Source organism: Apium graveolens, unplaced genomic scaffold (assembly GCF_009905375.1).
Source record: "Apium graveolens cultivar Ventura unplaced genomic scaffold, ASM990537v1 ctg4469, whole genome shotgun sequence".
Taxonomy (NCBI): domain Eukaryota; kingdom Viridiplantae; phylum Streptophyta; class Magnoliopsida; order Apiales; family Apiaceae; genus Apium; species Apium graveolens.
Window position 1 is genome coordinate 66 of NW_027418553.1, and position 144,179 is coordinate 144,244.

General features: G+C 35.1%; 9 protein-coding genes across 15 annotated transcripts; 3 read left to right on the forward strand and 6 right to left on the reverse strand.

Annotated features, from left to right (window-relative positions):
* Positions 1-24,524: 24,524 nt before the first annotated feature.
* LOC141701912 (trimethyltridecatetraene synthase-like) lies at positions 24,525-26,521 on the forward strand. Its single transcript, XM_074505534.1, has 2 exons — positions 24,525-25,478; positions 25,590-26,521. Exons 1-2 carry the CDS (start codon positions 24,579-24,581, stop codon positions 26,211-26,213), a joined length of 1,524 nt encoding a protein of 507 aa, XP_074361635.1. The 5' UTR covers positions 24,525-24,578; the 3' UTR covers positions 26,214-26,521.
* Positions 26,522-26,544: 23 nt separating this feature from the next.
* On the reverse strand, positions 26,545-28,774 carry LOC141701913 (serine/threonine-protein kinase RIPK-like). The gene is made up of 5 exons (XM_074505535.1): positions 28,352-28,774; positions 28,128-28,263; positions 27,837-27,973; positions 27,344-27,467; positions 26,545-27,224 (listed from the first exon to the last, which is right to left on the reverse strand). The coding sequence occupies exons 1-5, from the start codon at positions 28,742-28,744 to the stop codon at positions 26,662-26,664; spliced, it is 1,353 nt and encodes a 450-aa protein (XP_074361636.1). The 5' UTR covers positions 28,745-28,774; the 3' UTR covers positions 26,545-26,661.
* Positions 28,775-44,512: 15,738 nt separating this feature from the next.
* LOC141701908 (putative GTP diphosphokinase RSH2, chloroplastic) lies at positions 44,513-48,156 on the forward strand. Its single transcript, XM_074505530.1, has 6 exons — positions 44,513-45,414; positions 45,529-45,714; positions 46,174-46,634; positions 46,918-47,076; positions 47,168-47,519; positions 47,660-48,156. Exons 1-6 carry the CDS (start codon positions 44,731-44,733, stop codon positions 47,966-47,968), a joined length of 2,151 nt encoding a protein of 716 aa, XP_074361631.1. The 5' UTR covers positions 44,513-44,730; the 3' UTR covers positions 47,969-48,156.
* A 1,853-nt stretch (positions 48,157-50,009) lies between these two features.
* On the reverse strand, positions 50,010-52,249 carry LOC141701917 (transcription initiation factor TFIID subunit 9). Of its 4 annotated transcripts, none has more exons than XM_074505544.1 (4): positions 52,099-52,249; positions 51,891-51,964; positions 50,980-51,258; positions 50,010-50,561 (listed from the first exon to the last, which is right to left on the reverse strand). In XM_074505544.1, exons 3-4 carry the CDS (start codon positions 51,235-51,237, stop codon positions 50,277-50,279), a joined length of 543 nt encoding a protein of 180 aa, XP_074361645.1. In that variant the 5' UTR covers positions 51,238-51,258; positions 51,891-51,964; positions 52,099-52,249; the 3' UTR covers positions 50,010-50,276. The 4 variants fall into 4 exon arrangements, with proteins under 4 accessions (XP_074361645.1, XP_074361643.1, XP_074361644.1 ...); XM_074505542.1 differs by having other exon boundaries at positions 50,980-51,262; XM_074505543.1 differs by lacking the exon at positions 51,891-51,964 and having other exon boundaries at positions 50,980-51,262; positions 52,099-52,244.
* Positions 52,250-53,354: 1,105 nt separating this feature from the next.
* Positions 53,355-56,262, forward strand: LOC141701910 (E3 ubiquitin-protein ligase SPL2-like). The gene is made up of 6 exons (XM_074505532.1): positions 53,355-53,789; positions 54,405-54,506; positions 54,691-54,861; positions 55,026-55,147; positions 55,238-55,357; positions 55,678-56,262. Exons 1-6 carry the CDS (start codon positions 53,436-53,438, stop codon positions 55,964-55,966), a joined length of 1,158 nt encoding a protein of 385 aa, XP_074361633.1. The 5' UTR covers positions 53,355-53,435; the 3' UTR covers positions 55,967-56,262.
* A 158-nt stretch (positions 56,263-56,420) lies between these two features.
* On the reverse strand, positions 56,421-58,122 carry LOC141701909 (protein NODULATION SIGNALING PATHWAY 1-like). Its single transcript, XM_074505531.1, has one exon. The coding sequence runs from the start codon at positions 58,120-58,122 to the stop codon at positions 56,470-56,472; it is 1,653 nt and encodes a 550-aa protein (XP_074361632.1). The 3' UTR covers positions 56,421-56,469.
* An 891-nt stretch (positions 58,123-59,013) lies between these two features.
* LOC141701911 (ubiquitin-like protein ATG12) lies at positions 59,014-63,381 on the reverse strand. The gene is made up of 6 exons (XM_074505533.1): positions 63,229-63,381; positions 63,056-63,114; positions 61,929-61,997; positions 61,769-61,831; positions 61,262-61,367; positions 59,014-60,766 (listed from the first exon to the last, which is right to left on the reverse strand). The coding sequence occupies exons 1-5, from the start codon at positions 63,260-63,262 to the stop codon at positions 61,308-61,310; spliced, it is 285 nt and encodes a 94-aa protein (XP_074361634.1). The 5' UTR covers positions 63,263-63,381; the 3' UTR covers positions 59,014-60,766; positions 61,262-61,307.
* Positions 63,382-64,138: 757 nt separating this feature from the next.
* On the reverse strand, positions 64,139-72,163 carry LOC141701915 (transcription initiation factor TFIID subunit 12b). Of its 4 annotated transcripts, none has more exons than XM_074505538.1 (9): positions 71,305-72,163; positions 70,413-70,655; positions 68,037-68,564; positions 67,657-67,731; positions 66,341-66,419; positions 65,286-65,350; positions 64,832-64,867; positions 64,581-64,729; positions 64,139-64,400 (listed from the first exon to the last, which is right to left on the reverse strand). In XM_074505538.1, exons 1-9 carry the CDS (start codon positions 71,920-71,922, stop codon positions 64,379-64,381), a joined length of 1,815 nt encoding a protein of 604 aa, XP_074361639.1. In that variant the 5' UTR covers positions 71,923-72,163; the 3' UTR covers positions 64,139-64,378. The 4 variants fall into 4 exon arrangements, with proteins under 4 accessions (XP_074361639.1, XP_074361641.1, XP_074361638.1 ...); XM_074505540.1 differs by having other exon boundaries at positions 70,413-70,634; positions 71,305-72,161; XM_074505537.1 differs by having other exon boundaries at positions 68,037-68,573; positions 71,305-72,161.
* A 1,509-nt stretch (positions 72,164-73,672) lies between these two features.
* LOC141701914 (uncharacterized) lies at positions 73,673-87,914 on the reverse strand. Its single transcript, XM_074505536.1, has 17 exons — positions 87,383-87,914; positions 85,865-86,252; positions 85,704-85,775; positions 85,548-85,610; positions 84,578-84,790; positions 83,568-84,158; positions 81,158-81,913; positions 80,472-80,756; positions 79,734-79,889; positions 79,137-79,561; positions 78,348-78,828; positions 77,469-77,768; positions 76,271-77,042; positions 76,079-76,137; positions 75,142-75,624; positions 74,257-74,295; positions 73,673-74,009 (listed from the first exon to the last, which is right to left on the reverse strand). The coding sequence occupies exons 1-17, from the start codon at positions 87,754-87,756 to the stop codon at positions 73,821-73,823; spliced, it is 5,646 nt and encodes a 1,881-aa protein (XP_074361637.1). The 5' UTR covers positions 87,757-87,914; the 3' UTR covers positions 73,673-73,820.
* Positions 87,915-144,179: the final 56,265 nt, after the last annotated feature.

A 144,179-nucleotide genomic window follows, 5' to 3' on the forward strand; every position in this document is an offset into this window, starting at 1 on the left:
CGAGAGCAAAACTTTTTATGAATTCTACAGCTTCTGAAGTAGTAGTCCATATTATTAAAGATCCTGATATTATTTTCCATGGTTGAGCTTGTCTTCCTGTATATTCTATTTTCATTGTTTATTTTCTCTGCTAAGATAGTCAGCTAACACATTTTTTGTTCCTGATATATTTTTTATTACAAAATCATAACAACAGAAAAAAGATTGCCATTTTCTTCTTTTATTTAATTCTGGTAATAATTCTATTTTATTAGTAATAAAGGCTTTTACTTGAGTATTATATGTTCTTACTACAAATTTAACAGGCAATAAATGATAATGAAACTTCTTAATCCCATATTTTACAGCTAATAGTTCTTTTTCATTTATGTGGTAGTTTGATTCATTAGGTTTCCAAGTTCCTCCTGCATATCCACATATATGTGGCCTTTCTTTATCTATGTCATCCTTCTCATATGCTATTAGGACTGCTCCCCATCCTATATCGCTAGCATCAGTATATAATTCTAAATGATCTGTTTCTATGGGTAATCTATGTTTTGGTAAATCTTTCACCTTTTCCTTAAGAATTTTTATACAGTTTTCATGTTCTTTTGTCCATTCAAAAGGTTTATTTTTTGTTAGTTCCTGTAATGGTTTTCTTAATTTAGGTAAGTCTTTAATATGATCTGAGGCATATTTTACTATACCTAAAAACTGTTGTACCTCTTTTTTATTTTCTAATTTATCCTTAAAATTTACAATCTTTGTTACTATATGATCTTGTAATTGTATACCTTCTTTATCTATTTTGTATCCTAAATATTCTATCTTATTCTTAAAGATTTCAGATTTCTTTTCAGACAATAATATTCCATGTTGGTTTATTGTTTTTATAAATTGCTCTAAATGTTTTATATGTTCTTCTAGAGTTTCACTATATATTAATATATCGTCTACATATACTATGCAGAAATCTTTTAATTTTCTAAAGATTTGGTCCATCCTTCGTTGAAATATTTGTGGCGCATTTTTTAATCCAAAGGGTAATACTATCCATTCATAATGTCCTTGCGGAGCACTAAAGGCTGTTAAAGGCCTTGATTCTTTGGTTAATTTTATTTGCCAAAACCACTTTTACAATCGAATTTACTAAACCATTTCTTATTTCCTAGTCTATTTATAAGATTTCGTTTATATGGTAAGAAATATCCATCAAATATAGTTTTCTTATTTAATTCTCTATAGTTTATTACCACACGGGCTTTTCCCCTTTTCTGTTCATTATGTTATCTTACAAGGAAAGTCGGGCTGCTATGTGGACTTTTACTTTCTTGTATAATTTTAGTTTTAATAATTCATTGGTTTGATTATCAAATTCTTTTTGGTCTGAAGGGCTATACCTTATAGGTTTAGATCTTATTATATCATTAGGATTTAATAATTTTATTTCAGCATATATCTTTTCCTTATCCCATAAACTCATAGGATTTTCTCCGAAGTTGGATTTTAATAAATTATTATATTTTTCAGTTAATTCTTCTAGATTATTATTTCTTTCTATGAGGACTCCTGCATCCAGCCAAGAATATCTAAAGGAGCTTGGAGAGCGTTAAGGATAATAGGGCAAGGGTGAGTTGAGACTTCCGGTGACCAGAAAACTATTGTAAGAGGTAAAAATTCCGATTTAAATCTTATTGTGTATGATAGCATTATAAAATAATGTTCTCTAAGATTGTGATGTTTAATTAGTATGAGGTTATAGGGATGATTTCATAAAAATGAATTCGTTTTTGTCTACTGCTTACTACATGCGTAAAATAACCATATTACTCGATATGAATATATATTTTAATGCGTCTTCCCTCTTTAGGGTTGTTAGATATATAAACGATCCAGAATAGAAACCTACCCCCAGAAATTGGTATCAGAGCTAGTAATAGGCGGGAGATGAACAGTAAAACACTGTAGCAAAAGTAGCCGTGAATAGTAGACAGTGAATAGTAACTAATGAATAGTAAAAGGTACATGAATAGTAAAAATGAAATAAAATTTGAAGGTTAAATGAGACCTCCGTCAAGAATAAATAGAGAAACGAATAAAGAATATAAATCTAAGATAATAGCAACTTTATTAATTCTATTTATAGTAGAAAACAAAGCAACACAACAGATGTGTAAGAAAATTTTTATACAGACAATTAATAAGAAGGAATTTGACTTATGGAAGATTTGAGGATAAAATCAATTCAGTATATAGCTGATAAAAAACCAACATATAACAGGCTAATAAATCAACATATTGAAAGTTGTAAGATAAGCATGCAAATAATAAATGAAAAATTAGATATTATAGCTATGTTACGAACAATGTTGGAAGAAAGAGATGAAAAAATTAGGAGACTAGAAGAAGAAAAACTTTTATTAAAACGAGAAAAATTTATTAAAGAAACTAATTTAGAAATCGAAATAAAAGACTTAAAAGAAGTATTAACTGAACAATATAGATTAATAGACGATTTAAGACAAAAAATTAAAAAATGAATTGGACAGACCCAAATGCAATAACTAGAAATAATAGAAAAGTAAAGCAATTAATAAAAAATCAAGAAAAATTAGAAATAGATCTGGAAAAATTACTAGAAAGAAAAAATAAAATAACATGGACAAGAGAGAATAGCGAAGAAATTATGAGAATTTACCAACAACTTGGAAATATGATAATAACATTTAGAAATGATAAACTAAGAATACAAGGACTTAAAAGAATAATTTTAACAAATAATATAACTGGATAAAATATAGATGGATAAAATGTCATTAGAAGAAATAAGTGAAAAAGAAGATATATATTATCAAATGGATGAATACGAAGGAGGAACATCACAAACCCTAAGTTTTAAACCAGATATATATAATCAAATTCAAAGTGAAACAGAAGAATTAACAATAAAAAAGATATTCAAGACATCATATTTTGAAAGAAATAAGGAAGTTAGGTATATAGCCCAAAAACATGAGAATGTAATAGATATAGATACAATAAATGGAAAAACAAGAATAAATTTAATAACGGATGGATTAATAAAAAGAGAATTATCCAAATTAAAACAAAAGGAAGCAAATAAACTAAAAAATATATATTTTGGAGCAATAGAATTTACAATAAAAGCATATTTTCAGAAAAATATCGATACTCCTATATAGATATATGTATTGGATGATAGAATAATAGGAAATATACAAGATTCATTAATAGCGATAATAAAAGGAAACTTGATATATCAGAAATTAAAATTTATAATACAACCCGATTTCAGTATATCACTAAGGGATGAAAATAAAGAAAGATCTTTAACATTATACTATAAGTTAGATGGAATAAAAATGTAAAAAGGAAGTAAAGTTATTAGTATAAAAACCAAAATGGTTTATGCTATGACTGGAAACCATCACGTAAAGAAACAAACGGAATTAGGAATAATAGTACCAAAGTTATATAATGATATATTAGAAAAAATTGAACATAAAGAAGAATCTCAAATAACAATCCCAGAAGAAATTACAATAGATTTTAGTAATAGACAAATAATTCCAATTAGAAGGATCTAGATTAAGTTTTAGAAAAGAACAAAATCCTATAAGATTAATTAGATCAATGAGTATGGCGAGTAGAAAGATAGATTTAATAAAGATATATACTGATTGTTTGAAAATAAAAATAATAATATTTGACGAAACAATAACAAGAGACTGTATAGCAGAAATTAATACAGGAGCTACCAAAAGTTTTATTCATATAAGAAAGGTAAATGAAGAAAATTGTAAATGGATAGAATCTCAAACTTACAGATATGCAGAAAATGATAGAGAAATATTTATTACTAAATGTACTAATTTAAAATTTAAAATATTAGACTTAAAATATAATATAAATATAGGAGTAATAGAATATGATAGTTCGAGTGAATTATTATTAGGGAGCGACTTCTTAAAAATGATAAATTATAAAATTAATAATAATGGAATAAAAATTGTAGATCATGGAAAAGAAAGATTTATAGAAAAACTATGAATATACAAGAAAAATTAAGAAATAAGAAAGAAAAGTTAAAGAAGATACAGAGTATGTTAGAGAGCGAAATAGATTCACAAATAAAATACTTAGAATGTAAGGAAAGACAAACAAAGTTAGAAAATGATATTAAGAAATTAGAAGAACAGAGTAAAAATACTAGTAAATATTGGATAGATGTTGGAAATGGTTGGAAGAAGCGAATCAACAAATAATAAAATGTCAGACTCAGAATTTATAAAAAATTTATGGGAAGAAATAATAGTTAAGGAAAAACTAAATGCAATAATGAGACTGATAGAAAAACAAGATAATCAAGAAAATTTGAGACAAATAATAAGAGAAGAGTTAACAAGCTTATGGAATAATTCTGAAATACCTACTTTAAAAATGATACTAGACAAGTTAATAAAATTAGAAGAAGGAAAACAAGAAATTATACCAGAAAAAGAAATTACAAATAAGACAGAACTAAAAGTTATAAATGCATGGAGAAGAGTTAATGAGCCAATGATGATAGATATTGTTATTTCTAGAGAACTAACAATGAGATTTACAGAAGGGGGGTTGAATGTAAATCTCAAAACTTTTTCAAGTTTTGAGCAGTTTATAAAGACTGTGTGTTCAAGATGAACAAGTGTGTGAATTGCTTTAAGCTGATACAGACAGATATATATTCAAACACAAATGTAAAGAACACAATAAACCTTTAAAAACTTTTCTGGTGGATTTGTTGTTCCACCAGAGATGGTATTTCAGAAATTCTGTGATCTAAGAATTTGATCACAGCTGCATCCTAGTACAAACTAGATAATTTTTCTCTCAAGATTTTTCTAAACAGCTCTGGAAAAATTCTTATCTAATTACTAGCTACTACTTGGTTTATATATTACCAAGTTTACAAGTGAAGACAAGGATATATAAAATAATAAAGTAAGATCTCCACTTGTTTCTTCTCCAGTTCACTCCAGTACTTTGTTGACTTAATGTCTCTTTATACTAGAGTAGAACGGCTGCTTTTTCTGATGTTCCTGAAATTAGGCTGCCACATTTCAGTTATCTCAGTTCACCCACGTGCCTCTGTTTGTAGGTACAACTACCACTTATCAACGGTTAATCAACAGAACATCCGTTGAAGCTTTCATCCGTTGATGCACTCATCCGTTGAAGGATGTTATCCGTTGAAGCTTTAGATACATCCGTTGAAGCTTAGCTTCTCATCCGTTGAAGGTCTTTAAGTCATCCGTTGATACCACTTCATTTATACAAAATTACAAGGTATGAAATATTTACAATTGGCCTTCCTATCTGCATATCTTCTAGTAGTCAACATGACTCATAGTTTCTCTCAACTTCTAAGAATTACATCTTAAATACAGAGACTGAAATATGCTACAACACTAGACTTATTTCTAAGTAAAGCTACACCATCAACGGATAGCCAAAGTGGTCTTATCCGTTGAGGCTACAGACACTGAATTTCTACTTAAGTGTTTTGTTAAACATATCATCAAACTAGTGCACATGTATTCCTAACAATCTCCCCCTATTTATGTCTATAAGAATTGTAGGCATAAATTCAGGGTTAACTTGATGATAACAAAACACTTAACAGATATATGAATTGAAACTAAGTAGAAATTTGAAAATGCTGCAAAAATGTATGTACTAGGAGGAAATTGAAGATTTACAGTATTTCCAAGGATACTCCTTTAGCCTGAGCAAATCATCTTTTTCTTCTTTGTTCCCTGGTTTTCTTTCCTAGCCCTTTGTCATTTTCCTCAATTTGGAGTTGGAGTTGTCTGAAGAATTCAGCTTCATCTTCAACACTGATATCCAACTTAGATTGCATTTCCTTGAGAGTTTCATTGCTGGCAATCTTGAGTTGGTCTTCAAGTCTGAAAAATCTTCTGACTCCTTTATCATCTCTAAATTCCATCAACCAATGAGGTGATTTGTGAATTGTAATTCCCCTTTCTTGAATGAGTAAAGTCCTGGGTAAAGCATTGAGCTCCCTCCAAGTTTTCCTTATATTGGCAATCTTGTTGAGAATTTCAGTCTTGGCAGTTCTGGTAAAGCCAGAATCCTTTTGTATAGCTGAAAAGACTCTAATCAAGGTAGAGTAGCCTTCATTCAGAATCCTGTGGAGAGGCCATGTTCTTTCCCCAGCTCCTTTGTATCTGAACACTAATCTCTCTGGTAGCTGTCTGTAAGCAGCTATTCCTCTTACATCCTCCAGCTCATCCAGATAGAGTTCAATGTCTGAAATTTCTTTTATGTCACAGATGTGAACATAATCATCTTTAGAAATGGATGGCTTAGGTTTAGGCTTTTGTTTTTGAGTGAATTTCTTAGAGGTTATGGGAGGTGTAGATTTGGGTTTTCTTTTCTGTTTCTTTGGTAGTGGAAGAGTGGTTAGAAAGGTAGGCAATTTGATGGTGTCCCAATCAATAGGTTCCTCTTTTGGAATGATTGGTTCACCATGGATGTTTATAGTGGGATTAGCAACAAGAGGTTCAGGTATGGAAGGTAGTGGTTTAGATATAGATTTGGTTACTTCAGTATTATCTTCACTCCTTCTATGTGCCTTGGCCTTTCTTCTGTTTCCCTTCTGCCATTCCTCTCTTTCTTCCATACTCTCACCAAATATACTCCCAAAAACCTCATCTAGGTTTTCAATCTTGTCTTCACCCCTGACTTCAATTCCTTTCTCTTCTTCAACTTGACTTGACTTTAGCTGTTGTTCAAGCTTTGCTTGTGCTCTTTTGTCAGCCTTTAGTTGCTTGACTTCTTCCTTCTTGGCTATTGAGAATTTGGGATGTCCTTGCATCACACATATGCTCTTTCCCTCTCTAGAGATAATAGCCCTATTTCTCCTTACAGCCTCATCCATGGTCTCTTTGAGATAAGCAATACTCCTACCTAAAAGCTTGTTCTCATCAGCTTTTGGAGGAGGAAAGTCCACTTCTTTTAAAGGATTCTTTGTAGAGTCCTTATTGGATCTTTTATTGGGCTTGAGAATTATAGCTTGTAGTTCTTTGGAAGAAGCTTCTCCATCCTTATGTCTCCCTACTGGCTTGAGCTCCATGTTGATTGGTTCAATCTTTGTGCTATATTTCACAGATGTTGATTTATCTTGTGTAGAGCCAAACAACAGTTGCAACCTTTCATCAATTCTCCTCCTTTGCTCTTTCACTTGAATTTCAGCTGCTGCTAGCTGAATCAAATCAATTCCATCAGGCTTTCCTTTCATTTGAATGATTGGAGAAGTAGTGATGGCAGGAACTAGCACTTTAGATATTTTGATTTTTGTAGATGGCTCTCCTTCCCCTTCCCTTTTACTCTCCCCCTTTTTGTTATCATCAAGGAGAGGGGTCAAGCCTTGTGCTTTTGCCAGCTGCATTAGGAGACTGGTTTGAGATTGTTGGTTGTGAAGAATGGTGGCCACAGAATCTTCAATAACTTGAACTCTGTCTTCCAACTTGGCCAGCCTTTTCTCAGTAACTGATTCCTTTTTCAATCTCAAAACCAAGTCCTGCAATGTACCATAGGGCATGACTGAATCCAATTTTTCAGAACTGTAGGATTTCAAGTCAGCAATATCCTTCCTGAGATCATCCATACTCAGATTCTGCTTTACTTGCTGCAACTTCATGAGATGCAGTGAGTCCAGGTGAGCTTGAAGGATAGCCTTGATACTTGCATGTGAAGTGTTCTGAATGGCCTGTTGAATAGTGTTGATTTGTTTGACTAAGGAGACATTGAATTCCCCTGATCTATACTCCTTTGTCAAAGCCCATTCAGGTAGATTTGGAATTGAACTTGGGCCTTCATCTCCCCCTAAGTTCATGCTTCCATCAAAAGAAACAGAGTCATCATCATCAGAATTTACTCCAAATTCCTCAGATGGCTCACCAGCTGTAGAAGGCATCTTGTTAATAGCAGTTTTATCCCTTTGAAGAGATTCTGTTGTGTGTACTAGATGTAGTGTCTTTTCTGCCTCCTCATTGCCCTGAGCAGCCAACATTTGATAGGCTGTCACAGGATGAGTAAAAGTGTCAGCATCCAAGGAAATGTTATCAATTACAGCTTTGTAATGTTGCTGAAATTGTCTTTCCTTTTCAGCATCATCCACAATCATTGACTCACTAGCAATGGCTGGTTCCACCCTTATATCTACTGTACCTGCCTTTCTCTCTTTTTCTCTATTTTCTTGCATCAGGGGCTCCCCCTGGCTCACACAACTCACTCCCTCACCTTCACCTACTAAGGTGGTACTCCTCTCACTTACTTTTGCCATGCTGGAAGAAATAGCATGCATTTTTGAGCTCTCAATCTCTCCTTTTGCCTGGGAGCAACCCAGCCTCTCACTCAAATTTTCACTCCCTTCCCTCAATCCTAAGAGTGATTGCACAGTATTCATGTCTTCTACACTTGGAATTGATTCAGTTATGTGTGGAGAGACTATCAACGGATGTGGAATATCTGTTGAAGGTGAAACTGATGTTATCAACGGATAACTGCTGTTAAGCTTATCCGTTGAAGAGCAACCACTTGTCAACGGATGAGTGATATCCGTTGAAGAAGGAAAAGAAGTTGAAATTGAAAGTGATATAACTGTTGAATCTGTGTAGATTGATTTGAGATGTGGTGACACAGATCCTTCAATTATATCTGAAAGAATTTGCGGGTGATCCAACAAATCATCTAAGAGATGATGATCACCTGTATTTGAGTGGGGCTCCTCCCTGAGTTGTAAAGAGGGAGAATCAGGAATTGATGGGAATAACATATCCACATCCAGAGATGGTGATGAAGTGTTTGGTGATTGATGTGTGATTATTGTGAGAGAATGGGGCTGTGACTCCACATTTATTGGAGCCACATCAAACTGAGTTTGAGAAGGCATAGATACAGATGGATGTATCTGTGCAGTGTGTGCACCCTGTGTAGAAGATTGGGTTCTAGCCTTCTTTCTTCTAATAAAAGCTTTTGTTGGTGAGTGTTTGGCTTCAGTGTCCCTCCCTCGTTTGTTCTGTGTTCCTGGTTGGGAACTATTTTCAATAGTAACATCCTTTTGGGAGGATGCAACTAGGGATGTGCTAGATACCTTTTCAACCACCACAGCTTTTTGAGAAACTGTGGCTTGGCTAGCTTGGGAAGCACTTAACTCTCCTTCCTTATCCCGGGGGTTTCTTTGATGTTCACCCCTCCCCTCACCACTCACACCCTGTTCACTCCCCTCAGGGTTAATGGTTGGTGTTACAACTGTTGTCTTTTGAGAAACAACAGAGGTGGTTTTCTTTGTCTTTGATTTTGAAAGTTTAGTTTTGGTGACCTTGGTAGAAATCTGTTGGGGCATTGTCACAGATTTCATGGCCACACTAGAAGATAAAGAAATAGAGGGGTTGGAAGAAGTAGGAGTTGTAGAAGCAATTACCTCACCTACCTGAGGTGCATTCATGATTGGTAAATATACCAATGGCACACTGCTGTTGAGATCCATTCTCAATAAATCTGCAAGAACTCTTTTCTCTTGTGCCCAGCACTTGAGTTTATTATTCTCATTGATTATGACCAAACCTTCAGCAACATGGTTAGCCAATAACATAAAGAATCTAGCATAATAGATGTTATTAGGTCTATTAGCTTTGTTACCTAATCTAGTACCCAATTCTAGCATCACATAGTTGCTAAGGTTAAAATACCTATCAGAAACAAGCATATAGAGCATATTAACAAGAGATGAAGTTATGGCATCAAAATTACTAATTTTCCCAGAGAAAACCTTTATAAAGGCATCCCCAAGAAAACTCCATTCTTTCCTAAGGCCTTTTCTTCTAATACTCCCTAAACTAGCAGAGTTAAGAGAATAACCTATGGAATCTAACATGCTGGATACATCATTATCAGTGTGTGGTGTCATGGCATTGTTCTCGGGTAATTTAAAACATGCTTGTAAATCATCACAGTTAATACAGTGATTTTTACCTTTGAGAGTGAAGGAGATAGTCATATCTATGGAGTTGAACTCAGCAGTTGTCCAAATCTCCTCAACTACTTCACAGTAAATCGTTGGGGCTTCCAGCATTGCATAGCTAAGTTTACAGTTTTTGATGAAGTCCATCATTTTGTGATAGTCTGAATGGGCTTCATTCTTTTCTACCAAAGCTATGAAATTGTTCTTCTCATAGATGAACCCAGATTGAGACATAATTTTCACGACTGGTGCCATTGTTGTGAGTAGAAATTGTAGAGAATAACTTGAAGGTTTTGCAGAGAGAAAATGGTAAATGCTTGAAATTTTAAGAAAGCGTAAAGTAAAAATGAAAAATCAGAAGGGCTTATATGCTTTAAAAAAAATTAGTAAAAGATTAATCAATAAGTATATGTTAGTGAATTTTAGCCGTTTAAGAATAAACTGTAAGTATTCTAACAACTACCTTTAAAACCAATACATACAGATGTATGTATGAGTATCAACGGTTAAGAAAATAGAATCAACGGCTGTGAAACACCTGAATCGACTGATGTGACATTTCAACGGATAAGGCAAATTGTCATCCGTTGAAAGGTACTTCAGTTTTATCCGTTGACGGATAAAAATTCCAGAAATGTATTTGTCTTTCAACGGATAATGAATATCCGTTGATAGAGCAATTTTGACTTTCAACGGATAGGAAACATCCGTTGATGGTATAAACTTTGTTAAAAGTCAAATTTGTTCTAGCAACTAATATATTTCAGGCTTCAATTCAAATTGCAATAAGGACATGAATTTTAAGAGTAATTAAGCATACCTAGCTCACTTACTAATCTTGTGAATGTTGATTCATCAAGTGGCTTGGTAAATATGTCTGCAATTTGTTGTTCACTTGGAACAAAATGTAGTTCCACTGTACCATTCATGACATGCTCCCTAATGAAGTGGTACTTGATATCAATGTGCTTGGTTCTTGAGTGCTGTACAGGATTCTCTGTTATGGCTATGGCACTTGTGTTGTCACAAAAGATAGGAATTCTATCAACATGAAGTCCATAGTCAAGGAGTTGATTTCTCATCCATAACACTTGAGAGCAGCAACTTCCAGCAGCAATGTATTCAGCCTCAGCTGTAGAAGTAGAGACTGAATTTTGCTTTTTGCTAAACCATGATACAAGCTTGTTTCCCAGGAATTGGTAGGAGCCTGTTGTACTTTTCCTGTCTATTTTGCAACCTGCATAGTCTGCATCTGAATAACCAATTAGATCAAAGCCAGATTCTCTAGGATACCAAATACCTAAATTTGGTGTACCCTTGAGATATCTGAAAATCCTTTTGATAGCTATTAAGTGAGACTCCCTAGGATCAGCTTGAAATCTAGCACACAGACATGTAGCAAACATTATATCTGGTCTGCTAGCAGTTAAATATAAAAGTGAACCAACCATGCCTCTATAACTTGTAATGTCCACAGACCTTTCAGTCTTATTTAATTCAAGTTTGGTGGCAGTGGCCATGGGAGTTTTTGCAGATGAACATTCCATTAAGTCAAACTTCTTTAAAAGATCATGAATATATTTAGTTTGACTAATGAAAATTCCATTACTAACTTGTTTAATTTGTAAACCAAGAAAATAGGTTAGTTCTCCCATAAGGCTCATTTCATAATTACTTTGCATTAGCTTAGCAAACTTTTTACAAAGTTTATCATCTTTAGAACCAAATATTATGTCGTCTACATAAATTTGAACAAGTATACTAGAGCCATTAACATTCCTGAAGAAGAGAGTTTTATCAACAGTACCTCTAGTGAAGTGATTCTCCAAAAGAAATTTTGATAAGGTTTCATACCAGGCTCTAGGTGCTTGCTTCAGTCCATAGAGTGCTTTCAACAGATAATATACATAGTCTGGAAAATTTGGATCTTCAAATCCTGGAGGTTGACTTACATAGACTTCTTCCTCTAATTTCCCATTTAGAAATGCACTCTTAACATCCATTTGATAGACTTTGAAATTGGCATGAGCTGCATAGGCTAGAAAAATTCTGATGGCTTCAAGTCTTGCAACAGGAGCATATGTCTCATCAAAATCTATTCCCTCTTGCTGAGAATAGCCTTTAGCAACCAATCTGGCTTTATTCCTTATGATAATGCCATTTTCATCCATCTTGTTTCTGAATACCCATTTTATGTCAATAGGACTCTTGTTCTTTGGTTTGGGTACCAGCTTCCAAACTTGGTTTCTCTCAAATTGGTTTAGCTCTTCCTGCATAGCTAATATCCAATCTGGATCCAATAAGGCTTCTTCCACTTTCTTAGGTTCCTCCTGAGATAGAAAACTACTATACAGACATTCATCTTGAGTAGCTCTTCTTGTTTGCACTTTAGATGATGCATCACCAATGATCAGTTCAAAGGGATGATTCTTGGTCCATTTCCTTTGAAGTGGAAGATGTGCTCTAGATGAGGTGGCCTCAGTATTGTCATGATGTGAGACAGAGTGTTGACTAGTTGAAACTCCCCCTGAGTTGTTGGTCCTTTGCAGGGAACTTGGAGTTCTATCAACTGATGATGTAAATCGATTATCCGTTGATAAACTATGATCAACGGATGCTTCATTTAGTACTTCAACGGATGATACACCATGTCTTTCAACGGATACTGCATTGCCTCTATCAACGGATGCAGAATTCTGACTTTCAACGGATGCAGTATTTTGTGCATTATCCAAGGGCATGTTTTGAATCCCTTTTGAAGTGTTATCTCCATCAGTCTCCTCTTCACTATCATCACAATATATCTCAATGTTGTCAAATTTGAGTCTCTCATATTGTCCCTCATCTGTTAGTCCATCAATCTTTTTATCATCAAACACAACATGCACAGATTCCATAACAATGTTGGTTCTTAGATTGTAGACCCTATAAGATTTTCCAGCTGAATAACCAACAAATATCCCTTCATCAGCCTTTGCATCAAACTTCCCTTTATGGTCAGATTGATTCCTTAGTATAAAGCATTTACATCCAAAGACATGAAGAAAGTTTAGAGTTGGTTTTCTTCTCTTGAACAACTGATAAGGAGTCATGCCTTTAGCTTGATTGATCAAAGAGATATTTTGAGTGAAACAGGCACAATTAACAGTTTCAGCCCAGAAATATGTTGGTAACTTTGATTCTTCAAGCATTGTTCTGGCAGCCTCAATTAAAGATCTGTTCTTTCTTTCAACTACCCCATTTTGCTGAGGTGTTCTTGGAGCTGAGAACTCATGCATGATTCCATTTTCTTCACAGAACAGCCTCATTGATAAATTCTTGAACTCAGTTCCATTGTCACTCCTGATATTCCTAACCTTCAGGTCAGGATGATTATTGACTTGCCTGATGTGATTGATAATGATTTCACTTGCTTCATTCTTTGATCCAAGAAAATAGACCCATGAAAACTTTGAGAAATCATCTACAATCACTAAGCAATAGCTTTTTCTTGCAATTGACAATACATTGACTGGTCCAAACAAATCCATATGTAGCAGCTGTAATGGTTCATCAATTGTTGTTTCAAGCTTCTTTTTGAATGATGCTTTCCTTTGTTTGCCTTTCTGACAAGCATCACACAAACCATCCCTTGAGAATTCAACAAGAGGAATTCCTCTTACTAGGTCCTTTTTGACTAGATCATTCATTGTCTTGAAATTCAAATGGGATAGCTTCTTGTGCCATAGCCAACTCTCAACTGAACTTGCTTTGCTGAAGAGACAAGTAATAGATTCTGCATTTGCAGAGTTGAAGTCAGCTAAGTACACATTTCCTTTTCTAACTCCAGTTAGAACCACTTTGTTGTCTTTCTTACTAGTGACAACACAGGCTTCAGAATTGAATGAAACTGTATTCCCTTTATCACATAGTTGACTGATGCTCAGTAAGTTATGTTTGAGACCATCAACTAATGCAACTTCATCAATGATGACATTCTTTGTTGAAATCAAGCCATATCCCATAGTAAACCCTTTGCTGTCATCTCCAAAGGTTATGCTAGGGCCAGCTCTTTCCTTAAACTCTGTGAGCAGGGAGAAATCTCCTGTCATGTGTTTTGAACAGCCACTGTCCAAGTACCATAGATTTCTTCTATTTCCCTGCACACCATAAAATCAATCAATTTGATTTTGGTACCCAAGTTTCCTTGGGTCCATTCTTGTTAGCCTTTCTCCTAGACTTCATTCCTCCTGCATCTCTAGACTTAGGTAACTTTGAGTCAACCTTGGTCTTGGATGTAGTTGGTTGAGGTGTAGGGTTAGTCACAGAATCATTTAGCACATTTGGAATATGATAAGGCATGGATTGTGCATACATGTTATTCCACATAGGCATATTGTATGGCATTTGAGGCATACTAAATGCAGCAAGATAAGGATTGTTAAAATATGGCATGTTTGCAAAATGTGCATAAGGATTCTGTTGAGACATAGTAGGCATAGCATGTAGAGATGATGCAGACATGTTAGGCATGGAAGAGGGTACAGTTATGGGGGTTTTCTTAATATATTTGCAATTAGCAGATAGATGATTAACACTACTACAATGCACACAGCTTTTTCTAGGAGCATACCTATCAGGTGTGTAATTGTTATGTTTGTTAACACCTACCTTCCCATTTCTGTTAGATTTTCTTTTAGTTTCCTTTTTATCCTCAACCATCTTGAGCCTATTATTTAACTGTTCTAAGGTCATGTGCCCTATATTCACCTTACTGACATCTTTGGATGTGCTTGCTTCTTCTTTAACAAAGTTCTTGGAAGTTGAACCAAACTTTTTGTTGAGTTTCTTTAGATTTTCACTATTAGAAACATCTGCCTGTTTTAATTGAGGAACCTTCAACGGATGCTCATTTTCTTCCTTCAACGGATAACCTTCATCATCCGTTGATTCCACATCCGTTGACAGCCCATCAATTAATTCCAGTTTCTTTTTGTTTTTATCCCAGGCAGTTTCACAGAATGATTCAATTCCTTGGACCTTGGCAATTTGAGCACTAACATCCCTAGATGTTTTCCAGGCTTTAATCACCTCTTGCTCTCTCTTTAATTGATTAGAAAGTATTTCTACTTTCTTAATAGATTCAGTTAGTTCATTCTCAACAGATATACAATGCAGCTTGGTTTTCTCTAGGTCAATCAACTTATCTTCTAACATAGCATTTCTATTACTTAAAAACAGATTGTTCTCTTTAATCCTACTATTTTCTTTAGCAAGAGATTTAAGAGACACACGCAAATGATACAATTCAGTAGACATGTCATTAAAAGCATCATTGCACTCTTCTTTAGTAAGTTGTGTTACATCAGTAGTGATTACCTGAGTTGTTACCTGATTGCTTGATGAACTAACTTCATTTTCCTCAGAATCATCCATGAGAGCTAAGTTGACATACTCCACATCTTCATTCTCTTCCTCTCCATCAGCTGCCCAATCTTTTTCTTGAGTAATGAAAGCCCTTTCCTTTTGCTTGAGCAGATCAAAATATTTCTTCTTGTAATCTACTTGGTCAAATTTCTTCTTTTCAGAAGTTGGCTTTCTGCACTCACTTGCAAAGTGTCCACTTATACCACAATTGAAACACTTGAACTTTGATTTGTCCACCATGTTCTTATGAGGTTTAGTGGCTCTAGTGTTTTTCTTAAACTTCATCTTTGCAAATCTCCTGGACAGAAATGCAAGATGCTCATCAACACTATCAGAGTCATCTTGACTGGAGTTGTCTTCATTCTCAGCAACTTGCTCTTTTCCTTTGCTTGATTCCTGATATCTTGTACCATCTTTGGAGTTTGATGTAGATCTCACAGTTTCTTGTCTGCATTCCCTCTCATTTTCAGCTACCAATGCAACTGAACTTCCTTTCTTTCTCCCCTTCTCCAATACCTCATCCTGTTCCAACTCTAGTTCATAAGTCTTCAAGATTCCATATAATCTTTCAAGAGTGAAGTCCTTATAATCCTGAGAGTTTCTTAAGGAGACAGTCATGGGTTTCCATTCCTTTGGCAAGGATCTTAAGAATTTAAGATTTGAATCCTTCACCTGGTACACTCTACCATACAGCTTCAATCCATTCAACAGCTTTTGGAATCTGTTAAATGTGTCATTTAAAGATTCATTTTCTTCAAAATGAAAATACTCATACTGTTGAATGAGAAGCTGCATCTTGTTCTCTTTTACTTGTTCTGTACCTTCACACAGCAGCTGAACTGTGTCCCAAACCTCTTTGGCAGTTGAGCAATTTATCACATTATCAAACATATCCTTGTCAAGACCATTAAACAAAATGTTCATAGCCTTCTTATCCTTGTGGACTTCTTCTGTGTCTTCCATTGTCCATTCTGCTCTAGGTTTTGGAATGGATTGACCAACAGCAATTGTGGCAGTAGCAACTGTGGCTACTTTGTGGGGAATGTGAGGACCATTCTCAATACAGTTTACATAACCTTCATCTTGGGAGAGCAGATGAAGGTGCATTTTCACCTTCCAGTGGTGATAACTGTCTTTGTCAAGAACTGGGATCTTTACTCCAATATCCTTCTTACTCATCTTTGTTAGTTTCCAAGATCTTTAAACTCTTTGTTTGTCAAGAGCCTGCTCTGATACCAATTGTTATTTCTAGAGAACTAACAATGAGATTTACAGAAGGGGGGTTGAATGTAAATCTCAAAACTTTTTCAAGTTTTGAGCAGTTTATAAAGACTGTGTGTTCAAGATGAACAAGTGTGTGAATTGCTTTAAGCTGATACAGACAGATATATATTCAAACACAAATGTAAAGAACACAATAAACCTTTAAAAACTTTTCTGGTGGATTTGTTGTTCCACCAGAGATGGTATTTCAGAAATTCTGTGATCTAAGAATTTGATCACAGCTGCATCCTAGTACAAACTAGATAATTTTTCTCTCAAGATTTTTCTAAACAGCTCTGGAAAAATTCTTATCTAATTACTAGCTACTACTTGGTTTATATATTACCAAGTTTACAAGTGAAGACAAGGATATATAAAATAATAAAGTAAGATCTCCACTTGTTTCTTCTCCAGTTCACTCCAGTACTTTGTTGACTTAATGTCTCTTTATACTAGAGTAGAACGGCTGCTTTTTCTGATGTTCCTGAAATTAGGCTGCCACATTTCAGTTATCTCTGTTCACCCACGTGCCTCTGTTTGTAGGTACAACTACCACTTATCAACGGTTAATCAACAGAACATCCGTTGAAGCTTTCATCCGTTGATGCACTCATCCGTTGAAGGATGTTATCCGTTGAAGCTTTAGAGACATCCGTTGAAGCTTAGCTTCTCATCCGTTGAAGGTCTTTAAGTCATCCGTTGATACCACTTCATTTATACAAAATTACAAGGCATGAAATATTTACAATTGGCATTCCTATCTGCATATCTTCTAGTAGTCAACATGACTCATAGTTTCTCTCAACTTCTAAGAATTACATCTTAAATACAGAGACTGAAATATGCTACAACACTAGACTTATTTCTAAGTAAAGCTACACCATCAACGGATAGCCAAAGTGGTCTTATCCGTTGAGGCTACAGACACTGAATTTCTACTTAAGTATTTTGTTAAACATATCATCAAACTAATGCACATATATTCCTAACAGATATAAGTAAAATGAAACCTAATATATCTGAACCAATAGGAAAAGTATTAGATAATTTGGGACAACTTAGTAAAAAAGGAAAGTTCTAATGGAAACTAAAGAACAAAAAGAATATAATGTGATAACATTTTTAAAGAATCATGGAAAAGAAATTTTAGAAAGAGAAAAATATAAGTATGAACCAATAAAAAAAGAAACAACTAGTGAAACTAAAGGTGAGTTTAAGATTGATACAACTGTGATAGAATATTTAAAGTCAAAATTAGAACAACAAAAGGAAGAAGTAGAAGAAATAAGAACGGAGAATAAAAAACTGCGATTAAATACTAATGAAGAATGGTTAGAAAAATATAAAAAATATAAAAATAAATATAAAGAAACTAAAAAGGAACTAAAAGAGGTAAAAAGAGATTTAAGACAAATAAAAAAGGAATTAAATGAAAAAATAGAAGAAAATAAAAAAGAAATAGAAATATTGAAAAAGCAATTAAATAAGTTAAAAGAAAAAAAAGGATACAAGTGAAGTTTCTAGTACTGTGTCTACAAATAATAATACAAGTACTAGTGAATCGGAACAAGATAATTTAGGAAAGACTGTGAATATAATAGAAGAATATAACAGTAGTTATAAGGAAAATTCTGAAATAGAAATAGAAAATAAAAATATAATAGAAGCTTTAGAAAGAATGAAAAATGTAAATGCAGTAATAAAACAAGAATCTAATAGTGACTAAGAAGATAAAAATAATTATACTGATATAGAAACTGAAGGAATAAAAAATGAGGAGATGAATTACTACCCGGAAGAAGAAGTAACCGACCATAATATGGAAGTTATAACAAGATATAGGAACACGATACCAAAACACATACCAATAGGACAACATAATGAATTTAAAGAATTCATAGGATCCATGTCACAAGGCGTAAACTTAAATGGATACTTTTTAGACTTAGATAATGTATATGAAGAATAAGAAATTAGCAGGAGAATAACTGATTGGAATTTAGGAATGTATATAGCATTAATGAACTCCACTCATACAGATGAGTTAGAATATACTTATAACTTGATCTCAAAAACGTTAATTGGAAAGGTAGCATATTGGATAGAATCCATAGAATATCAGTTAAAAACTGAAGTACTAAGGTATGCAACGGATTGGAAATCAATGTTACAAATATTTGATATGATATTAAAAAGAGAATTTTTAGGAGAACCTTGGATAGTAGCTAGAGACCAAGTTCTAATAGAAAGAAAAATAGAAATAATAATGAATCTAAATAACATGAAATGCTGTAAAATTAACAAGTTACCAGAATATACTATAAGTTTTACTAAATTCTTTTATGAAGCTAGATTCTTACCCGACGAAGGACATATATATCAACAATTATATTATGATCATTTACCAGAACCTTATAATACTGAGATAACTAAGGAATATAATAAGTTAGAACCTCGTGAGAACACTCTGGGTGAAAGAATAAGAGTACTAAGAGGATATCTAATGAGAAAATGTGAAGAATATAGGGTACAACAGAAGGTTAAAAAGGATAAAAAACTAGGATTAAGAGAAATATGTGGATTCACTGAAAGAAGACTAGTATTTGGATGTGAAGATAAAAAACCCTATAGGAACTATAAGAAGAGGTATAATAAGAAAAAATCATATGATAAGTACAGAAGCAAACAAAATAGAAATAATTATCCTTATAAATACAACAGATATAAGAGAAAAATATTTAGGAAATTTAGAAATACACCAGAAAATAGGAGAAGATATAAAAATAAGAGAAAGTTTAGAAGAAAATCTTTTAAAAAGAAAGATATAAGTGAATGTAAATGTTGGAATTGTAATGAAAAAGAACATTATGCTAATAAATGTCCTAAACTGAAAGAAAAGAAAGTAAAATATATAAATACATCACAATTCATAATGGAAATAGAACAAATTAAAGAAGATGACAATAGATGGTATGAATATGAAGAGTTTTATATTAGTGAAACTGATAATGAAATAAACTTTATAAATTATGAATCAACTAGTGAAAGCAATTGAGAGGAATGGTAGCAATATACATAGAAGCAGATGTAGAATATAAAAATATAAATGCCTAAAACAAAAAATATTTATAGATAGTGGAGCAGATCTATGTCTAGTAAAAAAGGAAGTTTTAGCTTCATATAGATGGGAAAAATCTAATGCACATAGAACTAGGGTATCAGGATTTAATGAACAAAAGAAAGAATTAGATGTAATAGCAAAAAACATGAGAATAAAGCTAAATAAAACATTATTCAGTTTACCTATTGTATATCAGAATAAGATGAAGCAATCTATATTATTAGGAAATAATTTCTTAGATTATTTTAAAACACATATAGTAACTTCAAATACCCTATCATTACAAACTCCGTGTAACAAGTGGATAGTATTAAAAAGAATATTGCCAATAAATACTATAAATACTATAAGAATAAACAATCTAAGAATAGAAAGAAATAATAATCTACAAGAATTAACTGAAAAATATAATAATTTATTAAAATCCAACTTCGGAGAAAATCCTATGAGTTTATGGGATAAGGAAAAGATATATGCTGAAATAAAATTATTAAACCCTAATGATATAATAAGATCTAAACCTATAAGGTATAGCTCTTCAGACCAAAAAGAATTTGATAATCAAACCAATGAATTATTAAAACTAAAATTAATACAAGAAAGTAAAAGTCCACATAGCAGCCCGACTTTCCTTGTAAGAAAACATAATGAACAGAAAAGGGGAAAAGCCCTTATGGTAATAGACTATAGAGAATTAAATAAGAAAACTATATTTGATGGATATTTCTTACCATATAAAAGAAATCTTATAAATAGACTAGGAAATAAGAAATGGTTTAGTAAATTCGATTGTAAAAGTGGATTTTGGCAAATAAAATTAACCAAAGAATCAAGGCCTTTAACAGCCTTTAGTGCTCCGCAAGGACATTATGAATGGATAGTATTACCCTTTGGATTAAAAAATGCGCCACAAATATTTCAACGAAGGATGGACCAAATCTTTAGAAAATTAAAAGATTTCTGCATAGTATATGTAGACGATATATTAATATATAGTGAAACTCTAGAAGAACATATAAAATATTTAGAGCAATTTATAAAAATAATAAACCAGCATGGAATATTATTGTCTGAAAAAAATCTGAAATCTTTAAGAATAAGATAGAATATTTAGGATACAAAATAGATAAAGAAGGTATACAATTACAAGATCATATAGTAACAAAGATTGTAAATTTTAAGGATAAATTAGAAAATAAAAAAGAGGTACAACAGTTTTTAGGAATAGTAAATTATGCCTCAGATCATATTAAAGACTTACCTAAATTAAGAAAACCATTACAGGAACTAAAAAAAATAAACCTTTTGAATGGACAAAAGAACATGAAAATTGTATAAAAATTCTTAAGGAAAAGGTGAAAGATTTACCAAAACATAGAATACCCATAAAAACAGATCATTTAGAATTATATACTGATGCTAGCGATATAGGATGGGGAGCAGTCCTAATTGCATATGAGAAGGATGACATAGATAAAGAAAGGCCACATATATGTGGATATGCAGGAGGGACTTGGAAACCTAATGAATCAAACTACCACATAAATGAAAAAGAACTATTAGCTGTAAAATATGGGATTAAGAAGTTTCATTATCATTTATTGTCTGTTAAATTTGTAGTAAGAACATATAATACTCAAGTAAAAGCCTTTATTACTAATAAAATAGAATTATTACCAGAATTAAATAAAAGAAGAAAATGGCAATCTTTTTTCTGTTGTTATGATTTTGTAATAAAAAATATATCAGGAACAAAAAATGTGTTAGCTGACTATCTTAGCAGAGAAAATAAACAATGAAAATAGAATTTACAGGAAGACAAGCTCAACCATGGAAAATAATATCGGGATCTTTAATAATATGGACTACTACTTCAGAAGCTGTAGAATTCATAAAAAGTTTTGCTCTCGAAGTATTAGATGAAAATAATACAGAAAAACTAGAAGAAGCATATAAAGGATTTCTAGAAATAGAAAAACACATTGGTTATTATTTCACTCCTAATAGGAGGTATATTGATGAATTATTAATATCAATTATTAGAAAATTAAATGCCATTGAATGTCATGCATTTTATTTTTGTAAAGGGAAAATTTAATTGTTTGTTGTTCTTAGCAGGATAACAAAAGATGGAAAATTTTGAGAAATATATTACTGATATCACTTCTTATATATCAACCAATAATGAGAAAATCACCAAACTCCAAAAGGAAATAGAAACCCGGGTTCAGGAGAACCAACATTTTCTGAAACAAATTATGGAAGCCGTAAAAGATAAAACAACTCTACAAGTTTCAGTTGCAATCCCTACAATAAAACCTATAACATTTTCATCAAAGCTTGCAACCATGCCATCACCTTCAACCAACATATCAACTACTTTGTCAAATTTATCAATGAGTGATAAGCTGAAACACTCACCTGAGATAGTGAAAACATATGAGCAAATGATGAAATATTATGATTATAAATCTAACCATGATATTTGCAGACTGACAAAATCTACAAAATATCCCAGATATAATTGTTGTGAAAATGCAAAACCTGACATAGTCTATAACCTGTTTATACATGGTTTTGTTGATAAGATCTTAACAAATGAAACCATGTATTGTATATCAAAACTACCAAGTATAATTGTCAAATCCATGGAAGCTATGGTACGGGAAATGGGAGCAAGCTCATACAGAATACAAGTTTTTGATGCATCAACTGATCTAGTTGGAAAACCCATAATAATATGTCAACTATTTAAATTGGGAAGGAATATGGCAGATATTGTGGGAGAAACCAAAAGCTTGAAATTGTCAAATCCCTGTTATATTAACAAATTTCATGAATGGTTATGTGAAAAATGAGCCATTGGACTAGCTACCCTCAGGTCCAAAATACAAGATATACTACGAGTTCGGAAAGTTATAATCATTTCCGAAAGCCATGGTGGAGATTTCACCGAAAGAATAATAACCTTATATTATGATAATATTATACAAAATTCAGGTACTATGGCATTAGAAATAATGCTTGATAAAATAGAAAACCTGAAATATAATCATGCAAAACATACTACTGAATATTATCAAAGAATAACAGGTCCTAGAAAGAGACCTATTATTAGTCTAAAAAATGATGATAAAGGGAATTCTGATCCCTTTGCATTGATACAAAAATGGTGTGATACACCAAAACACTGTAAATTGAATGGTGAAAACCAAAAAATATGAAAAGTTATATTACCAGGAGATAGAAGATTCCTTTCAACAACAAAAAGGCAAAATGACAAAAATGGAGAAAGAAGAAAAAGAAAAAGCAGAACTTCTTTGAATATGTCTGGCTAAACTTCTTCACTCTCTATAATCTCTACTAAGGATATATCATAATAATAGAAAAGATTATTTTATATGTATTATATACAATCAGGAGTGATTCAGAAAATACCTTGAAGAATAGCAATATGAAAGAGACCGTGTGAGAACTCCTGCATCCAGCCAAGAATATTCAAAGGAGCTTGGAGAGCGTTAAGGATAATAGGGCAAGGGTGAGTTGAGACTTCCGGTGACCAGAAAGCTATTGTAAGAGGTAAAAATTCTGATTTAAATCTTATTGTGTATGATAGCATTATAAAATAATGTTCTCTAAGATTGTGATGTTTAATTAGTATGAGGTTATAGGGATGATTTCATAAAAATGAATTCATTTTTGTCTACTGCTTACTACATGCATAAAATAACCATATTACTCGATTTGAATATGTATTTTAATGCGCTTTCCCTCTTTAGGGTTGTTAGATATATAAACAATCCAGGATAGAAAGAAAAAAGGAAAAGAGAAAGAAATAGAAACTCTTTAATGACTACATTGTAACTAATCATGCCTCTACAATGAACTAGGTGGGGCTTTATATAGAGCCCAATATTTATTCCACGAATGACTAAACTAACCTTCTATTTATTCCTCAATAAATCTGAGTGCCAGTGTGGCTGAACACTACATCAGAGGTATAAGCCCATCTGGATTCCGATTCAGGCCATGAGGTGCATTTGCGTGAATCGCGTGGAGAACTGTAAACACCAACGTGCCAAAAATGGCCCAGAAAGTGGAATATAATGTGGAACACCTGGGAAGCAAATAAAAGATCATCATTTCACCTTTTCAGTAGTGCCTAATGGATCATGAGTGCATGACTCATTATATCGTGGCCCAATCGATTCATAAGAGCAAACAATTCATAAATTTGTCAAAATTATTATAATTTTAGAATAATTTTAGATTTTGCAGGCTGAAACAGCCCTACCACTGACGCACTCAGCACTGAACAAGCACTTAACTAATCAACTACTCCACTAATCTATGCTCGAGCATCTTTTTCAAGCAAGTCTTCCCTCCAGCTTGATGGATCTTTGTTTGTTGGTTTCTGCATTAGCGCCAAACGGTCTAATTTCCAACAACCAAGTAGATGTATTCGAAAATATCTGATGTATAAGTGTGTCTGATCTAAGGCTTATTTATGCTTCTTATTCGAGTCAGCAATGGCATTATGATATAGATAAGATACCACTCTATCAGACGTTTCACGTTTCTTGACTGATATTGAGCTTTACTGGAACATTTTAAATACAGGGTCCGGTCCATGACAAACGTATGTTACAGCATTATATAATACAGTATGATATGTTACAAAATGTGCCTATAAATACCAATATGCGGGGGTAACTTATACCATATCATAACATCACACTTATTTTTGCTTCCGCAATGGATGTAATTATCTATGCAGCACTACTATTAGCAACATTATATTTTTTTCTCGTCCCAGCCTATTTGCGACGTTGCAAAATTAACCCGCCTCCAGGGCCTAAAGCATGGCCTATTATCGGAAACCTGAACCTCATTGGCCCCCTTCCCCATCGCTCGATTCACCAATTGTCCCAAAAATATGGTCCCGTAATGCAGGTCCGTTTTGGATCATTTCCTGTAGTTATAGGATCATCCGTTGAAATGGCCAAACTGTTTCTCACAAACATGGACGCCAATTTTAGTGGTCGCCCCAAAACCGCCTCAGGAAAACACACGACGTATAATTACTCTGATATCACTTGGTCACCTTATGGAGCATACTGGAGACAAGCAAGAAAATGGTGTGTAACAGAGCTGTTTAGTCGAAAAAGGATCCAGTCGTATGAGTACATCAGGAGAGAAGAAACTAAAGCTTTGTTAAAAGAACTTCATGTGGCCTCGGGGACTAATGTTGTAGTAAAAGATTATCTTGCTAAGCTCAGTTTAAACGTGATTAGTCGCATGGTGTTGGGAAAAAAGTATTCTGATGACGAGGAAGAGCAGAATGGGATTGTTAGTTCCAAGGAGTTTACGAGTATGATTGAGGAATTGTTTTATTTGAATGGAGTGCTTAACATTGGAGATTCAATTCCTTGGATTGATTTTTTGGATTTGCAAGGCTATGTTAAGAGGATGAAGAGTTTGAGCATCAAGTTCGATAGGTTCTTGGAGCATGTTCTTGATGAGCACAACGAAAGGAGAAAGAATGAGAAACGCGATTTTGTGGCTAAGGACATGGTGGATGTCTTGCTTCAGCTGGCTGATGACCCAAATTTGGAGGTTAAGATCCATAGGCATGGAGTCAAAGCATTTACGCAGGTACATCACACTTGAACAAATCATTTTCATTGCTTATAAGCATGTAGTTCAGACTTCAGTAACTACATTTTCATTGGTCTGGTCTAATGAAGAAAGCTACTTTTATATCAGGACCTCCTTGCTGGTGGAACTGAAAGCTCTGCAGTGACAGTGGAATGGGCGATTTCAGAACTTTTATGCAAGCCTAAAATCTTTGAAAAGGCAACAGAGGAACTCGACAGAGTTATTGGAAGAAATAGATGGGTAGAAGAAGATGACATGAAAGATCTTCCCTATATTCAAGCCATTGTTAAAGAGACTATGAGATTGCATCCTGTTGCACCACTGCTAGCGCCAAGAGAAGCTCGTGAAGACTGTAAAATAGGCGAATATGATATTGTTAAAGGCACCCGGATTCTAGTAAGTGTATGGACCATTGGAAGAGATCCTGCATTATGGGAAGAGCCAGATGAATTTGTTCCTGAAAGGTTTATTGGTAAGAACATTGATGTTATAGGAACTGATTTTGAACTGCTTCCATTTGGAGCTGGAAGAAGAATGTGCCCTGGATATGCTTTAGGATTAAAGGTCATTGAATCAAGCTTGGCAAATCTATTGCATGGATTCAATTGGAAATTGCCCGATTCATTGCAAAAAGATGACGTGAATATGGAGGAAATATTCGGGCTTTCAACCCCTAAAAAGATCCCACTTGTTATAGTTCCAGAGTCCAGACTTCATCCAGATCTTTATTAGAAGTTTCCATTTTCCTAGCTGCCTATGTCGTATTTTTTTCTACTGGCTTTCTGTCATTCAGTCGCGGATTTCAAGTTCTCCTCGTGTTGTCTGGCTGTATTACTAGAGGAATCCAAATGCTTGTCCCAGTTGTTGCTGTTCCAGATGCCAGACTTCATCCGGAGCCTTATTATTAGATTACTCGCCTTCCCTAGTTCACAAAATGTTCGATTTTCTTGCTAGTGTTTTGCTTATAAAGACAAAAATCTATCCTCGTTTTTCTGGTTGTTTCTTATGAGAGGAATCCAATTGCTGCTATTTGCTTGTTTGCATACTGTTTCAACAGTCAACAGTAAACATAACATGAAAAAACCACTTAACAATTGGAAGAATAAGCTACAAAATATATGTACACTTCAATAACAAATTTTCAGAGCTATCTCAAGGTAGTTCCTATGCATTCAATAGTTTATGAAACCTCTATTGGCAAATCATAACCAGTCTTTAAAGTTGTGTGCAGAACACTATCTGAATACACAGCTCCCCGAGACCTCGATGACCTGAGTACATAATTCTTCTGCACCTCATTAACCTCTTCCTCGCAATCATTTCCATCCTGTTTCTTTTCATCCTTGATATATTTTCCATCAGGATCTTGAATATTTTTTGTAGTACATTCCCCTAGTATTGGAACCGTGTATACAAACGCGTTAATTGGAATATCATCCAAGTCCAGTAGCGGCTCCAAAGTCATGACCACATCAACCATTGTTGGCCTGGTTTTAGAGTTGTGGCTCAGACAATGATAAGCCAGAGTAGCTAACTTTTTAGCCCCTTTCCTCGAGTATTCACCATCGAGTTTCGGGTCTATTATTCTGTCAAGCTTCTGAGAGTCCCGGAGAAGTGGCCTTAACCAACTCACCAGGTTCTTCTCTCGTGTGGGTCTACTTGTGTCCATGGCTTTTTTCCCAGTTAACAACTCCAACAAGACTACTCCAAAACAATATACATCGCTCTTCGTCGTGACATGGCCTGCAATTCAAGAGACTTATTAAATGCTAGCTGTGCTAATTAGTCCTGATAAGTACACACTTCTTTAATAAAGTGATGTGAATGTCTGAAGCTGATTGCTTAGAATAAAGGTTAATTACCAGTCATGATGTATTCTGGAGCAGCATAGCCTTCGGTGCCCATGATACGTGTTGTAACATGCGTGTTATCTCCTTGTGGACCGTCCAAAGCTAACCCGAAATCGGATAGTTTAGCACTGAAATCCTGTAAAATTGGTCAATGCGCATCAGCATCATCACTTCATGTAACGGCTTTTAAATGTGCAAGTTCGACAACCGCGTATACACAACAACTAAATAAGAAACGGTTCGTGGACACACAATAGAAAAACCCGTAAAGAAAATTGATGTATAATGGTGGACGTCTTAAGATTTCATGCATTCACCATACTACTACTACCATTACTGAATATCTGAACTAATCATCATTTTATGTTAGTTCTGTTAAGTAACCCGTTCATCTAAAACCTTAAGGTGGTAGAGAAAGACCCGAACAGGATCTTATACTCTTTAACAAGTTCATCAACATTATATGATAAAACGAAGTAAACCAGTGAAATCGATAGGGAAATACCGAGTCCAGCAGGATGTTGGAAGCTTTGAAATCTCTGTATATGACTGGTTGTTCTTCTCCGTGGAGAAAAGCAAGGCCTTTTGCAGCACCAACTGCAATCTTCAATCTCGTCAACCAGGGCAATGAAACAGAGTATCCTGCACCAATAATTAGCAACACAAATTTTAGCTCAATGAACTTCATTAGTAGCAGTTTGATCAGAACGTGTTAGAGAATGACCCTCTCCAGGATTTTATATTATTCTAACAGAAGATCTGTAACTTAATCATGCATTATGTTACATTGACTCACTTCCAAACAAATGGTTTTCGAGGTTGCCTTGTGGGATGTATTCGTAAACAAGAAGCCTATTTTCATCCTCGCAACAATAGCCTATCAACTTCACCAGATGTGGATGTGCTAATTGTCCAAGAAATATAACTTCAGCCTGCAACACATCACATTTAAACAACCTTAAGCAAAAAAGTCTTTCGAATGTCGAATAAGGCAGCAGCTAAAGAATGTAAAATGCTCACCAGCCATTCTCTGTGACCCTGTCTTGAATTCAAGTCCAGTAACTTCACAGCCACTGTCTGATGAGCTGCAACACCAGGACTAATCCGATCATCGATGACTCCCTTATAAACCGGTCCAAAACCGCCCTTCCCTATAAAATTACACGACGAGAAGTTGTTTGTGATCAATTTAAGCTCATCAACCGTAAAATTCTGAATGTTTTTCCATCCAATGAGTGAGCTAGGAAGGCCAGTTTTCGCGAAAAATGTCGATGGTTCACTTCTATTAATATCGAAAAGCGATAATCTTCTCGGAGAAATCTGCTTGCAGACTTTAACTTCAGGCTCAATTTGCTTATTTTGAGGCTTGAGACAACAAGGTGAGATAGATTTCAATATGATCTCGAAAAACATGTTTTGTTTAATAGTATCTTTTAAACTTAGTCAGTGAGAATCGCAGAAGTTTGGCGAAGAGAATGACTCTTATATATAAGCACTTAAAAAAGTAGTACTCCCTCCGTTCTTAAAAACGTTTTGTGTTGGACACGTTTGTCAATGCACATTTTTGATTGTTAATATCTTTAAATTCGTATTAATATTAAATATAAAAATTTTACTGTATTAAAGTACTGATAAATATGAATCCAACGAGATCACTCATGATTATGTTTGATATTATAGATTAGACGTAAATTAGTAGTCAATCGCTTACCGTGAACAGTACCGAAAGTCAAAAGAGAAAGAACAAAATAGGACGGAGGGAGTAATAATTAAAAAAAGTGATTAGTATGTATACCTACTTTGAATGCTTTCGCATTTAGATTGTATTGTTAGACTAACGAATACGAAGGAGTGAAGGAAGATTCGTTTCTTATTTGTGTAAAATAAAATGGATCAGGCCTTTAAATTGACTTTGAAAAAAACTGTTACTCCCTTTTGCAAATTCACACACGCATACAGTAGTTTATGTACACATAAAACTATAAAGGTTGTGGCTTATGGCAAATCTCTGTTCTAACAGTTAGATCTAAATTTTGGCATAAATTTATATATTAATACTTTTTTCTTATTGTTATTTTAATATGTTGATATTAATTCACATATCTATTAATTTAATTGGACGCAGAATTAATAAAATCATCTTAATTTCAAACTTAATAATTTTATTAAATTAGAAAAATATTACACTTAAACAAGAAAAGTGAAAAAAAATTAATATTATATTTAATTAATTAAAAGAAAAGTAACAAATATTAAACTACTACGAATTAGTATATTGCTCCCACAAATGCTCGATTAATGAATTTCCAAAAGTAATATGAACATCTTTATTTTTAATGTGTTATTAATTTAAATTAAAACAATTCATGGTGTTTAATATATTTTTTGTTAAATAACTTATATATATATATAATTGAAAATTAAAAAAAATAATTAAAAACTACTTAATATATAAATAATAACATTCAATTAACAAATTAACTTATATATAAAACATAAAAAGATAATATTTTATTATTAAAAAGATTTAACCAGGTGAATAGTGTCGGCCTAAATTTAGACCGGCACTGACCTAAATTGAAACGGGGATAAACTATTTTTGGATAGATTTGAACCGAAATCGATCTAAATTTAGGTTAATAAACCACTCTTGGAGATGACACTCCTGTACAACACAGGAGTATTACAGTTTCGAGTTCAAATTGGAGTTCAATGATAATGACATTTCTGATTAACAATTTAATAGCGACTACTAAACGTTTGCGAACCACTCCCACTTACCTAACTATATCTATTGACGTATTTGATCTTTTAAATTGCCATTCTTTTATACTTCTTGTTTTATTTCCGTTATCAAAGAGATGCGAGAACTCTTTTAAGAGAAATGCTAGAGTTCTCATAATCGTTTTCAAAATTATTTCCGAAAACTCAGTTACAAGAATATTATTAGCTACTATTTTTTAGTAAATGTGAGGCATCTCTCATGCATACACATGAGTTTCAATAAAAGCATAGCTAGCAATGCTATATCTTCAAAACAAGTCTCAATTTTTTTTCAAAATTACACGTGTCATTTTTACATTTATAAGATTCATATTAATATATGAAGGGTTCAATTATCTTACGAGTAAAAATATTCAAATATCACAATGACAAGTCATTATTCAAGAAATGTTCGAAAACAGTTTTTGAATAGCTAACATTTCTCCAATTTATCTAAGAACATATTCCCTCCGTCCCTTTCAATTGTTTACATTTTTTAGAGATTGTCCGACACGTATTTTAAAGTGCATATAAAGTATAGTTCTGTAATTTTTTTTTACAATTTTCTTTTTTATGAATAAAAATTAAAATATTCAATTTTTATTCAGAAAAAGAAAATTATAAAAATAAGTTACATAACTATACTTTTTATGCACCAAAAATGCGTGTCAGACACTTGCTCAAAAATGTAAACAATTAGAAGGGACCGGGGAGTATAATATTAACAATCAAGTATCTAGAAGCTGACTGCTCACGGGCTGAATATATATACTTCTCACTCCTTTAAATTTTTAAATATTTTAAATATTTGATGTTGAGACACTGTCCTGTTTCATTTGTCTATATTTAATTGTTGTTTAGTGAGTGCCTTGACTCTGTGTCTATACTTGTTATTTTTATATATGATTTGATTTGTGTTCAATTTTGAGTCAAGTTCTAGAAGCATAATAAAAAAAACAAAGAGTAAGTTCTGGGACGGCAAAGCTCCGGGTCAAGAATTGTCAGTAAAATACAGTAAATTATCATGTTAATCTGGTTTATTGGTTTTTAATCCATAACTAATGTAGTTTCTGGATTCCTAGTTTTCTCTAATCCTTGTATAAATATTAAAATATACTCCATAATTAGGAGAAAGTTTGAAAATGAAGGGCTGCTTCTAGAATTATACTGTGATCCTTGTAATGTTAGCTCAATCATTGATTACGCACTCAACTTACCCCTTATCGTTATTATTCTTTTACGTAAAATTCTCGATTAATGAATATTCGATAAATAAAGAAATCTATTAAATGAATAATTTTTTCGGATCTCAATATAATAGAAGTATTTTAATCTCGATAAATAAATAATCTCACTAAATGAATAAAATTTTCTGGTACCGAGCGTATTCATTTATCAAGGTTTAACTGTATTTGTTTTTTTTTAAAAAAATTAGGATGTTATATTCTTAAATCTTATATATTATATTTACTGCTCATATTATTTTTATGTAGAAGAACCGCAAATTTTTGGTGTATTAAAGATTTTTCAGAAGAACGGCAAATTTTTGGTATATTAAAGATTTTTTGTAAGTAATGGTTATGGAATCACTGATAAAAGAGACATTGAGGTCTACTGTATTTCTCTCGATTTATCTGCATGTTTTTTATACGGAATATATGATCCTAAATTTTCAACAATTTGAGGTAAAATTCACTGATAAAAATCTGTGAAATTGAGTTAAATTGACCGAAGTAATTTATCGCTATTTATGTCATTTATGGTGAGTTGGACAAATTTTGTTAGTCACCCTTGAACTTGAACTGTGCTCAGAGATTTTTTAGGAGAGAAGATCGGAGATGAGAGGAGAACAAAAGATAAATAGTAGGACAAAATAAATCAGTAGTTTGCTTCCCAGTTTGTGTAGAAAATGAAATAAAATAACCAAGAAAGATAAGATAATGTGAGAGGATTTTTCGAAATCTACCCATTTTTTAAAAGAAAGTTTTGTAGGAAAATTATAGAAAATTTTCCGATCATTTCCCTTCTTCCGTCAAAAAACTCGGGAGTACGCATAGAAAGAAATTTTTTAAAATTATCTTAACTTTTCTCTTCTCTCCATTTTCAAATTTTGGAGCACAACGTTAAGCATGTAGTTTTGTGGGGTTTTAACTGAAAAATAATTAAATTCTCTAATTTTGATTTTAAATTTTAATTACAGAGTTCCGTTGGTTACGATTTTATCTATTAACGGTGTCATTTTTTGGTTTGATGTTCTTGGCACGGCTTAAAGGTCGTAGCTTGATGATTATAATATGAGTTTTTTTACTTTTTTTTGTGGTTCAGTAATTAGATCTAGGGTTTTAGTTTAAAGTCTATATTTTTTTTACGAAAAGCAATTTCATTACTCATTCAAATCATCCAAAATACATGTCTTAACTTTAACCGGAACAGAACTCCAGTCAAAGATACGATCAGGGTACATATGAGACACCTGAGCTAGCTCATGTGCCGACATATTTGCAGATCGTTTGATAAAATACAATTCAACGTTGTTCAAATCACTAATCAACCTCCTGCATTCCTTGATCACCTTACCGAGCACTGACCTCATGGGAGTGGAGCTACGGATCAGTTGTATGACCACCAGACAATCGAATTCAATAGTAATTTGGTTCCATTGTTTGTCTTTTGCCCAACTCAGCGCTTCCTTGATGGCAATTGCTTCCACCATCGAAGGGTTCATGACTTCGTTGAACATTCTTGTCATAGTTTCCAGTAACCTACCATGATGATCACGAGTTATGATACCAATGCCAGAGCTTCCCAGCTCAGAAAAAATTGATGCATCCACAGTAATCTTCACTACATTCTGTATAGGTTTTGCTTAGTATAAAGCACCATCCCCTTTTGTTAATGGTTGGATTGGCGCCCTGAAGTTACTAGCCTGAGCTTCAGTCCACTGTGAGAGATACTCCCACGCTTTTGCAACAATTCTCATGGCTGACCACCTCTTCCCATTCCACAGCAGATCATTCCTAGCTCTCCAAATCGACCAGCATAGAATCATGACCTTAGCTTTTATATTGTTCGACATATCCACCATCATTTCTTTTAACCAAGTTAAGAAATCCACGTTTACCTGCGTGACAATGTTTATATCGAAAATATTTCAACACATGGCTGCTACTTCACATTGAACCAAAGCATGCATAATGTACTCAATGTCACAGCCACAAACAGGGCAAGTATTATTGATTTGAACATGCTTCGTCTGGAGCTGAATTTTATTTGGAAGACACGAGTTCACAGCTCTCCAAACAAGGTTGAAAGCCTTAGGAGGAGCCTTAATATTCCATACAGACTTCCAAAACTTGTGATGAGTATTATCAGTCCACAACCCTTTTTGACGTTGCAATAATTTATATGTCGTTCTGACTGAGTACTGGCCATAATTTTCAAATTTCCATAATAATATATCATCCTCCAGGTCTGACTCAACCATAGTATTAAGAATACGTTGTTGGTCTCTATCATTAAAAATGTTAGCAATGATCTCTATATCCCAGATTTTCGTACCTGTGTGAAATAATGAGTCAACACATTTATCAACTATAGAGAAAGGTTCAGTGATTACAAAAGGATGGACTGTGTCATTAAGCCAAGGTTGAGCCACAATGTTAATTTTCTTCCCCGTGTCAATACGCTTACAAGAACCTGAAGAGATGACCTGATTTGCTTCGAAAATGCTTCTCCAAATAAAATTTGGATTGCCCCTTAACCTAGCATCCATGAAATTCTTGTCTGCATAATACTTGGATTTATAAACTCGGGCAACTAAACTATTTGGGTATGTAATTAGGCGCCAACACTGCTTCCCCAGCATAGCCATATTAAAATCTCACAAGCACTTAAACCGAGACCTCTAGCATGTTTATGTCTTGACATTCGTTCCCATGACATCCAGCTAATTCGAGAATTAGATTTATTACTATAACTCTAGAAAAACTTTGACATTTCCTTTTCAACCTCGTTGATTAAAGTAGCTGGGAAGTTTAAAGTCTATATTAATAGTTAGGATCCTATTTTGTAGTTTTGAAGTTTTGATATTTTTTATTGGATCCCGATTATCTAATAATATATTTCATTGAAATCGATTGACAGTAGTGCCCCTCTACCTTATGATGCAATATTTCATAAATTTCGAATATTTTTTAAAAAATTATCTAATGTTCCACGGGGTTGTAAAGAGTCTTTAGAATAATTTTCCTAAACATGGAGAAATTATATTACTATTGTCATACCTTCGAGTTAGGTCTGTCAATAGATCAGATATCCGATCCGATCCGAGAGCCAATGGAGCGGATATAGATCACCTAAAATAAAATTCGATTCGAAAAAAATCCGATCTGAAAAAAATCCGATCCGATATACGTTGGATATGGATTTAGTAAGATATGTAACGTAAATAATTCGATCTGAATATATATATATATATATACACTCTATATATGGGTTTGGTTCTATTTAGTTACCTATTTAATTGGAGTCTTTGGAGTCCATATATGTTCTACAAGTAAAATATAGCTTAAATTGTTGCAAAACGTATTATTTTTTGAATGATATTCAACAAATATCACAATTTTATTGAAAATGTTACAGATCACATAGATTTTACAAGTAGAATATTGCAAAATATATTATTATAAATATATGAGATTTGTAAATACATGAGATTTGCATGAATGCTTAACTATACCCAGTTTATTAGTGTTAAGGTTTTAAGTTTTGGAGAAGTTAATAATCTTAGCCATTAGCCTAATAAGATTCTGATTGTGTTGCCACTGGATTCTCTTAAATGCTTAAGGAGTAGGGATTGTCCTCTGTCGAAAAATAAAGTAGATCAAGTTGGTTAATCTCCTTACCCTACAACCTATTGAATTTGAGTTGGTTAATCTCCTTACCCTACAACCTATTGAATTTGTGGAGTTTTTATGTACTGCTATGTTAAAATACTATGCCTATTTGCTAGTTTCCTCTTTGTTGTTATTTGATAGAGCTCCGTTGTTATTTAATGGAGCGGAGCTCCGATCCAAAAATCCGACGGATCGGGATATATATCATGTTTTAAAAGATCTGGCTATGATCTGATCTGAATCCGAATCCGATAAAAATAAATGGATCAGGATATAGATCTAGGGCGATCCGATCCAAATCCGATCTATTGATAGCCCTACTTCGAGGGGGATTGTTTCTTTCTATATAAATAGTCTTTTACGGTGAAAAAAATCAAATTAAAATCTGCTCAATTTTATTTCCGAGAAATTTGAGTTACTCCCGACCCGAATCTAATCAAGTTTAATTTCGAATTCAACTATAAATTACTCCCTCCGTCCCAACTATAATTAAGAAATATGTATAAAATAGTGAAAAAAAAGAAAGAAAAGTGGATGAAGTGATGGGATCAATTAATTTTTAATATATAAAAGGAAGATAGTGGAGTAAAAGTAGTATGAAAATGAAGGAGAGAGAAAATAGTGAGACTCATTAACTATTTTTGATAAGTTTTGAATTGTAAAAAATTGGATGGGACATCCCAAAATAAAAAAGTATAAAAAAATGATTAGGAGAAAGGGATTACTAACTTTTGTTGCAGTGATCGGTTCATTACGAGAGAAGATGTGCAGTTAAGTTTGTTTCCGGCAGACATTATAAGTACATATCGAGTACGGCACGCTAACCTAATGCAACGTTTGAAACTATCACTTCTCTCCTCTCCCCGACCGGGTCCTAATCTAATGATTTGAAAACTGAACTAACATGAAACAATTGTAAACAAGAACTTCAAGTAGGGCAATAAGGTATAGTATGGCATCGATGAAAATCTTTCCCAATTAAAATGAATTATCGCTAAATTTTACATATTTCCGGAATTTATAATAAAAAATTTACTAATTTTTGACTTGAAATCATGACGTGATAGATAATTTCTTAATAAAATTTTAAGTTTAGTCAAGATTTCAGCCTAAATTAGTCATCCCCACGTTAGCCCGAATATAGTGCACAATCTCAAGATTCAATCTTAAAAATGATTATATCAACTCTGCTTGACATTTAAATTTTGTTTTCTCATCAATTTTTTTTTTGTTAATCCAGTATTCGGGCCAACTTTCGTGCACCTTAACTAATCCGGGGGTGTGCTAGCATACTCGTATCCATCGAGCATGACAATCCACTTATTTTCGTGTCTCACAGAGGGTTCGAATTTGTGACCTTGAAGTGGTAAGCCCTAAAGTCACAATCTAAACCAATTAGAACACTCGTGATCTGGATAATTTATCATCAATTTTTTCTTACTCTCTTTTCATATATATATATATATATATATATATATATATATATGTTGAATATCCTAAATTACTCTATATATATATATATCTATGTTGAATATCCTAAATTACTCTATATAGTTCCATATCCCTGAAAAAAGAAAACCTATATAGTTCTATATTGGCACTCTCAATAATCAATACTAATCATGGAAAACATAGAATACAAGTATACAATCATAAATATTGACCCGAAGAAAATAAGGTTAATTAGCTAGGTAATTATAGAAATGTGCAAACCCTAATCAAAAGTCAAGTATGTAACCTAGCTAGTTTATAAGTTGCAAAGTCGAGGAAACAACCTAAAATGACAAGTTTATAAAGAGGTTAACAAACCCCAAATGTCGCATGTTCACCAAGATCCAGCCATAAAGTTCAGAAAAAACACCAACAATGAATTTCACGCCAGTAAGCATCATCATCATATATACATCTTTTCACATTTCTCACCAACATGGTATGCCATACTTATTTGATGTCATACTTGCATTTCATACCAGCAGTTATTAGATGCAAGACCAGCATTTAATTAGTTATTCTGTTCACTTACAAAGTTTATTTTTATTTTAAGTGCATGAGCATTCAAATATTTACCAAGTACTCCCTCAGTTTTCAAATATATGACTTATGATTTTTGGACACATGTTCAGAAGATTTGACCATATAATTAAAATAATTTTTTTTGAATAAAAATTTTGATCTCATTTTAATTCAAAAAAAATAATTTATTAAAAAATAATAATTTTAGTTATGTGGTCAAACCTCCTAAATTTGTGTGACAAAAAGTCAAACGTCGTATATTAAAAAACAGAGGGAATAGTTTTTTTGGATATAAATAGTCATACAATTACTATCTACAAACAACCAAGTTCTACATCGACGAGAAACAAACCTAGACTGAAGTCTCGGCTAAAGTGATAATTTTACTAGGATTTTTTTATAAAATCACAATTTTCAGTTAAAGAATTATCGAAATTTTACTTGAGCCTTGACAATCCTCTAAAAACTAGCGATAATTCATTTTAACTGGACTGTTTTGTAATTACGGTTCTGCCTTTAATCCTTGAAGTCCCCTCAAATTTTTATATTCAAAAAGAAAATAGGGTACTACCTTAAAATTAGACCCCGAGAAAATGAGGTTATTTGGTAAAATTTGAACGTGAGAAGAGTATTGCGTGAACGCGTAGGATTTATCCAGTACCCACCTGAAATAAGAGCCGCTTACTTACGATAAAAAAAATGATAGTGTCAAATCTAGCTAAAAGTCAGGTTGTACACAAAAAAGGCCAGCTTGTAAACAAAGTTGCAAAACCACGCAAACTACCTCAAATTTCAAGTCCATAAAGTTGAACAGATTTACAGGCCCAAGAAGTGGTATGATCACCCAAGATCCGGCCATAATAAAGTTAAGAAAAACACCAAAAATGCATTTCACGTTATAAAGCATCATGTCTTCTATCTTCTTACATTTCTCACTAGTTTTTAACGAGCACGATATGTGTCACGTGGACATGCTAGCACCACGTCACATCTTATAAGAGTAATGGAATGAAACGTTATAAGTGGTGTCATTAATATAATTTGAAATCAAATACTGAAAAATTAAACTTCGAATATGCATAAATGTTTGTGAGAAAGAATGTATTTATACATCGACCGATGACATGTATAGACTATAGTGAGGGACTTTATATAAAATTTAGGAGAGAGAGACAAAAAAATAGTTAAATTAAGAATTATTGTGTATGCAAAATGTAACTAGCATTCAATTTGGAGTTCTATTTTAATAACAAAAATTATTTTTTGATATTAAATTATAACAATATATGGATATTTTGCATATTGTATTGGCCTGCTCTAATAAAGATATGATTATACACTTGAAATTAAAACTAGGATCATGGAATGGTACCTTTAAAATCTATGCAGTAGGGCTGTAATTCGAGCCGAGCTTTTTTCAGCTCGACTCGAACTCGTTATCGAGCTCGAGCACGAACAATATTTTAGGCTCGATTAAAAACTCGAGTCGGGCCGAGTTTTTTTGAACTCGACTCGATAAACTCGAACTCGACTCGAACTCGAACTCGGTTAATTTTTTTATATTTTATTAATATTTTTATTTTTTATATATGTTATTAATATTACTTACGTTTTTCTATATTTTTTTTCCCATTAATATAACTTGATGCTATTTTTATTTGTTATTTACATGATTAATGATATTTTATTTTACTTATATTATTAATATGACTTATGTCTTTCTATATTTGTTATTTACATGATTGATAATTTTATATTAATATACGCCACCTAAATAAAGATTATTTAATTTAAATATTTTTAATTTTTCTCAATATATATAATTGTGTTATTCCATTATACATATAAATTATAAAATATTTTAGCTACCGACATTATAAAACCTTCTTTATTGTTGTTGTACACAAAATAGGGCTAATATGATTATCAAAAAAATATTTTAGTTTCATTCTAGAGTATCATTTATAAATACTTGTTGACTCCGATTTCTTGTCATACTAATTTTTTTAAGTAAAAATTTCTGGTCACATTTTTAGTCTATCAATTTTTCATGTAACATTTTTTTTGTTTCAAAACTAATTTTGTTTTGAACTGAATTAGATTTGTATTACATCAATTATTAATATTTTATAGAAAAATAAGAATTTATTAATTTGAAAGAGTAAAACAAAAAAGAATCAAGTTGGAGTTGAAACAAGTAAAATTGTTATCGAGTTTCGTTTGATTTTATTTTAAAATAAAAAGGACAGTTACGAATTTTACATCAAATAATCTATTCAATATAAGGTTTCTATTTTTTTGTTTAAATCATGAATCTATAAAATATTTCTTTATTTTAGATTCAAAAGTTATCATTTATTTCAAAATCTAACGATCCTTTTATAGTAATAATGTATTACTACTATATTGATATTTTATTATAAATTCGATTCATACTTTTGATAGTTGTCTATATTCTAATTGAGATTTCAACTAATTAGATCTAAATTTACAATTTAGTGATAAGTTAATAGGTATAGTATACAACTATGATATAAATTATACCAAAAAAAGTTTTATTATGATGTATTGCTATTAATTAAAATTATTATTTTTATAATTGTTTTTTCTTAATGATTTAATATCTATTGCGTACTTTTGTTTTAGAAAAGATAAAAATTACTTTTCTCCTTCGAGTCCCGACAATAATAAAATTATCATTTTACTTTATTTATCATATATATAAGATATACAATATACAATATAGAAAAATAAGTACATTTTTAAGAAAATGAAGATAGAGTTAAAAAAATTTAATAAAATAGATGATTTGAAAAATTATACTAACAAAGGTGTTGTTATTTGTTTTCTAGTTTATACATGTATTTGAATATATTGTTAGATTTACCTCAAAATACATGTATGTTATTTTGAACATTTATTTATTGTTATTAATAGTAAAACTAATGTTTTTAAATTATAAGTCAAAAATTCAAAAAATAAATTTTTTACGAAGGTAAAAATAAAACTCGAATAACTCGATAAGAACCCGATAACTCGAAAACATGTTAAAAACTCGATAAACTCGATAAGGACTCGATAACTCAAAATATGTGAAAAAACTCGATAAACTCGAAAACTCTTTAAACTCGAAAACTCGTTAAAAAACTCGTTAAGTTCGAAAACTCGCGAACTGCTTGCACACAATTCCGGCTCGATTATTTTCAGGCTTGACTCGACTTGATAAAAAAAAGCTCGAACTCGCCTGTAAAAAACTCGAACTCGACTCGAATTACAGCCCTAATGCAACATTTATCCGGGATAGGTTGTGTTTTTTTTAAAAAATTGTTGATTGATTACACACGCACATCGAATTCTTGATTTCTTGCAAGGTAGATAAGAGTTCAACCGGTTCACCGGCCATTTAATATAAAAAAGTGAGGATTTAAAAAAAAACATTTTTGTGATTGTTTGTCTCTTGTACAATTGTAATGAAACTATTCATATCAAACTTGATTGCTCATCTTCAAACTATAAACTTGAAAAAAGAGTTAGCATGAACGTTGTATAGGGTGGCAGGCAATTGGGACATGTGTTAGATTATAAACGTACCAACTTGGAATTGAAATTCCTGACCACCACAAGAAAAAAAACAAACCAAAAAGTTTGAATAAAATGAGAAATAGAGTAGTTCACATATTAGAGCATCCATTGTCCACCGCCAGATATGAACGCCTTCCTGTTTAGGCCTTAGCTTGAATGATTTATGCACAGAGTCAGCGAGCGATGCTGAAATATATTTTACACACATGACTAAAAGATTTGCATTAATTCCAAATAAATTCCGCAAAATTAGTTAAAATATTTCTTCCGCCCGTTAGGTTCTTAACATTTGAAATGAAAATTTTGACACGCAATTTAAGTACCAGTTTCGGAAATCTTAAAATAAGCAATTTATGACTTAAATCGAATAAGTGACTGATAAGTGATAAGTTGATAAATGCTTATAAGTTATACAAGTATTTAGATAATTTAACTTCTAAGTCAGATTTTTTTTATTTAAATGAACTAAAATATGTAATTTTTAAAATATAATTATCTTAATTCTCATATTTTAAATTTGATTAACATTTTAAAATTAAAATTGATAAAAAATATGAAAAATCAAAAATAAGTTGAGAAAAAGTACGTCGTTACTAACATTCAACTTATCAGCTTATAAGTTGTAAATTCAACTAATAAGTTGGGTCGACAAACGCTCGTCAATAAGCTGTTACGAGCTTATAAGCCAATAAGCTGACTTATTAGAGTTGCCAAACATGCCCTAAATCTTTTATAATATAGTTTCATAACTTATTTTTAATTTTTTTTTAAATAAAAATTTGAACATTTAATTTTTATTCACACGAAAAAAGTTTTTAAAATAATTTATGTAATTATAATAGACAAAAGTCTTAAAATACGTGTCGAAGACTCTATTTCAAATATTAAGAATTGAATGGGACAAATGAAATATTAATTATCGTTTATAGAGGGTAGTTATGAAAAATAATTTTGTCCTAAACTGCGTGTTTAATTCTAGTTTAGTTCCGTGATTTCATTTGTAACACTTCGGTTCAATGTCGATAAAATTTAACAATTTTATTTAGTGTAGAGTACTACTACCAAGTACACAGTATAAAGTAATGATTTTTCGAGATCACGCGAATTGGTCAAATTTGTATTAGTATAGTCCGGCTTGTTTCGCATTGTATTATGGACTTGATCTGATTTTCGAAAAAAGCTCGGGATTCGATACGAATCGTTACTAATCAAAGACTAAGTCATGGGTTGGCAGACACTTGCCAGCCCTCAAACAGAAAAACAAGAGGAACATGGTTAGCTAAAGTTGCAGCACTGGAAAATGACTGGTTAATCCAACATCTTCTGCTATATTGCATGCATGCGTCTATACTTAGAAAGAACACTCATTCAGACGTACACGGTACATGTATTTATTATTACACCATTATATTTCTTCCTTATTACTTGCTCCAATTTTCGTAAAATTATTTAAGAAATTAGTTGCGAGTTGTGAGTATCTACAAATGTTGGGTCAGCGGAGCTGCCAAGTTGGGTTGGCGGCACCACTGTTTGACCACGTGACACTGTTAGGCTTATCATTATCTGCCACGTATGTTCGATTAATCAAATCTATGTCGTCTCAATTACTCACTCTAATAAAATATCTAACACCAATAATTACCACCAGAATCTCGTTTAACTTCCCTTAACTGTATCGTACTTTTCTTTACTTATTGCTGTTAGCGTTGTAAAAATCGGAAATCGGAGAATATTGGACGAGCTACCGATTTAGAATTAATTGAAAATTGGGAATTAATCGGAATAAAAATCGGATGTATTATAATATTAAATTATATTTAATATTATTATTATTATATTAGTTATTTATTAACAAATATATATTTATTATATTATAATTTTTATACTTATTCATATTTAAATTAATATAGTATTTTAATTTTAATAAAATGATATATATTTCAATAAAGAAAAATTCGTAACAATTAATCGAATTTCAACAATCGAACTGTTCAAATATTTGTAGGTAATTAATCGATTAAATCGGGGATTCACACGAATTTTTAAAAGACTGATTAGTGGCCACTTAAGGAATCCTTATTCTTTAGTTTGGCCTCCCCAATGGCCCAATGAAATGCCATGGCTTTATTTTTACTAAACCCGACATAAATATATGATTAAACAATATGCACAGTTGTTTTCATTAGTTCTTTTACTATAAATTTATTCTCTATCATCTGTGTTTAATTTGATTATACTGATCAAGTGTCCTCTCCACTAGGCTATACTAATCCTTAAAATATAAGGACAACTAGTTTAAAAAATGGTACTCCCTCCGTCCCTAAAACGTTTCCTCTTTGTGTTGTACACATTTGTCAATGCACACTTTTGATCATTAATATATTTAAATTCGTATTAGTATTAAATATAAAAATTTCAGTGTATTAAAGTACTGATAAATATGAATCCAACGAGATCACTCATAATTATGTTTGATATTATAGATTGGATGTAAATTAATAGTCAATCGCTTAACATGAACCGTACCGAACGTCAAAAGAGGAAACGTATATTGGGACGGAGGGAGTAAATCAGATTATCCAAATCTAGATTTGATTATAGGTGACAACAGCGTATCATTATTGATCAATTATTAATTAACAGAGTCGGTTATGTGTTACTCCCTCCGTCCCTAAAAACGTTTCTTATTTGTATTGGACACGTTTGTCAATGCACATTCTTTAATGTTAATATCTTTAATTTCGTATTAATATTCGTATTAATATTAAATATTAAAATTTCATTGTATTAAAATATTCATAAATACGAATTCAACAAAATCACTCATGAGTATATTTGATATTATTGATTAGCGGTAAATTAATAGTCAATCGTTTATCATGAACAGTGTCCGAAGTCAAAATAGGAAAATTTTAGTGGACGGTGGAGTAACAACATTAGTCGACAACCCCTACATTATACAGATAGTAAAAAACAAGATTGATTCTATGCTGCTTTTTCCACCCACTTGCATCTACTGGACACCACCGTTTGATTCCAATCATTTCAAGCCTCATACACGTCATGGATAGTTTGGTAATATCATCCATCCCCCTCTATCGTAGCTATAACTGTAGGTTGAGTCCGACTGATTGCGAGCTCGCCCTTCCAACTCATTTAAGTGAGCTTCATTCCGTTTATTTAACTAAATGAGATAAATTCGGACACAGATTTCGACTCGTTTGTTCATTTAATTAAACGAGCCGATTTGACTCAGCTCATAAAATTTAACGAGCCGAGTTCAGTTAGAGATTTTGGCTTGATTAAGTGTAAAATTAAAATAACCGGTTTGTCCTTCTTGTTTAAATTGGTTCGTTTAGCTAAACTTTAAACTTTCAGCTTGTGAAATTTAACGTGCCGAGTTCAATAACGAATTTTGGCTTGATTAAGTATAAAATTAAGCGAGCCGGCTCGGCTCGGCTCGACTCAACTCGTGAAATTATAAGAATGGAGTTCGAGTAGAGATTTGAACTCAATTAATTAAATAAATCGGCTCGAATTCGACTCGAATTACAACCGGCTTAAAATTCAATTCTCAGCATCCGAATTACATATCTGTAACCATTAACTAAATCATTCTAAACCATTGCGCCAATAATCACAGGCTTATTAAAATCATCATCTACATATTATAAATTTTCATGAACAATTTTAATACTAAAGAATTTCACAAACACTTAATTTGTCAACCATCAATCACTTTAATTATTCTTGCTTGAAATATGACATACGGAGATTATTGTTGCAACATATTTTCATAATTTTAATCTCATTTGGACAAAAATCCCAACTTGATAAATACAGTGATTGCCTGTTATACCCTCCCTGATAAAAAAAAAATAATAAATAAGAAACAAATATCCAGACGACGAACAGGAATAAGAGAGCACACACCTCAAATTTCAACACTCTCTAAACTTTCCATTTCTCTCAACTCAATTTCTCTTACTTTTGTATAAATTATTATTATTACTATATATTAAATATTAAAGCCTTTAAATTCTTCTAATTCACAAACAATTCGTCGACTTTGTTTCTAAATTAATTTCATTTCATATCAACACAAACAATTTGGGGATTAGGGTTAGGGTTAGGGTTTGAGAATCAATGGCAGTTTCAACAATTTCACTCTACGCAAGTCCACCAACAACTACCATCAATACGACGCCGTATCCTTGCTCAATTTCATCTAATTCATCTCACGATTTCGAATTAAACACTCGTGCTTCATCTTCAACCTCCACGTCATCCTCGCAAAAGCCGATTATCGGCGGTCTGTCGTCGTTGTTCTCATCGTCGTCGGTTAAGCACGCTTCCAGCTCTGGTTATTCAGGCGTTGTCGATGATTTACGACACGAAAAGATCGAAGATTTGACGAGCTCGTTCGCTTATTCGCCTTTTCATACGGTTCAGTCGTTTGCGAAGCGAGAATTGAGCCCTGTTTCGGTGTTTCAGGGCCCGGTTTCGGCTAGTTCGAGCCCGGGGATGAGAATTGGGAGGGATAGTGGGGAATTTATCGGGTCGGGGAGGATTGGGAGTAGTAATGGGTTGTTTAGTGGTTTTATTGGACGTGCTGTGGCTTCGTGTGTCGATTATGATTCGCCGCGGTTTGAATTGAGTAATTATGGTTGTGATCAGGTTGATGAGCTTACTTTTAATATGGAGGATGGTTTTCAGGACTCTAATTATGCCAAAGATTTGCTTTTGGATGCGCAGTTGAAACACGAGATTTTTTATGATGATGTTGTGATTAAGGCTTTTTATGAGGCTGAGAAAGCTCATAGGGGGCAGGTATAAGATTTTTATTTTTTTCGAGGATTTGTTACTTTTGTAGGTTTTGAAGATTTGCTTTTTTTAGTTTGGAATTTTCGGTAATTTGTGCTGATTTATATGTGAATTTTGTAGATGCGAGCAAGTGGGGATCCTTATTTACACCATTGTGTGGAGACTGCGATTTTGCTTGCGATAATTGGTGCCAATTCTACAGTTGTTGCGGCTGGGTTGCTCCATGACACACTTGATGATTCTTTTATGACGAAAGATTGTATTTTTGCGACATTTGGAGCTGGGGTTGCTGATCTGGTTGAAGGGGTATGAGACTTCAATTTTGATTTATTTGTGTAAAGACTCGTCAATTGTCACACTTTTTGCAATCAAATCTATTTTTCGTAAAATCCACCTGATTTAGCAATTTAGTAGTAGAATAGAGTGCAAACATAAATTTAGACAATGCAATGGTCGATGCACATGCATCTATAATATTACATACTTGGGCTCATTACCGGGGATGACACTATCACTCCAAGTTATAAGTGTCTGCATGTATATACTGATGCAGTTGTTTATATCATATTTTCTTTTATACTGTCCCTTGTTCTTCTATTAATGAGTCTCTCTGTGATTCTCATTAATGATGACTTTTTTGTAAATGCCAGTCTATACAAATTTTTGAAACAGTTTCTTATTGCAACTTCAAATTAATCTGTGAAGCTTGATCAATATTAAGAGTTTTTCCTCAAGGTAATAACTCATGTTTTCATGTATCTGTAGGTGTCTAAGCTTAGTCAATTGAGCAAGCTAGCCCGAGAAAGCAATACAGCAGGCAAGTCGGTTGAGGCTGATCGCCTGCACACGATGTTCCTTGCTATGGCTGATGCTAGGGCTGTCCTCATAAAATTGGCAGATCGATTGCATAATATGATGACACTAGATGCTTTACCTTTGATCAAGCAACAGAGATTTGCCAAGGAAACATTGGAGATATTTGCTCCACTTGCTAACCGGTTAGGAATCTATAGTTGGAAAGAACAGCTGGAAAATCTCTGTTTCAAGTATCTTAATCCAGATCAGCACAAAGAGTTGTCCTCCAAGCTTGTTAAAGCCTTTGATGATGCAAGGATCACAACAGCCGCAGACAAGTTGGGGACTGCTCTCAAGGATGGAGCCATTTCCTATCATGTTCTATCAGGGCGGCACAAAAGTTTATACAGCATTCACTGCAAAATGTTAAAGTATGTTCTCTATCTCTCTATCTACAAATAGATATACACAACGTGTATATCTGGGTATATCTCTGTATATCTGAAACACGTCAAAGTGCACACATGTACATTAAATGACTGCACATTTACACAAGTACTCAGTTTAAGTATGCTATATTTTTTTGTAATTATAATTAATGGGTGATAAAACAAATGCTATTTCTTGTATTGCATTTCTGTACAAGACATTTTGTTTTTTGGGCTCTAAGATTGCTTTGTTTCTGCTGAAATGTCTTTGATATATTATGTGCAGAAAGAGGCTAAGTATGGATGAAGTTCATGACATTAATGGACTGCGATTGATTGTTGAAAATGAGGATGAATGCTATAAGGCGCTAGGGATTGTTCATCAATTATGGTCCGAAGTACCTGGAAAGTTCAAAGACTACATAAAACGTCCCAAATTTAATGGGCAAGTCATATGATGACTACTAACATATTTCTTGGATTATTAATATTGATAAAAATATCATACTAAGCTAATGTATTTTCTTCTTCTTCAGGTATCAGTCTTTACACACGGTAGTAATGGGGGAAGACATGGTTCCCCTAGAAGTTCAGATTAGAACAAAAGAGATGCACCTGCAAGCAGAGTTTGGATTTGCAGCTCATTGGAGATACAAAGAAGGCGACTGTAAATACTCTTCATTTGTACTTCAGATGGTTGAGTGGGCGCGTTGGGTTGTTACATGGCAATGTGAGACCATGTTCAAAGACCAATCAACCGTGGCTTACAGTGACTCAGTGAAGCCACCCTGCACTTTTCCTTCACATTCCAAGGATTGTCCCCATAGCTTAAAGCCTTATTGCGGAGCCGATGGACCCGTTTATGTCATTCTGATTGAGAACGATAAGGTGTGTTACTTGGATAAGTATACTTTTTTTTAATCTTATTACTGCTAGTACGGATTTTTTATACATGCTTCTTGAAACATGTGTTTCTGACGTGCAGTTAAAAATATCTTTACATAATTCAAAATTTTGTTCTCTAACAGATGTCGGTTGAAGAGTTTGCGGCATACTCTACGGTCAGGAATTTGCTAGAAAGGACTAGTCGGGGTAGCACTAGATGGTCTCCATATGGAATTCCTGTTAAAGAAGAGCTGCGGCCGAGGTTAAACCATGTTCCCTTGAATGATCTTAACTGCCAACTAAAAATGGGAGATGTGGTGGAACTAACCCCAACTATCCCCGACAAGTCATTGCCGGTATACAGAGAAGAGATTCAGCGTATGTATGACCGTGGTCTTTCTGTGTCGAGCATGGCCACAGCCACCACTGGCTTGGCTGGGTGGAAAAATTGATCCCTGCACAGACCGTGGACTTTATTTTAACCACCTTGTGTTTGTATATACATAATGAATCTTTGTACAGAACATCTTCATCTTTCTGTTAAGAAATGAAATGGCTAGATTTTCTTGTTTTTAAAAGGTATGTAAACATGTATTTGTCGTAGCTATTAATAAAAATTTAGAGTGCAAGTTGTACATCATATTTTTATCTTACAAAATATTGAGTTTTACTTGAGACGGCGTTTGGAAACTTGTATTTAATTTCAAATGACGTTTGGAAACTTATATTTCATTTCAAATGAGAGATTTCAAATGACAGGAGTTGTCATTTCAAATTCTCATGTTTATATTAATATTTGAATATCCTGAATTTCAAATAAAATCCAAATCCAAATTCACAAACAGCTTATTTGATCAAATCCAGAATTTCAAATGAAATCCAGTTTGCCAAATTTGAAATAAACATTGTAAAGGCTGTTTACTAATAATTGTGAGACTTCAGTTAGGCACGAAGCTTCACACAAGAGCTTCAGTGGTCTCGTTCACAAAACTACAAATGGTTACTTATGATCAGGTTACTTGCACTAAGATATGATAACAGAAAAAGAAGTTTCTTACTCTTGCTATTAGAGTGATCCTATATAACAGAATACAGATAGAACTGGGGTAGTTTTGGTTAAGTTCTCATTGACATGTAATCAAAGAGCACCTACCAATCTAACCTATTCCTTGATATCAAGTCTCAAGGCCCTCAATACCAACTAGCTGGGACCAGAAATCCATCTCGAGTCCTATAGGATCATACATTACTACCATAATTTATCCAGCTTTCCGCGTTAACTAACAGCAGGAATATAAGCACACATGTATTTGCCGCCTAAAGGAAATGCGGGCAGGGTAGAACTCAGCAGAGGACTTATGCGACAAGGAATTTCGCTACTTTGGAATATCCAAATAAAAATAGAATGAGCACCTACAACTAAGGGGAATGGAATGTTGGCCACGGGTGAAACAACTCATAACAATGCAAAGTTCATAAAGGCTTACACCAGAAACACATTAGCACTTTTATGTTCTAAAATTATTTCAGGAAAACACTTCTTATGTAACAAAGACATCAATGTGAACAGGTTCAGATAATCAGATATGAGATACCTCTGTAAAACATCTGTAAATCAGAAAAGACAACATCTTTTAAATACTTCTCTTTGAAATTATAACAAAAAATCCCAAGAACAACGTGATTAAACAGAAATTGTCTCGTAATCTTATATAAACCACGTTAAGAGCACTGGAATGACCCACAAGGGTTGACTCAGTTGGTTAAAGAGGGGATAGCTATCCTCTTGGTCACAGGTTCGAATCCTACGGGAGGAGAATCCATATACAAAGGTAACACCACATATCGCTTCCTATAAGATCAAATTCCCCGCAACAGATACTAAAATTCAAATCTTTACTGATTATTTTGGTTCTTGAATCTCTGTCATGACTGAATAACCAAAAATAATACAAACTTGCATAATTGCAATTACAACACCGGTCACAATAGCAATACAGTTTTCTTCCCAAATTGAGCTTCTGTTTTGACTTTTGAGGGTAGTGGATTCTTATGTAACATAAGATATATTATTTTATCTTATGTTTTGGAGGTGGACGGGAGCTCAAAGCACGAGTAAAATTATTCGGATGGGGCGACATTTCAGCCCGAAGGAGGCGAGACTGAGGTGTAGGTGGCATTGATAGGACTGGTGGCGACAAAAGGGAACCAGAAATGGAAGAGGCTGAGGTTAGACTAGGAGATTAAGTAGATTAATACAACAGCTAAGCTAAACTAAAAGTAGCTTACAAAGGGTATATTATTAAAACTAAGCCGGCAAGACTGAGCTGCTATTTTTATTGCAGGCTCCGAGGCTGCATCTTAATATTAGTTAACATTAACCGCAAGGGAATTATAAGTTTTTTAGAATTCAGCTACATTATGCCTGTAAGATGCAAACAAGAATTTGACAAAATTTCTCAGTATATCACCCCCCCCAGTATTAACTGCGCATGGTGCAACATTGTAGGACATTCTATTAAAAAATATATATTGAAGTGTTTTAGGCTTTTGGCATATAATTTTAGAAAGCTGACTTGCATTGTGTTAACAAACAACTGTCACTGTCCACACAGAGACATGGATTTCTGCATATATAACACACTCTCTGTACCCAATCATATCAACATACAAATACCAAATTGCCCATCATTATAAAGTTATTAATCTAAATGTCAGACTTACTCAATTTTGGTACAACAAAGTCAGTATAATTGTCTTTCATATGCTTCCTCTTGGACGTTTAGCTCCGAGGGAAAATGATACTTGCTGAGAAGCATTTAGAGGCACCTGTGTCTTTGGTTCTTGCGCTGGTTTGGGGTTCGGGTCAGCCATCTCTTCATCCTCAGTTTCTTCAATAGCTTGGCCAGCTTGTTTAATTGGAATCGCAAGCTGGTAGTTTGGACTGATCAAAGTATCCTCTTCTGGAGGAAGTACGATCCCTGGCCCCAATATGGACTTGGGCAGTGGGATTTTGTTCCTGTTCCTAGCCAGCTCCAGAAGTACCTGTAAATTTGTAAGTACATCTGTTTACAACAGCTAAAATCATAAGGATTTGTAGGAGTATATATATATATAAATTCAGATACAGGTACAATTTAGAAGCTGCTAGAAATTCATGTTAAAGAAGAAGAAAAGCGGAAGTATGCCTAAAAAAGATGTCTTATTTCGTTAGAGTTGGTCAGTAGGAAGAACAGAAAAATTGATTCCTAACAAGCGGCCGAAACTTAGAATATGGACACTACAAAGAACAGAACACATTCTTCACTGGTATGGAAAAGGACAAAACAGATACATAATTAGAATTAGGTGCATTTTGAATTTAAGAAGTGAGATGTAGGAGACCATCACATATCTAACAGGATTGATCATAGTAAAAAATGGAATCTAGATAGGTCTTTGTGAAGAGGTGAATCTAACTTACCTCTCGTGGCGGGGGCTGAGAGAAGCTGAAATTGACTTTTGACTGAATGGCCAATTTTACATCATCGGAGTCAATTGCAGTCTTCCCAGCATGCTCTGCATAAACCTGCGAATCAGTCAAGACATCGACAACATAGCGATACCATAATTCCAAGAATTGGTGGACAACACGGGGTTCATAGTCATCAACACCCATCGACTTAAGAAGAGTTTTGACAATCTTTGCATCTCTAGGCAAGTTTTCCTCTCCATCTGCCATATTACACCTTTAACTTGTTTCCTGTCTGCACAAGAAAATATTAGTAACGATTCCCCAGGCATTTGGCCGAATCAATACTCCCCATTTAAGACACGGAACTTAATGAAACAACACAATTTAACATAAAATTCTATCAGCTAGACACATTCTCCATCCCATTGCTGGGCCAAATATAACAATCTTTTTTTAAGAAATTACCTTGTAAACCTTATTTCCCAACAAGTCATATCGGATAATTGGATGTTGATCCAGAACTATAATAAAAAAACTGGATACATGAATCTTATTACTAGAAATACGTATACATTACAGGAGATCAATGAATGGAAGCACACAAGCTTCTAAGACGCTAATACTGTGATGCAAGTAATTCAGAAACTTGTTTTTTCAAGTGAATTCAAATTTGAGAAACTCATACAGATTAATTCTTTATTTAATCGAACATTCCGAAACCATTACTACCGTAACCATACAGTGCCTACCTTTTTCTTAATTAGGATAATATCGCAGTATAACACTCGTGATAAATTTCATTGCTGGGAGAACTAAATTTCGAACACTAACACACTCTATTCTCGTAATTAAAAATCTCACACAATTTTACAAGTAAAATTAGGGTTATGAATAGACGAGCAAATGAGGTAAAAACTGACCAGCCAACAAAGTTTCGGTGGAGCTCGTGTGCCCCTTGCTAGCGGTCACGAGTTCGACTCCTGGCGTGTGCGTGCTTAAATAATTATAAAAAAAAAACTTAAGGCAAGTAATCACAATTCACAACGCATAAACTTGATAATTATTGTAATAAACTGAAATAAACAACAATGAGATCTATAAATAGAAAAAGATTAAATCTTTACTCACACCAGAGGCTGAGATTTGATTGCGGTAGTTGAGAGGGAGGTGTTGTCGCCGGAGAGAATTAACGGCCTTGTTTCTGGGCTAGCTAGCTTTCTTCTTTTCGGGTTTTTATAATCTGGGCCTGTACTCAAACTATTTTTAATAAGGATTTTGCGAGTGTATAGATAAATTGTAAAAATTTGATTTCTAGTGTGTTCATGGTCTCGTTCTAAACTTTTTGATAATTTTATCATATTTTGATTATATTTTGGTGGATTGAATTTCAAATTTTAAATATAATAAAGAGTTTTTTCTTTAAAAATATGTTTAGTGGTAAATTTTTTAAAGAAAAATGATATTTGCTCTTCAAATGCGGTCACCATTTTCCGAAAATTTAAAATAATATTTAACCCGTTAAATTGGATCGGCAAAAGAAAAGTGAAATAATAAATTTGAGCCACCGCTTTAAAATTTATTATTACTTAACAAGTATTTTAAAAATCAGTTAACTCTACAAGCGCTAGTAATGAGTAATTTAATATAATAGATTACCTAATTTAAATTTAAACAAGTATTCAAATGATGAAAACAATATTCAAAAAATTAAGTTTGCACAATAAATAGCACCGATTTCCGAATCTTATAACCTTTCCAACTACTCAAATTGCATTTCCATTTTCAAATTTCAAATACACTAAAACCTTTATATAGTAATACTCTATATAATAATAACCTCTATATAGTAATAAAAAATTGCAGTCCCGACTCGGGACCAGTTATAATTGGAAATAATCTTTACATTATAATATTCTATAATTTTTACAAGTCCATACTTTATAAATTAACCTCTATATAAGAATAAAATCGCTTGAAATGTAATTATATATATATATCCAACAATAATTTTATTACATATATAGGAATTTAAGACCTCATAAAATATTTATTCAATGTTGTATGTGATAATGATTTAATTGTTTGGCCTGATACGACATCCTCGATCACCTTCTTGTTGTATCTAACATATTTCCAGTTTCTCTATCATCTTCGAAATTCTAGTATTAAGATACAATATATATATATGTAGTAAAATCAAAATATATATATGATATATATTTAAATTATGATTTTAACTAAAAATTTATAAATTTATATGTAAAACTCTATTAAGAAATAATCTTAATAATATTTTTTTCCGGTAACAAGATATTACTATGTGTAAAGAGGTTTTACTGTATTTATATATATTGAAAATTTAATACACTTGTTAAACTAACTACACTCAGTTGACTCCTTAGTCAAAGCCCCGTTTCATTTCTGGATTACTTTCCGGCCACCGTGGTCCACTTTCTTCACCACCGATGTCACTGGACGAAGCAGCAGCAGCTGCGCTATCACAACTCGCCTTAGCCGCCGACGGAGCTGTACTCGGTTTAGTCCTTGCTTACGCGGCAGCTCGTAGCATTCTCAATTACACTTCTTCTTCGTCCGCTCTTAACATTATCAAACACGCTCCTTCTCTCCGCGTATCTGATCTCCGCTCAATTCTCTCCAATTCCGATCACGATTCCGACGATCGGAAACTCGTCGTCGTTCGTGGATACGTTGAAGCTAAAGCCGCCGTTGTAAATGATTGGAAGAGTCTCCGGTCTAATCATGCTCTCGTGTCTCCTCAGTCCGGTGATAAAGCCGTCGTTTTGTTGCGCACGCAAACAGTGCGTATTTTCTGTTTTAATTGTGTGTAGTAATTGTTTGATTTTGATTGTGCTAAATTAATTTGTTTGTGAGTTTTTTATTTCTGGTTTTGGAAATGTAGGTTAGCTCAAGTTTGAGGCACATTTCGTTTCGATTAATGCTGTTTTTATAGAATATGGATTAGATTTAAGCGGAAATGATTATTTAGCTCGGATATGAAATAATGTAGTTTAGATACAGTACGAGTCTCATTTCATTATGATGAATGCTGTTTTCATAAAATATTGATAAAATTTATGCAAAAGTGATTATTTAGCTCGGAATTGAAATTTATCAATGTGTTTACAAAGTTTAGTGAAGCTAAAAAAACCTATATTAGTTGCATGTTTCATTACCTTTTTGAGTAGAGAGTATATTTATTTGACACGGTTGAATCAGATTAACATCAAAATGGTTAGTAGAGCTGATGAAAGATGTACTTCTTTGCATTGAAACTACAGCATGTAATTATTGTCATGGAAGATTTTAGCAAGCTTCACAGTTTGCAAGGGAATGAAATTCTGATTGACGTTTGTATGTCATTATGTTGAATATGTGCTAATTGTTTATCTAATGTAATGGTGTGTAACTTGAAGTGTATATACAATGAATGGAGGGGATGGTTTGGATGGACTTCCGAAATACGCTCCGTCTTTAGAAGATCATGGAAAGAGGAAGAGTCTTCATCATTAAGAACGGTATGCATACATGATCAGTTATGGTTCCATCTTTCTATGTTTTCTATACAAAGGTATTGATTTTACAAAATGGTAACTTTGTGAATTTTTCTTTACTTTAAAGTTGATCTGGTCATAATTATTTCTTGTATCTACTATCAGGAATGGTGACCTTTTGACATGTTTCGTTATTCGATTTTGACAGATTCCGTTTGTTCTCGTGGATGGTGGAATTTGGCCATATTCTGATTATGTTGTTGTAAACATGAATGGCTCAAGACATCCCGTACCTCTTGTTACTGTATATCACCACTTGCAGCCGATAACAGCTTCTCCTTACACATTTCTCCGGGCGTTTTTCGGCGATGAGTATCCTGTCAGTTTTCATTTGTGTTTCTTTTAAAAATTCTTTTGATGTGGTTTTAGCTTGAACTTTCAGAATCTCATTGTTTCTGCATCTTCACGCACTTTTACTTTTCTTTTTTTAGACTATCTGTACTATTTCATATTGTTAAATTGAGTTTGTTTTTGCATTTAAAGGTTGGACTGCTTGATGAAGAGAAAATTCTTCCATTGGGAAAGGATATTACCGTGGTTGGCACGGTCGGATTGAGTAATGGAATTCCTGAGATCAAGTCTTGCAAAGATCTGCCTGTTTTTATGTACAGAATTCATACTTATATATATTGTTTATTGTACCAATTGAGTAAAGTAAATGCTCTTATGTTTCTCATCTTGATATACTTTTGCAGGTCTGACATGACTAAGGAACAGATACTGGTAGATCTCTCGTTCAGAATAAAAGTTCTACTTTGGAGCGGAGTTGTTCTTGGTTCGTTAGCAATAGGTGTGCTAGGTTATGCTGCTGTCAGGTAATATTATAACTTCCCCTCAATCCTAATTACTTCAAAACTCAGCTAGACAGAAAGACATATTGTAGAATTTGAAATTTGAAAAGAATGCTATATAGTTTTGTGGCGGTTGTTGAAGTAGGTACTTGCTGTCATTGCTAGAAAATAAATGCAAGAAGTAACTCACTTCTATGCATGGTTTCATTAAAGTGTGTTTACTCTATTGAGCTTAGTTCAGAAATAAAACATCCATAAAAATATTATGATGTAAAGAAGAGCCCCGAATCTCCATATCTGGTCTGTACGATGAAGGATTCCAGTAACCATATCAATTGTTTCAGGAATTGGAATAAATGGAAGGAGCGGAGGCAAATGAGACAGATCCAGCGAGATAACACTGCTGATAGTAGTGAAGCTGACACTCATATTGTAACAGATGAGGATGGGAACATTCCAGAAGTGGAGTTATGTGCGATCTGCCTGACAAGAAGGCGCAGGTCTGCATTCATTCCATGTGGGCATCTAGTTTGTTGCCAGCGATGTGCTCGGTCAATAGAGCATGAGGTATCACCCAAGTGTCCTCTTTGTAGGCAGTCAATTCGCACTTCAGTGAGAATATACGATTCTTGAGATTATCGTAGGTACATATCTGGTGACTGGTATGGAAGCAACTTTGTTGCTGTTGGAACTTTGGTCTATATTAGTTATAGATGGTTGTTTCGTCTGTTAAAAAAATATAAGAACAACCTGTTTTGTGTACCTAGTTTTTTAACTTTTGCCTACTTTTTTGAGTCGTGCCAACTATTAGTAGTAGTAAAACAAGTAATGTAGATTCAATGAATTTGCCCACATTGGTTTGGCGTATGCTACTAGATGTAAACATTAGTATCTTGACATTAATCTATAATCATGTTTTTTTCTAGGCACTTTTTTCTGGGAAATGGTCTCCTCCAAATACTTTCAACAGTAGTAGATACTAGATATTTTTATACAAACTATGGTACTTCAAAGAAATTCATGTAAGGTACACAATGTAAGCACCCTGTTATTCTCGGATAACAAGATAGTATAATCTTTCCTGTGATTTGTGTCTATATTTCTCCCTTTCTTAGAACTATTAGTCTATTACTTTTTCACTTGTCATTTTGTTTCCTATCAATCGTCCATAAGGAGCAAAATGAAACTGGTTGGCCTTTCCACCAGAGTCCCACACATCCATCCCTCTCTTCCACTCTCATTTCCCAATGTCTATCATACTTCTTCAATAGCACTCGAGCTCCATCAATGGCATCCTCTCCAAATACTTTCCCAATGAACCCAGCACCACGCATCCTCTCGCACCACTTTTCTTTCCTCTCATTCATCTCTCCTGTATATGTCAATGTCTTTGCTGTTTCTCCTTCAACCATTCTCCTTTCTTCGCAGTCACCCCCCTTAAATGCTGCACTTGTACAGTCCAAGAACTTCCACAAATACTCTACTCTTCGGGAAAATCCAGTTGCAAAGTTCCCACAGTTGTTGCAACTACAATCTATGTCGTTCTCGTTTAGGATCATCGCTTTTGGCTCCAAACTCCTCATTGCTTTCAAAAACTTTGTTCTGTCATCCGGATTGTTGTGGTTTATCTGGTGAACTCTAAATTGAGCACAAATGATTAAGGTTTCATCAGGAGTAGAACCAATAACTTGGGCATTAAGACTTTGTAATGAATGGCCCTCAAGTATGTTAATATGCAAATTAACTTTTAAGGTTTCTGCGTATGCAATGAGTTGCGGAACAGAACTGTAACCGGGTGGACCAACTGCAAATGGCATCTCTATAGATTGATCACTGTCACAGGTTGGAGCAATTACAGTAAGCCGAACCAACTTAGGTGGCCCACCTGGTCGACGAGTCAAGCTGTCGAGAAGAGTGGGCCACTGAACTCCATGGGAGACTCCAATATCAACAATATGAAGACTTTGTGGGGATTGTTGCTGAGACAGTATTTGGAGTATAGAGGCGTTGGCGATGTTGTTTGGAATAGTAAACCATGGATTAATGTCATTGATATAGATCAATGCATCTTTGAAAAATCTTGGTTTTGCCGAAGCAAAACTCATGCTCTTAGCCGAACCAGAATGAGTGTGAGGAGCAGATAAATGATGAGCCAGCGCTTGAAGTCCATGCACTGCCAGACGGTGGTTAGCATCGCCTGTGGGGGAGGCAAGCTCGTGGAGAACATAGAGGAGATGCTGAACTCGGTTCAGATTTCCTGCTGTGATGGCTATTGCACAAGGGTTGAGCAGTTGTTCTGCCCATCTACCTTCTTCACTATCATTGCTTTTAGCATCACTTCCAGATAATTTCGTAACTCCTCTTCTAGTTCCAGTCTTTTTTACCGAGATCCTTTGTTCAACTGCTACTTTATCTCCATCATCTGCTTCATTACTTCGAGGATTCTGATTCTTGTTGTGGGCTTGAGATGCATTGGAATTAGGTTCATTGCTTGCTTTTCGTTTCTTTGATGTTTCAGGTGGTAGTTGATGATTGGATACGAAGGGTTCAACGAGGAGTGTGCTTGTGGCAGCAGTAGTGTTAAGGTCTGAATTACAGTTTATACAAGTGAAATCATTGTTATCTAATTCTTGATCAAGATCTTGACAGATATCCAACCAAGAATCAGTATTAAGAGCACCAGTAGTGCATGGATTATCCAAGCTATACGGATAGAACGATGGATGGTACGATAAAGAACCTTCAATCCAATCCAAAATCTGATCTGAGGCGCGCTCTGGCTCTGTCATTGTGCTGGAGAAGGAAGATTAAAATTTTGTAGATCCTCATTTTTGATGTTGGCAGGCTATATATATTGTTATTTTTCACAGAAAGGACAGTGGATAGCATACTGCATTTGTAATCTCAAAACAGTGGAAGGAAAATGTTTACAATCTTGTTCTTAAAGTTAACTTATGCCATTGTTTGTCATGGTTGTTGAGATCCATAGGCTTATCTGAGAGACATGTTACTGCTTTTTAATTCGTAATGACAGGGAAGCACACAAAAATGTTCAGTTAATAAGATATGAGAGTTTTAGGTCCTTGTCTGATTCATTTTATTTCATTATCTACTGGGTTTTTGGCTTTTTACTTGAACCTAATTTGACTTCTAAACAAGTTTGTTTATATTGCAGTTACTTGCTGTAAGATAGATCTGGGCACCTATAATAAAATTTAGCATATGTTGTTTGGGTGCGTTTGGTATTGCGATTGCAGCTTGCGGACAGCTTTTCGCTGAAAATTAATTAAAAAATTGTTATGTAAAATTTAAAATCTGTTTTTCGGAAATGTGTTTTTTGCCTAAAAACTGCTGTTAGCAAGTTCCGTATTTTTAGAAAAAACTGTTTTTCAGCTTTTACAAGAAATGATGATTTCATCATCAAATCTTATCAAAAACATTATTATTTTTAATTTTTTGAATCAAAACATATACATATCAAAAAAGTTACCAAACACTTAGTATATGATTTTTACAACAGCATTTTTTTCACAGCACGGCTTTTTCTAACAGCACACGGCAATTTTTAACAGTAATCCCTAAGGGAGCGTTTGTCTTTATGCAGTAAGATAGATCAGGTTGAGATATGAGAAACAGATGTAGTAATGTTTCTTACTCTTGTAAATAAGAGGTGATTCAGATGAATCAAACAAGTTCTAACAGAATATCTATAAAATTTACCCAATTTACAAGAGTGATGATCCAAATGTGGACACCTACCAGCCAGAACTATTTCAGAATCTGTGAATCCATATAAGTAGTTAACACCACAAATTGCCCCCTATCTATCAAATGCCCTGTAACTATTCTGAAAATCTGATCTTTAATGACTACTTTGGTTCTTGAACATTTTCCGTGACTTAACAACCAAGAACGCTATAACACAAACTTGCAAGACGGCAGCTACACCCGTAAATAGCAATCCGATCTTCTTCCCCAAATTGAGCTTCTCTTTTGAGGGTGGTGGAGTCCTATGATTATTCTTAGTATGTAACTTATGGTGTTGTCTTTTTGTCTCTTTCTTCGGAGGTAAAGGGGAGCTCACAGGATCAGACTTTCTATTCCGAAGGGGCGTTTCACCCCGCTGGAGACGAGGCGGAGGTGGAGGTGGAGGTGGAGGTAGCACTGATGGGGCTGGAGGAGGAGCTGGAAGTGGCTGAGGATGGACTAAGAGAGTAAAGTATATTAGTACAACAGCTAAACCTAAACTTAACAAAGGGAATACCATCTTATAAGCTAAGCCTGCTAAACTTATATGGAATGTGAGTCGATTTTCGAGCAAGAAATCTTGTTTGGGGCTTTGAGCAACAGAATGTAAGAAACAAGCAAGAACAAGAAATGAAGAAACTGATGTGTTGAAATGATAATGCTACTCTTCCAGTGAGACACACACAGAAATTGCAGGGTCCATACTTTATATTTTAATTATTTATTTATTTATTTATTCTGGTTCAGATGATCAAATGAATAGTCAAAGCAAAGTAGCTATACATGTTCCTTGACTAAAACACGTGTCATTTCGTTTACTATTCACTATATGCCACATGCCTTGACGTCATTAGTGGGAGCTTTGTGAATATTTTCTATTTCATTTCAGATTCAGTGACTCAACAATGGTCCCTTTTCAATCTCCCAAAGAAGCTTGTGACCAAAAAGGTGTTTTGTGTGAATTGCAAAATTATTTCAAAGTGCTGGCAGTGTCACACACAGGTAGAGATTGGGATGGTTTATGTCAAGATCAACCCTACAAAGCAAGAGTAGACTTTGATTCAGTCATAAGCTGAGTAAACCGCAGAGTCTTCCCCCGAGTTTTCCCATGCTCTAGAGTCCAGACTGATGCGATAACTTTACAAGAACCATTGGGCACAATCTTTCGACTAATCTGGCTAATTCTGTTTAGCAAGTACTTATATACTAGTGTGTATATACTATGACAAAATCAATAAGCACATCCTATAGCAAAGATACAAGAATTGGTACATCCTTCAGCAAAGATTCAGGACCGTCTATGTTCGTGGACATTAAACAGAGGTACTAGGTCAAGAAGTTGATAAACTGTGCATATTAGTGTTAGTTCCTCACTATCTTTTTACTTAATTTAGTACAGATCAAAGAACGTAGGTGGTGCATTCAACAACAAAAATTAGCTTTATAACAATACTAGTAACATACAGAAACGCTGGTCCATGTATTAACAATGTTATTTCTGCAGAAAGATGGTTTCTCCTCAGTAAAGTACTGTCTGTCTATATTTACTGTACATTACCCTCAACTCCACTTTTGAAACTAATGTATTTCTTCATTGTTCTCAGAATATATACCGATAATAAGAAGTCCAAATCCTACGTTAAACCCGGAACCCACAAACCTCTCTTACAGCTTCATGAAAATTGCCTGAAAGAAATAAGTAAACAGCGGTCATGTTTAGAAACCAGTAATTTAGCAAGGTTGCTAACCATAAACTATACATATTAAGAGGTAAAATTTTAGCAAACATAGTACTTTGGCTGATCTCGAACAGATTTTGGACTTAAATCACACAACACTGGTGTTTGTATTGGCCAAAGTTTGTCAAAATTGCACTCAATTTTATCGTAACCTTTAGATAAAGAAAACAATCCCGCATAGTTCATGTTTTTAGTATTGATCCTTGATTTTTTTTTATTATGCATGCAACTTGTGCCTGCTTGCATAAATATTTTGGACTCTCTCCAAACAAAAAATGTGAATGTAGAAAAAATCTCTCCAAACAAAAAAAGAGAATGTAGAAAAAATGGCCAGGCAACTTGTATATCTTGGGTCATGCTCATTGCTTTCCACTTGTATAAAGCTGACCCAGGAAATGGTGTATGAAGTAAAAGTAATAAATAAATCCACAAAAGCACTCACCATATCACAACTGAAGAGATGTGCAGCTAAAGAGTTTTGATGAAAGTTAGCCCCATGCCATAGTACAAGCATAATTGACCACCAGTTTGCCATCAAAACCAAAATTCTGAAATATGCAATAGAACAATTATGGAACAACTTCTTAAAATGAATATTCGAAGTACATAACTTTTTAGGAGTGGCAAGTTGATTGGATGTCCAACCAGGTAGCAGACAAGACTCTTACTAAATTAAATTATGAATGCTTTCTTTGTCAATTAGATCTTCAAAATATGTATGAAAATGAGTAGAGATAGTGAGATACTCCGTATAATTTCTACCACGGCAGGTAAACTAGACAAAGGTCAATGCAATATTAGAAAAGGGCAGATTAGAAATTTATGTTTGTTAGAAAACTCAACTAGTAACTGCAGAAATATAACTTGCAGCTAACTTGTTTCAATTGTAAGATAGATAAACTGTGAGTACTATGAGCTGCAGATATATAAGGAGCCAACAGAAATTTACATTATATAGATCAATCACCAATTCATCTGGGTTGGGCGAGAAGGCACCGTTAACATAAACAAACTGGAAGAAGAAGAAAAGGAAAAGTTATTCCAGGTTTAGACTTTAGACATTGGGAGGTGTTTCTTTTTTCAGTAACAAGTGACTTTCAAGCATCTACCAGTGTTTCCCTGTGAAGTTGGCGGCGCAGAAAATCGATAACTTTGGCAAACTTTTCTGTCCCGCCAATCTGCCCATAAAAGAGGTTGAAACATTACATGTAAGAAAGAACACACTATCAACATAGATGCATAGCGTACTGCTAAACAAATTTAATTGTGTAGAAATAGCATCTATTTATGTGAACCAGGAGTAAACTCAAATTCTTAATATAAGATTCAAATTGGGGTTAGTGTTAAGGTGCAGTCAACTGATTATATCTATTATGGTAGTATATTAGGCAACTAAAAAGGATTGGCAATTAGTTTGTATCATATCAAATCATGAAACGTTAACATTTATGTCAATTAGAAGCAAATTCAAGTGCTTAGTGTATCACATATAAAATTGGGATCAGTATCACACATATTTTTATAGATGCTTAGCAAATTTGGTCTGTGGATATCAATTAGTTGAACATGAATTTATTTGTAGCAACCAAATTGTCAAAAGTTGTCATGTAAGATTATACAAACAATTCCCTTTTTCCCGAATTTTTAAACCACTGAGTAAAATTTTCACCTCACCCATAGGAAACCCAAAAACACAATTCAAAAACTTTAAAACCGGAAAAATGTTCTTTCCGCCTCCTATATACTAGAAAACTCGAGCCATATCATTCCCCTAATTATCCATCCATCCAGCATTATACAAATCTTCCTCTCTTGTTTGTCAATTCTGTTCAAGCTCTTCCATCAACCAAACAATATTTATCCCAATCCAAACTTAAAATTCCCGTTCCTAACATAATCTGTTTCCTTCCAAACAATAAGCAATTATATTTGCTGCATTTGTAAGTCAGATAGTTAAATCCTATAGTTAGTCTAAAACATATTCATATTCAATTCAACGTACAAGATCACCGCAGATACAGTACATACAAACACAATATCCAGATCTTAAATTTTATCGTGCTTTTATTACAATGAAGACTATTTTTATATCCTTAATCCCTATACAATAACTAAATTATCTACTACATGATAACGTACAGTAACCCTAGGGTTTCGACAACAAAATTCTAATTTCAGCAATAATCGCAAGCTCAAAAACAATCGAAAATTAAAATTCAAACCACAGAATGAATACTTTGAACTTGGATTGCTTTAAGATTGGGGCATCACCGGTAGCTCTTAAGTGAACAACCACTGCAATTCAATTCATCGCAAAACATTATTTAATTTATATTATTATGGAACAAGCATATTAAATTATACAATTAACAAGTAATTAAAAACAAAATAACAATAATTAAGATAAACCTTTTGGAGCAGCAACTGATTCTGAAGAAGCCATTGTTGAATCAGAGTCGTCTACAGTAAAGGCTTTGTTAAATTAACACGCTATATATTGATACTACTATACTGTACTTTCGTTATTGATTTTATATTCATTTACGGCTTCATGTTTTCGTGTTAATAGTTATTTATTTCTCTTAATAATAATTTTATCAGTTAATTTGTAAGTTTAAAATTAGAGAAATGCCAGACTTTCCAAAACAGTTCCCAAAACCTTTAAAAATAGAGAAATGGGGATTTTTCCGAAACTCACAAAGAAAAAAAAGTAAGGGGTGAAGGCCGCTCGCAGACCTTTCGAAACGGTTTCCAAAACCGTTCCCACCTGATTAGTTATCATTATTTTATTGGTTATTACATAAGAATTGTCAGACACCTCGTGCATAAATATGAATCCACAAATATGATTTGAAAAAGATTTTGGGATCATTTTCGGCATACATAGCGTTATTCTTAAAAATATAAATTTTGTAGAAGTTATTTTTTCTCATCCAAACAAGGTAAGTAGAAAATGCTAAAAAATTGAAATCGGTTTTAAAAAAATATATTTGGAAAAACGGAAAATAACAATTTATTTATATAAATTTAACGATTATGGTAAAAGACAAATTGCAAGAAACACATTAGAAGGGTAAAAACATTTTTCCAAATTATTTTGGATTACCATAACCATTTTCATGTTGAAAAACTGAAAAATAACGAAAAATATTTCTTCGAGAATAAGAAAATTATGAAAATATTTCCCCCAAATCAAGTGCTCGTTTTCGGATTATAGAATTTCAATCCAGTCCCGATTGCATGATCCAAACGGCCGGTAAGAGGGGACATAAGGAAAGATATAAGGTAATCGAAGCATGAGGCTTGGCAAGTCAATAACTTATAAGTCTATAAACCAACTTTATTATATCTACAGGAGCACCAAGCTCCTATTTTACTATAGCAACCACATCTAGGCAGATTCACTGCCTTCTTTAAGTATCAGCTCAGCTGATGTATTATTACACTTCTACAATTCAACAACAAATGTCTACTTCAAAAATTGAAAAGAAAAAAAGAGAGACCAAATTGCTCCAAGCCACCACCATTGCGAAACACTTTATGCAATTACCCAGCTCGTTCACTCGTCGGCTGATCCAAACCTGCAACAGAGATTTAAAACTCATAATGTTAAAATAGCATAGCTCTAAATCCTCTAATACGCCTAAGTCTTGTTGCATGTTGTTCAATTCAGAAACATTTAACACTTTTGATGCAACATAAAAAAAATCTAGTTAATCACTAGTGATATGACTATGGAAACGAATGTGTTCTAATCGCACCTTTTTATCTGATGCTGCGGTTGAGAAACCAGTTCGGAACCAGAAGGCCTCATCTGATGATTGGCACCCATGGAGTTGCTAGTCCCCTGTCCAGTCACCTCATTAGCGTTGTTTGCGTCGGAGGTTGAGGATTCCATCAACGAGCGTATCTGAGTTAATTGAGCATATCTGAGTTAATAGTTGATGAAACAAGTAATAGATTCAGATGAGAGAATGAGACAGCACTGAATGAAAAGAGAGATTCTGTTCACCTTATCGAGGCGAATTTTGTGGGCTTGACTTGATGACTGCAAGTAAAATCAAGCCTGAAATTAAACTACTGCTTCCTTGAAATATTTTTTTCTAACTCACAGCTACTATATTGCATATAAGTTTTTTAGATGATCGGATTCTCGTTCTAACATCATGACTTTACAATGTATAAAAATGAGAAACATAAAGAGCATGTCAAAAGATGAAGGGTGATGATTACTGCAGAATTGTACATAATTGACAAGCAAGTTTACCAATTATATAGTCAACCAATGAAGCAAGATTTTTACTACTAGTCCACCAAAAGTTTGAATTTAGAAACATTAGCACTGATGTATCTTCACAAGGTAGTTGCCTAAATCTTTCTATTTTTTGAGGTATCCCTATATGGTGACGCAGAAACCTAACAATTGCACTATTAAAAGATACTCTGAAAGTAAAGTTAACGCTTACGTCATTTTCTTGGTTCTTCCTCTCTTCACTAGAGTACCCTGGGATATTCATACCAAGGTTCTTTTCTGCACAGTAAAGAAAAAAAGAGGGGTCAATCCACACGAGTATATGCAATCCACACATTCTCACCAATAAAGGCAGTCAGCAAACATACTCACGACTAAAGGTATTGCATTTGCAAGATACTTGTTAGTTGTTACTATTTACTAAACCGCCCTTGTATACCAATTGAAAATATTCACATAAGGAGAGGCGATGATTAGTAATAATAATCAATTCTAAAATCTTGTAGATTTCTGATTTTGAAATGCGACCAAATTTTTCGAGGATGAGAACTTTTTGATGCTGAATTTTTCATAATAAAGCAAATACCAAAATAGCCTAGAGTTAAAGTATTCTCCAATATCATTATAAATATGCAAATATTAAGAGAGAGAGAGAGAGAGAGAGAGTTGCATGATAGGCGCGCACACACACATTTTTTCCTCTTTCTCCCTCCCATCCTCCCTTCCCCGCCCCCTCTCCCTAGTCCCTCCCTCCCTCTCTCTCTCACGCACACACACATAGCGAGAGTGAGACAATCTCAAGTGCCCTGCATTTGAGATGTGCTAGTCAAAAAACGGTACATTCAAATCATTTATATTTATTAGTGACAAGGAAAAATACTAGAATATAGTTGGACGGAAAATCACCAGATAGAAAAACATAAAATATGCAAAAGATAAACTATGACGAAGAAAAGCAGTGCTATATATATAAAATAAGCCCAAACATTAATGTTTGTGCGGACACTTAATTATAAATCTGAAAAAGATAGTTATTAAGAATATAAATAACTAATTTCAGATTGCATCAACTTCAGTTGAAAACCTATATTGATAATACTCCTTTCATTACTTTTTTAATTTTTTTGGATCCCTCCATTATGTGGAAACATTTTATACAAGTGACACTGTAAAATAACCATTCTGAATTGAGAATGACATCGAATGGTCGAAAACTACTCAACAAACACACACGCATATATATTAATTAAACTCGGATGGAGTACATACCCAAGTGTAGCAATACATCTTTGGACTCCACTGTTGAAGAATTACGGTGCTTTGCCAAAGTGCAAGCGTATGTAGTAACCTGAAAACATCATAATAATGAAGTTTATCATGAGACACCACAGATCATGTAAATAAATTTATGTTTTCTTATTGTCACGTAGAAGCTGGAATGCACTTTGTGACACTTATTAAGCAGAAGCATCAAGCATGCATAATACATTAGAACAAAACTGGTTTGTGTTTTGGTGCATACTATTTTGGTGTTTATGGACCTTCAAATGCACTACAATTTCAAAAAAAAAAATGACACAGAAATGTGCATGAAAAATCCATCTACTACCTGCATATTGAACAAAAGCAATTTAACAATACCAAATGTTAGCAGTAATTTTAACAAATCCAATCAGAGTCCACATGAATTTTGTGGACCTACTGGTGATCAGGAGAATATATTGTTCTCAACTTTTGATACAACATGTTAGATATAATTGATGATATCAACAGAAACTATCAGAAGTTCATATCAGGACTTATATCACCATTTACTGAAGAGTGACGTCATCAGTACTTATATCAGTACTTGATGATCTGCTAATGATGTCATCAGGAGTTGTCACTTCAGTAGATATTCGATATGGAAAAGGAAAGCAGGAATTCAAGGCGGTGAAGGACTTTATCTCAGAAGCAATCATACATGGATAGTTTTCCTTATTGTAATAGAATAGGATTCCTTATTTGATTGTGTAGTTGTGCTCTATATAAAGCACAGATTAGGTTCATGATATATGCATTGCGAACATTGTTATATCATTCGCATAACCTAGCAGCTCTCAAGGATATTTGTTCATCCTTTTGAGAGAGTACGTTTGTAATCAGTTTTTATTTGTTAATATAAAAACTGTTGATTCTGTTGAAACTTTGTCGAATTGATTGCATAAACTGTATTCACCCCCCTCTACAGTTGATTACGGACCTAACACAACATATAACCATTCCCTAAAGATATTTAATTTCGTCCACATTTATTTTAATCTATTATAGAGCAACAGTTCGAAGTACAATTAAATAATAATAATAATAAATTAATAATTGATCCACTTGAAAAGATGAGTTGATATCTAAACTTACTAGTTGATTTGCTGGATTCTTAAGTGTCACTTTTAACGAACAAGTTTTATCCTACTCTAGTCCTCTGCATGACTTGTCGGTTTACAAGTTACAAAGTTCTCAAATCCGGTCACTAAAATTAAAAAAGATATACGACGCAGATAGACAGGTGTGATTTAAATTTTAAATTAAGATTAAACAAGAATTACCGTATCAATAAAGTTATCCGCAAGCATCAAAAGCATTTCTTCCACTTCAGGGTCCAAAACTGCTTGTGGGTCCACCTAAACACCAAATAACGTTAGGAATCAAATAAAAGAAAAATCAATGACATTAAAATTCTCACATTTTAGAGTCTTAAAAGTTAGCAGTATCAACTTTCATCAATCCCAAGTAAAATAGGATGTATTCCCTATGAAAAAAAGGTTAATCAACGGAGTGCTAGTAGGGCCTGAAATTGACCTAGTGAATATAAATTTTAGGACGTTTCGTTTTTTTTTACCATAGCCAAAATATAATTAATATCTTAAAATCCATAGATTTGCTTCGTGTAACATGTGGTAAAAGAAACGAGGTATGTAAAAGTAACCTGCGCAACCAAATCTTGTATCCTCCTCTTCCCAAGAAGTTGATTGCTTGCTTCTGTCCCTTGGCTTGAGCTCCCACCTGGCGTGGTTGTTCCGGATGCAGTAGCATCTGGTTGTGATCCAGTTAGACTTAGAGATTTTTGACCAGCAGGCGTCGCCATTCTAGGAGACTGTTGTTGTTGATGATGCAAAATTTGCTGTTGAGCCGGTGGTACAGGTTGTTGCTGTAGCTGCAGCTGTCCAACTGATTGTTGTTGTTGTTGCTGTACCATTTGGGACAACTGCTGCGGATTTAACGCGGTAGAATTTTGCTGCATCTGAGAAGATGAAGCCAGCTGCTGCTGTAAAAGTGCTTGTTGTTGCCTTTGATGCTGAAGACGGTATGAAGGCGAGTTAGGAGCAGACATTGCAGGCATCTGTTTTAACCACTGTTGTTGTGACAATGTGTTCTGGATCAAGGCTGGCTGCCCGTTCTGAGCCAACCCTGATAACTGAGGGTTGATAAAGGATGTCCTCCCTAGGCTTTGTGCCTGTAGTTTCTGCCGAGAAAATTTATATAAATTTTTCTATTCAATAGATAAGAATAGCATTAATTACAACTTTGAAAAAATCACAATACGCGTAGAAAGTCGTCAGCTAAAAGTAATAACGTCTCGCCTTTTGAAATAATGTGTAACCAACAACCAATTAACTAAAAACTACTTCGTAATATATGCATCTTAAATTGGCAGTCCTCTTAGCTGCAAAGTTATTTTCCACGTAAAGTTGACTTTTCTACCTATTTTCATCCACAAAAAGAATATCAAATAAATTCCGCTAATTAATTTGTATGAAAAGATCCTCCCATATATTCCAGTTCTGGAGCATTAATACATTTATTAATTACTTTTACCAGTTAACCAAGTTGGTTATTATGTACCAACTTTTAATAGTTAGCACAACATAAATATATAAAGAGAAGCCCACAGATAACTACAAGAACAAGACCAAAACTGGGAACGAGAGAATACAGTAGAACCTCAATAAATAAAATAACCTCGCCAAATGAATACTTTTTTCAGGTCCCAACTTAACAAGGATAGTTATTTTTTAACGTCGAGTAAATGAATAACAAATTTCAGTCCCCAGGGTATTCATTTATCGAGGCTCAACTATATGCAAGGGGCTAAAAAAAATTATAATAATATAATTTAAATAAGGTAGACATCACCTTAATCTATTCACCACAAGAAACTGGATATCGATAACCCTTTGATGCAAAAACTCATGGGCACCCACAAATTACAAAGCATATTTAAGATTAGTTATCCAACTGTTGAGCCATAAAGCCCACTCAAGAAAAAGGATTAGAGGAGGATAGCACAACTTGAATAGAAAAAGAATGTATTTAGAAGGAGGCCCAGTAAGCCCACCTTGAGGAACATGTTAGGGAGACCATTAAGGGTCCCCTATAAATAGAAAGCTAGGCCTTACTTGTAAAGGGTTGGATAATTTGATATCAATAAAGAGTAGTTCCTCCACTTTCGATTCTAGAAGTAATTATCTCATATTATATTATATTTGATTATACCGATTATTCTAGGATCATCACCAACAATGAGAAGACATTTGCTCTGTGGTTTATTTGGGGTCTAGAACTCTGGTTGAAAGGATTATTTATCAAAACTAGTTGAAACTTAACCTAATACGATTCAAGATATCCTTAAAATAAAATTTATGTATTATTATAATAGTTACAAAAGCATCGTTCTCCAAGACGTGTTTTATCATGTTATCGTCTCATCACACACTGATATATAAATGACCACAAAAATTTACACAAACATATCACCATTATCAGGATATCGTGTTTAATTTTATTCTTTCACCTTCTCATAACCATTTTACTTTACAAAGAAAAAGGAGAATGGGGACTGGGGAATAAAGGTTTTGTCAACAATGGACGACCACTTTGTGTACAGAAAGAACTGAGTCTAATTGTGAAATCCACCAAATTACATGAAGTGGAACCCTACAGAGTTGTGTGTGCTTACCACCTATCCGTGTTAAAAAAAACTCCACAAGTGCCATTCGTAAAATCATCGATTTTGATAAAACTAGCTCATAAGATAATTATTAAGTTTAGATTCTGAAAGTGTCAAGAAGATTAGCAAGCCAAATGTATAGTCTTGCCTAACAAAACAAACACTCTGTTAACCAAATAAATTGTCACAATATAAATTATGATATTTCAGTGTTCAGTTACCCAGAAGCAGATTGGAATGATCCAAAACTCAGATAGACATCGGTTTGGCCAAGAAAGTAATTCCTCCTTTTCATTAAAGGCCACGAGAGTTTATAATGTATAACAAAAACATCTATAATGTCAAAAAAACCACCTGTGCTGAGCCAAGTTGATTTTGCTGGGATAGCTGCTGCCTCATTTGTCCTTGGTTCAGACGCTGTTGTGTGTATGCTATTGACCCATTCCCTCTAATTTGTGAGCCTATGTTATAATTTCCCATCATCCCCATGGCTTGCATTCCCTGCAAAGACTGTGCGGGAGAATTCCCTGGATGGAATTGGGTCCCTGCTTGTGCTAACCCAGTTTTTTGCCTTGGCTGCAATGAATTTCCACTTGTCTTACAAACAAAACGTCAAAATAAAGAATTTCAAATCAATTATGGCCACGACAAAAACAACTGATCTCTTCATCGATTAGATGCAACTGAAGATAAGCTACGCAATTGGTGAATACTCCATATCAAATCTAGATATTCCACGTGTCTGAGAATACATGTTTCCAAACAAATAGTCTCAACAAAATAACATATCAGAGAGAATATAAGATGAAAATATAAGCCGGCCGTGACGAATTCCATAATATCCAAATACAGTTACCGTAAACAACTAGTACAAAGTAAGCCGATAGTGATCCCTATTTTTAAAATCTAGTTATACCCGCCACAATATCCTTCACACAAAAAGCACACTTAACAGTCATAGCTTAACATTAACTAAAAAACTGAAATTCAATATGATCGCGCGGGCGAAAAAGTTCCGCGAAAATTATCAAATGGAGGGCAAAACTTAAGAGGGAAATCAAGTTACAACTAAAACCACCCTGCTGAAACGAAAAATATACAATTTTCCACATAAACAAAATTTGGGGCAAATAATACACACAATTTACAAACCCCAAACACGAAACAAGAGAATTATCAGTAAAAGGCACAAACTTCACTCAAACAAATTCAAGAAACTCGAAAAATAAAAAATCGTAAATTATACCGAAGCTAAAAGCTGTGGCTGCAAATTGAGCTGAGCAGCAGCCTGACCAGGCAACATAGGCAAGTTCCCACCTTGAGCACCCATTAATCCAGACCGGGTTAAATTAGCATTACCCACTTGACCCATTTGCTGACCCATTTGCTGACCCATTTGTTGACCCATTTGTTGTTGTTGATTAGTATTACTAATACTAATACTATTCTGTTGTTGTTGTTGTGAATTATTATTAATATTAATATTATTATTATTAGTGCCACCGAAACTCATCTGACCATAAATTCCGGCGACGGCGGCTTGTTGTCGAGCAGCGGCGGCTAAAGTGTACTGTTGTTGTTGTTGTAGCCTAGACATTGATGGTGATCTTTGCATCTGATAATTAGAAGTGGGGCCCATGAGATTATTTTGTTGTTGTTGTAAATTGAATTGTTGTTGTTGTTGTTGATCAATTGTGTTCGATGGGGATTGTAATGAAGCTAAGCTGTTGTTGTTGTTAATGTTTGGAGAAGATGAAATTTGGTTTTGTTGTTGAGTGATTAAAATGGGGTTGTTGTTGTTGTTGATGTTGTTGTCTGATGATTGGAGTTGTTTAGCTGAGGATTGTGTTGGATTGTCTGCCATTTCTTGTTTTGTGTGTGTTTTCAGTGTGTGTTTAAGGTTGTCGAGTGAACGAGTTTTGGGCGAGTGATGATGAAAGTGAAGGTGAAGTTATGTTTGTGTGTGTTCTGGAATCATGTCTGTTTAAATGTTGTTGAATTATGACAAACATTATAAAAATTTCGAGCAGCTCTGGTAACACTACAGCTACAGGCTCGTTTAGGACCGGGAGTACTTCTTGTTTGGTTTGGTGTTTGGTTTGGGAAGTATTTGTGTTGAATTTGGTTTACTTTTATATTGAAAATAAACATGATTTTATGGTTAGATACTTGGATTGGTTAATATACCGGATTTCAAAATGATGGTTCATATTCGTTTTTTATATGATTCGTACTATGATGAAATATGATCTGGATACGAAAATTTATATACCCACTCATCATATTTTTTTCTCTGAAGCGATCATACCTGAATATGATATGTGATCCGTATTTGATTAAAATCCGAACATAAATTATAATTTTAACTCATTATATTTTAAGTAAATATCAATTTTACAATTTCTTAATACTTTATATAAATGTAATTTATTACAAAATATGATTTATCTACCCTTAAAATGGAAAAATTATAATTGTATATAGTTAATACATCATATATTTAAAATTTTAATTTGTTACTATTTAGTATATTTATAATATTATATCTATTATAGAATAAATTATCATTATATAATAGAATTAAAAATATTTCTTATTATTAATGGATTATATTTGACTCTGATCCGATTAATCACAAACTACCCGGTTAAAAAAAGAAAATACGATACGGACTCATGTCCGATTTGGATCCGAATAAAACGATACCGAACCCAAATTTGTATGCTACGAAAATAAAATGTTTTGAGACTTGAGCAAAACGAGACTTGAGCAAAGAAATATCCGGTATCGCCCAGATCATTTAATGCCCCTAATAGGATGTTCATGAATAAGTTTGCTAGTAATTTTTATTATTTTAAAATTAAATATGAAAAAGTAGTTGTTACCTCGTTGTTTTGATATTGGAATTATAAATTTATTTATTTTAGCAAGATCTCTATATTATTATATACAATTCTTAATTTCATTATGTTAAAAAAAAGATACTAACTCATAAAAAATTAAAATTTTATGTTAGAACGAATTTGTAAGTTGAATTTTCACAAACATGAGTTCTTATATATTTTCATGAGATGGTTAGAGAAAAAGGATATGTGATATGACTTATACACATAAAAGTTCCACAAAATTATTGGGACTTCGAGAATATTTGTAAATTCTCATCAATTATAAGAGAATTAAATGAAATTAAAAATTTTGAATAATATTTAAAAAAAGAAAAGAGCAAGAAACAAAATGCAAATATACATGCCAAGTAGAAATCTGGTGTTAAAGTTTGTAGAAAAAATAAACCGAACAATCTTACTTGAGGAAATAAATGGGGTTGTGCTGAAATTGTTTCTTCATATGATGCTTTGTCAGAAAGCTTAGGAATATGCAATAATTAGCATAAATATAACATTTTTTCGAACCGAGCTCGAGCTTAACAAATGAACCGAACACGAACCGAACTCGAGTCAAACATCTTAAAAGTTCGGTTCAGTTCGTTAAGATTATCGGACAAGAAACGTTATTCGAACTCGAGTTCGATAAGCTTACGGGACGAACTTATTGAACTCGAACTCGAACGAACCGGACGAGTTTAACGAACAGCTTAGTCCGTTTACAGCACATACTCACACATAATGTACATGTAGCAGCTTGATTACTGGTAAAACAAAAACATAGCAATAACTACATTGTGTATCACATATACAACACTTCTACTTCTTACAGCAACAACGCCACTGCGAGCATTTTGCTAATGTATAAAAGTGGTGCACTTTACAACAAGGTAGCAGCACTCACTGGATTAGCAAACAAATGCTCTCTAAAGACGGACTTTGGTTTCTTCGAACTGCTACCAAAAAGACTGCCAAGTAAAGCAGGCGGCTCACAAGATGTAGTTTGATGCATCTTCCTCACAACGATGGCATTATCCAGAATCATTAATTCCAGCAATTTTCTGCAGCTCTGCAAGATATTTAAACCCCGCTTAACAACACTAATTTTGCTCCAATTTTATCAAGCGAATTAATGTATTAAATAAATACATATTTAGATGATAAGATCTTAAGCCATAGAGTCAGGTAAGAAAATGTAGCAGCACCATATGCATCGTCATTGACAAGGATCCATAATTTAATACACAAAATCTCATATCAACATAGAATTTCAAGTATATCCACAACTTCAGAATATAAGGTAAACAGTAGCATACCTGTGGATTCAAAACGTGAATCCTGCGTATGATATCAGCCTGCAATTATCAAGGAAAATCCACATTTAGGAAATTAAATGTAAAGAGGTAAAAAATAATTAGCCCCACGAGAGTCCATTCCCAAAAATATAATTTGAACTCCAAAAACTAATAACAAAGGCCTTTTTGCATCTACAAAAAAAGTGTCCCTGTATATTTCTGAATGTTAAGAAACCTGAATGGTGGACATTCATAAAATTAACCTTGTTGCGGACCAACCAATACCAATTTGTGTGTTACATGATCAGACATACGGATTTCTTCCACTACAATATTAGACAAACAATTCTAATACAAAGTGAGAGAATATATATTCTTTTGCCAAAAAAGAAATCATTTCTCATTTAATCTTCAAGCATTACATGAAAAAAATGCGGGAGGGCGTCGCCCTTACTCCAACTACTTTCAGCTATAGAACTAGAGTTCCTCGCTATGGTGTGAGCAACCTTGTTTGCAGAGATATTTTAATATACCGTTACTTTAACATCTCTGTGGGACTAATTTTTTTTCGGGGTGACGTGTATGTACACAGAGCAGTAACATTAACATGAAACCCTACGAATCTAGGTAAGCTCAAGCACGTCTGAAAAAGTCATGCTGAATAGGAAAAGAATTGCATTATGAACTTATGAATATCTTTAATTTAGGATATGGGAGAACTACTGAAATATTGACCCAAAAAATTTAAAATCAACTTCTTCATTAGCAAGTTCTCCCTGCTGGCAGTCTGTGTACTATAACGGATTGAACAGTAAGATGTGATATGATGAATGCCAAGTTGTCAACCATACATCAAACTAGCATAATTACTATGCACAATTAAAACTAAAACAGGAAAAGCATTACCTCTAACATTCCAGGATTTTGCATCAAAATACCAAGAACACGGCGTACGAGACCTTTATAAACAACTTCATTAATGGTCCCATCTCCATTCATCCAAGACAATATTGGTCTACACAAGTAAGAACTCCCGCTATGATATTTACTAATATCATTCACTTGATGTTTTCCTGGGAAAATGCTGAGCTGCTGACAACTCTCGGTCTCGGTATCCTTTTGCACTTCACTAGAGGGCTGAATGTCTTCGGGAAGGTTCAAAATTGTAACTCTGTGTTCATCATCATCAATAATGCTCGTTGACGGTACATTTGATGAATAATTTTCGTGATTATCTGGATGAAGGACCAATGTCTGCTTGTCCCCTATCAAACTGGAGTTTGTTGATGGATTCTCTTTACGATATTGACGGGGGTCACCCAATGAGGTCAAACAATATTTGGACCGATATAGTGAGTCAACAACATGCACAGAATCATAGGCATTAACCTGTAGTGCAAAGAAGCAATGATATAGGTTAAACCTTAAATGTTCTGGAACACATCAACCTCTATGTATGTGTGTGTGTGCATGTGCACGCGCCTGCGTGTCAGTCAGTTACCAACAGGTCTCGCAGTCCTTCTGTTATTGCATCAACATTATCCATAAACAGGAGATTAGGGTAAATTATATCCCCACATAAATTGATTGATCCAAAAGGGTAAAGAAGGTGTTGACTCGAAGAGAAAATATTGTGATTTCCGACAATACTAAACTACGGACATCTCATTGTGTTTAAAACAATTTTGTGGTATTTCATGCCATTGCATATAGCAGTAGCTTCATATGTTTAGTTTCCTCCGAGTATTTTATGTAGACTTGGTTAATTGATAAAATCGTATCAAGCATCAACCTTCATCAGAAAGACCTCTAAATTACTTTGTAGAAAAAACATAAAACAAACCTTCAAAGCTCTTCCAAATGCCTCGAGCACCTCAACAATTATTTCTGGCATCTTTTCCCCTAGAAAAGAATCAGTGTGCAACATCATTATTTAGGAATTTAGATCAGGATTTCTCATACTAGTAGGTCCATGCAGTAAAAATGTGTTCATGAAGCATGAATTAGATATGGTATATTAGCATAGCACCGCTACCTTGAATGTTCGTGACCTTGGATATTTCTTCCATGCTTAAACCTTGATCACCAGCCTTTTGGATGGCAGAATACACAGTCTTAAAAATCTGAGGACAAAAAGGACTCTCCCGTACTTGATTATTTGCAATATACTTGAGATTGTCAGCATAGAAAGTCATGGCTTCCCAAGGTGTGTCATCAGCAGAAATTTTTAAAGGGACAGCGGTACCAAAATCAAGGATTTCTTTCATATGGGCAGTTTTAGTGCTGCCAACATGAGAGGATGACTTGTGTTCATTTCTAACACAGAGAAACTCATCAGAATGAACATCCCTCTCTTTAAATAAATCGATAATGTCAACTCTTGAAATTGTGGCACGGGTTAGAGACAACCTAATACCAGGGAAACCTTTCTCTCGTCGGGAACATATTTCACCTTCTCCGACAGTTGCAGCCTTTGGTTTCTTAGCCTTGTCAGCACAATAAAATTCATTGTCACGTCTTCGCTTTGGCGTTCTCTGGTCATCGGCCTCTCCGACACCTTGGTCTGGCAAACATGGTAATATTAGGATCTCTCTTGAAGAGAGTAAAGCCGATAGATACACAACATCTCCGCACTGTAGATTTGTAGGGACATCAATCCCCTCTTCCATTAAGTTCTTTTCTTTTCCATGGAGCCACCTACCAAACTCAGCTGCTATCTTTCCGGTGTTTGTTGGATACGGTGAAGATGAAATTCCATGAATAAATTTCTGTGAAAGTACAAATGGACTGGCGCCACTACCACCAACCTGCCCCAAGAAGAAGACAGTACATACTCAGGGGAAAAAACTTATGTAGCTGCCACCTAATCTACATGAAAAAATAATGTAACTAGAAGTTGATCCCTCAAAGAGACTCAATTCCTTGTCACCCGTAGGCAACTCCTGGTATAAAATTTTTATTTAACATTTTTCAGACAGATCAAGTAACAAATGAACACAGTTGCTAACCCTTAGTAAAAAAATAGAGAAATTACCAAAAATACTACTTTTTTTAAGTTTGTTTGCAACCACATATGCAACTTCTCTGAAAAAGTACTGAAATTTTTTTTGGTTGCAATTAAGGTTGCAGCAGGCTGCAAAATCGTATTTTTGCAAAAAAAACTTGAAAAATCGTACTTTTGCAACAAAAAAAAATCAAAAAATCGTATTTTTGAAAAAACCTCAAAAAATTACCATGATTTTTGCATCTCTGAGGTAGTTAAAGGCAGCATAAAGATCATGCTCAGAATAACGCCGAAGTGTTTCAGCAAGCAAAGTTGGCACCTCTGCAGCTGTTGAGGCATTCAGAAAGACAAGCTTAAATAGCTCTACAGCATTGGAAATTGCCAAAGATCTAAAACCCCGTCTATTTACATCGGCCCCTCCACTCAAAAACCTAACATATTTCTTCTGAAGGCGTCCAGATACATTACTTCTCATCGCGCGTTTCCGCTTTCTCTTGTTCGAAATAGCTGATGATAATAATTTAGGGTCCTGCAAAATCATGGTGCCGAATTATATATCTAAAAATAAGTTCATACATATAGACCTGTGAAAAAAATTTAGCATCAAATAATTGAGAAACACAAGCAGGGGAAATCAACACACTGGCAAAATTAGTGCTTAATAGGAAAGTGGGTTGACAGTTGTCCACTTCACACACGCAAACACACAGATACAACTACATCGTGTCAGTCAAAAATAAATGAGAAACTCAAGCCATGGAAACCAAGACAATGGAAAATTTAGTGCTTAACAGGGAAGTGGGTTGACAGTTGTCCACTTCACACACGCAAACAAACAGATATGACTACATCTCAGTCAATAATATATGAGAAACACAAGCCGGGGAAACGAAGACAATGGAAAATTTAGTGCTTAACAGGGAAGTGGGTTGACATTTGTCCACTTTACACATGCAAACACACAGATAAAACTACATCGTGTCAGTCAAAAAATCATGTGTCTAGCAAGACCACTACCACGCATGACATCAGACTTGAAATATTATAAAACTTTTTTTATTATAATTTACTACAGGTTGTAAAACTTCAAGAAAGAAATTTAGCATACGTTCTGTTCTCCATCCCCACGTGGATGAGAAAACTCATCGGATACAGAATGAATTTCTCTGTGTACATCCAGCTTGGCAGTGCGTTTATGCCGTAAAGCCTCGTCAAAGGCTGTCTTTACATCTTTATTATTGAAATCATCCCACTGGTCCTCGGGATTTATCTCTTGTCTTTTTTGAAGACCATCAGACCCCTTTCCGCTATTATATCCAGCAGACGCATTATTACGCACCATTACTCTGCACTCTCCATCAAGTATTGATTTATTCTGCAACTTATTAAGGTGTTTGGCATATCGTTCACTAAGAATGTTACATAGTTTCAGCACAGCTTTTCTAAACTGTATACTACTATTTAATATTGCCATTCGTCTCTTGCAGACAGCTGGTGATGCTGGTAAATTTGTTAGTGCATTCCAATCAATGCGGTGAAAGTTCGCTCCAAGTGCAGCCCGTTCTCTTACATATTCCATCACCAATTGCCTGAAATAAAAGTTATGCTAGCATGTTAGACAGTAAATTTCACAAAGACCAGAAACAGCTAAAGAGATGCATGTTATCCATTAAAAAGTGGAATAGGTAGCTGCCTAGCTGGCTTATAGACTAAAAGCTTTTTCCAAAATTAAGGTTCACCACCTACCCAAGACAAATGGGATACTATTATGCACACAAGATGATGCAAACGAGTTACGGCTATTGTGGTTTTGATACCCTGCGTAGTGATGAATTTTGGTTACTCCCCCACCTCCCCTCCCCTCTTCATTATATTTTAAAAATTCTGGTGGTCTTACCTATCTGCATTTTCCGTCCATGAAAACTTTCTTCGATGTTTTGGTTTTAGCCTAGATAATGCACACTCTGAAATAAAGGAATGGTGGTCGTCATCATTTTCTTCAACTTCAAATTCTTCTATAGACTTCATATTCTGATCTGCTTGATCATTCGACATATTATTTTCCTGCTCTGCCGTAGAAGTTTCAAGAACATTATGTCCATCTATGACTTTGTCACCAGTATCAGATGATGACATAATAGGCAAAACAGACTCGACAGAGTCAACATTTGCATGCTCTGATGGCCTTTTTCTTGAAGACCTTTTTCTGTTTCGTGAAGATGAAGCACGTATCCTGTTGAGTGGCTGAATTTCCTCCTGCTTTAAGACTTCCTTTAGTCTAGTGTTACGCTTTTGTCGATTATCATAATAGACACGAAGCACCTGCAAGAGGCATACACCAGAACAATTTCAGCAAAATGAGTGAGAAATATAAGATACTCATCTAAGCTTAGAATGCAAATGCACAAAATAATATGGAACTGTCAGGTAATCACAAACTGCAAAATTAATGAGAAGCAGTGTGATACCTTTTAAAAATAAGAAGCATACAGACCTGTTCTAGAGTCAGACTAAGATCTTTCGCAATTTTCTCGCATGCACCAAGTGATAGCTTCTTATCAGGGCCATTCTTCATGATACACTTATTGAGCTTAGCACGCTGATCAGCAGTCATAACACGTGCTGATGCCCAGGATCGAGCAAGATAGACCTAAATAAAAGTATAATTTTCACTTTAGACAAAAAACAGCAAGCGTAGAAAAGAAACATGGATATATTAACATTTACATAACTTTTTCCTGAAAAACAAAAGTAAAAATTAATTCAAGCTAGAACATAATCACCACACTAGATTATCATTACTAAAAATTAATTACAAATGATTTTTATAACCTTCCACTCAGAACTGGACATAACCGAACTGAATAATAAACATGGAAACTAAATAGCTCTTTTGATGTAAGTAGTGCACGAAATCTTTAGTCTTCTTGCTGAAGCAGTGTGATGGACTGATGGTTTACAAACCAAATAAATTGCGCAAGGATATAACAATAGAGGCTAATAGATAAAAGCAGTATTTATCTGATCCAAATGTGTGTTTAATCTTTAATGTGGGAGTTGGGGAGAAAGGGTTACCCCCTATCTTTGACAAAGTAAAAAGACTCATTGAGTGCTATAGACTAAGGGAATCCAAGCAATTAGATATGTAACTTAATTTATTGGCACAGGTGATCACCGATGTAAGAAAACGGTGCATTTGATGAGTGATAGAACTAGTAAGTGCTCATTTCACCTCGTGAACTGCAGATCCTGGGAAAGCATGTAGAGCGGCTTTCCGGTCTACAGCAGCATAGCAGTACTCCAAAGTATTCCAGTACTCATCAACAGCTTTTCTGCTCGAAAGAACAAAATCATGTCTATATTGAGGGCGAATATCAAACGCTACAAAAGCTGAAGATGATGGTGCCAGTGAGACAGGTTCCTCAATGTAGGGTTTGAGTTCTAGGGAATATGTCAGAGTGGTATCTAAGACTGCAGCTTCATCTCCAGAATTCTCGCTACGTACCATACGTATCAACTGCCATTATTCCTTATTTAAGTGTTAGTAAGTTAAAATAAGTCAATACAAACAAAAACAAACCTTGTCTCATTAAGCCACACAAAAGAATCTTACTTGTACAAAGGAACATAAATATTATATCCTTAGCAATTGACATTTATCAACACAATAAAAATTATTTTATGTAATGATCTTCTAATAACATATACAAGGCCAGTTTAAAGTTTAAACTCAATAACCGGGTTATAAGGGGAAAATAAGAAGGCACTGGTTATTTCAGCTTGACTTATTGGACCAATATATCACTGATGCAATCACTACTCTAAGGAAAGCATAAAGATCTATAACATTCTACAGCATGCCTTGTAGCAGGTTAAGAAAAATTTTAGTACTCAAATAATTCTGATCCACTGTAATACCTTTAAACCACGTAATATCTGTACAAGATTTGACAGGCGTGCAGTTGCCTGAGTACCCATCAGCTGCTTATACTCCTGCACTGAAATATCAGAAAGGCATGTGCCCGTCCTACATTTCTGTGTCATATCCTCAAATTTCATAGTTGATCCTACAACCTGTAAGAACAGTTCAAGCGGCATAGCTTTAACGGAGGTGTCTAGCTCGATCCTCTTGCAAGTGCTGTGAGGATTCTTTTGATCATATCCATGCATACCCGATGACAAAGCATCATTCCAACCAGGTAATTTTGTGAGGTAACTCCAGAAAAAGACATGCAGCAGCTTTGCACGAACCATTTTTGCTGGTACATAACCATTTTCACGCATGGCTTCTATTCTCTCAGACTGATCGTCTTTGGCACCGGTAAGTATTCTTTGAACGTCATCCAGAATAGGAGCTTCTCGACTCGCCTTAAATTTAGCAGAGCTTTGATGATTCCGGATTTGCATTTCGAATGACCTCACTCTCTCATAGATTTGACTTAAAAGTTCCGGAGAGATATTATCCAAAGAAGGATGAAGAACGATATCCATTGTTCGGCTACGACCACAGTTTGTAACAGAAGGGACACCAACATGAATCAACTTACAAAGTCCTTCTTGCTGAAGCTTATTAAGACTACGCTCTAGGGTCTTCCTGTCCATTGTTGTCTGTTTGTCCTTATCAAGGCTTTCAAGATGCCTATGTAGCTCCGCTTTTATCATGAACTTCTCCTCCTGTTCAACAAAAACCATTTGGCAACTCTCAATAAAAATTTCTTAATCATTAAAATATCTGAATGAATTCTTAATCTGAATACTTAAAGAATAATATTATTTGGTGTGTAAACTAACATAATGTCTGAGCGGTGCATATATTCATATTTTCTTTATAAGTTATAATATATTGCAAACTATTTGAATAAAACAACTTTGTATTTCATGTCTTAATTGAAAGATAAAATAGTTTTTAGAGACTTATGATTTGTTTTAATAGAAGAATTTAAAACAACTTTTTAAAAAAAACTTTTATGCTAAAGAATAGACAACTTTCATATATCGTATGAATTTCGCATACTAACATAATAATATTCATAAACATATAATGTAGGCTTAATGACCTTTTAAGCCTTAAGGTTTGCACCAATATACTCATTAGCCCTTGTGGTTCAAAACCGTACCTTTTAGTTCTTGAAGTACTTAATACGTATTTTTTACCCTTGGACCGGCCGATTTACACCGTTTTTTTCCCGGTCCGAGGGTAAAAATATATGTTTTAGTACTTCAGGGGTAAAAAGGAATAGTTTTGAACCACAGGGGATGATGGCTGGGGAGGATGGCTAATGGGTATGTTGGTGAAAACCATAAGGCTTAAAAGTTCATTAAGCCAAGAATGTGTGATGCTTTTATCAATTTTTAATGTATTTGGTTATTATTTATTATTATAATTTATCATTTTTGAAATTCAAATATTAAAAGTTAATACTCCATTAAATGTATTATAAAAAGTTATCAAAATTAGGAATAAAACTTATTTAGTATAAATAAAAGGATGGGTGTTGGTCTACGTTTTTCAGTGATGAAGTAATAGTAGTTGAAAAAGAAGTTGTTTCTTAGTCATTAAGCTGAAGTTTGTTTTGTATCTTACCGATTGAGAGAATTATTAACGATTCGGAAGGGAATAAAGCAAAACCAACAAATTTTTAACCTATTACTGGTTAAGAATTAAGATAACTGCCTAGGCTTAAAAATGGGGTGGGAATATGGGGACCGCCCCGACAAAATGGGGAAGTGGGGATTAAAATTTTGTCCCGCAAATATGTGCCGCGAGTATAGTATTTATGTGATACCTGCGGGAAAAACTTGCCCCACTCTGAATTAGTATGTGTCTGTGTTTACAATACAATATACTATACTATATTGATAATTTTTTGATTATATTATAATCTATCTATCCATATTTAATCATGTATTATATTATATGATTCTACATTTTACATTTATAATTTTCTAATTATTTTTAAAAGTTTTAGAGGATATTCTAGATTTTCTAAACTAATATCACATTTAAGTAATTACTTTAGTATAGTGTTAATTTTCTATAGAAAACATATGTACTACAAAAATAATTTATTAAAAAAATATTAGAATATAATTTATTTTTAAAAAATGATAATTTTTTATTAAAATGGGTCGGTGACTACACATCACCTCGTGGGGCAGGGGATGAAGATTGAAAATAAATCCCCGCGGGGGAATGGGGCGAGGATGGGGCAAAAAAAATTATGCGGGGTGGCTATGGCCGTATGGGATTTGAGATCCCCGCCCCATTTTTACCCTATTAGTACAAATAAATTGGGAAGTGAATAAAACATAATGCCAAAAAGAGTACCTGCAGCAGTTCAAGTATCCGATGCTCCCTTTGTTTGCTAAGTGCATTCATTGTGAGACACAGATACTTTGGATGCGATTGTCTTTTGCGGGAACTTGATGAAACGTGAGATTCTGTGGTCGCCTCTGATACAGGTGCTTTATTCACAAGATGAAGGTCTGCAACTGGAGTTATAAGACTTAGCTCAGGGGATATGTTCTCTGAACTACTAGGACCAAGTAAGATATCAGAATCACCTAAAGCTGGCAAACCCTTGAAAATTTCTAATTCAGTTGATACACTTTCAATTTCTCCAGTAATTATTGCATCCTCTTTATTAGTTAAATTATCTTCCAATTGAACATATTCAGTTGAGCATTCATGAATTCTTTTTCCAGGATCTGGAACACTAGTTTCATTTTCATCAATGACAATATCTGGTTTGTCTGTATGAGTGCTTGATGCTTCGCGGTTGAAGTTTCTATGGGACCAGACCCGATATGCCACACCTCGATTATGGCTTTCAGCCTGTAGATGCATTCCAAACCTAGAAAATAAACTTTGTAGCCGAGTGTTATACCTTTTATTGTTCAGCCCGAGCCTTTTGCACAACTGTCACAATAGTCAAATATATAATCACAATTCGTTTTGAGTAAGAGTGCAATCATGGTAAGTTATAAATGCTCCTATTGTATACAGAGAGTGCAGCTGATTAGGATAGCTTATTCAAAGGCTGACTGATACACTACAAAGTTGCTAGAATTAGCATATGCGTGAACATTGAACAAGTGTATATAGGTAAATCTATAATTTATTAAAATAAGGCAGAGAGAAACATTTATACAAGAGAAGGAAGTATATTGCTATGCAGAAGATTCAAGTCTGGCAAGAACTCTACCTGTTATCTTAGTAAAGGCAGGCAAAAGGTGGTAGGCAAGAAATCTTAAAAATACAAAAGTAAACAACAGATGACAATGACATATATAACGATACATATAACAATACATAAGTGTTTATACATTAAAACGCACCTCGGTTTTTGACAAACCTTTAGATCCTTCAGCATCAACTATATCATAAACTTGGTGTTCTAGAGGAAGCTCTACAAGCTGCTCATTAATTTGTCCTCTCTTTCCCAATATTACTGGTTCTTCAACATCAAGATCATTTAATCCAAATTTGAGAGATTTGGGCTCAAAATGTTTGGGAGAAAACTTCTTCAACAGTTTTAAACAGCTGACCTCCTATAAAATGGAAAGATTATTACTAGAGGAGGTGTATCAAATAATATTCTAATGCACAATAGATTCGTTCAGCTGATAGCTGGACAGTAAGAACGTGTCAGGAATTGCACAACTTTTTTATACATACAACAAGTGCACAACTTTCAATAGTTTTCCCTACAAACTTGAGAAATTAATTGTGAGAAAGACGCAGGTGAACTTTAGTATAATTGTAATTAACCTAACCAGTGCTTATAAATGGGCATATTTTAGTTAGATAGGCAAAAATGGGCATATTTAGTAATTAGAAAATTGGGTTACTTCAGAAATTTTAAATAGATATATATCTATATAAACATAAGTAATGCATCAACATAGTGACCCTCAGTGAAGGCAATATCCACAATGTGATCTGTGATGTATTGACTGAAAAAGTTCAGTCAACCAATAAATGTACCGTGTAAAATACTTATTCTTTTAAGTAGGTGCTATTCTACTGATAGGTATCACTTAAACTGTAAAGACAGACAGGCTATGTTATGAAAAATAACCCCCAGAAAACCTTCATGCCTTCGGACATAAATTTAGACAATTTTAAAAATATTGTTGCCAGACTTTATGATTCGAACATTATCTTCTATATATGCCATTGTTTAAAATCAAGATTAAAACTGCAGTTAAAATATAGCTCTTTTACCACCCACAACTTTACATAGTATTGTGCATGTACATTTGAAATGCAAAAATTATCCAGAATCTCACAGTAGTATTATATTACCTTGGTATTAACTACAGCAATGAACTCCTCCACTACATGTGCATCTTTGAGCCTGTGAAGAATCTATTATCCAAAAATATGGGGGAAATAAAGTCTGATTAATTTTATAGACCTCAAGTTCTAATAAGATATCAAACTAAATTTGAGGAAATTTACATTTCTCCAACGCCTATGCCCAGGATTTCCGCAGTAACCAAGGTCTTTTTTTAAATCTGACACGATAAGAACCTTTAAGAAGATAAGAGGTCATATAGTAAGATTAGCATAATGGTATGTAGGACACCAGGCAGACATGCAGAAGATTAAATCAAACCTACATTGTTATCAGCTTTCTCGAGTTTATCACATATATGCTTCAGCTCTGGGAGAAAATCTTTCACTTGCTCTATTACAGATTCTTCAACCATTCCAGAAGCATGTGGTGCAGTTTCTTCATCTTCGTTAACAGCCAATTTATCCTCTTTTATAACTTCAAGTCTTTGCTGACAACCCAAATGCTTTGCGAACCGATACAAGTGGATCATATTGGTGGATACGATTGAACTATTTGTTTGCACTCTGTCACTGGAAACTTCTGTTTTCCTTAGAATTGTTGACTGCCTCACAATCAACCCTTGGCATTCAAGCTTCCGTAATACATAAAATATTTTATTCCCTGGTAAGCCAAATTCTTTACCAAGTTCACTTTGAGTGATCCCATTCGTTCTGCAGATGCACAAATCCTTTAGATAAAGTCCGAGTTTACAAGTTCGTAATGTAAAGTTTAGATACTCGAACAGAAATATGATTTCTAAAGCAGAAGTAGCGGGGCCACGTGGAGACCAGGGTGGACAGGTCCCCTAAATTCACTACTAGTATTAATACAAATACCAATTTATCTTTCGAAGATATTTCTACCTGTATCTACTAATCACTCCAAAGCTGCTTAATGCTTGGTCTATACCTAGAAAAAAGCATTTACTTCTCTTTATTTTCTACAAATTGATGTCCCCACATTTGCACCATAATATCCGTTACAATGTTTTATTGCTATTATATTACCTTTCAATCTTGTCAAGTTACCGTGGTATTCTTTGCTAGGTTACTGTATTTTATAGTCACAAGTTCAATTAAATTGCACTAAATTGATTTTAAATCTAATCGGCAATATACATTCAATCAAGTAAAAGATATTACTTATTACTTATCCAATAAAAATCTAAAAGATTTTAAGAAAAACATCAGCTCATAAAAAAATCTTTTATGCGTGATCATATTGGAAACAGGAAAAAATAATTCTAAAGACAAAAACAACATTACGTCCCCTAACCTATCATAATTCTCATATCCACTGCTGAATATAGCGACCCCCGTCCAACAAAATATATAATCAAAGCTATTCCAACATTTAATATATTTCATTCCCTAGATAAAAGTGAAAAATATAAAAGTATTTAAAATTTTAATCTCATTAAGCATACATGAGCATGACATTTCGAGTATAACATGAAACGCAAACATTAATATTCAAGCATCATCGAAAGTCCCAAATTAACACAATAATTGAACACTTGAACCAAAATTAATGCACATTTCGAGTACAAAAAATCTAGCAAAGGCAATACAGTCCAAATTAACTCAACAATTCAACACACTAACCAAAATTAATGCACATTTCGAGCACAAAAATTCTAGCAAAGGCAATACAGTCCAAATTAACTCAACAATTCAACACACTAACCAAAATTAATGCACATTTCGAGCACAAAAATTCTAGCAAAGGCAATACAGTCCCGAATTAACACAACAATTCCACAAACAATCCAAAATCGATGCACATTTCGAGTAAAACAAACCTAGCAATAGCAATCCGCTCAAGCGCGCGACGCCCTTGCACAGAAATTCCGGTACTAGAAGCATTAATATCATACAATCCAACGAAACAATTCCGCAAATGCTCGGCTGCCACGATCTTCAAATTCAGCTTCTCCGAGTCTTCAACTGACAGAATAATAGGATCGTTAGGATCATAACAAACTCCTCCGGATTCGAATTGTAAGCCAGGGATATTAAGCAGATTGGTCCACAAAGCTTTTTTAACATTGACACATGGATGAAGCCCGTTAGAAATGAATGATGGTTGCAGTTTGGGCCAGAGGTTTGGGAGAGTGAGGCCCGTGATGCCAACGGCGCAAATCTCTTCGAGAGCTGAGTTGACGATGGAGTCCATTGAGGCGTAGAGGCATTAAAAGTAGCCGTTAAGGGGAGGATTCGCCGGGAATTAAGCGGGAGTTTTTGATTTGGATTGATTGTCTGAATATGAATAGGTTTAGGGTTCGATCCGTGGTTCAGGCAAGAAGGAAAGGGGTACAAATAATACTCCCTGCTTTTTTATATTGTAATGAACTTACGATAACTTAATTTAATTGCTTCTTTATTAATGTTATCTTTAATGTCAAATTTATATATGATCATATAAAATCTCTATAGATAATATAATTGGGATTGAACAATTTCAATAATTTAGAGAGGTATTTTTTAATAAATAAATTAATAATTATTAATTTAGAAAGAGTTTTTGAAACTAAACAACAATACCTTTAAATTATATAAATTGTGGAATCATATATTGCATAAATGTAACGAGGTTTAGGATAACGTATGACACCAGTTGAGTACGGATCATAGGTTTAGGATAACGTATGACACCAGTTGAGTACGGATCATTTTGCCCTGCTGATTTATAATTCTTATATTTTCGGAGGGTGCACATTATCTTTTATACTTAACTCATGAATATATTTGGAAAACATGTTGTTCATTGTTAATAGTAACCGGATTTTAAGTATTGTCATGACATGGTCAAATATGTGTTGTATGATATTCTTTGAAAAGAAGGGATTTCGGCTAAAAAATAGGTATCGATAAACTTTCTTACCCAACAAGGGGAAGTTAAATCGACTATTGGACCTGCTGATGTTTTGGTATACAGCTGGAATGCAGAAAAACATATTTGTATTAATTTTACAAGACTACAAACATGTAAGAAATTTGTAAAAAAATTATAATCATTTATTACCATATTGAAGTAATATATTATGTTTATAATAACATAAAATCTTAATAACATACTATTTTTAAAATATAGTTAATCAATATAGTCAATACCATCGAAGTACCAGGCCTGTTTGGGAACAAGAAAATAAGTTGCTTATGGACTTATAAGCCCGTAAGTACTTATCGACGAGTGTTTGTCGACCCTACTTATAAGTCGTATTTTCATCTTATAAGCTGATAAGTTAAATGTTAGTAACAACGTACTTTTTTCAACTTATTTTGATTTTCGCCTTTTTATTAACTTAAGTTTTAAAAAATATATTTATAAATATTAATTTAATCTCAAATTCACAAAATAAGATAATTATATTTCAAAATTATTTATTTTGATTAATTCATGTAAAAAAAATTTTGACTTATAAATAAAATTATCCAAACACTTATATAACTTATAATGATTCAGCTACTTATCACTTGTAAGTTACTTATCTGTTTTAAGTTATAAATTACTTATTTTAAGATTTCCTACACGGGCACAATGTCTTACAGGTTCAACAAATTTTACATATTGTCCTATAGGTCCAATTTAGTATATTCAACATCATTAGATATGCTCTCCCGTTGAACGATTTTGGTAATTGGGGTGTTAATAGTTGGTCATGCGACAACTAAGACAGCTGAAGTAAAGGTTAACAAGCATGATCAGTCATGTGGATAATCAACACAACTTTATACCATTTGCTTTTGATACATTTGAATTTCTAACTTATGATACAGTTGAATTTTTGACAAGAGTACAGAAAGTCATGAATAAGAATGTAATGACAGCAGGGTCGACTAAATATGTGTTTAAACGATTAGGTTTTGTCATTCAACGAGGTTTGACGATGCAGCTTGTTGCCCGTTTACCTCACACATTTGTAACTTGATTGCTTATACAAATTAATAACTGTTGAAAGGCATATGACATAGCCTACTCGTTTATTCGAGTATTTAACTCAACTCAAATAGGAATGTAATAAGTAAATAGTGGATTAATCATCAGAGAGATCTCACAATGTAACATCTGTCAAAGAATAAAGAAACATTGTTCATCTGCAGACTTGAAGATTCACTGGAAGAAGTTCAAGAATTTGATCATGCCTCAGTGATATAAATCAAGATCGTGGATTTAATCAAGTGACAGAGATCTCGTCAAGGTATCATTTATTACAAGGATTCAATCAGAACATAAAAGTCAAGACATGAAGAAACGTCATGAAAGTTAGTCACTCATGAACCAGACAGTACATCGAGTGTCAGCATTGAAGTGGCGAAATTGATTCATAAGTCTCAGTGACTTTCAGAAGATTGTCAGAAGAATGGATGCTGCTAAGGGTTAGTATTAATTCTCTATTAATTAATTAAGTCATATAATTTAATTAAGAAAATAAATTATATCTGCAAAGATTAATTTATTGATTAATTGAATTAAATTGATTAATTAATTTAGAATTAATATTAAGGATTTACAAGATTTTAATTGGTTTAAAATCTGCTTAAATTCAGCAAGACAATTCATTTGAACTAGTATGACAATCGGTATGACAATTGATAGTCATACCGAAAGTCATGCCAATACATTTAATTGTCTTATTAGAATTTCTGTTTAGATTAAAATCAGTTATTAATTCAGCAAGACAATTTATTTGAACTAATATGACAATCGGTATGACAATCTATAGTCATACCGAAAGTCTTGCTAGCTCATTTTTAATTGTCTTGCTAGTTGTAAACATTGTCCTACCGAAAGTCTCACAAGCTTAAAGGATTGTCATTCCAATTCAATCTACTCGGCTGTGTTGTTTAAAAGAAGCAGAAGACCAGTTCATAAAAATAGGCAATCAAACAGAACAAAAAAAAAGAACAAAAGCAAAAGGAGCAGATAAAATAATTCATCTCATCTGCAACTTCAAGATCAATTTCTAGATTGTAAAGTTAAATCCAATCAACTAGAAATACTTATCTTGTTCTTGTGTATCAATCTAGCGGATTAAAATCCCTAGAACTTAATCTCAAATCGCATTTAGCATTTGATCTTTTAATTACAAAAATAGAAAAAGTTCATGTCGAATTTATTCTAAATTTGTAATAATTGATTTGAGATTAATCCCTTGTAACCGATACCGTAGTTGTAACACCTTTCAAGTTTAATAAAAGTTTTATTTAACTTGAATTTTGTTTCACAATTTTATTCCGCATTTTATTCGATTAAACGGTATTGTTTACATTCAACCCCCCCTTCTACAAACAAATCCGGACCTAACAATTGGTATCAGAGCCTTCTGATTAACGTACAAATCTAGATCCTAGACTTTTGTGTTTCTTTCACTTCTTGAATTTTTTATTCACTCAAAAAATTTATAATGACTACACAAAAAGTTGGAACCGTTAAAATTCCACTTTTCGATAAAGAAAATTATGTTATGTGGAAGAAGAAGATGCTACTGTTTTTACAGGTTGCTAATCCCAAATATTTGCAAGTGTTGAAGAAGGGTCCAAAAATTCCTATGGTTATGGAACCAGAGGTAATAGAAAATGATGTGGTGATCACCAAAGCGAGAACTTATGTGAAGGATCCTGAGGACTTCTCTCCTGCTGAAATAGAAGAAGCTTCCCTGGATGCTAGCCTTCAATTAATCTTAGTAGATTCCCTTAATCCCCTGATGAATAGACATGTGATGAATTGTAAAGATTCCAAACATATCTGGGAAACTATTGAGATTATTAATGAAGGCACAGAGGAAGTTAGGGAGAACAAACTAGAAATCCTAACCTCTGAGTATGAATACTTTAAATCCAATCCAGGAGAAGGAATCACTGAAGTGTTTGAGAGGTACAATGCATTGATCAACAACCTGAACATTAATGGTAAATACTATTCCATCAGGGAGGTCAACAAAAAGTTCCTTTTAACACTGCCAACTCATCTCGAACATAGAATCACTGCCATAAGAGAAGCAAGAGATCTGAGTGAGATTTCTTTGGAAAGGCTCTATGGTGTGTTAAAGACTTATGAGTTGGAGCAGATTCAGCAGAAGGAAGTTTACGGGAAAGGAAGAGTGGTCAGCACGTCTACTGCTCTAGTAGCTGATGAACAACAACAACAACCACAATATCAACAACAATCTCAACAGTCAGAAAGAATGGTACAGTCTTCCAAGGTTGAAGATAATGTGATAGTAGCAGAATTTGATTCTCCTACTACAAATCAATCAGGAGATGATTATTATTCCTTGGAAGAACTGGAGAAATTGGAGGATGAGTCAATGGCCCTGATTGTCAAGAGATTCTCAAATGTCAGATTCAAAAGGAATCCCAAGTTCAAGTACAAGTCCAACTACAACAGATTCCAGAAAGGTGGATCTTCATCCTCTAACACCAGCAGTGGTGGGTATAAAACAGGGATGGTTGATTGAAGCACCATTCGATGCTTCAACTGTAATGAGTTGGGACACTTTGCCACAGAATGCAGGAAGCCAAAACAAGCTAGGAAGAACTCTTACGATTCTAATCAAAAGAGTAAATCTGAAAGGGCGTACCTGGCAAAGGGAAGAAGCTGGGATGATACTGACAGTGAAGATGAAGAAGTTGGGAATCTTGCTCTCATGGCTAGTAATGCAAGCACCTCATCGTCAAGAAAAGAGGTAAAATTTACTGATGCTGAATTAGTTTATCATCTAGGAGGTTCCTTAGATTGTGCTCGTCGTGATAATGAATTGTTAAATCAACAAATCAAAGACCTTGAGAAAGAGGTCAATGAATTAAGACTTGTGCACATTAATCAAGATAAACTAAAAGAACAAGTATCTTTTCTAGAGAATAGAGTTGACTGTTATAGACAACTCGAAACTATTCTCAAAGACAAGATCACCGGTCTTGAGGCTAAGGTTAAAGCTTACTTTAATTCTTGTTCGAAGTCCAAAGAGTTTTACAATAAGCAAGCTGTTAATCAAACACATGGAATAGGTTATGATTACAATGCTGCTATTGGAAAATTAGGCATAAACTCCCCTCCTCATGTATGTGCTAAAGGCAGGGAAGTACCACATGTGCTTAAGGGTGTTGATGAACCCCTCTATAAAGAATCAATTGCTGAACCATTTGATGAGACCTCCTTTATTATTCAAGAAGAAATCCGTGCTGAAGATAATGCTAATGGGAAAGATGTCTCCAAGTCAAGTGTGTCAAAAGTTCCAGTCAAGGTTGTGAAAGCAACTGAGACTAACTCAGACACACATGGGTTGGATAACACAAATGCCATGTCTACCATGCATAAGTTGCCTATTGTTAATCCTTCTCATAAAGCATGTGGTGTTCCTGATTGTATGTCTTGTGCTTTTAATCTGTTGTTTGCTTATTTTAATGGTAAGCATGTTTCTAATGATAAGACTACTCCTCGTCAGCATGTGAATAATAGAAAGCATGATAGGTCTAAGACTGCTAGTCCTCCTAAAGCTAGAAAGGAGACATTTGTGCCTAAGCCTAACCAGAAATTTGTCAAGGCTGTTCACAAGGTCAAATGTTCAGTCATTGAGAATGTTGAGAATATTGAAATTAAGAATGTTGTTTTGCCTGATAAAGGCCAATTTTACAAGTATGCCGGACCCAGCCAAGCTTGGGTTCCGAAGAAGTTCTAATCCATTTGTATTGCAGGGCATTAAACAGGTACAACCGGTAGTGTGGATTCTTGACAGCGGATCGTCAAGACATATGACCGGAGATAGAGCCCTGCTATCAAATGTGGTTGAGAAAGCTGGCCCAGTGGTTACCTTTGGAGATAACAGCAAAGGTTTAACGGAGGGATATGGCTGTTTGTTAGCTGGAAATGTTATCATTGAAAATGTATATGTTGTGCAAGGACTTGAACACAATCTGCTTAGCATTAGTCAGTTCTGTGACAACGGCTATAATGTTTTATTCGACAAGCTGAAGTGTCAGATTCTGCACAAGAAAAGTGAAAAACCCTCCTTAATGGGAATCCGGAAAGGAAATCTGTTCGTAGCTGACATGAACTCTGGAAGCAATCTTGAAGTCAATTGTTTCTATGCAAAGGCATCGTCAGATGAGAGTTGGCTATGGCACAAGAGACTTTCTCATCTCAATTTCAAAACAATGAATTCTCTTGTCAAAAGAGAATTGGTAAGAGGTCTGCCTCAGCTGGAATTCTCTCCAGAAGGACTATGTGAGGCTTGCCAGAAAGGAAAGTCAAAGAAAGCAAGTCACAAAGGCACTGACACATCTTCCATAACTGGTGTTCTGCAATTATTGCACATGGATTTATTTGGTCCAGTTAATATCCTTTCTATGTCAAAGAAGTGTTACTGTCTTGTGATAGTTGATGACTATTCCAAGTATATGTGGGTTTTATTTCTTCACTCTAAGGATGAAACACCACAAGTTGTGATTGATCATATCAAGATGATTGAGTTAGATTCTAACGTCCCTGTTAGAGCAATAAGGTCAGATAATGGGACAGAATTCAAGAATGCACTTCTCAATGGATTCTGTACAGACAAAGGGATTACCAGACAATTTTCAGCTCCTAGAACCCCTCAGCAAAATGGAGTGGTAGAAAGGAAGAATCGTACATTGATTGAAGCTGCAAGAACGATGTTAAGTGAATCAGGTCTTCCAATGTACTTTTGGGCTGAAGCTGTCAATACTGCATGTTATACTCAGAATCGAACTCTAATCAACAAAGACTTCATGAAAACTCCTTATGAGATTTTGAATGAACAGAAACCTTCTATCAAATACTTTCATGTATTTGGTGCCAGATGCTTCGTGCTCAAGAATGGAGATGATCGTCGTGGTAAGTTCGAGGCAAAGGCATATGAGGGTATTTTTGTTGGATATGGAAGAAGATCATATAGAGTGTATATCATTGATCAACACAAAGTAACTGAAAGTGTCAATGTTACATTTGATGACACTAAACTCCCTAGTATCCAAACTGAAGATCCTTCTGAGAAACTGAAGTTTGATGAGACGTCAGATTCAGAATCAGAACATGGTCAAGAACCTGAGGTTGTTGCTGGTGAAGAACCTGTTAATCCTGATGATACTCAAGGTAATAGTGATGGAAACTTTGGCAACAATGGAGATACCACTGCTACTGACGGAGAATCTTCAAGTCACAATGGCAACAACTCAGGGGGAGATGCTGAAGGATCATCTAGTAGGACACAACATCACAATGAATTTCAAGGCGAATCATCAAGATCAAATCTTCCAAGACAGACTGTCTGGAATAAAGCTCACCCTTTTGAGTTGATTATTAGTGATCCAGATGTTGGAGTCAGAACTAGACGTGCTACTCAAAATGAGTGTATGTTCTCAGGATTTCTTTCTGAGATGGAACCTAAGAAAATTGAAGAAGGACTGACTGATCCAGATTGGGTGATTGCTATGCAAGATGAACTCAATCAGTTTGAAAGTCAACAAGTCTGGAAACTGGTACCTAGGCCTGTACACAAGAAAGTTGTTGGTACTAGGTGGGTATTCAGGAATAAACTAGATGAAGATGGTGTGGTTACAAGAAACAAGGCAAGACTGGTAGCTAAAGGGTATTCTCAAGCTGAATGTATTGATTATGATGAAACCTATGCTCAAGTGGCTAGACTTGAGGCCATCAGGATATTTTTTGCATTCGCAGCATTTTCAAACTTTAAAGTTTATCAAATGGATGTCAAGAGCGCCTTTCTGAATGGAAAGCTGGATGAAGAGGTATATGTAGAGCAACCTCCTGGTTTTGAAGATCCAGATCATTTGGATTTTGTCTTCTTTCTTTTCAAGGCTATCTATGGGCTAAAATAGTCTCCAAGAAAATGGTATGACACTCTCTCTGAATTTCTTATTAAAAATAGCTTTATTAGAGGTGTCATAGACAAAACTCTCTTTTCTAAAACACATAAGAAGGATACTATATTAGTCCAAGTCTATGTGGATGATATAATATTTGGGTCTACTAATGATAATCTCTGTAAGAGATTTGCTAAGTTAATGCACAGCAAGTTTGAAATGAGCATGATGGGAGAGCTGAAGTTCTTTCTTGGATTACAAGTAAATCAAAGGTTAGATGGAACATTTATTTGTCAATCCAAGTATCTCAAGGAACTCCTCAAAAAGTACAATCTAGAGGATTCTGCATCAGCAAGGACTCCATCAACTACAGCTGTCAAGCTTGGACCATGTGAAAACTCCATTAAGGTAGATGTCACAAGCTACAGAGGTATGATTGGCTCGTTACTCTATCTTACTGCAAGTAGACCACATATTATGTATGCTACATGTTTATGTGCAAGGTTCCAAGCGGATCCTAGAGATATTCATCTCGTTGCTGTTAAACGAATCTTAAGATATCTTAAGGGAACACCAAATCTAGGTATTTGGTACCCTAAAGAATCTGGTTTTAACCTTGTCGGATATACAGATTCAGATTATGCAGGAAGTGTTGTTGATAGGAAAAGCACCTCAGGAAGTTGTCAATTCCTAGGAAGCAGGCTAGTCTCATGGTACAGCAAGAAACAGCAAACAGTTTCCAACTCAACGGCCGAGGCTGAATATATTGCTGCTGGAAGCTGCTGTGCTCAGATCTTGTGGATTAGGAACCAACTACGAGACTATGGCTCTGTATTGAACAAGATTCCTATTTTATGTGACAACACAAGTGCAATAGCCATCACCAACAACCCTGTGCAGCACTCGAGGACAAAGCACATTGACATCAGGTATCATTTTATTAGAGAGCACGTCATGAATGGTACTGTTGAACTATTTTTTGTTCCAACAGAAGAACAAATAGCAGATATTTTCACTAAACCACTTGACGAATCCACATTTACCAGATTAGTTGGTAAATTGGGCATGTTGAATAGTTTTAGTGATTAATTTAGTTAATATCTGAGATCTGTTCTTGAATGAATTTACAAATGAATTTTTCATAAATGAAAAATTCATTTGCAAATTTATGTTATCATTTTATCATATTTCTTGCTTAATTCTATGTAATTTATAGTATCTTATCTGTTTTATTTTCCCTTCTTGTTAATTTAAAATATCTCAGAATATTTTATTTTCTCTAAAAATATTTTTCTATGAATTTTATTTGCTAAAATTCAACAGAAATCTATTTTTGGAATAAAAATAATTAATTCTGAAATATTGTCTTTGATTTTGTAAATATTTTCTGATATTTTTACTAAGTTATATGAGTCTTTATTCCAGTACATATTTATATATGTGTGTTTCTGTGTTTAAAGCTGATATGACAATCGGCAAGACAATTGAAATTGTCTTGCTGAAAGTCATTTCAGTTTAAATGTTGTTTATTATGTTATTCAGTATAGTTTTATACTGGCAAGACAATCGGTATGACTATCAATTGTCTTGCCAGTTTTAAACCTTATATAATTATTTTCCTTTTATTATTGTACTGGTATGACAATCGGTATGACTATCAGATTGTCATACCAGTTATAATTTTAGTATTTATTTCTGTTGTTTTTTTTCCCTTCTTTTGCCTGGTATGACAATCGGTATGACAATCCAGGATTGTCATACCAACTGTCATATAAAAGCGTGTGTTTGTATTGTTTTAAACCACATTTCATCAGTTCATTTCTTCTCAAAAAATTCGAACAGTATTTGTATTCAGTTTTCTCTCTTCTCTCTCTTCGAACTAAAACCAACGAATTGTCTGTCTTCCTTGCTCGAGTTTTCACTCAGCATACTAAAACTTCACTCCTGTGATATATACACACGTATATACTTACGGAAGTGCTGCCCATTTTTTTCTTTCTTTCTTTCTTTTCTTTTTCTTCAAATCGATTTTTCCCAAAATCAGTTCTTTTTATTTTTATTTCAATTTCTGATTTGTGTCTTTTGGTTTGTCAAAACTGCGTTTGTGAGTTAAGAATTTTAACGAGATACATTTCTGTCTAAATTTTTCGATTATATTTAATTTAATTCGAATTATTAAATTAATTTAATTAATTCGAATTTTCTTAATATTACTCTTAAAATTCTGAAAAGCGTGTGTCTTATTATTATTTTAAATGGCTCTCAATTTCCAAATTGTCGCGCATAATCAGGTTGGTTATTTTAATCCGGAAAAATGTGATGTTGAAAAATTTAAGCCATGGATTAGATTTTTAAATGACCATTCGATTGTTAGCTCTGCTATTAAATCAAATGTGATTTTAAACGTCGATCTACTTAGACTGATTTGCACAACCTCTACTGTGGCCGATGATTCAAAATCTTTTTCATTCACCGTCGCAAACACACAGTATGTAGTTGATGAAACAGTCGTCAATCGTGCGTTAAATTTTCCACTAGATAATTTCTGTAATTTACCCTCTGAAAATGATATCACAAATTTTTTCAATGCTATTCACTATCAGGGGGTGATCAATTTAACCAAACTTTCTAAATCAAATTTGGTGTCTGAATGGGATATTTTCTTTGATACACTTTCCAAAGTGTTTGCCAACTGCACAAAATCCAATTTTCATAACATCACTTCCACTCTGCAGTATATTGGTCTTGCGGTTGTTTTCAATCAAAGGATCAATTTTGGCAAACTACTTTTTCCCATTCTCTTGAGACGTCTAACTTCTGCTTTACGTGATCATTCTACAAATCGTAGGGTATCATGTTACTATGCTCGTTTTCTCATGCTTATAGCAGATCATCTTCTCGCACCTGAACACAAAGCCCTTTTTGCTAACTCTGCAGTAACCGAACCCCCTCCAGTTAGTAAAAAGATTTACACTCGCCAAGACACAACCTTCAAATTCATGCAAGTTCCAGTACTTGTATCTGCTTTCATGGCCACTTATATTCCCTTACCTATTTTCAATCTTCCCGGCCATGAACAGCAACCTCAACCTCCAGTGGTTCAAGCCACCCAGGCTCTTCCATTACAGGTAGTAATTCCTCACTCTCACTCTCTTCCTACTTCTGTTGAAAGACCCCCAGTGGTTGATAGGGCTGACCATGAAGTTGTAGAACCACAGCTTCAATCCCAGGTCATAGAGCCAAACACAGAGTCACATTCTATCTCAACCTCTCCCCCACTGTCTAAAATGTTACCCAGGAGATTACTAGGAAGTAGTTCATTGTTAAATATGAGTGAACCCTCAGCTCTGCCTCCTCCTAAGAAAAGAAGAACATATTCTGAGGCATCTGAAAGCCCATCCTTGTCCTCCCAACAGGACATGGACTTTGAAATGGCCAATGAACAGTTACTAGAGGCATTCTCACAACAGGATGCATCTATTGAAATTCGCCATAGGGCCATGGCATCTTGTACTGAGTCAAGCACAATTCCATTACTCACAATGGAACCATACACTTCCCCAGATTATACTCAGGACACACAGCGAGGAGTGCACGTAGAGTCGGTTACAGTGCCTGCCATAGTTACGGCAGAAGAGCAGTCACATGCTTCAGAGGGAAAATCTGACTCTCCGCCATCTTTAATAGAGTCATTTTCTCCCCTCCCAGATCCAACACCTCTGGCTCCCTTATGGGATTCTCCACTCGCAGATTTATCTGGAGAAAGTGGAGGGCAACTCGGTCAATCTATCCCTGAAGCAATTCAAACATCTATTCCAAAAGATTTGATAGGTTTGACTGAGGATCGGGACTCGCGAATTCCCATTGCATCACCACTGACCTCTCTTGAAGAGGCTAGGGTGATTTTTAATGCAGGTACAGAAGAACAGCAACAGGAAGACTCCTCACGAGCAATTATATTGAGAGAAACACATGCACGTGAGATGAGTGAACCAAACACGAGTGAAATTCAGGTGAGAGCACACACAGACACTGATACTGTAAACCTGTTAGCTCAGATTGCTGCCCTAAAAGAAGAACTTGCTAAAAGCCAAGCTGAAGCTCAAGCATTCAAAGCACAAGTGGTTGAACGGTCTTCTTCTTCCACCTCTGTCAACAATCAACTTGCAATCATAAGGAACGACATCTCAGATCTAAAGACCACTGTAATACCAAAGCTCAATTCTATTCAGGACACTCCAACTTTATCAGCTGATGACATATCCAACTTCTGCTCTCTACATACAAGAATGACTTCTCTTGAAGACCTCGTTGAGATGAATCATTCACTGGACTCCTCAAGATTTCTAAAGATAGAGACGAGCATGGAACATCTCAATGAAGGGATGAAACACCTATATTACATGATCAAGAATTCTCATTGCCCTAATGAAGAACAAAGAACTTATTTTGAAGGACCGTCTGGTGGAGGATCAGGCTCTGAAGGTGATGGAGGTTCCAAAGGAAGATCAGAAGAGGATCCCTCAACTAAGGGGGAGAAGAAAGGAAGTAGTGCCAAAGGGAAAGAAAAAGATACCTCTGCTGGAAACAAAGGAAAGGCTGATGATGTCTACTACAGTGGAGAACAGGATGACTTTGATATTTTTGACATTCCCACTGAACCAGTTCAGGAAGATAAAGATGGGTTATTTGAAGCTGAAGAGGAAAGTGATTTTGAAGATTGGGAAGAGGAAGATACAGTGGATCCTATGTTTGAGAAAGAATTTCAGAAGGAGCAGTCAGAGATGAAAAGAAAAGAAGCTGAACTCAAGAAGGTCTCTCAGATCATTGACATGAGGAAAGACATTCAAAGAACAGAAACTCTTCAAAAACAACGTCTTCATGACATTAAGGCTCAAGAAAGGAGAAGAGATGTCAGACTAAAGATTGGTGAAAAATGGGATGAAGCTAGGAGAGTACTCGATATGCCTCAGCTGAGCACTAACAATGATAGGCAGTTCTTACATCTTCTTGACAAGCTGGAAATCTCAAATCCTAACAATGACATGTACATGAATGCTATCAAGACTGAAGTCTCAAGGATCACAGCTGCTTTTGATAGATCCCTAAATGAGATGAGCATTTTTGTATATTGTCAGAGTGAAGGATCATTCAAGGTGTCACTTCATCTATTTGAGAATCGTTCTTTGTCAGAGATTTGGGTTCTTTTAAACAAAGTCAAAAGAAGCTCAGAATTGAATGAAGTTCTTCGAGAAAGGCTTAAAGAGTTTGCCAGCAGGGCTAGTCCTCAAGTGGTCAACAATCCTCATCAGGTGAGATTCTTTAAGTCTGATTGTCTTCAAATCTGTCAGCTAGATGTACAATCTCTTAAAGACTACTCAGCTAAGCATCTGGTCTGGATGGAACATCATTTGAGAACTGCTGGATATTCATCCATGTTGAAGACTCAAGCTGCTGACTTGATTCAAGCTTATTGTGAAAAGAATGTTAAAAGGTACACTCAACTCAAGAATAAGCTGAAGTCAGTTGGAGTTCAACCAGTCAGACCAGCAAGCTTCACTTCAGAAAAGGATCGTGTCTTTGACAAGGAATTGCTTCAAGATTTAGAAGAAGGTGAAGTCAGAAGAGAAGACAACTGAAGTCAAGTAGCTCAAAACTCAATGTAATATGATTAGAGCTTTATGAATCAAGATAGTCTAATGTAGTTATATGTTCAGGCTAGAGGAACATCTATCTTGTATTCACTTGTAAATTTCATTTGGAATCTGGAAAATGTTAAATATAATCCAGAACTTTTCTGCTATTTACTTTACATTACTGTTTATATCTTTTTCTTATTTGTTAGTTGAGTTATCCTCTAGGTATTTGTTGTTATTGTCTAACAAGCAAATAGGGGGAGATTGAAAGGCATATGTCATAGCCTACTCGTTTATTCGAGTATTTAACTCAACTCAAATAGGAATGTAATAAGTAAATAGTGGATTAATCATCAGAGAGATCTCACAATGTAACATCTGTCAAAGAATAAAGAAACATTGTTCATCTGCAGACTTGAAGATTCACTGGAAGAAGTTCAAGAATTTGATCATGCCTCAGTGATATAAATCAAGATCGTGGATTTAATCAAATGACAGAGATCTCGTCAAGGTATCATTTATTACAAGGATTCAATCAGAATATAAAAGTCAAGACATGAAGAAACGTCACGAAAGTTAGTCACTCATGAACCAGACAGTACATCGAGTGTCAGCATTGAAGTGGCGGAATTGATTCATAAGTCTCAGTGACTTTCAGAAGATTGTCAGAAGAATGGATGCTGCTAAGGGTTAGTATTAATTCTCTATTAATTAATTAAGTCATATAATTTAATTAAGAAAATAAATTATATCTGCAAAGATTAATTTATTGATTAATTGAATTAAATTGATTAATTAATTTAGAATTAATATTAAGGATTTACAAGATTTTAATTGGTTTAAAATCTTCTTAAATTCAGCAAGACAATTCATTTGAACTAGTATGACAATCGGTATGACAATTGATAGTCATACCGAAAGTCATGCCAATACATTTAATTGTCTTATTAGAATTTCTGTTTAGATTAAAATCAGTTATTAATTCAGCAAGACAATTTATTTGAACTAATATGACAATCGGTATGACAATCTATAGTCATACCGAAAGTCTTGCTAGCTCATTTTTAATTGTCTTGCTAGTTGTAAACATTGTCCTACCGAAAGTCTCACAAGCTTAAAGGATTGTCATTCCAATTTAATCTACTCGGCTGTGTTGTTTAAAAGAAGCAGAAGACCAGTTCATAAAAATAGGCAATCAAATAGAACAAAAACAAAAAGAACAAAAGCAAAAGGAGCAGATAAAATATTTCATCTCATCTGTAACTTCAAGATGAATTTCTAGATTGTAAAGTTAAATCCAATCAACTAGAAATACTTATCTTGTTCTTGTGTATCAATCTAGCGGATTAAAATCCCTAGAACTTAATCTCAAATCGCATTTAGCATTTGATCTTTTAATTACAAAAATAGAAAAAGTTCATGTCGAATTTATTCTAAATTTGTAATAATTGATTTGAGATTAATCCCTTGTAACCGATACCGTAGTTGTAACACCTTTCAAGTTTAATAAAAGTTTTATTTAACTTGAATTTTGTTTCACAATTTTATTCCGTATTTTATTCGATTAAACGGTATTGTTTGCATTCAACCCCCCCTTCTACAAACAAATCCGGACCTAACAACTGTTATACCCATTTTTTGATATGGGCCCTAAAGAGATCCCCATTTTGTATAAATTGAGGAATTAGGCATGAAATTATGGTAAGTGTGAGTTGGGCCGATGAGCCCGCACCATGGTCCCTTTATTAAAATATGATGAGCTGGGCTCATTGCCTATTAAGTAATAGATGGGCCAAAGGGCGGCTCATGGGCTCGTTGTACTTGAACATGGCTCATGATCCCAAGTGAAGGAAATTAATGATAGTATGTGTGTTGGGTCGACGGGCTCGCGTCACTCTATTTTTAGGATAGTGGGTTGCAAACCCATCGCATGACATCCAGCTCCCATCACATCGAACCCAAGTTGTGAGGAAAGACCAATAACATGCGAATTGTACTCGTAAGCTCGCACCACATGAAAAGTCCAAAAAAATTAATTAATGGGTGAATAGAGGAGAGACCAGACGGGCCCAGCTCTCAACTCTTTGGATAATTATTATTAGTGCGAGCTGAGGTGGTCAGGCTGGCTCGCACTACAAAGACTCTGACTTTAATATGGAAAATGACTCATAGATGACTGAGTTGTTCGTAAATTTTGGGACTGACACGGGACATTCCTACAATTACGGGAAGAAATATGGAGATGCCGCGAGATTGTAGGAAACGTGTGGGATCGGTCGAGATTTACGTGACTAATTGGCTTAAGGCCTGAGTTGGATATGGGCTTGGGCTGCATGGGCAAAAAACCCCTAAACTATGCCTAGGTGATTTGTTCCCTAAGAACTATGTGAGGTTTGATCTCCATAAATAGGATACTAGGCACTTGTATGAGATATGAGTTGACACTTGACGAATAATAAAGAAAACCATGTTCTTTCTTGAGGAGTCATCATACAAGTTTAACCACCACCATATACAACCTTCATCCACCCTAAAAACACCACCCTTGATCCTTATTTTGGCCACCAACCTCTAAAACACTGTCAAACGAAATTCTCCATTTAATATTTGGCGCTAGAAGGAGGAGGATTTCAATTTAGGGAAAAAAGATGACCAAAGAAGGCAAATCAGTGGTGACACCAGGAAGTGAAAGCAAGAAAGGGACCTTGAACGGAGGTGAGCACACGCCCCCAAAAAATCAGGCGTTGCCGCCACCACCCGCACCCGTTGATGGGCAGGCGGCCATGGCATATCTCGAGGGGCTAGGCAACCAGATGAATGAAATTAATACTAGGATGTCCAGGGTAGAGAGGGGCTCTACCCGGAACGCTAAACGTAAGGCACGCCACCTCGACATTTTTCACCGTAATGTGAAAGGGAAGGGCCCTCAAAAACGGCTCATTCATGAATTCAACGATGTGGCAGACAAGACTCGGTGTAAGAAAGAGGCGTCGTTGGAGTGGGATGAGATACCCCCAAGCCACGTCGATCTAGGCATTCGGATCTTTGAGAGATCGGGGCAAAAGCCAACTTCGTCTGAGATAAGGTCGACCAGCGTGCTCGACCGTGAGGGCAAAAAATTGAGTAAGCACGGTGTCAGGCTCAAATTGGAAAATTACAGGAAAGCAATAGAAGAAAAAGAGCCTGGGGGAAAAGGAAGCGTGCGATGACTCCCCGCGTCGGCACCGCCAGGCCACCCCACCTAGAAGGACTGAGCAGTGAAGACGTAGGACCGACCAAGAGGGTGAGTCTAAGTATCGGGGTGGAGGGGGAAGACATCGTGAGCGACCCTAGGGCTCTATCGCTTAAGTAATGCAAATAATGATGGGAGAGATAGATTATCAAGGTTGGAGACTTGAGAAAATTCTGGATCAGATGGAGCAGGAGAAGAGAGGACCCCCCTCCTTCAGCGGCCCCGTCTCCATTTACGGCTACCAATCGGGCCTCGCATTTGCCCCGAGTGTTCAAGCACAATCTCGATATCTTGTTCAATGGAGAAGCGGACCCGACAAAGTATCTTATTCAGTTCAACACTGGGATGGAGGTTTATCAGGTGCCAGAGCCGACCCACTGCAAGCTCTTCGCGACCTCACTCTTAGGAAGTGCCCACCAATGATTTTCTAAGTTGGGGCCGGCTAACAAAAGTACGTGGCAACAATTGGAGGGTCTGTTCATCAGGCAATTTCAGTCCACCCCCTACTACTAACCACTAGTGGCCACGCTAACTAACATCAAGCAGATGAAGGGCCACTATTGAGATGCCCAGTCAAGGTGGTGCGGTAAGCAAGAGGGATATTATCAGCACGGGTCGTTGAGATGCACAAAACCGGATCGGGCCGGATTCGGGCCGGGCTTTGAAAAATCCGGATTTTTTAAAACCGGTCGGGCCCGCGTTTCTTTAAAATCGGGATGGATCGGGTCGGATTTCATTCAAAATAACTAGGCCCGTTTAGGCCCGCGGATCAGGCCGAGCCGGGCCACCAGATTTTTTTAAATAAATTAATATTAATTTTTTTTGTAATATATAAATATTTTTTTACATTTTTTTAGAATGTATTTGCAAGGCAGGCTTTTATTTATAGTACACACTCTTAATTTGAATTTGGAATAATTTCTTCATCTTATAACTTAGATTAGTTTAGAATTTAAAATTTACATCTCGGTAATTAGATATTAATATATTTAATTTATGGCTTTGAATCAAAATTATATTAGAAACCTTTATTCAAAATGATATTCAACTATAAAATAAATTTGGATAGACCATAATTTCTTTAAAGTTTTATTCGAATATTTATTAATAATCATCATAAAATCCCGGCTTTTATAAGACCTGATCGGGCCGGACTGGGCTTTGGACCGAACCGGGTCGGGCTTTGGACCGGATCGGGCAGGGTCGAATTTTTACAAAAAATATGTTGCCCGTTAAGGCCCGCAGGCCGGATCGGGCCGAGTCGGGCCGGGTTTTTTCCGGAACAGATTTATTTTGAAATTTTTTTCGGATCAAATCGGACAGGCTTTTCAGATTCGGATTTTTTGTACATCTCCTGTGTCCGCAACCACCTGTTGGGCCGAGCTTAGAGATGTACAGAAGGCCCATCGGGACGGGCTTTTACTGGGCCTTAAAAAACCCGGGTTTTGACCGGGCTGTGCTTTTCGGGGTTTGACTTTGACCGAGCTGGGCCGGGCCGGACTTTTCGAAAATATTATAGCCCGTTTGGGCCCTCGAGGCGGGCCACACCAGACTTTTTTCCGGGCCAGATCGAATCGGGCCCGACTCTTTTTTTTAATGTAAATCAAATCGAGTTTTATTAGAAATTCTGAAGATTATATATATTAACAACTAGATCGTCGTAAAAATGTATTAGTTTGCATGGAACTTTTTATTATTTTATGGAAAACATTTAAATTCAGAAAAAAATTAACAAGTTTATAAAATAATATGTTTTATCAATGTTATCAAAATATACATAGTGTACTTACTATATCTTCTTTCATTAATCATACAATAAATTATATAAATAATATTATTAATCACGAATATATAAATATATATGTGTTTAAAATTATATTTACAGTAAACGTAAATTCATAAATGTGTAAGAAAATATATTAAGATAATCAAATTTTAACCGGACTTTTTTCGGGATTTTAATCAAGTCGGGCCGAAGCCCGGGCTTTTAACCGGCCGGGGTCGGGCTTTGCCTAAAATTATAGGGCCCGTCGAGGCCCTAAGCCCGGGCCGGACCAGATTTTTGGGCCCATGATTTTTGTGCATCTCTAGCCCAGCCCGAGGATGCAGCCGCCTTCTCGAGTTCCTCAATGAAGGGAATTAAAGAGACAACCATTTTCGAGAAAATAAACAAAAAACATGTCAGACATAAATATGATGCGGGCATAAAAGAGATATACAAATAAGGTGCAATGTAAAATGCATGCAGAAATATAAAAGATACGAGCCTACCAGTTCGCACTGTTAACAATGTGCGAGGCTATGGGGATGAGCTGCGAACCCACTGCATTTACCTTTTCTGGCTTTCTTTTTTGGTTTATTCTTTTGAGGAGTAAGCCTTACTCCCTCTTTTAAAAACCCACACTTGACCACTACCAGGTTTGAAATGGTAATGAGCTTGCGGATATTCTTATTCATGATAGGAATCTTGAGGAAACTATTCGCGTTCAGTTTCTCTTGCCCTTGTAGGACAGTGCGAGGCGGGGTGGTTGGAGATCAATAAACATAAGGACTGTTATTGAAGTAGTATATTAGGGAATATAGATTCGAGCAGAGAGAACTACAGTTACATGGATTATAGTAGAAATACGTTTGAACGCGAGACACTTGATGGATAAAGAAGTACAGGCTTGTTAGGAATATATGTGCATTAGTTTGATGATATGTTTAACAAAATACTTAAGTAGAAATCTAGTGTTTGTAGCCTCAACGGATAAGACCATTTTGGCTATCCGTTGATGGTGTAGCTTTACTTAGAAATAAGTCTAGTGTTGTAGCACATTTCAGTCTCTGAATTTGAGATATAAATTCTTAAATGTTGAGGGAAATTATAAGTCATGTTGACTACTAGAGGATATGCAGATAGGAAGGCCAATTGTAAGTATTTCATGCCTTGTAATTTTGTATAAATGAAATGGTGTCAACGGATAACTTAAAGACCTTCAACGGATGAGAAACAAAGCTTCAACGGATGTCTCTAAAGCTTCAACGGATAACATCCTTCAACGGATGAGTGCATCAACGGATAAAGCTTCAACTGCTAACACATCAACGGATAAAGCCATCAACGGATGAAGGCTTCAACAGATGTTCTGTTAAATAGCAGTTGACAAGTGGTAGTTGTACCTACAAACAGAGGCACATGGGTTGACAGAGACAACTGAGATGTGGTAGCCTATTTCAGGAACATCATAAAAAGCAGTCGTTCTACTCTAGTATAAAGAGGCAATAGTCAACAATGCACTGGAGTAAAATGGAGAAGAAACAAGTGGAGAACTTATTTTATTATTGTACTTTTTATCTTTGTCTTCACTTGTAAACTTGGTGATATATAAACCAAGTAGCAGCTAGTAATTAGATGAGAATTTTTCCAGAGCTGTTTAGAAAAATCTTGAGAGAAAAATTATCTAGTTTGTACTAGGACGCAGCTGTGATCAACTTCTTGAATCACAGATTTTCTGAAATACCATCTCTGGTGGAACAACAATCCACCAGAAAAGTTTTTAAGGTCTGTTGTGTTCTTTACATTAGTGTTTGAATATATATCTGTCAGTATTAGCTTAAAGCAATTCATACACTTGTTTATCTTAAACACATAGCCTTTGAAACTGCTCAAAACTTGAAAAAGTTTTGAGATTTACATTCAACCCCCCTTCTGTAAATCTCATTGTTAGTTCATTAGGAATAACAATTGGTATCAGAGCAAACTCTTGACACACAAAGAGTTTAAAGATCTTGGAAACTAACAAAGATGAGTAAGAAGGATATTGGAGTAAAAATCCCAGTTCTTGACAAAGACAGTTATCACCATTGGAAGGTGAAAATGCACCTTCATCTACTCTCCCAAGATGAAGGTTATGTAAACTGCATTGAGAATGGTCCTCACATTCCCCATAAAGTAGCCACAGTTGCTACGACCACAATTGCTGTTGGTCAATCCATTCCAAAACCTAGAGCATAATGGACAATGGAAGACACAGAAGAAGTCCACAAGGATAAGAAGGCTATGAACATTTTGTTTAATGGTCTTGACAAGGATATGTTTGATAATGTGATAAATTGCACAACTGCCAAAGAGGTTTGGGACACAGTTCAGCTACTGTGTGAAGGTACAGAACAAGTAAAAGAAAACAAAATGCAGCTTCTCATTCAACAGTATGAGTATTTTCATTTTGAAGAAAATGAATCTTTAAATGACACATTCAATAGATTCCAAAAGCTGTTGAATGGACTGAAGCTGTATGGTAGAGTGTACCAGGTGAAGGATTCAAATCTTAAATTTTTAAGATCCTTGCCAAAGGAATGGAAACCCATGACTGTCTCCTTGAGAAACTCTCAAGATTATAAGGACTTCACTCTTGAAAGATTATATGGAATCTTGAAGACTTATGAACTAGAGCTGGAACAGGATGAGGTATTGGAGAAGGGAAGAAAGAAAGGAGGTTCAGTTGCCTTGGTAGCTGAAAATGAGAAAGAATGCAGACAAGAAACTGTGAGATCAACATTAAACTCCAAAGATGGCACAAGCAAATCAGAATCAAGCAAGGGTAAGGAGCAAGTTGCTGAGAATGAAGACAACTCCAGCCAAGATGACTCTGATGGTATTGATGAGCATCTTGCATTTCTGTCCAGAAGATTTGCAAAGATGAAATTTAGGAAAAACACTAGAGCCACTAAACCTCATAAGAACATGGTGGACAAATCCAAGTTCAAGTGTTTCAATTGTGGTATAAGTGGACACTTTGCAAGTGAGTGCAGAAAGCCAACTTCTGAAAAGAAGAAATTTGACCAAGTAGATTACAAAAAGAAATATTTTGATATGCTCAAGCAAAAGGAGAGGGCTTTCATTACTCAAGAAAAGGACTGAGCAGCTGATGGAGAAGAAGAGGATGAAGATGTGGAATATGTCAACTTGGCTCTCATGGCTGATTCTGAGGAAAATGAAGTTAGTTCATCAAGCAACCAGGTAATCACTACTGATTTAACACAGCTTACTAAAGAAGAGTGCAATGATGCTTTTAATGACATGTCTACTGAACTGTATCATTTGCGTGTGTCTCTTAAATCTCTTGCTAAAGAAAATAGTAGGATTAAAGAGAACAATTTGTTTTTAAGTAATAGGAATGTTGTGTTAGAAGATAAGTTGATTGACCTAGAGAAAACTAAGCTACATTGTATATCTGTTGAAAATGAACTAGCTGAATCTGTTAAGAAAGTAGAAATACTTTCTAATCAATTAGAGAGAGAGCAAGAGGTGATTAAAGCCTGGAAGACATCTAGGGATGTTAGTGCTCAAATTGTCAAGGTCCAAGGAATTGAATCATTCTGTGAGACTGCCTGAGATAAAAACAAAAAGAAACTGGAATTAATTGATGGGCTGTCAACGGATGTGGAATCAACGGATGATGAAAGTTATCCGTTGAAGGAAGAAAAGGAGCATCCGTTGAAGGTTCCTCAATTAAAACAGGCAGATGTTTCTAATAGTGAAAATCTAAAGAAACTCAACAAAAAGTTTGGTTCAACTTCCAAGAACTTTGTCAAAGAAGAAGCAAGCACATCCAAAGATTTCAGTAAGGTGAATATAGGACACATGACCTTAGAACAGTTAAAGAATAGGCTCAAAGTGGTTGAGGATAAAAAGGAAACTAAAAGGAAATCTAATAGAAATGGGAAGGTAGGGGTTAACAAATATAACAATTACACACCTGATAAATATGCTCCTAGAAAAAGCTGTGTGCATTGTAGTAGTGTTAATCATTTATCTGCTAATTGCAAATCTATTAAGAAAACTCCCATACCTGTGCCCTCTTCCATGCCTAATATGTCTGCATCACCTCTGCATGCTATGCCTGTTATGTCTCAACAGAATCCTTATGCACATTTTGCAAACATGCCATATTTTAACAATCCTTATCTTGCTGCATTTAGTATGCCTCAATTGCCATACAATATGCCAATATGGAATAACATGCTTGCACAATCCATGCCTTATCAAATTCCAAATGTGCTAAATGATTCTGTGACTAACCCTACACCTCAACCAACTACATCTAAGATCAAGGTTGACTCAAAGTTACCTAAGTCTAAAGATGTAGGAGGAATGAAGTCTAGGAGAAAGGCTAACAAGAATGGACCCAAGGAAACTTGGGTACCAAAATCAACTTGATTGATTTTATGGTGTGCAGGGAAAAAGAAGAAATTTATGGTACTTGGACAGTGGCTGTTCAAGACACATGACAGGAGATTTCTCCCTGCTCACAGAGTTTAAGGAGAGAGCTGGCCCTAGCATAACCTTTGGAGATGACAGCAAAGGGTTTACTATGGGATATAGCTTGATTTCAACAAGGAATGTCATAATTGATGAAGTTGCATTAGTTGATGGTCTCAAGCACAACTTACTGAGCATCAGTCAACTATGTGATAGAGGGAATACAATTTCCTTCAATTCAGAAGCCTGTGTTGTCACCAGTAAGAAAGACAACAAAGTGGTTCTAACTGGAGTTAGAAAAGGAAATGTGTACTTAGCTGACTTCAACTCTACAGATGCAGAATCTATTACTTGTCTCTTCAGCAAAGCAAGTTCAGCTGAAAGTTGGCTATGGCACAAGAAGCTATCCCATTTGAATTTCAAGACAATGAATGATCTAGTCAAAAAGGACTTAGTTAGAGCAATTCCTCTTGTTGAATTCTCAAGGGATGGTTTGTGTGATGCTTGTCAGAAAGGCAAACAAAGGAAAGCATCATTCAAAAAGAAGCTTGAAACAACAATTGATGAACCATTACAGCTGCTACATATGGATTTGTTTGGACCAGTCAATGTATTGTCAATTGCAAGAAAAAGATATTGCTTGGTGATTGTAGATGATTTCTCAAAGTTTTCATGGGTCTATTTTCTTGGATCAAAGGATGAAGCAAGTGAAATCATTATCAAACACATCAGGCAAGTCAATAATCATCCTGACTTGAAGGTTAGGAATATCAGGAGTGACAATGGAACTGAGTTCAAGAATTTGACAATGAGGCTGTTCTGTGAAGAAAATGGAATCATGCATGAGTTCTCAGCTCCAAGAACACCTCAGCAAAATGGGGTAGTTGAAAGAAAGAACAGATCTTTAATTGAGGCTGCTAGAACAATGCTTGAAGAATCAAAGTTACCAACATATTTCTGGGCTGAAGCTGTTAATTGTGCCTGCTACACTCAGAATATTTCTTTGATCAATCAAGCTAAAGGCATGACTCCTTATCAGTTGTTCAAGAGAAGAAAACCAACTCTAAACTTTCTTCATGTCTTTGGATGTAAATGCTTTATACTGAGAAATCAATCTGACCATAAAGGGAAGTTTGATGCAAAGGCTGATGAAGGGATATTTGTTGGTTACTCAGCTGGAAAATCTTATTAGGTCTACAATCTAAGAACCAACATTGTTATGGAATCTGTGCATGTTGTGTTTGATGATAAAAAGATTGATGGACTAACAGATGAGGGACACCATGAAAGACTCAAATTTGACAACATTGAGATATATTGTGATGATAGTGAAGAGGAGATTGACGGAGATGACACTTCAAAAGGGATTCAAGATATGCCCTTGGATAATGCACAGAATTCTGCATCCGTTGAAAGAGGCAATGCAGTATCCGTTGAAAGACATAGTGCATCATCCGTTGGAGTACATAATGAAGCATCCGTTGATCATAGTTCATCAACGGATAATCGATTTACATCATCAGTTGATAGAACTCCAAGTTTCCTGCAAAGGACCAACAACTCAGGGGGAGTTTCAACTGATCAACACTCTGTCTCACATCACGACAATACTGAGGCCACCTCATCTAGAGCACATCTTCCACCTCAAAGGAAATGGACCAAGAATCATCCCTTTAAACTGATCATTGGTGATGCATCATCTAAAGTGCAAACAAGAAAAGCTACTCAAAATGAATGTCTGTATAGTAGTTTTCTATCTCATGAGGAACCTAAGAAAGTGGAAGAAGCCTTAATGGATCCAGATTGGATATTAGCTATGCAGGAAGAGCTGAACCAATTTGAGAGAAACAAAGTTTGGAAGCTGGTACCCAAGCCAAAGAACAAGAGTTCCATTGACACAAAATGGGTATTCAGAAACAAGATGGATGAAAATGTCATTGTCATAAGGAATAAAGCCAGATTGGTGGCTAAAGGCTATTCTCAACAAGAGGGAATAGATTTTGATGAAACATTTGCTCCAGTTGCAAGACTTGAAGCCATCAGAATCTTTCTAGCCTATGCAGCTAATGCCAATTTCAAAGTCTATCAGATGGATGTCAAGAGTGCATTTCTAAATGGGGAATTGGAGGAAGAAGTTTATGTAAGCCAACCTCCAGGTTTTGAAGATCAAAATTTTCCAGACCATGTGTATTATCTGTTGAAAGCATTCTATGGACTAAAGCAAGCACCTAGAGCCTGGTATGAGACTTTGTCAAAATTCCTTCTAGATAATCATTTCACAAGAGGTACTGTTGACAAAACTCTCTTCTTTAGAAATGTTAATGGCTCTAAGATACTTGTACAAATTTATGTAGATGATATTATATTTGGATCTACAGATGATAAGCTTTGTAAAAAGTTTGCTAAATTAATGCAAAGTAAATATGAAATGAGCATGATGGGAGAGCTAACTTACTTTCTTGGGTTACAAGTAAAACAAGTTAGTAGTGGAATTTTCATTAGTCAAACTAAATATATTTATGATCTTTTAAAGAAGTTTGACTTAATGGATTGTTCACCTGCAAAAACTCCCATGGCCACTGCCACTAAGCTTGAATTAAACAAGGCTGAAAAGTCTGTGGATATTACAAGTTATAGAGGCATGGTTGGCTCACTTTTATATTTAACTGCTAGTAGACCTGATATAATGTTTTCTACATGTCTCTGTGCTAGATTTCAAGCTGACCCTAAAGAATCTCACTTAGTGGCCATTAAAAGAATTTTCAGATATCTCAAGGGGACTCCAAATCTAGGAATTTGGTATCCTAGAGAGTCTGGTTTTGATCTAATTGGCTACTCATATGCAGATTATGCAGGTTGTAAAATAGACAGGAAAAGCACAACAGGCACCTGTCAATTTCTAGGGAACAAGCTTGTATCATGGTTCAGCAAGAAACAGAATTCTGTTTCCACATCAACAGCTGAAGCTGAGTACATTGCAGCTGGTAGTTGCTGTGCACAAATACTATGGATGAGGAACCAGTTATTTGACTATTGTATGACTGTTGACAAAATTCCAATATTTTGTGACAACATAAGTGCCATTGCCATTACTGAAAATCCAGTGCAGCACTCAAGAACCAAGCACATTGATATCAAGTACCACTTTATTAGGGAACATGTGATGAAAGGTACAGTGGAACTTCATTTTGTTCCAAGTGAACAACAAATTGCAGACATATTTACCAAGCCACTTGATGAATCAACATTCACAAGATTGGTAAGTGAGCTAGGTATGCTTAATTACTCTTAAAACTCATGTCCTTATTGCAATTTGAATTGAAGCCTGAAATGTATTAGCTGCAAGAACAAATTTGATTTTTAACACAGATTATTCCATCAACGGATATTCCCTATCCGTTGAAAGTCAAAATTGTTCTGTCAACGGATGTTCATTATCCGTTGAAAGTCATATACATTTCTGGAATTTTTATCCGTCAACGGATAAAACTGAAGTGCTCTTCAACGGATGACAGTTTACCTTATCCGTTGAAATATCACATCAGTCGATTCAGGTGTTTCACAGCCGTTGATTCTATTGTCTTAACCGTTGATACTCATACATACAGCTGTATGTATTTGTTTTAAAGGTAGTTTTTAGAATACTTACAGTTTATTCTTAAACGGCTGAAATTCACTTACATATATTTATTGTTTAATCTCTTATTTATGCTTTTTTAATTTGAGAAAGTATATAAGCCCTTCTGATTTTTCATTTTTTTTACTTTACGCTTTCTTGAAATTTCAAAGCTTTTACCATTTTCTCTCTGCAAAACCTTCAAGTTATTCTCTGCAAATTCTACTCACAACAATGACACCAGTAGTAAAGATTATGTCTCAATCTGGGTTCATCTATGAGAAGAACAATTTCATAGCTTTGGTAGCAAAGAATGAAGCCCACTCAGATTATCACAAAATGATGGACTTCATCAAAAACTGTAAACTTAGCTATGCAATTCTGGAAGCCCCAACGATTTACTGTGAAGTAGTTGAGGAGATTTGGACAACTGCTGAGTTCAACTCCATAGATATGACCATCTCTTTCACTCTCAAAGGTAAAAATCACTGTGTTAACTGTGATGATTTACTAGCATGTTTTAAATTACATGAGAACAATGCCATGACACCACACACTGATAATGATGTATCCAGCATGTTAGATTCCATAGGTTATTCTCTTAACTCTGCTAGTTTAGGGAGTATTAAAAGAAAAGGCCTTAGGAAAGAATGGAGTTTTCTTGGGGATGCCTTTATTAAGGTTTTCTCTGGGAAAATTAGCAATTTTGATGCCATATCTTCATCTCTTGTTAATATGCTCTATATGCTTGTTTCTGATAGGTATTTTAATTTTAACAACTATGTTATGCTAGAATTGGGTACTAGATTAGGTAACAAAGCTAATAGATCTAATAACATCTATTATGCTAGATTCTTTATGTTATTGGCTAACCATGTTGCTGAAGGTTTGGTCATAACCAATGAGAATAATAAACTCAAGTGCTGGGCACAAGAGAAAAGAGTTCTTGCAGATTTATTGAGAATGGATCTCAACAGCAGTGTACCATTGGTATATTTACCAATCATGAATGCACCTCAGGTAAGTGAGGTAATTGCTTCTACAACTCCTACTTCTTCCAACCCCTCTATTTCTTTATCTTCTAGTGTGGCCATGGAATCTGTGACAATGCCCCAACAGATTCCTACCAAGATCACCAAAACTAAACTTTCAAAATCAAAGATAAAGAAAACTACCTCTGTTGTTTCTCAAAAGACAACAGTTGTAACATCTACCATTAACCTTGAAGGGAGTGAACAGGGTGTGAGTGGTGAGGGGAGGGGTGAACATCAAAGAAACCCCCAGGATAAGGAAGGAGAGATAGGTGCTTCCCAAGCTAGCCAAGCCACAGTTTCTCAAAAAGCTGTGGTGGTTGAAAGGGTTACTAGCATATCCCTAGCTGCATCCTCCCAAAAGGATGTAACTATTGAAAATAGTTCCCAACCAGGAACACAGAACAAACGAGGGAGGGACACTAAAGCCAAACACTCACCAACAAAAGCCTTTATTAGAAGAAAGAGAGCAAGAACCCAATCTTCTACACAGGGTGCACACACTGTACAGATACATCCATCTGTATCTATGCCTTCTCAAACTCAGTTTGATGTGGCTCCAACAAATGTGGAGTCACAACCCCATTCTCTCACAATTAACACACATCAATCACCACACACTTCTTCACCATCTCTAGATGTGGATATGTTATTCTCATCAATTCCTGATTCTCCCTCTTTACAACTCAGGGAGGAGCCCCACTCAAATACAGGTGATCATCATCTTTTAGATGATTTGTTGGATCACCCGCAAATTCTTTCAGATGTAATTGAAGGATCCGTGTCACCAAAACTCATATCAATCTACACAGATTCAACAGTTATATCACTTTTAATTTCTACTTCTTTTCCTTCTTCAACGGATATCACTCATCCGTTGACAAGTGGTTGTTCTTCAACGGATAAGCTTAACAGCAGTTATCCGTTGATACCATCAGTTTCACCTTCAACGACTATTCCTCATCCGTTGATAGTCTCTACACACACAACTGAAACAATTCCAAGTGTAGAAGACTTGATTACTGTACAATCACTTCTAGGACTGAGGGAAGGGAGTGACAATTTGAGTGAGAGGCTGGGTTGCTCCCAGGCAAAAGGAGAGATTGAGAGCTCAAACATGCATGCTATTTTTTCCAGCATGGCAAAAGTAAGTGAGAGGAGTACCACCTTAGTAGGTGAAGGTGAGGGAGTGAGTTGTGTGAGCCAGGGGGAGCCCCTGATGCAAGAACATAGAGAAAATGAGAGAGAGGCAGGTACAGCAGAAATAAGGATGGATCCAGCCATTGCTAGTGAGTCAATGATTGTGAATGATGCTGAAAAGGAAAGACAATTTCAGCAACATTACAAAGCTGTTATTGATAACATTTCCTTGGATGCTGACACTTTTACTCATCCTGTTTCAGCCTATCAATTATTGGCTGCACAGGGCAATGTGGAGGCAGAAAAGACACTACATCTAGTACATACAACAACATCTCTTCAAAGGGACAAAGCTGTTATTAACAAGATGCCTTCAACAGCTGGTGAGTCATTTGAAGAATTTGGAGTAAATTGTGATGATGATGACTTTGTTTCTTCTGATGGAAGCATGAACTTAGGGGGAGATGAAGGCCCTAGTTCTATTCCAAATCTACCTGAATGGGCCTTCACAAAGGAGTCTACAACAGGGCAATTCAATGTCTCCTTAGTCAAACAAATCAGTACTATCAAACAGGCCATTCAGAAAACTTCTCATGCTGATACAAAGGCTATCCTTACAGCTCACTTGGACTCGCTGCATCTCATGAAGTTGTAGCAAGTAAGACAGAATCTGAGTGTGGATGAACTCAGAAAGGATATTGCTGACTTGAAATCCTACAATTCTGAAAAATTGGATTCAGTCATGCCCTATGGTACAATGCAGGACATTTTGTTGAGATTGAAAAAGGAATCACATACTGAAAAGAGGCTGGCCAAATTGGAAGACAGAGTTCAAGTTATTGAAGATTCTGTGGCCACCATTCTTCACAACCAACAATCTCAAACAAATCTACTTATGCAGCTGGCAAAAGCACAGGGCTTGACCCCTCTCCTTGATGATAACAAAAAGGGGGAGAGTAAAAGGGAAGGGGAAGGAGAGCCATCTACAAAAATCCAAATATCTAAAGTGCTAGTTCCTGCCATCACTACTTCTCCAATCATTCAAATCAAAGGAAAGCCTGATGGAATTGATTTAATCCAGCTAGCAGCAGCTGAAATTCAAGTGAAAGAGCAAAGGAGGAGAATTGATGAAAGGATGCAACAGCTGTTTGGCTCAACACAAGATAAATCAATATCTGTGAAACATAGCACAAAGGTTGAACCAATCAATATGGAGCACAAGCCAGAAAGGAGAAATAAGGTTGGAGAGACTTCTTTCAAGAATCTAAAACCTATGGTTCTCAAGCCCAACACCAGATCCAGCAAGGACTCCACAAAGAATCCTCTAGACTTTGCTCAGATGAAAGAAGTGGACTTTCCTCTTCCAAAGCCTGATGAAGACAAAGTTTTGGGTACTAGCATCATAAAACACAAGGAGACCATGGATGAGACAGTAAGGAGAAACATGGCTATTATCTTTAGAGAGGGAAAAAGCATATGTGTGATGCAAGGACATCCCAAATTCTCAATAGCCAAGAGGGAAGAAACCAAAAGGTTAAAAAAAGAAGCTGAAAAACTCAAGGCTGACAAAAGAGCACAAGCAAAGCTTGAACAAAAGCTAAAGTCAAGTCTAGTTGAAAATGAGAAAGGAATTGAAGTCAGGGGTGAAGACAAGATTGCAAACTTAGATGAGGTTTTTGGGAGTATATTTGGTGAAAGTATGGAGGAAAAAGAGGAATGGCAGAAGGGAAACAGAAGAAAGGCCAAGGCACATAGAAGGAGTGAAGGCAACACTGAAGAAACTAAATCTCTACCTTCCAAACCTGAACCCTTTGTTGCTGATCCCACTATAAACATCCATGGTGAACCAATCATCCCAAAAGAGGAACCTATTGATTGGGACACCATCAATTTGCCTACCTTTTTAACCACTCTTCCACTACCAAAGAAACAAAAAAGAAAATCCAAATCTACACCTCCCCTAAACTCTAAGAAATTCACTCAAAAACATAAACCTAACCATAAGCCACCCATTTCTAAAGATGATTATGTTCACATCTGTGACATAAAAGAAATTTCAGACATTGAACTCTATCTGGATGAGCTGGAGGATGTAAGGGGAATTGCTGCTTACAGACAGCTACCAGAGAGATTGGTGTTCAGATACAAAGGAGCTGGGAAAAGAACATGGCCTCTCTACAGGATTCTGAATGAAGGCTACTCTACCTTGATCAGAGTCTTTTCAGCCATACAAAAGGATTCTGGCTTTACCAGGACTGCCAAGACTGAAATTCTCAACAAGATTGCCAACATAAGGAAAACTTGGAGGGAGCCCAATGCCTTGCCCAGAACCTTACTCATTCAAGAAAGGGGAACTACAATTCACAAATCACCTCATTGGTTGATGGAATTCAGAGATGATAAAGGAGTCAGAAGATTTTTCAGACTTGAAGACCAACTCAAGATTGCCAGCAATGAAACTCTCAAAGAAATGCAATCTAAGTTGGATATCAGTGATGAAGATGAAGCTGAATTCTTCAGACAACTCCAACTCCAAATTGAGGAAAATGACAAAGGGCTAGGAAAGAAAACCAGGGATCAAAGAAGAAAAAGATGATTTGCTCAGGCTAGAGGAGCATCCTTGGAAATACTGTAAATCTTCAATTACCTTCTAGTACATACACTTTTGCAGCACTTTTGAATTTCTACTTAGTTTCAGTTCATATATTTGTTAAGTGTTTTGTTATCATCAAGTTAACCTTGAATTTATGTCTACAATTCTTATAGACATAAATAGGGGGAGATTGTTAGGAATATATGTGCATTACTTTGATGATATGTTTAACAAAACACTTAAGTAGAAATCTAGTGTTTGTAGCCTCAACGGATAAGACCATTTTGGCTATCCGTTGATGGTGTAGCTTTACTTAGAAATAAGTCTAGTGTTGTAGCACATTTCAGTCTCTGAATTTGAGATATAAATTCTTAAATGTTGAGGAAAATTATAAGTCATGTTGACTACTAGAGGATATGCAGATAGGAAGGCCAATTGTAAGTATTTCATGCCTTGTAATTTTATATAAATGAAATGGTGTCAACGGATAACTTAAAGACCTTCAACGGATGAGAAACAAAGCTTCAACGGATGTCTCTAAAGCTTCAACGGATAACATCCTTCAACGGTTGAGTGCATCAACGGATAGAGCTTCAACTGCTAACACATCAACGGATAAAGCCATCAACGGATGAAGGCTTCAACGGATGTTCTGTTAAATAGCAGTTGACAAGTGGTAGTTGTACCTACAAACAGAGGCACATGGGTTGACAGAGACAACTGAGATGTGGTAGCCTATTTCAGGAACATCAGAAAAAGCAGCCGTTCTACTCTAGTATAAAGAGGCAATAGTCAACAATGCACTGGAGTAAAATGGAGAAGAAATAAGTGGAGAACTTATTTTATTATTGTACTTTTTATCTTTGTCTTCACTTGTAAACTTGGTGATATATAAACCAAGTAGCAGCTAGTAATTAGATGAGAATTTTTCCAGAGCTGTTTAGAAAAATCTTCAGAGAAAAATTATCTAGTTTGTACTAGGACGCAGCTGTGATCAACTTCTTGAATCACAGATTTTCTGAAATACCATCTCTGGTGGAACAACAATCCACCAGAAAAGTTTTTAAGGTCTGTTGTGTTCTTTACATTAGTGTTTGAATATATATCTGTCAGTATTTGTAACACCCCCAAATCCGAGGTCGGGGATCCGGGTTGTCACGAGTTCCATTTCCCTTAATAACACCCAATCTTAATAATTAATCAACTACTCTGTACTGTGACCCCACAATAAACACACACACCACACGTTATAGTCTCAGAGATGAACATCCAAAAATAATCACAGGTCACTTTATTCCACAATTATCTGCCAATACACCTTAAAAGGTTTTCTGAATAAATTTACATTTTCTTTGCCATTATTACAATTCATAAGTATACATAAATCTAGTACATCAAAAGTTGAAGCCTAGTCTATTGGTAGTTCCCACCTTAGCTACAGCGACTTCAATGCCTATAGGAAGCTGCAGAACGTTTCCTATCCGCTCGCGAATTGGGAGCTTGGTCCTGTTCATCTTGTCTATCTGATGTTGTGTGATGAAAGAAGAAAGCAAGGGTGAGCAGCAAGCCCACCAAAATAATATGTATAATAATTTACAATATATGAGCCTTCTCATAGTACTCATGAAAGTCTTGGTCAAAAGAAATGAACCAAGTTTGATATCTTAATGCGATGAAGTCGCAAAATATTCAGTATATATACATATATACTTTTCAAAATCTTGGAAGTCCTCTTGAATATACATATATATTCAATCTTTGAATATCATTATAAATAATGAAGTTACGAGATACTTCATTAAATCCTGATATATATATACACCTATATATACATTTCATACACTCATTGCAAATCTCTGTTATGAAAATTATAAACAAAGTTGCAATATCCAATGAATTTGGAAAGGAGAAAACCTTGGCATAAACCTGATATCTTGCTGATCAGGCAAAGATACCAATAAGTAACCTTTTCTACTAGTAGATGGACGAATTCCCCACTGGTCATCACCCTGGCCGCAATAGGACCTTATGCTGGACTGCCACTCAGCCACTTACGCATTTGATGGACTCCCACTGAGCCACTTACACTTTCATGGACGCCCACTGAGCCCATGTTGCTTATGCCGACTCAAATAGATGAACTTACTGCCCGAACGATGGGCAAGTAATCAAGATGTTTTCTCAAAACAGCAACCTCGTTGCGAATGTAAAATACACCACTGAGCCGGATCCCTCAAGTTTTGAACGAGTATTTAAATCCCTTTTAAAAGGAAGATCTTAAATATAAAAATGAGTTTTGGGATCCGCTCTAACTTTTAAAAATCATTTTGAAGACTGGAAAACACTTTAAAGAGTGTTTGGAGTAATGCTGATTTAATGAAATAAATCAGTCCCAATATATTAGAAATTATCTGAATATTATTATTTAAATAATATTCCCATAAAGAATAATCTTTATAAAAATAATTGAAGTAGAAGTTTTAAAATTTATACTTGAAATGAGTATTAAATAACCAAAGATATACTTATACGAAAGTACTATCTTTATTTGAATAATCAAAGATAAGTTTGATTATCGACACCTTATTCTTTAATAAAATAAAGAATATATCTCAGCAAATAATCGGAGTCATAGATCCTCAAATGAATATTCAAATAATATTCATTAAATAATATAAACTGAGTCGTAAGCCCTCGAATGAATATTCAAATAATATTCAATAAATAATATAAAGGAGTCATAAGCCCTCGAATGAATATTCAAATAATATTCAAATAATAAAATAAAAGGAGTCATAAGTCCTCGCATGAATATTCAAAATAATATTCATTTAATAAAATAAAGAAGTCATAAGCACTCGAATGAATATTCAAAATAATATTCATTTAATAAAATAAAGAAGTCATAAGCCCTCGAATGAATATTCGTAATAATATTCATTTAATAAAATAAAGAAGTCATAAGCCCTCGAATGAATATTCGTAATAATATTCATTACATAAAATAAAGGAGTCATAAGCCCTCGAATGAATATTCATAATAATATTCATTAAATAAAATAAAGTTATCGAATAAACCTTATTCGATTAATAGTTTTAAAAACTATATCAATATATATATATTATACTCGGGAGCCTCGCCTCCCGGTTTTAGAAAAAGTTCACCATTTGATCCCCTATACTAAGGGTATACGCAAATACCGCTTATCTCTAGCATAGGTATTATGCAACGAATAAGCATTTGAACCAACAGATATATAAATCAAGAATACGAAACAGGCATGCATATATACCATATCACATGCTACAATATATCGCAAGAATTTGCTAATAACAAATATGCATTTATCACAAGATCATGCATATACACATATACATCACAACAACAGTATAACGGGTAGAAAACTTGCGTGAGCGACTGGGGGTGATAAAAGGCTCGGGAGGAGTCTGGTAACCTATAAACAACAAGTAAGTTGGAATTAAACCAAAGTCACTTGTAAATCTATACTCTAACTACCTTAGACTCTAACGCTCGCTTTGCGCTTACTGATTCTCTTAAGTCACTCGAGTAACCTCGGCTCCACCATTTTTTATAATTTAACCATTACAAGTTTTAAGGCGATTCCTTTGCGAGTGTCTTACCAACTGCCTAACACTCTTACCATAATTGTTTCATACACTAATTAACCCTTCTTGGTCTTTAACCTATGTTTCAAAGTAAGGCGAGGGGAAAAGTTTCGTTCGCGAAACGCCGTTACTTAAAACGGTCATTTCTCCTAAACCGTACATCGGAATCAAACGAACTACATATCAAAACGAAGCTCGTAACATGAACTATCTAAACATGACAATGGTCATAATCTAGTAGGGAGTTATCGGGTCCAAATGTTATGAACAAAAGCAGTCTAAAGTAAATCGGACATTACAACGACTATGTTTACGCGATTACCAATATTTAAACTACTCCAATTAACCACCAACCAACTCATAACCATCAATACAACAAAAATTCACCTATACCATACCACATCAGTCCATAATCTCCAAGGTTTTCAACTCAAACAACCACAATCAAGACCTATGAACTATAATCAAGCTTCAATTATCAAAACACTTCCAAATCAAACCAAACTACTAATAATCACAATCCATGCTTCTCATTTCACAAAACCAACCATTAAATTTACTAACAAATAAAGTAAAGCCTAGGGTTTGAATTTTATACCTTCCTTGGGAGGTGTTAAGTTGCTAGGAAGCCTTTGGGAGCCTCCTACAAGCTTGATCTTTCCAAAGAAATCAAGAACACAAAGTTAGGCTTTGAAGTTTCTAAAAGTCCGATTTAAAGAACTGTAAAAATGAGGGTCGTATCATGATTATTTGGACGAGACTTGTGAACAAGAGTTGTAGGCCATCTCAATACCTTTCCAATGAGCTATAGAGCACAATATTTGAGTGAGAAATGAAGGAGATAAAGCAGTTTTAGTGTGCTGGTTCTGTTTTGGCCGAGAGCAATGGAAATGGGGGAGGAAATGCTTTTGCTTTCTTGTGTTGGTGGAATAATGTGGTGGATAATGATGGGTTCTCTTGATATTTTGCTAGGTTAATAATAAACAAAGGAGTTAGTGGAAGATGATCTCACCATTTGCCATGTGTTGGTGATTTGTGGTGAGATGAGATCATCCCTAGTTAACTATATAATTAACTAGCCATTCCTTCCTAACTATCACTTGGTTTCTTGTTTGATCAACCATCCACTTGCCTTGCCACTTGTAAAGGTATTTACAAGAGTCGTTATTCATTTCTTTGTCCGGTTATCACTCAATCTCGTTGATCGTTTGGTTAAATACCTTAATGGTTTTATTGATAAAATCTTCTTGGTATTTTTAATACCTAAATTAATTCTCCTTTATAATCCTTGAATTTAAAATCCTTCATCTTAATATTAATTCCTTAAATCCCTTAATGTCTGGTGGAAATCTCGGGGAAAAATAAAAGTGCTCGTTTTCAAAATCCGACAGCTTTTACATACACTTATTTTCTTTATGGAATACTAATATGATCTTAGAATTTCCATAACAGTACTCCTATATATCGTGGTCTGATAATTTTTCTTAATCAGCATTGTCAGCAAAAGTTACTATTCATCTGGGTTTCAAAAATCTCCAAAAATTGGGGTTATTACAGTATTAGCTTAAAGCAATTCATACACTTGTTTATCTTAAACACATAGCCTTTGAAACTGCTCAAAACTTGAAAAAGTTTTGAGATTTACATTCAACCCCCCTTCTGTAAATCTCATTGTTAGTTCATTAGGAATAACAAGGCTCTTCCACTTCCCTGAATTGCTCGGCCCGCTGTAAATCATTTTTTTGTTGTAGCATGGTCAGACAGAGAGGTAAAAGTATCTATCATTTGGTGAATGCTTCGTATTGAGAAAGTAGCCATGTTAGATATATTTGATAATGTCATGACTAATATGTTTTATGTTTAGCTTTCAGATCTTACGTGAACAGGATAAATCAGTACTTAACTGTTGATCAGTACTTATACTGGAAGTCAGGACTTAAGGATATCAGTACTTATATTATCAGGAGATAATCATCAGAAGATAGATATCAGAACTTAAGTGCTGAAGGACAATCAGATAAGGACAGTAGCTGATTAAAGGAAAGAAGATCGAGATAAACATAAGAAGAGATATGCATGAAGAAGGAATTCCGTGAAGAATGGAATACTTGGAAGAAAAGATATCTGATTGATATATTTTAGGAAGCAGAATTATATTCCATATCAATTAGCGATTATCTTGTAACTGTGTAGTATATAAACACAGGCATAGGGTTTACACTATAAGTGTTATCATTATCGAAGTTATTATTCTATATAACCCTAGCAGCTCTCGTGATATTTGTTCATCACTGAGAGGTAACAGTTCCATACTGTAACAGAGTTTATTGTTTCAATAAAGTTTGTTTTCTGTTACTTAAGTTCTTAAAGTTCGATTTGAGTGTACTATACACTGTATTCACCCCCTCTACAGTGTGTGTGTGACCTAACAATTGGTATCAGAGCCTATCTGTTAACTTACATACATTTAAAGATCCAAACACAATCATGTCGGACACAGAAACTCCAACTAAGCCTACCACAACTGAGGAACCACCAAAGACACTAATTCAGAGTCGGTATGAGACCATCAGAGTCCCCATACTGAGACCATCTGAATATCCCATATGGAAGGTAAGGATGACCATGTTCCTGGAAGCAACAGATCCAGAATACCTGGATAGAATCAAGGAAGGTCCTCACAAACCAACCAAACTCGATGTTGCAGTTGCAGGTGAAGCAGCAATGACCGTACCAAAGGAGAAGAGTCATTATACTGCTGAAGACATAGCATCAATTGCTAAGGATGCTAAGGTACGACACTTACTGCATAGTGCCATTGATAATGTAATGTCAAACAGGGTAATCAACTGCAAGACTGCTAAGGAGATATGGGATGCTCTAGAAACAAGATGTCGGGGAACTGACACAATTAAGAAGAACAAGAAGACAATACTCACTCAAGAGTATGAACACTTTGACTCAAAGACTAATGAGTCATTGAATGATTTATATGACAGATTTGTCAAACTTTTGAATGATTTGTCATTGGTTGATAAAGAGTATGATCTTGAAGATTCAAACCTTAAGTTCCTGTTAGCTCTTCCTGAATGTTGGGATTTGAAGGCAACGACAATAAGAGGCAACTACAATCTTGATGAAATAACTCTTGACGAAATCTATGGAATGCTCAAGACTCATGAGTTGGAGATGGAACAAAGAAGCAAGAGGAAAGGAAGAAAGTCAAGGACAGTCACTCTTAAGGCTGAAGAAGAATTCCCCAAGGCAGCTTCCTCAAAGAAAGACAAGGGTAAATCTCTTTTCATAAAGTCTGATACTGAGTCATCAAGTTCTGAGAGTGATGATGACTCAGATTCTGAAAGCTTGCCTGAGACCGATGCTGATGAGGAGATGATGAAGCTGTGTGCTCTTATGGTGAAAGGAATCACCAAGATTGCATACAGGAAGTTCAGGAAGGGAAAGAAGTTTTCCAGAAAAAGTATAAGTTCTGATAAGAAGAATTTCAGAAGATCTGAAGGCAGAGGAGGAAAGTCTGACAGAGGAGATTACACCAATGTTAAATGCTATAATTCTGGTGAGAAAGGCCACATATCTCCTGACTGCAATAAGGTAAAGGGTGACAGAGGCAAGGCTCTTGTCACAAAGCAGAAAAGCTGGACAGACACTTCAGACTTTGAAAGTGAGGAGAACTATGCATTGATGGCAAATGCTGATAAAGAAAGTGCTGAGAGCAGTTCTGAAGCTGCTGAAACAAAGTTACCTCAGACTACTTATGATTTTCATACTGATGATATTAATGAGTTGAGAAGATATCTTAAAACCATGTTTGTTAGTTATAGAGATCAAACCTTAACATGTGAAAGATTAACTTCTGAAAATCTTGTTTTTAAGAAAAGAAATGATTTCTTAGAAAAAGAGTTAGTTATATTCCATCAAACTCAGAAGGATAGAGATGATGCTTTTTATGTTAGGGATGAAGTGCTAAAAATGAATGAATCTCTAAAAACTGAGTTAGAAAAGGAAAAAGAGATAATCAGGACTTGGACTAACTCTGGCAGAACAACTCAAAATTTGCTAAGTAGTGAAAATTGGAAAGAGGGCTTAGGTTATGGAGAGAATAAGAATGATAAAGGAACTAAAGAAATTAAGCATGTTGTTAAGCAAAAGCCAAAGTTAAAACCTGTTAAGTTTGTAACTGTAAAGTCTGATAATGAGAAATCAGAAGTTAAAGAGGAATTAACTTCTGATAAACTAAAACAGGAAAAGACAGCTGAAGTAAACATAGGCTTAATGACAAAGAAGCAGCTTAAGCATAAGCTGAAAGATGTCAAGAATGCAAACAAGGTAAAATCACCTAGGAAAAATAGGAATGGAAAGGAAGGTGTGAATAAAAGCAATGATTATAAACCTGTTCCTGATGCTCCTAGGAAAATATGTCATAACTGTGGAAGTTCTAACCATCTGGCTTCTTTTTGCAGGAAAAATAAGAATATTAACTCCTTACCTTCAAAATCAGGAGTTAAGAGTCAGTCAGTTAGATACAAACCACAAAATCCTTGTTTTCATTGTGGTAGTTTATGGCATTCCATTTATACTTGTAAGGAATATCATAGTTTGTACTATGATTATTATCAAATAAAACCTTCTTTGAAGAAAGTTTCCATTGTTCCTTCTAGTGTAAATTCTGATTCAAAGTCTGATAATGTAAATTTTGATAAGAAAAATGTTAACATAAACTCTGATGCTAAATTCGCTGCAAATGTTAACAAACTTAATAAGGCCAAAGGATCCAAGCAAGTCTGGGTCCTTAAAACTAATAATTAGTGGTCTTTGTGATTACAAGGCAACAGGAAAAATATTCTAGTTCTGGACAGTGGATGTTCAGGTCATATGACTGGAAATAAGGCCCTGCTATCAGACTTTGTGGAGAAAGCTGGCCCAAGTGTTTATTATGGAGATGGCAACATTGGAAAAACATTGGGATATGGCAATATCAATCTTGGGAATGTCATCATTAAAGAAGTAGCTCTGGTCTCAGGACTTAAACACAACCTACTGAGTATAAGTTAAATCTATGACATAGGTTATCATGTTGATTTCTTTGAAGAACACTGTGAAGTTGTGAGTAAATCTAAAGGTAAAGTTATTTTGAAAGGATACAGACGTGGTAACATTTATGAAGCTAAGCTTTCAACAAGTACTGATGGCTCTGCAATTTGTCTGTTAAGTAGAGCATCAATTGAAGAAAGCTGGAATTGGCATAAGAAACTCTCTCATTTAAATTTCAACAATATAAATGAACTGGTCAAGAAAGATCTTGTGAGAGGATTGCCAAACACAGTATTTGCTCCTGATGGTCTTTGTGATTCATGTCAGAAAGCCAAACAAAGAAAATCTTCATTCAAGAGCAAGACTGAATCATCAATTCTTGAGCCTTATCATCTTATACATGTTGATCTATTTGGTCCAGTAAATGTCATGTCTATTGCAAAGAAGAAGTATGCGTTGGTCATAGTGGATGAGTTCACCAGATACACATGGGTGTATTTCTTGCACAAAAAAAGTGAAACTGCATCTATCTTGATTGATCATGTCAAACAGCTGGATAAAATGGTCACAGATTCTGTGAAAATTTTAAGGAGTGATAATGGCACTGAGTTCAAGAATTTGATAATGGAAGAGTTCTGCAAAAGCCATGGAATAAAGCAGGAATTTTCTGCTCCTGGAACTCCACAGCAAAATAGAGTTGTTGAAAGGAAGAATAGAACTCTCGTTGAAGCTGCACGTACAATGCTTGAAGAAGCAAAGCTTCCAACTTATTTATGGGCTGAAGCTGTGCAGACTGCTTGTTTTACTCAAAATGCAACACTCATTAACAAGCATGGAAAAACACCATTTGAGATGGTGAAGAAAAAGAAGCCAAATCTGAAATATTTTCATGTATTTGGATGCAAGTGTTTTGTTCTCAAAACTCATCCTGAACAGCTATCAAAGTTTGATCTAAAAGCTGATGAAGGAATCTTTGTTGGATATCCACTTTCCACAAAAGCCTTCAGAGTCTATAATTTGAGAACAAAAGTGGTCATGGAATCTATCAATGTCTCTTTTGATGACAAGAAGATCACAGGTCTTAAAGATTTCGTTGACCATGATCAGCTGAGATTTGAAAATGAAGACTCATATTCTGATACTGAAAATCCTGACAGTCTAAGTCCTGATACTACAAACTCTGATGGATTAAACTCTGATGTTATTGAAACTGTGGTGACTACGTTAAATGAAGATGCCCCTATGCAAGGGGAGCATACTCAAAATCCTACCACATCTCAAGAAACATTCGAACATGCATCTGGCTCTTCAAGTTCTGATTCGTCAAGTTCTGATAAGCCAAGGTCTGATAGTACTGAAAATCTAAATACTGAAAAATCCAACTCAGAAAGCATAGTTTCAGGGGGAGCATCAGAAAATGGAGATAACATGGATCATGGGGGAGCATCCAGTTCTAGAGAAAACCTTCCATCTGCAAGGAAGTGGACAAAATCACATACACCTGATTTGATAATTGGAAATCCTGATGCAGGTGTCAGAACTAGAACAGGTACTTCAAATGAGTGTCTTTACAATTCTTTTCTCTCTCAGACTGAGCCAAAGAAAGTGGAAGAAGCTCTTCGAGATGCTGATTGGGTGCAAGCAATGCAGGAAGAGTTGAATGAATTTGAAAGAAACAAAGTCTGGACCCTAGCACCAAGACCAAAGAATAGATCTGTTGTTGGTACAAAGTGGGTATTCAGAAACAAAACTGACAGTGATGGCATAATTACAAGGAATAAGGCAAGGCTGGTTGCAAAAGGATATTCTCAATATGAGGGAATTATTATGATGAAACATTTGCACCAGTTGCTAGGTTAGAAGCCATAAGGATATTTTTGGCTTATGCTGCTCACAAAAAGTTTACTGTCTTTCACATGGATGTGAAAAGTGCTTTTCTCAATGGAGAATTAGAGGAAGAGGTATATGTTGAACAACCTCCAGGTTTTGTAGATACCAAACATCCAGATTATGTCTACAGACTTGACAAAGCACTTTATGGACTTAAGCAAGCTCCTAGAGCATGGTATGAGACTTTAGCTCAGTTTCTTCTGGAAAGTGGATTCAACAGAGGGACAATAGACAAAACACTGTTCTACCTCAACCATGGAAAGGACTTACTTCTGGTCCAGATTTATGTTGATGATATCATTTTTGGATCTACAAATGACAAACTTTGCAAGAAGTTTGCCAAACTTATGCAGTCAAGATATCAGATGAGTATGATAGGGGAACTTAGCTACTTTCTGGGCCTTCAAGTCAAGCAGAATGAAGAAGGCACTTTTATTTGTCAAACCAAGTACACCAAAAACTTGCTAAAGAAATTTGGAATGCAAGATTGTTCAAGTGCATCCACTCCAATGGCCACTGCAACAAAACTGGATAAGGATACCAGTAAATCAGTAGATATTACTGACTACAGAGGTATGATTGGCTCTCTACTCTATCTAACTGCTAGTAGACCTGATATCATGTATGCTACCTGTCTTTGTGCAAGATTTCAAGCAGATCCAAGAAAACCTCACTTAACAGCTGTAAAAAGAATCTTTAAGTATCTTAAAGGAATAGTTGCTCTGGGATTATGGTATCCTAGAGAATCAGATTTTAAACTAATAGGTTACTCAGATGCAGATTTTGCAGGTTGCAAAATTGACAGGAAAAGCACAAGTGGAAGCTGCCAATTTCTTGGAGGCAGATTGGTTTCTTGGTATAGCAAGAAACAAAAGTCAATTTCCACATCAACTGCAGAAGCAGAGTATATTGCTGCAGGAAGCTGTTGTGCACCGATTCTTTGGATGAAGAATCAGTTACTGGATTATGGGTTAACATATTTCAAAATCCCTATTTACTGTGATAATCAAAGTGCTATTGCTATGACAGGTAATCCAGTTCAACACTCAATGACAAAGCACATCAGCATTAGGTACCACTTCATCAGGGAACATGTGGATGAAGGTACAGTGGAATTGTATTTTGTTCCCACAGATCAACAGTTGGCAGATATCTTCACAAAACCATTATGTGAAACTTTACAAGATTGGTAAATGAACTTGGAATGGTTTCAGGTTCCTTCTCTAAATCTGCTTAGACTTGTTTTGTGTTATCAGACTTTATGCTCAGTATTTACAGAATTCATCTCATTGTGTATTCTATGCTTAATTGATAAATGTCTTTAAGTACTGACTGTTGTCTGTTATATGTTTCTAAACTCTGATAAGTGATATGTCTGTTCTAGTACCTATTCAATCCTATGAGGATAACTGTGCTAGATACTGACCTAGTAGTCTTCAATAAACAAATGATTCCATGGAAGAAGTAATTATTTCAGTGGAAATCTTATGACACTAGCAAATTCTGATAACTGAGCTTAGTTAAGTTCACTTTGTATATCTTATTACTAAGTCACAAATTAGAATAATGCTACTCATCTGTTAAGTTCTGATACTAGTAAAACTGCTGAATGTACTAAGTGCTGATAGACCTCTCTTATCAAAAGCAAAAGCAAAAAGATCCAAGATTAAAATCAGGTACTCCTTTGAGATCTAGAGTAAAAATGTGGAAGGGACGACCCAAGTGCATTGCTGGTATTAAGTAAATATGCATCAGAAAAGCAAAATATTTTCTTGGTGACTTTTCACACTCTATGATTACTGGAGAAATACTCTGAAAATAACATAAGTTCTGATAAACAGTCGTGACTCACTTACACTGAGAAGCCACTGTAAAATAGAATTTCAAAAGATACATAAAATTAGCACAAAATAGTTGAGGTGGACTCAAGCATAAACTCATTCTTCAGTCGGTTTCAGGACAATGACAGATCTTTAGCAAAATTTTAGTTATGCCTTATTTCTAAGATGTACTGCAGTGAATCAGACTTTACTCTTTGTCTGTTTTTAGCTTAATGCACACACTAATCACTCCATCTGAATGATGAAAATTTATGTGGTGGTCTATATTATTTTAGATAAAACAGTCAATGTGTCATTATTGCACAAATTCTGAGGACAAGTTCTAAGTTACACGTTCTGATGATTAAGTACTGACGTCCATAACTCAGAACTTGTATGAATATTTACTAAGATAGGCATTCCTTTTTCGAGTTAAGAAATTATGTTCTGATGACTGTTATGTTATTTTATCTTGTGTTGATAAATCCTGATTGATATTCTGATGACCATTTAAATTGTGCCTTTAGTTAAGTTCTGATTCTCTGTCAGCACTTATTCATCGAAATTATCTCGGTCATTTTTAACATGATTTATTTTCAGAATATTAATGTTGCAGTGACAAATAATTCAATCAGTGATAACGGGTTAGAATTTGAATTGTTTCCCTTGATAAATGGAACAGTTTTTCCTTGAAACTCGGCAAATGGGTAAGTAATGATTACTGTTTTCTCGAGCCCAGTAACTATCCGTTATTACTGCATGTCTGACAGGTGTCCAACGGTAATATTTTTTTTGTATAAGTACAGCAGAGAGAAGATTTCTTTAATCTTTTTAATTTCTTCATCTTTTATCTCTCTTCTTACTTTTACTCTCCTTCACTTTACTATTTCCGTTGTTTTCAAACAGATATTATATCAAACACCTATCAGGCATACTTAATTCTCAATTTTTTTTCACATGGCACCAAAGGATTTAATCATTGATGGAGCAAAGTTTGTTCCAAACAACTATGCTGCAATTCTTGATCATGCTGAAGCTCCATCTGAATTGCACTTTGTGCAAGATCTTCTTGCACATAGTGAGGTTGAGTACGCCTTAACTCAGCCTGAATTATTTGCAAGTCAACAAGTTCTGAGGTTCTGGAGGACTGGCATTTTTGATGATGGTGGTAACCGTGGAACTCCCAGTATTATCTTCCAAGTGGGTGATTCATCTTTTGTAGTCACTCCTGGTACAGTACGCAGGGCTTTACATCTTCCCGAGGATTGTACTTTCTCAGTTCTAGAGGACTCAGCCCTTTGGGAGTTAATGGCTGAATTGGGATATGAAAAGAGTCTGACGAAACTTGGACAGTTGAAACGGGCTAATATCAGAAGAGAATGGAGTTTCTTCTTTGATTGCATCACCAAAGCTTTTGGGAACAAATGTTCAAATTTTGATGCTATCCCAATTCTGAGTCAGCACATAGGGTATGCTATTATCCATCAAACTTATTTTGATTTTGCAACTGGAATAATTGGTTTTATTGGGGATAGGATGACAGAGGATAGAGATGTTGTTTATTTTGCTAGATTCTGTCAACTTATTTACACTTACTGTACTGATGAACCCCAGTTAGTCAGCACTCAAACCCCACCTTTTAAGGTTGCAAAAAGGTACTTTAACGACCTGATAAATGCTGACACAAAGAAATCAATGGTGAGACAATTACAGATCCCTCAGTCTGTGAAACAGATTCTGGTAAATGCTGATCCTGCTACTTATAAATATGTTTACTCAAATGTTCAACCAACTCACCATAACCAAAATCCATCAACCTCAGTACCTACCTCTCATTCTACTCAACCTACCCTTAGAACTTATCTCAAATCCTATCTCTCCACTTCACAGACTGCTCAACCTTCTTCTTCAGCACCTACTGTGAAGCCTACATCCTCTAAGCCAAAGAGAACAAAGACTGTTCCTCAAACACCTCAAAAGAGGAGGAGATTTACTTTGAGAGATGAATCAGATTCTGAGGAACAGATTCCTTCTTCAGAACCTGTGGTGGTTGAAGCTGAGAAAGCAACTTCTCAGAAGGATTCTGACATTGGGGGTTCTAGGCTTCTCAAGAGGCTTAGACGTATGATAGTTCCTGAAACTCCCAAAGAATCCAAATCAACAAGGAAGTACAAGAAACAGAGGGCACAAAGGTCAGTTTCAGATGATGAGGAGGAAGCAGCTAAGGAAGGGGATCAGGAATCTCTGATCTCACAAGGCAAGGAATTTGCTCCAGTCACTTCTTCTCCATCAACTCCATCTCAGGAAGCTGTATCTGACAAGGCTAATTCACCTTCTGTGTCTCTTGTTGATCCAGGCACAAGTGCTGAAATTGATATTCAGAACCTGGTTGTGCCTGAAATACTTTTCTTAGAAGCTCCAACAGCAAATAATACCTCTACAACACCTGTTATTGATGCTGTTCAAACTCCAGAGTTATCAACAACACCTTCTCTGCATCAAGATGCTGATGATCAGCTTTTAGGTGAGCATCAAGATATGGCTGTTGATCAGAACTTAGTATCAGATCAGCAATTAGAGGATGCTGAAGCCTCCATTGCTACTCACACTGTTGTCTTATCAGAAGATACTGATTCTTTAAGTTCTGATGCTGTAAATATTGGAGATACTGGTGAGGCTGCTACAAATGTAGATGTTGATGAAGCAGGTCCTTCAGGACATACTCCTCCACTGACTCTTCCTAAGTCTGGACTGGTAAAGGAGTTTGTTATCAGGGATGCACCAGTACCTTGGAGTGAAACTCCTGCAGGTCAGGAGTGGACTAAGGAATGGAACTCAGTTTTATGTGTTCCAAATGCTTTACATCTTGCTGAGCACTTGACTAAAGCTGATGAAATGTTAAATTCTGATGATTTTAAAACCCAGCTTAGAGTCACTGCATTGAGTACTAAACATCTACAAGGTCTTCATTCCAACACTCATGCAGAGCTACACAAGATTCAGGAGAACTTTATCAAACAGGAACAAGTTTGGAAAATTGATAAGAAAAAGTTCTTCCAACCTACCATTGATAGGGTTGCTTATATTGAGAAAACTCAAGAGAAGCAACAAGCTCAGATTGATCAAATTCTGACAAATCAAGCTTCTCAGCAATCGCAACTTACTGAAATCCAGACCTCAGTGGAACTACTCATCTCTCTTTTATTACCTGCTGATGCCAAAAAGGGGGAGAAGGTAATTAAGTCCAAATGCAAAACCAACAAGACACTGCAAGGAAAGGATGATGGAAAAGATGACCAAGGAACCTCTGGAATGGGTAGTGGTCAGAGTCAAGGTAGAAGGTTTACATCAAGACAAGCTAGTCACAGAACAAGTTCTGATACTGGGAAAAGAATAAGTTCTACTGCTGGTAAAAGGATAAGTTCTGATGAACTTCTAGATCTTGATGAGGAAATGTCAAGACAGTTATTTCTTCAAGAAAATCCAGGGATGGACTTGGAAAGTTTAAAGGAAGAAGAAGCCAGACTTAAATCAGAGAAAGTCACATCTAAATCTGAAGCTTCTGGTAAAAAGTTACTTCCAAAACCTAAAGGCATTGTGATCAAAGAAAGGATACATACTGAAGCAACTTTGGCTAGATCACAACCACAGATAGATCCAAGATCCAAGGGTAAAGAAAAGGTTGGTGAACCTATCAAGCCTTATGTACCTCCTGAGGAAGAAGAAATTACTGATGGAAAAGATGATCTTGCTCTGACTACAAGAAAAGTTCTTAAAACAACCTCTGACATGGCTCAAGTTGTTCAGAGTCAAGAAATTGTAAGTTCTGATATTCAGAAGAAGCAAGTAACCTCTGACAGTGCTCAAGTTAACTTGATATTAGAAAATAGATCTAAAACACTCCTACCAGGATTCACTAAAGCAAAACAGACTCAATCTTTGAAGACTAATGCAAGTGGTTTTGAAGCAAGAGTAGTTACTGGAAAGGAAGCTAGAGATAAAACTGGATTGGGAAGTGCTGATGAAAGAAGAGTACACAACACTACCAATGATCCAACTTCCTTGAGTGAAACAGGTATTGGAGCAACTCCTGAGAGATTGAATCAACTGGAATCTGTACAGATGGTTTACCATACCTACTTGAAAGAATACATCATGTTGTATTTCATGACAGATGGTAGGGTTTATCATATAAGACAAAATGCCATTCCTTTGAAGTATTTTGAAGAATTGGAGCATGTACTTTTCTTACTTCAAGTGGATGACAGAATAACAGAGACTGCTGCAAACTACTTAAAAGAACAGATTCAGAGACAGAAAAGGCTTTATTCTATTAAGTCTGACAGCATATATGTTCCAAAGTACAGAGATCACAATGGTGATATTGTTGATATGAAGCCTAATACTGCACAGATCAGAATGTATCTTGGTATTAAGGGAATTGAATTCAATCTTGAATCTGACAAAGCTTATGTCATAAGACTAGATCAGGAGTTAAGAAAAGCAAAGATTAATGATCTCAGAGCTGCAATCTTTCAAACTGGTGAAGATACTGCAGAGCTTAAAGGTGTTAAAAGGAGAATGATTGATGAACTAAGATATGCTGAGAAATGTTTGTTGAAGAACTATCTCAGAACAACTCCTGACATCAGAGAGATCAGAAAATGAAGAAGCCAAGTCGAAGATCTACAACTGCTTAAATTATGATATTTATACAGATTGAAGTTGTTATCAGAAGTTGAAATTGGTAAAAACTTTAAGGACTGTAAGTTGTAGTTATCTAGTCTATTTCTCATGCATTTGTACTTAATGTTTTTGACATCATCAAATATCTGTTAAACTTGTATATTTTGTTAATTTACAAGTTGGGGGAGGTTGTTAGATATATTTGATAATGTCATGGCTAATATGTTTTATGTTTAGCTTTCAGATCTTACGTGAACAGGATAAATCAGTACTTAACTGTTGATCAGTACTTATACTGGAAGTCAGGACTTAAGGATATCAGTACTTATATTATCAGGAGATAATCATCAGAAGATAGATATCAGAACTTAAGTGCTGAAGGACAATCAGATAAGGACAGTAGCTGATTAAAGGAAAGAAGATCGAGATAAACATAAGAAGAGATATGCATGAAGAAGGAATTCCGTGAAGAATGGAATACTTGGAAGAAAAGATATCTGATTGATATATTTTAGGAAGCAGAATTATATTCCATATCAATTAGCGATTATCTTGTAACTGTGTAGTATATAAACACAGGCATAGGGTTTACACTATAAGTGTTATCATTATCGAAGTTATTATTCTATATAACCCTAGCAGCTCTCGTGATATTTGTTCATCACTGAGAGGTAATAGTTCCATACTGTAACAGAGTTTATTGTTTCAATAAAGTTTGTTTTCTGTTACTTAAGTTCTTAAAGTTTGATTTGAGTGTACTATACACTGTATTCACCCCCTCTACAGTGTGTGTATAACCTAACAAGCCCAGCTGCCTCGCAGTTAGGGGAGGAAAATTGTTGTTATTCCTAGTGGACTAACAATGAGATTTACAGAAGGGGGGTTGAATGTAAATCTCAAAACTTTTTCAAGTTTTGAGCAGTTTATGAAAGTTGTGTGTTCAAGAAGAACAAGTGTGTGAATTGCTTTAAGCTAATACAGACAGATATATATTCAAGCACAAATGTAAAGAACACAACAGACCTTAAAAACTTTTCTGGTGGATTTGTTGTTCCACCAGAGATGGTATTTTAGAAAATCTGTGATTAAACAATGTTGATCACAGCTGCATCCTAGTACAAACTAGATGAATTTTCTCTCAATATTTTTCTAAACAGCTTTGGAAAATCTCACATCTAATTACTAGCTTCTACTTGGTTTATATATTACCAAGTGTACAAGTGAAGAACAATATAAAATACAGTAATAAAATAAGATCTTCACTTGCTTCTTTTCCTGTTCACTCCAGTACTTTGTTGACTATTGCATCTTTGTACTAGAGAAGAACGGCTGCTTTTTCTGTTGTTCCTGAAATTCGGCTACCACATCTCAGTTGTCTCTATCAACCCATGTGCCTCTGTCTGTAGGTACAACTACCCCTTATCAACGGCTAATCATCAGAACATCCGTTGAAGCTTTCATCCGTTGATGCACTCATCCGTTGAAGGATGTTATCCGTTGAAGCTTTCATCCGTTGATGCACTCATCCGTTGAAGGATGTTATCCGTTGATGACTTTATCTGTTGAAGCTTTAGAGACATCCGTTGAAGCTTAGCTTCTCATCCGTTGAAGGTCTTTAAGTCATCCGTTGATACCACTTCACTTATACAAAATTACAAGGCATGAAGTATTTACAATTGGCCTTCCTATCTGCATATCATCTAGTAGTCAACATGACTCATAGTTTCTCTCAACTTCCAAGAATTACATTTTAAATACAGAGACTGAAACATGCTACAACACTAGACTTATTTCTAAGTAAAGCTACACCATCAACGGATAGCCAAAGTGGTCTTATCCGTTGAGGCTACAGATACTAAATTTCTACTTAAGTATTTTGTTAAACATATCATTAAACTAATGCACATACATTCCTAACAATCTCCCCTATTTATGTCTATAAGAATTGTAGGCATAAATTCAGGGTTAACTTGATGATAACAAAATACTTAACAGATATATGAATTGAAACTAAGTAGAAATTTAAAAATGCTGCAAAAGTGTATGTACTAGGAGATAATTGAAGATTTACAGTGTTTCCAAGGACACTCCTTTAGTCTGAGCAAATCATCTTTTTCTTCTTTGTTCCCTGGTTTTCTTTCCTAGCCTTTTGTCATTTTCCTCAATTTGGAGTTGGAGTTGTCTGAAGAATTCAGCTTCATCTTCAACACTGACATCCAACTTAGATTGCATTTCTTTGAGAGTTTCATTGCTGGCAATCTTGAGTTGGTCTTCAAGTCTGAAAAATCTTCTGACTCCTTTATCATCTCTAAATTCCATCAACCAATGAGGTGATTTGAGAATTTTCATTTCCCTTTCTTGAATGAGTAAAGTCCTGGGTAAAGCATTGGGCTCCCTCCAAGTTTTCCTTATATTGGCTATCTTGTTGAGAATTTCAGTCTTGGCAGTTCTGGTAAAGCCAGAATCCTTTTGTATAGCTGAATAGACTCTAATCAAGGTAGAGTAGCCTTCATCCAGAATCCTGTGGAGAGGCCATGTTCTTTCCCCAGCTCCTTTATATCTGAACACTAATCTCTCTGGTAACTGTCTGTAGGCAGCTATTCCCCTTACATCCTCCAGCTCATCCAGATAGAGTTCAATGTCTGAAATTTCTTTTATGTCACAGATGTGAACATAATCATCTTTAGAAATGGGTGACTTAGGCTTAGGTTTTTGTTTTTGAGTGAATTTCTTAGAGGTTATGGGAGGTGTAGATTTTGGTTTTCTTTTCTGTTTCTTTGGTAGTGGAAGAGTGGTTAGAAAGGTAGGCAATTTGATAGTGTCCCAATCAATAGGTTCCTCTTTTGGAATGATTGGTTCACCATGGATGTTTATTGTGGGATCAGCAACAAGGGGTTCAGGTATGGAAGGTAGTGGTTTAGATATTGATTTGGTTACTTCAGTGTTATCTCCACTCCTTCTATGTGCCTTGACCTTTCTTCTGTTTCCCTTCTGCCATCCCTCTCTTTCTTCCACACTCTCACCAAATATACTCCCTAAAACCTCATCTAGGTTTGTAGTCTTGTCTTCACCCCTGACTTCAATCCCTTTTTCTTTTTCAACTAGACTTGACTTTAGCTGTTGTTCAAGCTTTGCTTGTGCTCTTTTATCAGCCTTTAATTGCTTGTCTTCTTCCTTCTTGGCTATTGAGAATTTGGGATGTCCTTGCATCACACATATGCTCTTTCCCTCTCTAATGATAATAGCTCTATTTCTCCTTACAGCCTCATCCATGGTCTTTTTGAGATAAGCAATACTTCTGCCTAAAATCTTGTTCTCATCAGCTTTTGGAGGAGGAAAGTCCACTTCTTTTAAAGGATTCTTTGTTGAGTCCTTATTGGATCTTTCATTGGGCTTGAGAATTATAGCTTGTAGTTCTTTGGAAGAAGCTTCTCCATCCTTATGACTCCCTACTGGCATGAGCTCCATGTTGATTGGTTCAATTTTTGTGCTGTATTTCACAGATGTTGATTTGTCTTGTGTAGAATCAAACAACAGTTGCAACCTTTCATCAATTCTCCTCCTTTGCTCTTTCACTTGAATTTCAGCTGCTGCTAGCTGAATCAAATCAATTCCATCAGGCTTGCCCTTGATTTGAATGATTGGAGAAGTAGTGATGGCAGGAACTAGCACTTTAGATATGTTGAATTTTGTAGATGGCTCTCCTTCCCCTTCCCTTTTACTCTCCCCCTTTTTGTTATCATCAAGGAGAGGGGTCAAGCCTTGTGCTTTGGCCAGCTGCATTAGGAGACTGGTTTGAGATTGTTGATTGTGAAGAATGGTGGCCACTGAATTTTCAATAGCTTGAACTCTGTCTTCTAACTTGGCCAACCGTTTTTCAGTAACAGATTCTTTCTTCAATCTCAAAACCAAGTCCTGCAATGTACCATAGGGCATGACTGAATCCAATTTTTCTGAAGTATAGGTTTTCAAGTCAGCAATATCCTTCCTGAGATCATCCATACTCAGATTCTGCTTCACTTGCTGCAGCTTCATGAGATGCAGTGAGTCCAGGTGAGCTTGAAGGATAGCCTTGATACTTGCATGTGAAGTATTCTGAATGGCCTATTGAATAATGTTGATTTGTTTGACTAAAGAGACATTGAATTCCCCTGATCTGTACTCCTTAGTCAAGGCCCATTCAGGTAGATTTGGAATTGAACTAGGGCCTTCATCTCCCCCTAAGTTCATGCTTCCATCAAAAGAAATAGAGTCATCATCATCAGAATTTGCTCCAAATTCCTCAGATGGCTCACCAGCTGTAGAAGGCATTTTGTTAATGGCAGCTTTATCCCTTTGAAGAGATTCTGTTGTGTGCACTAGATGTAGTGACCTTTCTGCTTTCTCATTGCCCTGAGCAGCCAACAGTTGATAGGCTGTCACAGGATGAGTAAAAGTGTCAGCATCCAAGGAAATGTTATCAATTACAGCTTTGTAATGTTGCTGAAATTGTCTTTCCTTTTCAGCATCATCCACAATCATTGACTCATTAGCAATGGCTGGTTCCACCCTTGTATCTACTGTACCTGCTTTTCTCTCTTTTTCTCTATGTTCTTGCATCAGGGGCTCCCCCTGGCTCACACAACTCACTCCCTCACCTTCACCTACTAAGGTGGTACTCCACTCACTTACTTTTGCCATGCTGGAAGAAATAGCATGCATTTTTGAGCTCTCAATCTCTCCTTTTGCCTGGGAGCAACCCAGCCTCTCACTCAAATTGTCACTCCCTTCCCTCAATCCTAAGAGTGATTGCACAGTATTCATGTCTTCTACACTTGGGATTAATTCAGTTATTTGTGTAGAGACTGTCAACGGATGTGGAATATCCGTTGAAGGTGAAACTGATGTTATCAACGGATAACTGCTGTTAAGCTTATCCGTTGAAGAACAACCACTTGTCAACGGATGAGTGATATCCGTTGAAGAAGGAAAAGAAGTTGAAATTGAAAGTGATATAACTGTTGAATCTGTGTAGATTGATTTGAGATGTGGTGACACAGATCCTTCAATTATATCTGAAAGAATTTGCGGGTGATCCAACAAATCATCCAAGAGATGATGATCACCTGTATTTGAGTGGGGCTTCTCCCTGAGTTGTAAAGAGGGAGAATCAGGAATTGATGGGAATAACATATCCACATCCAGAGATGGTGATGAAGTGTTTGGTGATTGATGTGTGATTATTGTGAGAGAATGGGGCTGTGACTCCACATTTATTGGAGTCACATCAAACTGAGTTTGAGAAGGCATAGATACAGATGGATGTATCTGTGCAGTGTGTGCACCCTGTGTAGAAGATTGGGTTCTAGCCTTCTTTCTTCTAATAAAGGCTTTTGTTGGTGAGTGTTTGGCTTTAGTGTCCCTCCCTCGTTTGTTCTGTGTTCCTGGTTTGGAACTATTTTCAATAGTAACATCCTTTTGGGAGGATGCTACTAGGGATGTGCTAGATACCTTTTCAACCACCACAGCTTTTTGAGAAACTGTGGCTTGGCTAGCTTGGGAAGCACTCAACTTTCCTTCCTTATCCTGGGGGTTTCTTTGATGTTCACCCCTCCCCTCACCACTCACACCCTGTTCACTCACCTCAGGGTTAATAGTTGGTGTTACAACTGTTGTCTTTTGAGAAACAACAGAGGTGGATTTCTTTGTCTTTGATTTTGAAAGTTTAGTTTTGGTGACCTTGGTAGAAATCTGTTGGGGCATCACAGATTTCATGGCCACACTAGAAGATAAAGAAATAGAGGGGTTGGAAGAAGTAGGAGTTGTAGAAGCAATTACCTCACCTACCTGAGGTGCATTCATGATTGGTAAATGTACCAATGACACACTGCTGTTAAGATCCATTCTCATCAAGTCTGCAAGAACTCTTTTCTCTTGTGCCCAGCACTTGAGTTTATTATTCTCATTGATTATGACTAAACCTTCAGCAACATGGTTAGCCAATAACATAAAGAATCTAGCATAATAGATGTTATTAGGTCTATTAGCTTTGTTACCTAATCTAGTACCTAATTCTAGCATCACATAGTTGCTAAAGTTAAAATACCTATCAGAAACAAGCATATAGAGCATATTAACCAGAGATGAAGTTATGGCATCAAAATTACTAATTTTCCCAGAGAAAACCTTTATAAAGGCATCCCCAAGGAAACTCCATTCTTTCCTAAGGCCTTTTCTTCTAATACTCCCTAAATTAGCAGAGTTAAGAGAATAACCTATGGAATCTAACATGCTGGATACATCACTATCAGTGTGTGGTGTCATGGCATTGTTCTCAGGCAATTTAAAACATGCTTGTAAATCATCACAGTTAATACAGTGAGTTTTACCTTTGAGAGTGAAGGAGATAGTCATATCCATGGAGTTGAACTCAGCAGTTGTCCAAATCTCCTCAACTACTTCACAGAAAATTGTTGGGGCTTCCAGCATTGCATAGCTAAGTTTACAGTTTTTGATGAAGTCCATCATTTTGTGATAGTCTGAGTGGGCTTCATTCTTTTCTACCAAAGCTATGAAATTGTTCTTTTCATAGATGAACCCAGATTGAGACATAATCTTCACGACTGGTGCCATTGTTGTGAGTAGAAATTGCAGAGAATAACTTGAAGTTTTTGCAGAGAGAAAATGGTAAATGCTTGAAATTTTAAGAAAGCGTAAAGTAAAAATGAACAATCAGAAGGACTTATATGCTTTCTCAAATTAATAAGCAAAAATATAAAATAAAGATTTATCAATAAATATGCGTTAGTGATTTTCAGCCGTTTTAAGAATAAACTGTAAGTATTCTAAAAACTACCTTTAAAACCAATACATACAGATGTATGTATGAGTATCAACGGTTAAGAGAATAGAATCAACGGCTGTTAAACACCTGAATCGATTGATGTGACATTTCAACGGATAAGGCAAATTGTCATCCGTTGAAAGGTACTTCAGTTTTATCCGTTGACGGATAAAAATTCCAGAAATGTATTTGTCTTTCAACGGATAATGATTATCCGTTGATAGAGCAATTTTGACTTTCAACGGATAGGGAACATCCGTTGATGGAATAAACTATGTTAAAAGTCAAATTTGTTCTTAGCAACTAATATATTTCAGGCTTCAATTCAAATTGCAATAAAGACATGAATTTTAAGAGTAATTAAGCATACCTAGCTCACTTACCAATCTTGTGAATGTTGATTCATCAAGTGGCTTGGTAAATATGTCAGCAATTTGTTGTTCACTTGGAACAAAATGTAGTTCCACTGTACCATTCATGACATGCTCCCTAATGAAGTGGTACTTGATATCAATGTGCTTGGTCCTTGAGTGCTGCACAGGATTCTCTGTTATGGCTATGGCACTTGTGTTGTCACAAAAGATAGGAATTCTATCAACATGAAGTCCATAGTCAAGGAGTTGGTTCCTCATCCATAACACTTGAGAACAGCAACTTCCAGCAGCAATGTATTCAGCCTCAGCTGTAGAAGTAGAGACTGAATTTTGCTTTTTGCTAAACCATGATACAAGCTTGTTTCCCAGGAATTGGCAGGAGCCTGTTGTACTTTTCCTATCTATTTTGCATCCTGCATAGTCTGCATCTGAATAACCAATTAGATCAAAGCCAGATTCTCTAGGATACCAAATACCTAAATTTGGTGTACCCTTGAGATATCTGAAAATCCTTTTGATAGCAATTAAGTGAGACTCCCTAGGATCAGCTTGGAATCTAGCACATAGACATGTAGCAAACATTATATCTGGTCTGCTAGCAGTTAAATATAAAAGTGAACCAACCATGCCTCTATAACTTGTAATATCCACAGACCTTTCAGTCTTATTTAATTCAAGTTTGGTGGCAGTGGCCATGGGAGTTTTTGCAGATGAACATTCCATTAAGTCAAACTTCTTTAAAAGATCATAAATATATTTAGTTTGACTAATGAAAATTCCTCACTAACTTGTTTAACTTGTAAACCAAGAAAATAGGTTAGTTCTCCCATTAGGCTCATTTCATAATTACTTTGCATTAGCTTAGCAAACTTTTTGCAAAGTTTATCATCTATAGAGCCAAATATTATGTCATCTACATAAATTTGAACAAGTATACTAGAGCCATTAACATCCCTAAAGAAGAGAGTTTTATCAACAGTACCTCTAGT

Coding starts and splice junctions, on each gene's coding strand:
- LOC141701912 (XM_074505534.1), top strand. CDS start 24,579: ATGGATGTAATTATCTATGCAGCACTACTATTAGCAACATTATATTTT. Junction 25,479..25,589: donor GAGTCAAAGCATTTACGCAG/GTACATCACACT, acceptor CTTTTATATCAG/GACCTCCTTGCTGGTGGAAC.
- LOC141701913 (XM_074505535.1), bottom strand. CDS start 28,744: ATGTTTTTCGAGATCATATTGAAATCTATCTCACCTTGTTGTCTCAAG. Junction 27,974..28,127: donor CGAAAACCATTTGTTTGGAA/GTGAGTCAATGT, acceptor TTATTGGTGCAG/GATACTCTGTTTCATTGCCC. Junction 27,225..27,343: donor TCCAGAATACATCATGACTG/GTAATTAACCTT, acceptor CTTGAATTGCAG/GCCATGTCACGACGAAGAGC.
- LOC141701908 (XM_074505530.1), top strand. CDS start 44,731: ATGGCAGTTTCAACAATTTCACTCTACGCAAGTCCACCAACAACTACC. Junction 45,715..46,173: donor TTGCTGATCTGGTTGAAGGG/GTATGAGACTTC, acceptor ATGTATCTGTAG/GTGTCTAAGCTTAGTCAATT. Junction 47,077..47,167: donor AAACGTCCCAAATTTAATGG/GCAAGTCATATG, acceptor CTTCTTCTTCAG/GTATCAGTCTTTACACACGG.
- LOC141701917 (XM_074505544.1), bottom strand. CDS start 51,237: ATGGCAGATGGAGAGGAAAACTTGCCTAGAGATGCAAAGATTGTCAAA. Junction 50,562..50,979: donor CTCAGCCCCCGCCACGAGAG/GTAAGTTAGATT, acceptor ACAAATTTACAG/GTACTTCTGGAGCTGGCTAG.
- LOC141701910 (XM_074505532.1), top strand. CDS start 53,436: ATGTCACTGGACGAAGCAGCAGCAGCTGCGCTATCACAACTCGCCTTA. Junction 55,148..55,237: donor AAAGATCTGCCTGTTTTTAT/GTACAGAATTCA, acceptor ATACTTTTGCAG/GTCTGACATGACTAAGGAAC. Junction 55,358..55,677: donor CTAGGTTATGCTGCTGTCAG/GTAATATTATAA, acceptor CAATTGTTTCAG/GAATTGGAATAAATGGAAGG.
- LOC141701909 (XM_074505531.1), bottom strand. CDS start 58,122: ATGACAGAGCCAGAGCGCGCCTCAGATCAGATTTTGGATTGGATTGAA.
- LOC141701911 (XM_074505533.1), bottom strand. CDS start 63,262: ATGGCTTCTTCAGAATCAGTTGCTGCTCCAAAAG. Junction 61,998..63,055: donor TAAAGCAATCCAAGTTCAAA/GTATTCATTCTG, acceptor TTTTATGGGCAG/ATTGGCGGGACAGAAAAGTT. Junction 61,368..61,768: donor TGGTGATTGATCTATATAAT/GTAAATTTCTGT, acceptor TGCATATTTCAG/AATTTTGGTTTTGATGGCAA.
- LOC141701915 (XM_074505537.1), bottom strand. CDS start 71,922: ATGGCAGACAATCCAACACAATCCTCAGCTAAACAACTCCAATCATCA. Junction 64,868..65,285: donor GGAAGAACCAAGAAAATGAC/GTAAGCGTTAAC, acceptor TTTTACTTGCAG/TCATCAAGTCAAGCCCACAA. Junction 64,401..64,580: donor CCGCAGCATCAGATAAAAAG/GTGCGATTAGAA, acceptor TCTCTGTTGCAG/GTTTGGATCAGCCGACGAGT.
- LOC141701914 (XM_074505536.1), bottom strand. CDS start 87,756: ATGGACTCCATCGTCAACTCAGCTCTCGAAGAGATTTGCGCCGTTGGC. Junction 84,791..85,547: donor TTGCTGTAGTTAATACCAAG/GTAATATAATAC, acceptor TCCATTTTATAG/GAGGTCAGCTGTTTAAAACT. Junction 76,138..76,270: donor CAAGGTCACGAACATTCAAG/GTAGCGGTGCTA, acceptor ATTCTTTTCTAG/GGGAAAAGATGCCAGAAATA.